The sequence below is a fragment of the Leuciscus leuciscus genome, assembly GCF_965113295.1.
Source record: "Leuciscus leuciscus genome assembly, chromosome: 4".
NCBI lineage: Eukaryota > Metazoa > Chordata > Actinopteri > Cypriniformes > Leuciscidae > Leuciscus > Leuciscus leuciscus.
Window position 1 is genome coordinate 18,046,031 of NC_138728.1, and position 110,215 is coordinate 18,156,245.

General features: G+C 38.6%; 4 protein-coding genes across 7 annotated transcripts in view; 2 read left to right on the forward strand and 2 right to left on the reverse strand.

Annotated features, from left to right (window-relative positions):
* The window catches only part of lhfpl3 (LHFPL tetraspan subfamily member 3), a 49,758-nt gene extending 47,471 nt beyond the window's left edge, over nucleotides 1–2,287 (forward strand). The window contains exons 4-5 of the mRNA XM_082168326.1: nucleotides 1,441–1,474; nucleotides 2,068–2,287. Of these exons, the coding sequence (XP_082024452.1) occupies nucleotides 1,441–1,457 (17 nt within the window). The 3' untranslated portion in view covers nucleotides 1,458–1,474; nucleotides 2,068–2,287. The remainder of the gene's footprint in view (nucleotides 1–1,440; nucleotides 1,475–2,067) is intronic.
* A 4,834-nt stretch (nucleotides 2,288–7,121) lies between these two features.
* Nucleotides 7,122–52,317, reverse strand: kmt2e (lysine (K)-specific methyltransferase 2E). 4 transcript variants are annotated; one of them, XM_082168173.1, is made up of 25 exons: nucleotides 47,375–52,317; nucleotides 46,757–47,283; nucleotides 33,365–33,549; nucleotides 26,314–26,425; nucleotides 25,911–26,170; nucleotides 20,828–20,967; nucleotides 19,895–20,073; nucleotides 19,250–19,288; nucleotides 18,941–19,141; nucleotides 18,704–18,834; nucleotides 18,391–18,618; nucleotides 17,846–18,098; nucleotides 16,910–17,008; nucleotides 15,281–15,352; nucleotides 14,641–14,820; nucleotides 13,696–14,022; nucleotides 13,308–13,607; nucleotides 12,946–13,099; nucleotides 12,628–12,854; nucleotides 11,883–11,939; nucleotides 11,323–11,787; nucleotides 10,948–11,177; nucleotides 10,662–10,744; nucleotides 9,471–9,553; nucleotides 7,122–9,373 (listed from the first exon to the last, which is right to left on the reverse strand). In XM_082168173.1, exons 3-25 carry the CDS (start codon nucleotides 33,433–33,435, stop codon nucleotides 8,324–8,326), a joined length of 4,941 nt encoding a protein of 1,646 aa, XP_082024299.1. In that variant the 5' UTR covers nucleotides 33,436–33,549; nucleotides 46,757–47,283; nucleotides 47,375–52,317; the 3' UTR covers nucleotides 7,122–8,323. The 4 variants fall into 4 exon arrangements, with proteins under 4 accessions (XP_082024299.1, XP_082024301.1, XP_082024300.1 ...); XM_082168175.1 differs by lacking the exon at nucleotides 16,910–17,008 and having other exon boundaries at nucleotides 46,757–52,317; XM_082168174.1 differs by lacking the exon at nucleotides 15,281–15,352 and having other exon boundaries at nucleotides 46,757–52,317.
* Nucleotides 52,318–52,465: 148 nt separating this feature from the next.
* On the forward strand, nucleotides 52,466–53,723 carry ndufb2 (NADH:ubiquinone oxidoreductase subunit B2). The gene is made up of 4 exons (XM_082168333.1): nucleotides 52,466–52,676; nucleotides 53,151–53,295; nucleotides 53,368–53,463; nucleotides 53,577–53,723. The coding sequence occupies exons 1-3, from the start codon at nucleotides 52,591–52,593 to the stop codon at nucleotides 53,440–53,442; spliced, it is 306 nt and encodes a 101-aa protein (XP_082024459.1). The 5' UTR covers nucleotides 52,466–52,590; the 3' UTR covers nucleotides 53,443–53,463; nucleotides 53,577–53,723.
* Nucleotides 53,722–80,481, reverse strand: kdm7aa (lysine (K)-specific demethylase 7Aa). The gene is made up of 18 exons (XM_082168211.1): nucleotides 80,335–80,481; nucleotides 71,343–71,428; nucleotides 71,140–71,257; nucleotides 70,822–70,982; nucleotides 66,485–66,626; nucleotides 66,031–66,217; nucleotides 65,426–65,588; nucleotides 63,121–63,208; nucleotides 62,879–62,985; nucleotides 62,586–62,677; nucleotides 62,401–62,487; nucleotides 61,324–61,557; nucleotides 60,967–61,091; nucleotides 59,725–59,903; nucleotides 59,231–59,310; nucleotides 57,479–57,588; nucleotides 57,089–57,399; nucleotides 53,722–56,131 (listed from the first exon to the last, which is right to left on the reverse strand). The coding sequence occupies exons 1-18, from the start codon at nucleotides 80,430–80,432 to the stop codon at nucleotides 56,043–56,045; spliced, it is 2,457 nt and encodes an 818-aa protein (XP_082024337.1). The 5' UTR covers nucleotides 80,433–80,481; the 3' UTR covers nucleotides 53,722–56,042.
* Nucleotides 80,482–110,215: the final 29,734 nt, after the last annotated feature.

Genomic DNA, 110,215 nt, shown 5'->3' on the forward strand with positions numbered 1-110,215 from the left:
AAAATGCAAATAGATTTTATTATGCTTGAAATTTCTGAGTTGTACCTTTGATGAAAACACCATTTGGTTGTGAAATCCAAGTGTTATCGCTATTGAAGACCATGATCTTCTACTTGCTATTGTTAGTCAGTTACAGATGGTTACCAGTGACAGTTGTATTAGACAAATATTTGTATACATCCCTGCAGACAAAATTATGTCATCAATATCTGTGGTCTGTTCTTCAGGAACGGTTTATCTGCTCATTTCGTAAACTTTTAAGAGTACACAAGCATAGTGTAGCCTCAAAGCTAAGAGACATAGGTTCAAAATTTAAGGGAATTGCATGTTAACATTGTGAATATGACCAAATATGGTAACACGAGATGAACTTCAATAATACTTTAAAATATTAAAAAAAGAAAAGGGAAAAATGAACCAGTTTATAATCGAACTCTTCTGTGTGAAAGAATGCAGAATTGGCTTGGCTAATTTTGTGTATTTTAGATACACAGACATCATATGATTTAATTATAATCACAAAATGCATAATTTACATAAATTGAGAATTACACACTGGATTCTCTATTTCTCCCCATAAATGATAACGTGCAGCTGTTGTGCCAGTCGGTCCAATTCATTCATTACGAGATGGAGCCAGTCAGCCAGAGGCAGCCAGATCAATCGAGGGGAAACCAACCTGAGAAAATAAGACAGAGCGATGATCATTAAGGAGAGAATCATATGATAGAGCTGTGAAAATGAATGAGATATGAGAAGAAGTAAGAAGAGGAAAGGAGCAAGTGAAGGAAAGAGAGAAAGGTAGAATTTAGCATAGACTGGGGTTAATTGAAGCCTGGGGCTCTGGACCCAGCCATGAATTACTAATGACTGTTTACACAGCTTGCTGACAGCCCGTCCATATTAATCACAGGCACAGCATCAGCTGGAACCCATGCTATGCTGAACAGCACACCTGGAAAGAAACGCTGTTTATGGATATGGACTATAAAAAACTTATAATGAATTTAAATGAAAGATGGACTCCTTTTCCTAGAAGCTCTGGTCCATTATACAATTATCTTTGATAACACATAATGGCAATGAAGGACACTTATAGATGTTAAGGTTTTATGAAACCGACGAGTTGTACACTGCAAATGGTGATTAAGGGTGTTTGTTTAATGATGAATGAGCAATTCGCTTCTTAATAATTCTGCAGAAACAGAATTTGTAATGGCATATTTTGTGATTGCACATGATGGTGTTGGTGCCATCTAGTGGAAATTACTGGTTATATTTTCCCCCAACTGGCTATGTAAGAAAACAACAAACAAAAGGTCTATTTAATGCATGTATCAACTGTGATGCAATTTTTCTGCTGCATTTGGAAATTACTATGGATTTAAGCTGTGATTTGTGCTTTAATTTCGATGGACTTTTCTCTTTTTTTCTTAACAGAGAGTGGAAATGCATAGATTCCAGATACACTCAGGTGAGTCTTTATTACTTTAAAAGGATAATTCACCCAAAAATGAAAATTCTGTCATCATTTACTCACCCTCAAATTGTTCCAAACCTGTATGCATTTCTTTCTTCTGCTGAACACTTTTGAAGAATGTTGGTAACCAAACAGTTGATGGGCCTTATTTTTTTATATATATTTTTTTCATATTATGGAAGTCAATGAAGCCCATCAACTGTTTGGTTACCCGTATTCTTCAAAATATCTTCTTTATCTTCTTCTGTGTTCAGCCAGAAGAAATCAATTCATACAGGTTTGGAACACCTTGAAAATGAGTAAATGATGACAGAATTTTCATTTTTGGGTGAACTATCCCTTTCAAGACCCCATGAAATGGTTTGAAGCAATGTAATGTTCCGCTTTTTAAAATTGACATTTTTTATTTATTTTTTCAATACAATGAAAGTCAATGGGGTCCAAATGTTGTCCAAACGATGTGGGTCAGTAAATGATGACAGAATAATTTTTTTTGGGGGGGGAACTGATATTTAGCTTCCATGTGTACATTTCTCAAGTATAATGCTGTGAATTTCCAGTAAAACATCCCTTTTATCTGTTTTCAGGTGTTTCTGTCTCGTTTAAGGAAAATCATTATGTGAAATCACAATCCAGCTTTACCCATCATCCTGAGGGCAGGAAGCCTGACTGCAACGGTTTGAAAAAACGTTAAAGTGAAGGATGCAAACAGGGTGAATGGAGTTGGGAACTCACTGCTTTTCTGTCCATATCCCTTCTTTTCACTTCACTCCCTGGAATTGCAAATAAACAAAAATCCCTACCCTAGTTTGATTTACCGTGTTCTGTGCTACTAACATGATAGGGCAGCTAATGCACCATTTAGAAGCAACTTTGACTTGGATTAAAAAAAGTTAATTTATTTTACATTGTGTCCTCTTCTTCAGGCCTGCATTACAATAATGTTAATATTTTGGGATTTAAGAATTACTGTAAAACACTGTTCTATTTGACTGAATTCTCCAAGTATACTAATATAGAAGAAAACGTTCACAGGCTTGAATTGTGGGATTACACTCCGGCACAAAGCTGCAACACAGACATTCCTAGCCTGTTAGTATTTCTCTGTCACTATCAGCCCTGAAAAAAAAAAAAAAAAAAAAGGACATTGAATCATGACCACTTTACTGAGAGCCGATTTACATGCAAGTGATCATTTATCGGGTTTCAAATGTACAGTTATTTCACTACAACGCTATCCAACATTGTTTAAAGGGGTACGCAAACAGAAGGTTAGAGTTCACTGTTAATATATTTTAAAAAATAAGTGTCAAAATTAGGGGCAGACTTCTATGCCATTAGTAATTGTGCACAAGCCAAGTATATACAGAAGTAGGAGAGTGTTTTAAGTATTATGTATTGAGTGTATATGTTGAATTTCTGTATGTCTCTAATTCAATATTTACTTCTCGGCAGTGTTGGTGCTGTATAGTTATGTGTGCCATAATTATGATGTTCTCAGCTGGTACCGTTTTGTACTCTTGGTATAGTCATTCTGTCCCACCAAGATAAACGAATGCCAATCAAAAAAGAAAATGTCATGAAAAAACCTGGAGGATGTGGCTTCAAAAAGCAAACACCAACACACTCCCCCCTCCCTTCTTGGACAGCTGAAGAGTTTGGATGATACTGGATGAAGTTCTGAGGGGTAAGAAAAGTGAAAGAAAAGATGTTTTGCTTTATTTATTGGGTGTCTGTCTTGTCAGATGTTGTATGTAGAAAATGATGTAAATACACCATTAAAATGTATTAGCTATAAAAGTTCATTAAAGACAATTCACCCACATTAATGAATAAAGATTTTACCTCTACAGACTAAAGTCAAGACAAGTGTTGCTAAAGATATTTTATTCTGAGCATTGTTGTAAAGAACAAGCAGTCGCATTTATCTTCTTTTTGTCACACTAGATCAGTGGTGTCCAATCCTGCTCTTTGAAGGCCCCTGTCCTGTAGAGTTTAGCTCCAGTTATAATTGAACACACCTGAACCAGACAATCAAGGTCTTCAGGATTACTACAAACTTCTAGGCAAGTGTGTTTTTGGCTCTCTTTAGGAGCAGGGTTGGACACACCTGGCCGTGCACTGAAGTTTTGAAGAGCAGGAGCTCAAGCAGGAAAAAAAGGGCATCCCTTTCATAATAAATTAAGTTAGTTACATACTGTAGAACATATTTAAATAAATAAATAATCATGTCCTTTGTTGGCATTATGCTGGAATTGGTAAACGAGCAAAATCGATGTTGTGCATTACCGACAGAAATGACTATTTATTATACTATTATTATTAAGATGTATTTACACTGCAATTACAGTTGCATGAGTAATGTTATGAGATTGGTGTTTTAAATGTAACTTTTTGTAGGCCTATATGAAATGTTGGAAAAACTGAAATGATATTTTTCTATATATGATACATTTATATAAAACTAAACCCAGTACGTGGTGGCAAGTCTTAATAAGCGAGTCAAAGAATCATTAATTCACGATTCTTTCATTGACGCCGAGTCATTCAGTGACGAAACGGGGAGACAGAAATGTTCTGCTTTGTTTGGAACTAATATCATTGGTCAAATAGAGCATAAACAGTCAAAATTGACATTACTGTGTTTAAAAATGTAAATGAATATCAACTTATTGTTTATGAACTGTTGTATTAAAATTAATATTACATTTGCAATCGCGTGATATTCGGGAAAACAGCACTTTTTCCTGGTGTGATATTGCTTAACTATATCATGTGATATAAAAGACAAAATCTTGTACAGTGACAATTCATATCTTGAATTTTCTGGGCTTTTTTATTCATTATGGTGGCATTTCCGACCCTGCACAATGCTTGTGGTTAAGCTTAATGGAGGGTTATTACCTAATTTAGGCTGGCACTATGTAGATATTTTAATCGTGGTTTAATTTGACAGCACTGACAAACAATGCCGAAGGCTTAGGGTAAAAAAAAATGATATATACAGTGTATATTAGTTTTTTGGCAGAAGTATTGATAATTGTGAAATTTCACTGACATTTAAAATTACTCTTATCATGAAATAAGACTTTGATTATATCAGATTATTTTTTTCTCGTTCAAGAAGCCGTTTCACTTGGATATACAGTGCTATGCATAAGTTTAGACACCCATGCTAAAGTTGACTAAAAAGAGGAATAAAAAATCATCTTTTGGAAATTGAACTTAATGCCTTAATTAAAAAAATTTGGAAAACTCCAACCTTTAAGGACACCAATTTTCTTTGTGAATGAATAATGTATCGTAAATAAATAAATGTTCTTCCTTAAAATACAGGGTGCATAAGTCAGGACACCCCTATGTTAAATTCCCATAGAGGCGGGCAGATTTTTATTTTTAAAGGCCAGTTACTTCATGGATCCAGGATACTATGCATCCTGATAAAAGTTCCCTTGGCCTTTGGAATTAAAACAGCCCCACATCATCACATAGCCTTCTCCATACCTAGAGATTGGCATGGTTTTATTTCAGTTAGCCTAATAGCTGGTTTGATTTGCATTGAGAGATGATCTTATGGAAAGTACTCCATGCCAATCTCTAGGTATGGTGAAGGCTATGTGATGATGTGGGGCTATTTTTCCTAATTTTTTAAATTAAGGCATTAAGTTCAATTTCCAAAAGATGATTTTTATTCCTCTTTATAGTCAACTTTAGCATGGGTGTCTAAACTTATGCATAGCACTGTATATATATCATTACCTGTCTGTCACCAGTAAATGCAGATCAGTGAGACGTGAATGCTACTCTGCTCAACTTGCGTGATATAGAAGAGGGGTAGGAACAGGGGCTTGTGCAGTCTCGCAGAATTATAACTTAAAAGGTGGGGCAGGCAATGTTTTTCATTAACACTGTTATACTGGTTGAAACACTCTTCACATCCTGATAGCAATTAATGATCAAAGTGGTCTAAATATCATTTGTTTTACATTTATTTGTGGAAGTCTCAGGGCCAAAAACTTTTCTTACAATCGTTGCAATTGGTCTGAATGCAATAATAGGATGTCTGACCTGCCTGCCAATGTATGTATTTCCATACCTCCGCGCACCTGCACCCGCAGACATCACACTTCATCAGTGTGTTCCGTAAGGCTATGCAAAGTTGTAGACAGACAGTCACAGAGCGCCGCAAACAAACAGTAGCTGCCTTTAATGGTTCCTCCTGAACCAAAACAATGAGCTTATGCTGCGTTCACGCCATAACTGTAATTACAAGATGGCAACCCGTGACGTTCTACTGCAACACTATCAATGCTGAATCTGCAGCAGTCAGGTGGTACAAGTCTGAGCTCTCTAAGTTGTTTACGTTCATTATTATTGTAAAGTTATGTGCTTTGAGACATGAGGTAATTTTACACAGTCTCTGCTGTGCGCGTTCATGTGTTTTGAAGGAGGTGTGGCTTTGCAGAGCGCTCTGAAGGGAGGGTGGGATCTTGTGCTTTTAAAGCTAGCTTGCTATTGCTAGCCTCTCCGAAATTGCTAACCCAACCTTTAAATGCATTTTTCCATGGGCCAAATTTAGATTAAAAAAAATTTCTTTCAAAAAGAGCACTATCTAGTCAGAGATGAAAAGGGGAGGTGCTAAACTCGGAGTTTATCTGTGCATGTGCCACGTGTTTAATATTGTAAAGCTGTTTGGTCTAAAACGATATATTGTATTAAGTGCTATATAAATAAACGTGACGTGACTTTACAGAGTTTGTGCAAACATCTACATCGCAATGATCAGATGTCGTCTTAACTGCCGTTTTCTCACTGCTGTCATTTTTGTTTATTTTGTTATTGATAGGAAAGTTTGCAGCGCATTTTTATACTCATCTAAACACCTCTCAGCAGCGGTGGGATGTTAATAATGAAATTCATTAATAAGGAAAAAGTAAGCCTAATGTTTCCAAGAAGGTAAGGAATACAAAAGCCCCAACATGGAATGGATAAATACAGTAGAAAGGTGACATGACAACTAGCATAAAAACAAACATCAATCACATAATTCATTAAATTTACCGTATCCACTGCGTGAATTTAAACAGACTTGTCATTTATTTTTACTAAAATAAAAATACCTTGGGGACTCCCCTAAATCTATTAGGGCACTGACCCTAGATAATACTGACCTGAAAGCTGCTCAATCTTCACACCACGGAAAACCTTAACAAGACAACAGACAAAGTTGTGCACAATGTTATTTATCTCTGGCTTGATGTTGATTGGTCTTCTAACCTCTCTGCCTTTGTTCCGATTGGTCATGTAATCTTTCTTTCTTCATTCCGATTGGGCTTCTTAACTCTGCTTGATGGGTCATATTACCTCTTTGCCTTTGTTCTGCTTGATCTAAGCAAAAACAGTTTATTTGAAGCATCAGATAATGGGGAAAAAAGCAACTTTAGGATTAGATTTTCAATACCGAACATCAATAGTGGTCAATAAATAGAAACCTTTAGAAAAGTCTCAGCAACAGCAGACTGATCTTCAAACCTTCATTGCATGCAGCATCTCTTCATCCCGAGACCTTCATGGTGAAAGAAAACTCCCATTAGGGACATATAAACACCCCAGTTTCCCAACCCAGTAAAACACAAGACGATTTAATTGGTATAAAACTGTCATTACAGTGATTTATTATAATGAACCATGAAAATAGCCAACCAGTGCTGTGTCTGTGAGCCTCTGTCCTTCACACACACATACACTCACACACAAACAGTAAAAAAAAATAAACCAGAGAGGAAGAAATAAAAATAGTGCTACAGTCACAGAAACATTCAGCGTTTTTGTCAAGAGCGCTTGTATTTACAACCATATTCCAAAATGGGGATGGGAGCGAATTATACAAGCATAGAAAAGAAAAGAAGCCAATATTTACAACTGTTTCTGGAGAAAGCTGGAGTAACCACCTATACATTAAATTACACTTTCTACAAATAACCATTGATATTCAAAAATAAACCGCTTACCCCTACAGGAAGGACCTCTCTTTCTAAAGCTGCCACAGAGAACAGCACGCATCTGTCTGTGTCTTATTTGCCTTCCGCCTCTCGCGTGCTGTTCAAATATGCACACGGATGCGGGCGGCATGCAAGCATACACGCTCCCTTCCGCTTAAAAACAGACACTCATGCACACAGACTCGCTCATTCACACAAGTGCAGTCTCCTGGGCAGTGAAGCGGCCTATCGGAAAGGTCTCCTCTGAATTTCTGCAGCGGTGCACAGATATTTTTGTTACATGGAGGAATAAAAAAAATAATAATTCTGTATTTTTTCTCTATACAAAACCTTTTTGCTATATAATGAGCCACTAGATAAAACAAATAACTGATGAGTGAAAAAACAGTGAGAGACGGGAAGAGTAGGGAAAGCTTAGGAGGAAACTGGAATGTCCCATTGCTTTGCATTGCACTGGGAGGATAGAGGAAGGATCCAACAGGAAGAGACCAGAAAAGGCGATTAAAATGAATAAAAACATTAAAAGTAAAAAAAGACGTCTGGAAAAGACAGGATGGCAGTACAAGGTTATGGGAAGGAGAGAGGTGTGGGGGATTCTGGGTAAGTGGATGAGCACCAGGGTTCATTAACCATCATCTTTTACACAAAGTCTACTTTTACAGTTCTGCATTTCTTGTTTTTCTTTTTAAAATGTACCCTTTCCCCCCCACCGGTTTCCATTATCCTTTGTGAAAAGGTACATAGAAAATATTTACAGTGGTGCTGTGTTGCCTATGTTACACGATGTAGCTCCGCCCCGCTCTGAGAGAGTTCGTCTAGGGGCGGGGTTAAGTGGGTGTGATCAGTGCCATCCTGTGCCCAAGTAGCCGGCGCTGTGGAAAGGAGCAGATGAAGGGGTAGGTCCTCTGTTACCGCCAGCGATCTGCGAGACACTCGAATTGGGCGGGGTCTGTGTGGGAGGAGTTTGTTGAGGAGGTGGTGGAGGCGGAGGGGGTAGTACAGTTTGTTGATAATTGGAAGGGGTTACTGAGGGGTTGGCTGGTGCAGACTGGTGTAGTAGAGTGGTTTGAAAGCCACCAATGTTCTGAAAAGGGTGTGGTGCGTTACTGGATGGAGCAGGAGGAGGTGGTGGAAGGGGCGGGTGTGGTCCTTGTTTGATTGACAGGAGCGTGCCACTATTAGGTTGAGGCTGCTGGGAACTCTGTCCCTGAGGAGGAGGTGGAGGAGGAGGTGGAGGTGGGGCAGAGGTCAGGAGGAGTTGATGCTGCTGCATCGAAGGAGGTTGCAGATTGACATGCAGCAAGGTGGGGCCAGGCTGCGGGTGGGGAGGGGGAGGAGGGGGTGGTGGGGGAGGGGCAGCACTACTTTGGTAATGCAATGCATGATGGGGCTGCAGGAGAGGTTGGGAACCGGGAGGAAAGGGTGAGGCCACAGTAGGCTTGAACGCAGGGAACGGTGCAGCAGCAGCGGGAGGCTGAGTGGGGAAGTAGGGAGCAGAGGTGGGCGGAGCTGGGGGAGGAGGAGGAGGGGGTGGAGGTGGGGCATTTTGGGGGTTATACTGAGGGAAAGTGGCCGGGACAGACGTAGCCTGGGGTTGAGGCTGGTTCTGAGGCTGAGCCGTCAGGAACGTTCGCTGACCACGGTAAGGTGAACCTTGGGGTTGCGCTTTGGGAGAGTGCATGAGCGAAGGTCCAGCGTAGTGACTCTGCGAGGTGTTGGAGGGGCCGCAGTGGAGCTTGCTGGGCGTCAGAGCGGCTGGTTTGGAGCTCGGACTCTTGGTGCTGGGCTGCTGGACGGACAGTGCCTGAGGCTGAGCAGGACCACGAGGCTGTGCTTCAACATCTTCCTCCTTGGATGGCCGAGACACAGTCTGGGGTGCTGGAGAACAAGGCTGTAAATAATAAAAAGGTTTGATAACATCAAATTGCTGGTTGAAAATTCTAATGTTGCCAAAATAGAATATTGCATTGAGAGAAGAAAACTCTTACTGCATGTGCTGATGGGCTCTTGCAGCTCTTGGGAGAAGGACATTCCTTCACCTGGGAGTCGCCACCCTCTGACTCCCCACTGTCTGAAAACGAGACAAAGTAGGTATTTTAATTCAAAGAAAGACTACAGAAGATATTACCATTGTTCCCACACCTTTTGATCAAGGCATTTCCATGATTTCTCCAATCGTTTGGGATAACCAAGTGGTGTCTTGCTCCTGGAGGGACATGTTCTTACAGAATTTAGCTCCAACCTGCTCCAGCACACCTGCCTGGAAGTTTATAGTAATCCTCAAGACATTGATCACCTGTTTTAGTGTTTAATTAGGGTTGGAGTTAAACTCTGCAGGAAAGTGGTCTTCCAGAAGCAGGATTAGACACCCCTGGAATTATTATTGGATACACCAAGGGTCTCCAACCCTGTTCTTGGAAAGCTACTATCCTGCAGACCCCAATCCCAATCAAAAGCCGTCTTTCCACCGCAGGAAACACAACCGGTGCGTGCAGTAACAGTCGTCTGCTATTCGAATCAACAATGGAGTTTAATATATACGACCGATGGACCGACGACGAGGTTCGAGCTTAATTAAGCATAAATTCAGAGGATGAAATCCAGTGGGAACTGTAAAGTCCCGCGCAGTCCTACGTCACCGGACTATTTGCCTAATCTTCACGGTACTTTAGACCATGGTGGAAATGCGGCTAGTAACAGGTCTGGGGGAAAAAAGTTCCTGGTAAAAAAGTTCCTGGGACAAATTGTTCCGGGTAATTTCGATGGAAACGCGGCTAAACACAACTGAACCAGCAAATCACAGGGTTCAGAGTCACGTGAAAATTATAGGCAGGGTTGGAACTGAAGTCTGCAGAAGTGATAATTTCATCAGCTTTTTTTTTGTGTCAAATGTTCTATTTAGTTCTCAAATTTTAATCAACCTTGTTCTGTTTTTGTTTAGTCGACTAAATGTCTGGAAAATTTAGTCTAGTTGTCACATTTTTGTCTTGCTGCATAATGGTTAAATTAATAATCGTTATTATTTTGCTCAAAATGATAAAATCACAATGATTGTCTTTTGAGAAATTTTAACATTTCATCAGAATTATCGCACTTTCACCCATAAGCACAAATCAACTACCATGAGTTCTCCAAACCTGGAAATCACAATCCAACATTATTTCCAAGGTTGTTCTTACCTGCATCCTTACGATGGTCACTCAACAACAAGGCCCTGTGGTAGCCTCGCTCTCTGGCCTGCTCTACAGATGTGGAAGATGTCCTGTAAATTAAATGTTATCATTTTTAATTAATTCTGAACTGCAGCATTTGCTGGACTTTTTCCATATTCTCAATAGAGAAGTCAAAATACAGCCTGACTTCTTGATAAAGTTTTAATCCAAACAAATCTGTAGTGAAATTGAGTTTATGCTAATGCAGGCTAAGAGCTCATTGTCAAGGAACAGAAATTCTTTAGGGACGTACCACTGGCCTTCTCCATCTCTCTCCCCCTGAGGCTGAGCATCTGACTCCTCGCTAGGCTGAGGGGTCTTGGGGGTTGGTGTTGCTGGGAGAACAGGTGGCTCAAAGGGCATCTCCACAGCGACAGGGAAAACGTCTACTGGTGGCGCTGTGGAAACAGGTGATCCACACTCTCCCTTGGAGCCGCTTCGCCGTGCCTCACGCTGACGTTTCCTGTACTCCAGGAGAGAGACCTAACAACACATGAATATTGGTACAGTAAATTAATTACTTGAATAAATGGCATACATCATATTTTGACAAATAAATTTGTTTCTTCAGATGAGATTACCAGATAAAGATAAACAAATAATTGTACATTTATACATCAAAACAGACCTTTTTCTTCTGTGGGTTCTTTGCAGCACCTCCCTCCCCTGCACCTTCCCCACTCAATGAGCGGGTAAAGGTCACGCCACTCGCTTCCTCATTGCAGGGATAGAAGGGTGCCGCTTCACTGAAGGGGCCAGTGGAGGTTGAATCTGGCCTATACGCCCCCATCTCCAAGGTGTGAGAAGGGGTGAGGTCTCTCAGATTAGAGTTCACTGGGGAAAACGAGAGGCCACCTCGGTCTGGACTCTTCATCCAAGGAGGGTAAGATGAGGATGGCGTCTCAGGTGCCGAGGCAGCTTCTGAACCACCACCATCAACCTCGATGCCTTCATCTACTACAGCATCCTGGGGCTCAGCATGGGAGGGCTGAGGACTCAGAGACCCCATAGATTTTGTAGACTCCTGTGGAGCCGAATCAGAGCCCGCATTTCTCACGGTGGGAGATGCCAACAGCGAAGGAGGTCGCTCGACCTGACAAAAGACAACATGATGTGTTAGATGTGGTGATGAAAAATGCAGCAAAACAATTCTGTAGCAGGTTTAGGATCTTTAAGTAGTGAACTCACATCTTGTGTACTGGGCCTCCGGCTACCATCTGGAGAGCTATCCATAGACGACTCACTCTGAAGATTTAGAGATTTCTTGATCATTTTGTTGCCTTTCACCAAAATAATGCCTCAAATCAATTGGCCAGAAGTGACCAATCATTTTATGACCATCACCACTGGTAATAACTGTGCCCACTTGGTCAATAGCAAAAGTGTTAGTGCCCTCTTGTGTCAGTTCAATAAACTATTAACAGCTTGGTCATTGCATAATCCATAAGGTTTCTGTTATCAATATTTTGGTAATCATTTTTATTAAATATTGGGCAAAACATTTTCTCTACTTCTCGCTCACAATAACTAGATTAGGATTCTTCTTAAGTTATATTTGTGGCTTTTTGGCTTTTTTGGGGGGGGGGGGATAAGAACAGTGCAGAGGAGACAGAAAGCAATGGGAGGAGAGAGGGGAACAGGATCAGAAAAAGGACCTCGAGCTGGGACTTTAACTTGGGTTGCTCAAAACGCTACTGTGCTATATGCCAGAGCACTGTCCACAAGGCTTTAATTTTTTTTTTAAGTATCGTTTTACAGAGATTACACTCACAAACAGCAATTTCTAATAATTCAATATTTTAAGTATATTTTAAGTACAGAATTATATTCATTCTATAAATTTCCATCAAGATTACATTTTTATTGAAATTTCAGGCATATCTACAGCAACAACACTGGCCACTTAAAGTCAACTTTGCAGATGTGGTCTTACCTCTTGTGGCAGAGGGTGGCTGGGAATCTGCAAGGGTGTTGAGGGCTCAGTACTGGGTTCCTCTGGTCGTGGTCGAGGAGGCGTGGCTAGCAGCAGGGGTGTGCCTGGTGCATCTGTCGACTCTGTTCGGGTTGGGGTGGCACAAGGTGACCCGTAGGGGGTGGAAGTCTCCGACATACAGGGATCGAGCGGACATAAGCGTCTTTTCTTCAATGGGGTAGGCAATTCTGCAAGCACATGGACAGAGTAAAATTGAAAACAACTTTAGACAAGCTTTAAGAAAATAAACTTTCAGTTGAACAAGGACTGCTGACCCACCTGGTAGAGAGCAACTGCCGTTGAGGGGTAGAGGGCTGTAGGATTCGCCGTTTATAGAGGGGCTGAGAGGGCTCTCACTAGGCATCAGGAGAGAAGGGCACCCTCCACCTGGGCTGGTGGAACCCTCCTCTTCTAAAGCTTGCTTCAGCCAACGCTACACAAAACACATGGAGTTAGACCAGAAACTTGCTAGCCTGAATATAAACGCTTAAATATGAATATTAAAGTGGGTCTGAGCTGAAATTTGATTTTTTTAATATCATCCACCAGGTGACTATTTTATCTTTCGAGAGGCAAAAATCAATGATGAGCAATATCAATATGTTACTTGCTGACATCTCTGTATAATGCAGCAATTTTACCTTCTTGCAGGAGCCAGTGGTAGGTGGTGTTTCGGGCATTTCTCTCGAGCGTCGCCGTCCCGTGGGCACTCCGGGAGTGCTGGGGCTGCGGTTGGCTAGAAAAGGAGAGGAGAAGCGGACGTAGTGTTTGGGCGTGCTGTAGACATGTGAGCTGCAGGCCATGCCCGGTAAAGAGTTCAGCTGTGTGGCCAAGACCTCAGGATCACTACTGATCCGCAACGGCCTCTCAGGCGGAGGTTCCGGGGTCCGCAAAGCTCCCTGCTCCTGTTTATCAACACCCATCCATTCGCTCACTAAGTGCTGTTGGGAAAGAGAATACGCAGTTATAAAACTCACAACAGACAGCTGTGACATGCATTTTATGGAAGCTAATGGGGAGGAATTCTACCTTTTTAGTTTTGGGGTACTTCTGTCCACTGCGGCATACTGGGGCGGGTGAGCCGCTGTGTGGTGGGCTGGTGTCAGGGGCATGTGGCGGAGGAGCTTCAACCTCAGGGGCTGAGGGCATCTCTCCATCAAGAGTCTCTGCTGTTAAGGGCTCTAAAGCCTCACCAGGTGAATTAGGTGGCAAGTCGGAGCAGGCGCTGACTGTGCGCGTTCGCCGCCTCTGCTGTCCGATGTGAGTGCGGTTCCGAGAGAAGCTTTTTCTCTGTTTGTTACGGCTCACCTTTGCTGGCTTCAGACCAGGCTCCTCCTTTACTACCTCTAGCATAGGCTAAAGGTCAAAACAATGAACGATTGTTTGAATACTTACAATTAGGAGGAATAAACACACTTACAAAAAAGATAATTTCCTTACATACACTACAGTTCAACAGTTTGGGGTTATTTTGTTTTTGTTGTTGCAAGAAATAAATACTTCTATTCAGCAAGGACACATTAAACTCAACAAAAGTGACAGTGAAGACATTTATAATGTTACAAAAGATATCTATATTAAACAAAAGCTGTTCTTTTAAAATGTAAGTTTCTATACATCAAAGAGTTCAGAAAAAAATTACTAAATATTTTATTTTGTGGAAACTGATTCAATCGTTTTCAACATTGATTACAAGAAATGTGAAAACTCATTTGCCATCACACAAATGAATAACATTTTAAAATAGAAAAGTTATTTTAAATTGTGCTAATATTTCACAATATTACTGTTTTTACTTTATTTTAGTTCAAATAAATGGATATAACATTAAAAGTTCCAAAAGTAAATGAAGTGGTTCATCGAGTAACTGCTGTTCGTGTGACTCAATGTCAAGCTAGTCAGATTCAGTTGTACAAGAAAACACACCATGGATTTAGCAATTCTTGCATGTGTGCATCATTGAGGTTTACGTACCTGTAACAGGACAGGAGGTTCAGCCTCAGGTGTAGTAGGGGGCTCTTCCTTAATGTCGCTGCGTCCACCAATCTCCCCTTTAGTGCCGATCCTCTCTAACGCTTGCTCCCTCCGCTTTTCTCTCTTCTCCATACGAGCAAACGCCTGCAGAATGGCCTCCATCTTCCTCTCTTCACGTGTCTACATGATTGACAGACAGAAAGGAAGGAGGAAAGAAGACAACAGAGAAAGGCTGAGTCTATTTTCTGGCTGACAGTTGGGAACCCAGCTAGCCACTTAGTGCAATCAGCAGGCCATAGCCAGCAGCAAAGGCGGGAAAAGAGAGAAATGGGACACTTCTCTTCTACTCAAGAGGAAATATAAGACACCCCCAGGGTGTGAGAGGTGGCATGTATGTGTGTGTGTGACAGTTTCTGTACTCTCTCATGTCCTACCAAAAAGATCGGCAACAAATACCACACGAGGGTGTCTTCAGGTGGGCCATGTTGAGTGACTGAGGGTCGCATGCCTGGACTTCAGTCTCAGCATGGGGTCAGTGAGCACAGAACAGTGGGGTTAGTGTGTGGGTTCTCCTGTACAGTAACAGGCAGGGTAGTGGGTTGGGTTGGGGGTTGTTCAGGATATGAAGGGGTAGGTTTACCTCCTTGTTTCTCAGAGCTCTGCAGCAGGAAGCCCCTGCGCTGTGACGATGGGACTCCTCTGCCGGGCTGCCCTGAATGGTGCCGAAAGAGACAGCCATCAGGGTTTAAATACACACAGGCCTCCAGCTTGCTCACACCCCCATGCACACACTCATACGTATCAGCCTAGTTCTTATTGTATGGGTAGTGTGGTTGGGGTTTAGAGCTTCAGTATGGGCATACAACCGAAAGGTTGCCGGTTTGTAGGCTGGAAGAATTGACAACGCTCCAGTCTTTAAACAAAAATCCCTAACGTCTGAAACGATGGGCGAGATAATTTCCTCACCAACAAACTAGACTGACGGAAACAAAAATTCAATGTGGTCTTATGTAAGTGTCTGCTGCAATATACATTCTGTTTGAGCTACTAAGGTAGTAGAGGACTCAAATAAGATTTTAAGATTTAAGATTTGTCCTGTTGCAGCAGAAAAAAAAAAAAAAAGCTTAGGGAATTTCCACAAATAATGCAGCAGTCACTATTAATTTATCCAGATAACACAACGTTGTTTATAGAAATTAGCTATTTCCTGCATTTTTATGTTAATGGAATGTCAGGATTGGTTGTCAGTTTTATTTTCCTGAATATTCCAGCAGTTGCTGCCAACTTCTTAATGTTCAGAGCCTGTTTTTCACACATTTTCCCATCTCCCTTTAACCATTCATGGCAAGCAAACAACACACACAGTAATGGCCACATCAAAACATTCACATAAAACATACATGTTAAGTGAGAGAGTTACTACACTCTCTAAGGTTGATCACAAGCTACTATGTAACTAACAGCCAAAGCGATAACACAACCAGACAGCTCCATGCACGTTGGTCCGTGCATTACTAGGGTTAAAATTACGTTTCATTAAGTAAAACAATTCCCTGTTAGGATCTTGTGTGACTTTGTAATTTATACCCTAACATATTTTGAACGTAACGGGTTTTTTTTGTTCAGGATTGTTGAATTTTGGTAGGAAGCGGTTTTGAATAGATGCTTGATTACACATAAATGGAAGTAAACGTGCTTTTAACATAATTTTGACTGAAGAACAAATATTTACGGGAATACCACAAAAGTGGGTTCTATGTTAACATGTAAAATCAACTCCTAAAGACATGCATTGTGCTCAAGTAATTTCAGAATTTCAAACACGCCAATATTCCAGTTAAGCGTGATCTCTCACTACTAACATGGTCTTGACATTTAGTCAGAGGAAAGAGATGATTGCAGAAGAAATACATGGTCTAGTTATTAACGTCCCATCGTGGAAACCAAATAGGCTCCATAAAAGATGAAGTATGAAAAAGAAAGACAAAGCAACAAGGATGAGTGTCCTCGTGTTACCCTCCAGGAGGTTAAACTACACAGCGACAGGAACAGAGAAGCGGTGGCGGCAGCAGCAATATTAGCAGGAGGTTTATAGGGGGTGGAGGGGGGAAGAAAGGAATGGTGGAGCATTCTGGGAGCTGCCCAAATCACCACACAGACCTGGGAGGCAGAACGAGGAGGGGAAAAAGACAGGGTGGGGGTGAGGGCAGTAGCGTTTCCATGGCGACCGTGTTTGCCATAGCTGTCATTTTCCCCTGGAAGCACTTACCATCTTCCTCCTCCTTTCTGCAATCTGCTCCTCTGACTCCATCTCTACTTCATTGCTAACGGAGGTTTTCTCTTCTAGATCCTCTATTAACTCAGGATCCTGCAAGAGGGGGAGAGGGGCCTTTATCATCGCCTGGCTACAGACCAGGAGAGGAGCATTAGAGAGGGAGAGAAAGTGTGGGAAGGGTCGATTCGCGCCCAAATTGTGGCCGAGATCTTGGGTCAGGCGGATCATATTGTACTTAAGGGAATCTGTGCATCAGTGCATCTACTAAACAGATCAGAGCGGATTTATGTCAGCATTGTGGACAACTCTTCCAGGATGTCCTGAAATTTACGGTCTTACGAGCACCAGGATGGCAGGGAGTTACGAGTGTGGATTCTTTCACGCTTTCACAGCGTGGCAAACAAGCAAGATTTAATATTCTGCCATCCGCCACCATTGAAATATAGGAACATAAGAGCAAAACAATGAGGAAATATGTTTTCTGGTGATCAGACACTGTAGTTAAGGCCAGAAAGGAGATGTGGATGAGTAAACAGACCATTAGAATGTCTGAAAATATCCAAAGAAAGAATCATGCACAGATTAATACACAAGGATAATTTTTTTACATGCAAACATAAAGGGTTTTTCGACCTTTCTAGATGACGGGACCCCCCCCACCCAGACTCTCAGCCAACCCAGGGACGCCGCATAGATTTCAAAAAGCTAGATTTTCTCAGTTAATAACTAATAATACCTTTTATCAAAACATTAATATTATTTATTGCTTCTAAGATTTTTTGTTTGAAAGCATATTGAAAACATCAAATTCTTCTCCTAGGACATTGCAGTATCTTTCATGGATGAAGACAGGTGTGTAAGGAAATTTTCATTTACATTTTTGAGGATAAGTATGAGATTCACTGACAGCATTGTGCAGGTCAATCGTACCTGATTGTTAGATATGGAGAGTCGGAGAGGAGAGAGTTTTCTCGGTTTGCCGTCATTGAGCGGTTTCCCCTTGGACCCATCACAGTCCATCGTGAGGTTCTGGTTCTGTCCGCTCTCGTCCCGCGGAGGCTCTTTGTCCTTGCGGCAACGCCGTCGTGTGCTAGAGCCCAGATTCTCAGTGGGTTCCAAGTTATGCTTGAGCACAGGGCATTCCGGATTGCCTTTCAAACACGCACAGTCCACCTTATATTTACTACCAAACAAGACATGGAAAAAAGAAACAGAGGAAAAGTGAGAACAGTACATTTTAAATAATGTTTGATGCTTTGCCACAGTGGACCAATCAGAAAGAAGAACTGATTCTTCACAAGCCGAATGGCAGTAAAAACAGTAAGGCCGTATTTCTGGGCTGGATTGACACAGGGTGGAACAGTTAAGCAACGAGAGCAGTTTGGCCCCACGGTGGAAAAGCAGCTAAATATTCCAGGTAGAAGTGTCATTACACAAGGTAATAGGTGATACTCAGCCTTGGCACGTGAGCTTACCAGCTGCTGTAGTCATAATCAAAGCCAATGGTGATCTCGCTCCCCTTGGAGATGGACCTCAGAGAGTAAATGTATAAATGCAGCATGCCGTCCTCGATCACGTGCCGGACCTCAGCATTGGGGGTGCAGGAGCGACGGATGAATCGGGCCTCATTCCCGAAACTCCGTGCGTCCACGCACATTTCCAAACCGTCAAACTTAGAGTAGAACAATACAAAAGGGTACGGCCTGCGAACAAAACAACAGTATAAACAAAAATACACAGCCGAATATAAAAAAAAACATTCAGAGGCACAAAGTGGCCTTTCAATACCTCTTAAAGAAGTAGCCATTGGCCTCAAACTGTTGTCGTAGCATGACCTTCCCTCTGTACTCGATTATGAGCGAATCGGCAGCCAAGTCCCGCGCAGCCTTCAGAATGCGCTTGTTCTTCTGTACGTGACTCTGAGAGGAAAAAAATCAGAGTGATTTTGTTGAACAAGGCCACACACAACGCACCAAAAAACGGACCAATATTGTGGTGGAATTTGTATATGTGAGTTTATAATACCTCTACAGGTGGTTTGAAGGCTGCGGTGTGTGTATTGTAGGCTAGCGTTTTGCCATCTCTGGCTTCTTTGACTCTTAGCAGTAGCTGCACTTCTTCACTGTACTGGTTACTGCTGGCTTCCTCATAGCGCTCCATCCAGGACTTCATCTTATTCTCCCAAAGAGAGGGAGGATCTGTCGGCTCACACTCTGGAGCTGAGCCCTGAGGACGCACATATGCACAAGATGGTAAACATGCAGCCAAAGCATCTTTAACACACATTTTAATAGCTATTTGTGAGTTGTATTTTGACAGCTGTAGAGCACCCACCTTCACTCTAGATGATTTTCTAGAGCCTTCACGGAATGACTGAAAGACAGAAACAAGCCGACATCAGACTTTAAAGCAAGTGTAGTAACCCACTGAAATGACATGATATTCGGTGATATTCAATTAGACACAGATACAGGACAGGGCTAAATTTTACATATTTAAAATTGACTACGGTTTAAAAGTTTGGGGTCAAAATTATTCAACAAGTATGCAATAAATTGATTAAAAGTGACAGTAAAAGACATTTATGTTACAATGTTTCTTGAGCATCAAATCACCATATTAGAATGATTTCTGAAGGATCATGTGACACTGAAGACTGGAGTAATGACAGGAATAAATTACATTTTAAAATATATCAAAATAGAAAAGAGTGATTTAAATTTGTAATAATATTGAACAATATTACTCTTTTTACTTGTATTTTTTATCAAATAAATGCTGATGGTAAAAACTCTTCAAAAACATAACAAAAAATGGTTGTGTATACCACAATGTAGTCAGTACATCTATAGTTAGTACTCTTCTCACTATAGATCCTTATCGAATAAGACAATTAAAATGTATAAAGTAAAGAAAATAAATTAAATTAAAATCACATTTGCTTGTCTATGCTAAAAGTGTTGGTTGTGTGATTCAGACCTTCTTGGCCCTGGCTGTAGCCTGGGGCTCCTTTTCTCCGCTCTTCTTTCGTTTCTTTTCAGTCTGTTTGTGGCCGAGACGTGCTGTTGTGAGCGTTATGCTGGTGGGGGTGTGCTGAAACGCTGTGTACAGCTCTAGTGGAACCTCATCCCCACTTTCTGTAGCACTGGTGTCCCCGTCTGCAACAATGACACCCAGTATATGAGCTTGTTTACCAAATCCAACCCCTAAACCATCATAGTACAATTGACATTTAACCCTCAACCTTAATTATAAAATAATGCCTGTCTGAACTAGTGCTAGACAAACAGGTTTTTTTTTTTTTTGATGATGATCATGGTATTTTTTAAGATTCTGGCAGTTTAACGGTAAAATCATGTTTATTTTCTTTTATTGCGGCTTATTTTACAGTCAGAAGTACAGAGAATATAAAAACATTGCAAGGACAAATACAAATTTACTTTTAAAAATTGGGGTAAGCAAATCAATTAATAAAACTAACAATTTAGTATGGCTGTATTTTAAAAATACATATCGTTCGCAAAACTGAAACCAGTTTATCGCCCAGCACTAGTTTGACCAGACACTATTGCCCTCAAAGCAGTTTGACATTGAATCAAACTGCAGTTGTATTGGCCAACCATCTCCAGCAGGTGGCATTAGAGTTGGAGAACTTACTAAATCTCTAGTAATGATTGACACCACTACAGGAGAGCTTCTTATAGAATTGCCTGTAAAGATTTAAGGAGGGTCAGGTTTATATTTCATGTTATACAAAAGCTCATGTGATCATGTATCCATATACAGTGTAAGTCATCAGACTCTAAAGATGCTTTGTCTACAGCTGAACTGTGGGAAAAAGCAGAAGTGGCATTGTTTCTGTGGGAGAGGTTGAACGTGTCTGTAGGTGTGTTTGTTTTTGTGAAAACTCACCAGACATGTTCTCTCTCTTCCTGGTTTGCAGTAGGATGGCGTGCTCACGGTCCAGGGTGCGTGGCTGACAGCGCTCACACAGGTAGGTCTCGGGAATGTGCTGCCGGTCGATCCCCATGCAGTCTATGTGCTGCCACACACTAACACACAAAGCCAAAGAAAGATACGGGTGAGAAGTTACTCTCTTTTGGTATTATCTGACTGTGAACAAAGTGACTGACAGATCTCACTATTCAAACATTCGATCAACTGCCTGAACGTGTATCAACAACAGTTTTCATCTACACACAGAATTCCCAGCACTTTTACATGTCTTGTTGACAGCACTAATCTCAAACAAAGAATGTGATCTGAACTCAGCAAACATTAATATCACCATCTAGAGAGCGGAAAGCAGGCAACGCTGCTGCAAAAGAATAAAGCTACAAAACCAAAATAGATTTTCAAGAGCATTTTCTACCTGTAGTGTGGTCTTTTTTTAAACTGTATAATGTTTTTTTTTTTAAAGAGTTTACTGTCCAATTACATTATATACTTGACAAAAAGACTTTCTATATAGAAAGATGGTGCACTCATATTACTTATGAATGGGAGAAAGTCATTGCATCACTGCAGCTGCCGTTAGAAGCTCCGGTTGTTATAGAAACAACAGTCAACTCGAGCTTAGGACTAGTACATACGCATTGGCTGGTCTAGCCTAAAAAATAAGCTTTTTTTTAAACACTATTTAACACATAAGAAACAACATCTATGGGAGAGTCCATGTCAGATTTTGTTGCTGATTTGAAATATGTTATTTAATTGTGAGTTCGGCAAGCAATTTTTGAGATTACGGGATTCCCCCGTTCAAGTAGATAAGATTTGGTCTTGGATGCCAGAAATAGCTGACCTGGGGTGTTGCAAATGTGGCTGCCGAGTGAACAGACTTTCCTTGTAAAGGAGATTTCTGTAAGGGATATTATATTATGGATATATTACTCAAATTCAACATCAAGCTAGTTTAAGACTGGAAAAACTGGAAGAGAGGGCAACTCTCTGAGAGAACAAAGGAAATTAATATTTGAACTCAGGGCCCGTCCACACGGAGACGCGTTTCGCTGTATACGTATAAATGTTTTATCGTATTGGCGTTTCGTCCACACGGATCCGGCGTTTTCGGAGACTGAAACCGCTATTTTTTGAAACCGGGTCCCAAGGTGGATAAATCTGAAAACGCCGCCCTTGCGTTTTCGTGTGTACGGCCAATCCGTACATTTTGTGAAACGATGATGTCATCACACCAAGTGTCAACTAGTCAGACACCGTTAAGTCACAGCAGCTACATTTATGGTTTTTCATATTGTTCAACAAAGTTCTTGATGAAAAAAGAAAAAAGAAGAAAAGAAAAAAAGAAGCTACTGTGCCTAATATTATTGTTGTATACAGCGCACAAGGTTTATGCGCATGCTTCTTCTCCGTTTTTAGTGTATGTCTGTGGCAGAATTACAGCGCCACATACTGGTCTGGCATGTATACTACATCGTTTTGAGTCGGTTTCAGTGGTTTCATGTGTACGCAGATATTTCTTGAGACGACGCCGTGTTTACGGAAATTCTTTTTTGAACGAAAAAAAAAAAATATCGGATAGGGAAAGCTCTGGCTTCGTGTGGATGTGGCCTCACTCTCGTGCACCAAGTCTCACCTCAGAATCATCCTAATCTACATCTCTTTCCCTCTTCCCCCATTCCTTCTCTCTCACGCTGAGATCACCAAAATTCACCCAAGAATCTATATGGTTTAATGTGAATAATTATCATACAGTATTACACATGTTTGGTATCATTTGAAATGTCTCATTCCCAAAGAAATAAAACAAAAGGTAATAAGCCATTTAAGAGTTTAGAGATAACTCGCACACAGAGGAGGGTGTGTCCTCCAGGCAAATGGCATCCTGCTCTCAAAGGTGTAAACTCTGAACTCTGTTAGCAAATGTTTACCTTTGAAAAGAGGTTTCTGCCTTGGTCTGAGTATTTAGGGAGATGCTGAAGAAGGCTCGTAGCGATTTGTAGCTCAAATTAGCCCGTGATGCTGAGAGTGGCCAAGACTCTCCGCATCATGTATTTTATAATGTCAAGTTCGCATCTTCTCTCTTTATTCCAGAGCATTTGATGTTTTGTATTTATTATCTTTGAACTGATTATGAAATTGGCATGATACATTTACCTAACATAATAAATTGTTACATTTGATTTTATTCCGACTGACTCTGAAATAGTTTTCCCAAGTAGTTTAAACGGATTCGTATGTTACCGCAAGTTTTGCATCAGATTAGTGACGACTAATATTTGGCACTTATTCAAGTGTGCGTGTTTTGCATGGACAAGAAGTGAATTTCCATTTTAGGGCAGCAAAAGTGCTGCTTGACCAACCTAAATCTGGGTGTCTTAGCTCTGTTTTAATTTAATGTTACTTTAGATAAGTGTACGTGGGAAACCACGACATGGCCAATCCAAAGCTATTATAAGACAAGTAAAGTTGGTTGACATATCTATAATAGTGGCCATACCTCTACTGAACTAAACATTACTTTAATTTCAAGTGTATTCAATCACGAGAGCTATACCAAAGTATCTTTCATTGTGTAAGCGTGAATGCGACCGATCTCAGGTATATAGCAATTACCTCTCTTTAGTGACCGAAGCTGGCGAGCTTGTGATTGTGAGATCCACGTTAAACAAGGCGTGAGGACCTCTGAGCGACATAGCTTCCTAATATGAACGGGTAAAATATAAGTAAAGAGTTAAATAGAAAAATCAAATGTATTGCTAAACTATTATATTATTGGCAATCTAACTTAAATTCGAGGTTGTGATAAAATGGAGTCAGATATAAAATGGAGTCAGATAAAAGCTTAAATGGAATTAAATTACTTTGCCATGCGGAAAGACAGTAACACGCAGAGACCTTCACCCGTTCTGGCGGAAACCCCCATTTGGACCGATAAACGGACTTACACTAGAAAACAAGAAAATAACGCACAAAGTTACATGAAGAAGGGTTTGCTGAAATGCTTTTAAAATAGGGTCTGGTTACTATGTTAGATTGTATAGCTTTTCTACCAACTTAAAATACATTTTTACCCTACACCTGGGGCATATCTGTCCCTTTGTGGCATCTTTGTCTTAGGCTAGCTGCGATAGTCGGTGTTACACAGTGTTCAGCTGCATACATCGCTTGCCCACCACGGTAAAGTAATTAAAGCCATTTAGTTCAGTTAGAGAACAGACACTACAATTAAAAACTGAACACGTCTGCTCAATGCAGCGTGAGTCGAAAGAGAGTCGCAGCACAGATCAGCAGAAGAAGTCAGATTTCATTCATCACATGACGAGAGTGAGGTGAACTGACTGACAAGACGATGGCAGAATATTTAGTTTCAAAGTGAAATGTAAAAGCGCCTATTTGGCAAAACTTTGGATTGAAACCCAATGCTAATAGGCAATCTTAACATTAATTAGGCATTCTGTAAATGTCACTTCTAATTTACAAGTACACCACAAGAATGAGGCAGTCGTGCTTTTTCGTTTTGTTAATAAAAGTTCTATGTTTACTATAAGCTATGTATTAATATTGTCATTGTACTGTTTTGTTGTTGTGTTTTTCAATCATTTCTACGTTACTAGACTCTGCACAGGACCCACCAGTTGTACTGCATGATTTTTTCAATAACAGGTCTCGTCTCAAGCAGGGCTCCATACAGCGACCAAATTGTCACATTTTGTGACCTTTTTTCCTGCCGATGCGACTATATTTTGTTAGAGACTGAACTGGTGCCACCACCACGTTGCCCAAGTAATAAGAGCTGTCATTTCTGTTGCATATAAGAAACTTCAATGGTAAACAAAATGAAAGTGGAACGAAACTGCACTACTCGTTTGAGCTGCGCTGAGCGGACAGTTTATCAGCTCTAAGCAATAATAGAGAGTGCAGCGATAGCTCAGAACAGGTTTACTTGTGGGCTGATCTCGATCCCACAACACCGTTGCTCCACATCGCTGGGAGTTCCAGTGAGAAAGCTTTTGAATTCACTGCAGTATTAATAACATCGCTGCGAGATCTAGTGAGAAGCATTCAAATTCAGTACAGAAATCTCTTTAATAGACCATAGATATCACATCAAACAGCGCTGACATGGAAACCAGGAGAATCATTGTGCAATGAACGAACACGTTATAGAAGGCTTTTCAATCCACAAATCACCAACACCGACTAATTAGCCATTTCCACTCCCTAACATATGGAAAAGTAGGAATAGTCACAACAACTTTTCTTCAAATTGCAACTGAATTACACAGAATGCAAGTAAAGAAGAGTATTAAGTAATAAGAGTATTAAAATGATGTTTTTGCACGTTACTGTTGCTAATACAAGTTCATTTCAATTACAGTACTTTACTGTCCAATATACAAATGTAATATTATTAGTAACTGCACTTATTATTGCAAAACAATAGCAATTTTATGATTACAAATCCCCCAGCGCTACCAAATCAGGTGCTGATGCCACCATCTGTAGAACTTAGTGGCACCGGTGCTTCTGCTCTCAAATGCTAGTCTGGATCCCTGCTTTGCTTTTAATAGTAGATATGAGTTAAATGCATAACAGGAAAACAATTAGTAAATCAAATGAAATGCAACACCATACATATGGGGCATTTTTGTCCTCATTCTATCCTATTTCTGACAGTTCTCTATTACCCAGAATCAAATATTATGTTAAAAAACAACAACTTACATTTAAATACATAATTCAATTAATATTTAAAATAATATAAATTACATCTATCCTGCATTTAAAATATCTAGGACATTTTTGTCACTCTGTGGCATCTTTGCCGTCTTAACGGTTTAGGACCCAACAGTAGTACTTTACATGATTCTTTATAACAGACCTTGTGTCATGACCTAGTGATTTCCACAGCATTTTTAGACACTTCAAGCTACATAGGCTGGGTTTTAAAACACAGCCATGAACTTCATAATTACACATATAGAGTAGACGTAGTTTGGACATGTCAAATTGGCATCAAGGTGTGTGGTCCCACCTGCACTTGTCGCAGCATATCATGTAGCCATCGTCATGGGTGAAGCCGCAGATGCAGCGTGTGATGTCAGCACCGTAGCTGCCGTCTTCCGAGGTGCTGAGCGTGGTGCCACGCGACGCCTCGTCCTGCCCGCCGGGCACGAACAAGTTCTCGCCTGGCCGGCCCGCGGGCACAAACAAAGCCTCTCCTGGTCGGATCAGCACCGAGGGAGGTGGGGATGCCGGTGGGGTGGGTGGGGGTCGCGCCCCATAATTATGGTCCTGTCGAAGAGCGCGGGAGGAGAAACCATTAGAAAGTCGTTAAGCATAAGCAGGATCAGATAACACAGAATGTAGATAAGCAGGTCAAGGCTCTAAGGGCGTGGAAGTGCAGCAAGGTGTGTTTGTTGGGGGATGATACTTACGGCGTAAGGCAGACCGATGTAGCCGTGGGAGTGGTGGGAGCTGCTGCTGTAAATCTGGTGAGGGTAGCTGGACTTCTCAACTACCACAGAGCTCGCCTCCACAGATTCTGGTCTACTCCATATACACAAACACACAGAGGGGAAAAAAGAGACGGGAATGAGGAACAGGCCTGACAAGTAGAGGTCGACCGATATGGTTTTTTTCAGGCCGATGCCGATGCCGATCTTTTGAAATCCGGGTCGGCCGATGGCCGATTAATGCTGCCGATTTATTTTGGCCGATATTTGGCCGATTATGTGCTTGTTTTTAACCTCTATTTGAAAGATAAAATATAACACAAATTATTACTTAAGATCGACAAGATTTCTCAACAAAAACATTTATTGAACACTTGACCAATCTGCACTTGTTGTGACCTTGAGATATGTTTGGTAATTGTACCTGAATGAATTGAAAATTTATTTGCTACATTTCAGACTAATATATTTGTTTTCCTTAAAATTTTAATTAACAGTAACTTAAACACTTTGCAGTTTGAATGATGTCTTTTATAAACAAAATGACAGAGTATGTTTTTATGTTTCCACTGTTCGATCGCATCCGCGCCTCTCTCACACACACACACACACACACACAAATATAAGTAAACACTTTGCGACTTTAAACACACGCGACTTTTCGATCGCGCCCGCACCCGCGCCCCTCTCTCCCTCTCCCGAGTCTCCCTCTCCCTCTCCCACACACCATATTCCAGCAATGCAATCTTTACATCGCAGCCTATTTTTTACAGTCTATGATCGCAACCTGCTTCAGAGCTAAAGCGGGGCTACAGATTAGGTGTCCCCAAAGAACCCGCGTATCTAACAGTAGTTCCGCATTACATGAATTAATTTGCACGCGAGTTTTATTTATTTTTATACCATGTATTCTCCGTGTAAATTTATACACCGAACCGTGACGCCCGTACCGTTTCGGTTCAATACGAATACATGTACCGTTCCACCCCTAGTCTACAGTGAAATACAGTCACACATTACACTGTTTGGCCAACATTTTAACCGTGTTTAATCCAGCTACTAGTATGCTAAAGTTAACAGCTGACTAGCGTCACGTTTCTAACGTCCGTTTTCAGAGCATCCAAGAGAAGCACAGGCATAACAGTAGCACCGAAATGAAGCACAGAAATCCGCATTGATATTCGGTCCGGTAAATAACGGTCGTTAAGGCACCAGTGCCGTATTAGCACCGGGTCTGTCTGTAGCTACCCAACCCTAGCGACGACGCTAGCAAAGCAAAGCCAGTCCTTCACTAACCTATGGTCACTTTTTTATTACTTATTTCTCTGCATTGAGTGACAACCCTCTCAAATATAAGACACACAAAACAGAACAAATAAAAGTATCAGATTCTCTGTTTGTAATTGCAAAATTCTTGCTTACTTATTTTGACATGATAGCAACCCTTCTGCTGTGATAATGCAACCTCAACTACGCTATCAATATCCAAAGTAGCCGAACGTCATGTCGCCTATTCATATTTTTTCTCGAAGTTGGCAGTAACATATCAAAAGGTTTTAATTAAATATAAAGGAGTTTTCTCCAAGGAACTTAGCTCCTTCCTTAGGCACTGGATGAGGTCTGCTCACTCTGCTGGAGAATGACTCTAGGCGCAGCGTGCGTCGAACACGTGTTCCACAACAACAACAACACTAGGCTGCCCACAGATGCGCCCGCCTAATAATCGGCTTGATATACTGGATATTGGCCGATGCCGATTATGTTAAAAATTTCAAAAAATCGGCCGATTAATCGTCCGACCGATTAATCGGTCGACCCCTACTGACAAGGCGTGAGTTTTTAAAGTATACAAAAAAAACAAAAAAAAAACAGGTTTGACGGCAGTGGAACAAAAGGGAAAGGAAGAACAAAGCTTGCTAGGAGAAGTTCATTCACTTGCGAATCAGTTTTTTTGTTGTTGCATCAGCCAATACATATTATGATAGACCTCAGTAGTGACCTGCTATCTGTACACACGTGTGTGTGTCCTGTCATGCCCTCAAATGGCTGGACGCGACTTGTAGAAAGTGAAACAACAGAATCACGCGTCTCTAATCTCACAGTTAAGTCTGTCACAAAACCCAAACCCTATCTGTTCCACACAAACATGCCCAATGAAAGGGCCCTTGATTCCACATCGTTTTAAAAGCGAATGAAATGAATGGAAGATTTAGAGTAAAACCAGAAAGGGCAGGAGTGTTTGGCGTATGAAATTGGCTGCAAAGGGGCCTTTAATGCCAAGTTTTATTGGCAGAAACCGCAAAAAAGGACACATACAGAAAGATGGAAATTTACAGTCAGATTTATAATTGCGTATATAAACATTACAGTGATTTTCTCACACAAAAACTGTCAAGGTCACGTAGCCACTTTAATACCAGTATAGAAACATATTAGACGCTTAACCTGACACCAGTGCACTCACATAAACAACGGTTACAGGGTCATTTGCATATCACTACCTTTCTGCACATGAAGCAAGCATGTGTTGCTTTCAATTTGAGATGACATAAATACAAGCACATACATACTTCAAAGGTATCATACTCCTTAATAAAACAGGAAGATCTCCCAAAAAACGGTGCCAAAACTTACCACAAATCAGAGCACCTGCGGAGTAAAAAGCAAATGTGCCAATGTCCGTATGCGTTCCTCTTTCCTGTTTTTGTTGTATTCTCACTTTCCTCCCAGTCATGTCTCACTGCAAGCGGAGAGAGACTGTACCTGCTCCTCACATTCACCTCGTGCTGTCTTGTCCCTACCTCACGCTCACACTTCCTGATTCAGTTGGCGCTTGCAGCTAACTGTCAAAGTGAAAGTGTGGGAACTGCTGAGGGGCGGACCCTTTAGAGAAAGAGTGTGTGTGTGTGTGTCTGCACGAGTCAAATGAGAACAAGAGCTCTTACGAAAAAACGGCCCTCCCAGGCAGGCGATAAATGATTAGCAGGTTTTTATTGATGCCTTTGCATTACGGTGTGGTTTTCGCGATAAGATTATCAATGCGGGGCAGGTGACAGGCCGGGGGATTTCCTGCGTATCAGTGACAATAAACTCTAGTGTCTTTACTAAAAAACAGCCGCATCTCTCAGCAGGAGGACGACTTTAAACAGGGGGCAAGTCAAAAGGAGACAGAGAGAAGGTGTTTGAGGAGGTGCAATGAGAGAGAGTGAGGTTTGACAGACTGAAAAAAAATAAAATAATCAAATTACCCATAAATACAGAATTAAACCGTAACATTATTTAATTTGAGCCCATAAAAGAACTGACACCCGGGTGCAAAGTTTTAGACGTTTTTCCTCTTAAACTTCAATATCCAATGGCAGCTAACAAAGTATTTGGAAAGTCAGTATCTTTGTTGACTAAATTAACACTGTGTCCTAACCAGACCCAATGCAATACTGTTGCCATCTTCCTTGACTATTTTCATGGCGGGTAATAGGGCTGCACAATATATCGAAATTATCGAAATATCGCAAATGTATATATCGCGATATGCATATCGCAACGGCTTGCAATAACTGGGGTCATGAACAAAAGACAAAGAGAAAATCACTCACTGCTCTTGGCAAAATAACTTTTGCAGCTTTAATAAGAATCAGTATATATATTTAATTCATACAGTGAAAACTAAGCAGTGTTTATTTTTACATTTGATTATTCAGTTTCTGTTGTTAAACTTAATGTAGGCCTTCATGAAACCCTAAACCCTGTGGTTTACACGGATGTTAAAAATAACACTTCTTATGCTACAGTAAAACACTGCTGTCCACTTTCAGAAGTTGTAGGGATGTTTTCTTGTCACAAAAAGACTGTGAAACATTATACAATTTTAAACATTTGAAAGATAATTCATTTAAGTTTATTTTACACACTTTAAGCATTATCATATCGCATATCGCATTATTTAATGAGTTATCGCATATCGCAATTTTCTTCAATATCGTGCAGCCCTAGCGAGTAACAAGTTAAAATACTATAAAAAAGCAATTTAAAACCTACATATAATGTTTTTAAAAATTAGCTTTAGATAAAAAACCCTTAAATGTTTAAGTGTTAAGCAAGGACTGATACGAGTACGTTGCAATGCAAGTCACTTTGGATAAAAGTGTCTGCCCGGTTCATAAATGTAAATGTATACGTCACCGCTAATGACCCGTCAAAATGGGTTGGGGTTAAATGGCACAAGGTTGAATGCCAATATAAAAAATGAAAACATCTAACAACAATCTTAATCTGGAAATATCATCGCAGCACAGCACACTATGGTATTGTACTTTGTGTCACATTAAAAAAAAACTGTCCAAAACTGTTCACAGAGAGAAAAAGAGCTGAAAACATGAAAGATGGAAAAGACAGGACAGAGTGTGGAGTGTAATTGAAGCTCCAATTAAAAGTAACTGCATGTGCTAATCATAGCCCACCGCTCCTGAGACGGCTTAATATGGAATAGACACAATCCACACACACACACACACACACACACACACACACCTGTTGAGAGAGAGAGTGGGGCGACGGATAGCAGGGTTCCTACACATTTTTAATTTCAAAATTCCGTTCTTTTCCAGACTCAAATTTCCAAGCCTATCTATAGATTTTTCAGACCATACTTAACATAAATGGTTCATACAGTATTATATCTTCAAATAGTTTTTTCATTGGTTTTAATGTTGTGAGTTATGTGATAACATGCGCTTAGATTATGAGAAGAACCTTAAACGCTTTATAACCTGCATATATTCACCTCTGACACATCGGCTTTATGTTGCGAGATCACCAAACAGCGAAGCACAGTCTGATTTAGATGATCATTCGCTGCTTCATCTGCTGCTGGTTTGAGTGGCACATGCATTTATTGAGGTTCAAAAGAGAGTCACTTAAGGTACAGTTTTGCATTTATGAAAATGTGCGCCTCATGTTCGACAATCACTAAACAATCATTAAATGTTTGCCATGAAAACATTCTACTTGTAAGACCTTTTTTTTTTCTTTTTTTTTTTTAAATGATTAAAGTCACCCTGTGGTGAAAATCAAGCTTTTAAATGTTGTTTTTACGTCTATGTGGCGTTTTTAATATGCTTTAAGACAAACCATGTGCAAATGCATAAGTCAACACCATTGCTGAGTATTTTCTCCTTAAAACTGCAGTGAACCAAAGACAGCCTCAAATCGTGGTTTGAAATCGCTGGTGTTTCTGATGTCACAAACTACCTTATAACCAATCACGTCAATGTGTGATCGTCAACAGGTTGATCTCTGAGCTGGTGTGAGTGAGTGGAGGCGGGGCTAATTCATAGAACAGTGTATATATTACATACAGTACCCAGACATGCAAACACACAAGTTACATGCGTGTCATGTGAGGGTAATTCACAGCAGACAGCGTCCATCTAGAGGTCCATCTAGAGCAGGACGAGGTTTAGAGGGATTACAGCAGCTGTTTCAGGTCCAGTGGCATTTTAACGGACTATCTGTTGACATCACAGTGATGCACAATGCCTGGTAACCATGACAACCTCTGCCGCAGGCTCGGGGTGGGCTGACCCTGACTGAGGAGTAATGTCAGGAACAAGAAAAAAAAGCTGTGTATGAGACGTGCGACACTCGTAGGAGATCTGGCGTTGCGTCGACCACCATGTAAGACCACTCATTTTTTTGTTTCTGGTTTAGTGGCAGGTGGAGATCCTTCTTAAAGCTTGTTAGAGCCTTGTGGAATAAATCTGCGGTATGCAGACAGGCGTACGGATGTGCCCGAAAGAGACTAAAACCCAGACGGACGTAAAGCTACGCGGCAGCACGGCCTCTTAAGCAGGCTAAAGCTCCAGGGCCCAGCTGTCACTCAGCCGGTCGCCATGACAACAGGCCCTGCGCAGTGCAGGAGAGAGCGCCATGGCAACACAAAGTGACGAGGCAACGGGACGGAGCTCGGCATTTAAAGAGAAACACACTGCGTTCATTCAAGCGCATGCTGCAGAGGGGAGGGTCTGCTGCTGCACGCCACGTGATGCACAGTCTACTAACTAGACGTCTAACAGCCGTGTTTCCTGCACTGAAACTAACAGACAAAGCTGATGAGTGGTAGCCTAATATAGACATAAAAGAATAAAAGGACATGCTTACTGATGCTACAAATACCAAACTGCAAACCAAAGCTCATTCTGAATGCAAATCAACAGTTTATTTTACAGTGTCCTTGTTACACATTACATCAAGCTCAATTTATAGTAATTACTACAATATGTACAATTACATGCAACTAACTCTAAACTTCACCCTAACCCTAGAGTACATGTAGTTAATTTATTATTACTCAGTACTGTATAATTACACTAACACCGACACCTTAAATATAACCTATTTTTTAAAGGGACAGTACACCTAAAATGAAAACAGCGGCATTGCCTTAAACTTGTCATTTTAAAACATTTTCTTACTTTTTATTATTGCAAAAGAAAAATAAATTAATTCAGGGATTTGGTTCAATTCATCAGTTGTTGACTGGATGTTGAAATGAGTGACGGCAGATGAACGTGAGCTTGCCGGGACGCAATTTAAGCAAACAAAGTGATTGAAGAAGTTCTGGACGAATTCTCATTTCATGCTGACTTCAAGCCTTTTATTACTCTTTAAAATGTTCCATTCCTCACACAAAAGCTTTTGTATGCTTTCAGAGGTCTTGCAGATCACTTGTATGGTGTTTATGGGTATCTCAATAACATTTTTGGACTGTAACAGCTCCAGCCTCCATCTACTTTCATTATTTGGAGAAGGGCAACTGCTAAATAAGTTCTGTTCCACTAAAAGAGCGTGTTTCTGATGAGAAAGTTACAGAAAGATGAGAGAACGGAAGCGGGTGGTGGAAAGAAAAATCACACTACAGATGCGCTTGCCTCTGCTGAAGCAACCAGAAAAAGAACAAAATGAAACAAAAGGTAGTGATGAGTCAATATGAAAGGACACAGAGAGAGAGAGAGAGAGAGAGAGAGAGACTCACTCTGAGCCTGCAGCCATGTCCAGGTACGAGGTGTTGGCCGTGTCCACCCCTACTGGGATGACTATGCTCATGACGTTCTGTGCTGGGAGTCTCTTGTCCTACTGAGTCCAGAGCACAGCAATCCAAAACACTGAGGCATGTCAGCCACAGCACTCATTGCACACATCTAAGTGCATCCACAAGGCCTGCAAAGAGACGGAGAGAAAAACACAGTTAGAGTTTGACATTCAACCAGACTCTAGGCAAATGAACACGTGATGGGGGCATTATTAACGGACACTTCGCACAAATAGTGTACATATTACAAACTCTGGGTTATTTCAGTTAGTATTATAAACAACAGGATGTGATACTTCTCACAGGAGTAGCTATGATTCATAGCACAAACATGAGGCCATTGTTGGCTCGGAGACATAATATTATTCTTGCAGGCATCAAGGGCACTGGTTAACATATGTTCATTTCTAATGGAAAAACATCAAAAGACAGGGCTTTAACTTGATGGTTTGTGCTTCAACATGATTTGGGTGAAGTTGCTTGGCTCCAAAAAAAAAAAAAATCCGTGTTTGAACATGTCTTTTGTATAACAAGGGAGGGGGAAGTGAAGATTGTGTGGCAAAACCGTGTCCAATAACAGAGCTCGACCTTTGTAGAAACAACAAACAGGGTGCAGTGACTGCACATGGACACAAGGGGGCGCAGGTGCATGCTCGGTCACATCCACCATGAGAGAGAGAGAGAGAGAGAGAGAGAGAGAGAGAGAGAGCAACATGGAGGCAGCTTTTATATTTTCCGCTCATCCATAAACGTCCATTGAATGCTCACATCCTGAACGTACACAAAGATGTGTCGTTGCGGCACTGCTCGTGAGAGGATTTAATGTGTACATGGTGGAGGCCAAAAGAACGGATGGAAAGATTAATGATTAAGCGTTGTATGTGTCGGGCAGAGCGAGACGAAGAGATGCCGCTCTGTGGATAGAGGAGGGAGGAGGCAATGATGGACAGCAAAAGACAGCCGCAACAGCCAATCAGAGGCTTCCCTTGCAAGTAATGTTTTAATCCTGGTCAGAGGGGCTAAATATGTCACACTGGCATACTTCTCCTGGAACAACAAACAGGGTGGCGACAAAGGAATTAAAGAGTGTGTGTGTGTGTGTGTGTGTTATGGTGATAAGTGGGATTAGAGGAGGGGCCAGATGCTGGGACATACAGTCTACAGATGAAACCTGGATTTTGGCGAGACTGTTCAGCTACTAACAAAAGAGGATGGAGGAAGACTAGTAAAGTAGTATTGTGCCAACAGGATCTAAAATATATAAAAGATTAATACAATTTATATGTACAGAAAAAAGATATATAATTGCCTTCTTCAGGATACTGTATTTTAAAGTGTGCAGTATTTTACAATCAAAATTGACCCCATTTACTTTATTAGCACATATTACTAGTCTTTTGGTGAACAATTAATGTGCGCAAGTTAATAGATAGAAAACATTTATTTGTCGTGGTAATCTTTAATCAACATCTGAAAATGTGCTTCCGCTCTGGATGACGTCAGTTTGAAGGCTTGGGTTGAATATCAATGTGCTTACGGTATACAAATAAAGATAATAACGGTGTAAAATCCAAATAAATTTATCAGATCGGACTTTACTGAAAAAGGTTTAAACTATGTTTTTCATGCTTTTTCAGTGAACCATAACCAACTATTGCACATGCACCTGTGGGACTAGTCCTTAAGACACTATGGGGCGGTTTCGCAGACAGAGATTAGGCCAAGGCCTAGTCTAAAATGGACTAAAATTGCCTTTTAAACCAGATTAACAGACATCTGCTTTCTATGTCATGGTTTTAAATAGTCCTAGACTTGGTCTAGTCCAGAAATTAATAAGCCGATATCCTGGAGGAAGACGAGAGCTACTCCAGGACTAAATTGAGGCTTAAATGAAACCTACCAGAAGGCAGCTTTAACTTCAGATTAACGTTGTGTTTCAAAGACGACATCCATTACTTGGACTATTTCAGTGAAGATCAATACACGTGTATGTGTAATATGTGTGTGTGTGTGTAGGCCTATTTTAAGCTAGCAAGCTAGTAAGAACTGAGAAACTTCACTTCCCTGGCCTCAAGAGTCACATTAGCAACTGACTAGCGTCCTTGTTAGCATGTCTGTCTTCCATACTGGAGACCCTGGTTTGAATCCTGCTCGGAGAGGGCAGAGTAGGAAACTTTGCGTTTGCTCACAATATTTTAGTAAAAGTAAGGTTTCTCAAGGGAAAAATATATGAGAGAACACAAAAGCATTGTTGACAATTAATTGACTCATATTATTTTTCCTTCATGTCTCTTTATAGGCAACCTCTGTCATGCTAATTCAGATTAGCACAGTTGGTTTTAAATGAATTGGTTTATTTTAGTTCAGGACTCTATAGTCCAGGTGTTCGTAATCGGTACTTAATTGTTTCAGTTAGGCATTTTTAAGACAGGATTAACTAAAGAAAAACTAAATCACAGACCTGTGAGTGATTGCACTTTTTTTACTAGATCATTTATATCAACATAATATGATACACATGCATCATACTTTTTTTTTTTTTTTTTTTTTATACTACCATTTTAATATCTGCAATTTCAAACATCTAAAATAACTAACAAAATACATTTTACCCACATTAGGAACTTGCTAGACAAGTGTTAATTTTGGAATTTGCATACTAGGACTATGATCCAGATCACTGCAAATAAACAAAACATGGACTGACATGCCCGCACACAACACACACCTTGACCAGCCTTAACATGCCCCCTTTAGACACACACACACACACACACATACACACACTAACACTCCCCCCCTATGAGGGTGGCACATCTTCTGCTCACTGTTTGGAAATAAACTACAATGAGACTGTCATCTGCTCGTGTGGCATGTTGGAGAACAGACTATCAGACTGTGTGTGATGTGTGCGAGACACGTGTGTGCCCTTATGTGGAGCATAAAGACTAGAGAGAGGCTATAAATCAGTCCAGAGCCTCGCAGAGATGACAGCTGTCAGCTTCGGGGGTTAATTAATAGGAATCTGACGATGTGTGTCGGTTAGTGTGTGATTTACTCTGTAGGCACCTACAGTTCTCCCATTTTTGGCCATGTCAGGTCGCTTTCACAAGCGCAGTGGGTCTGATATATTGCGGATGTTTCGACTGCTGTGAAAAATGAATGGAGTTTCACAGCTCTTGAAAAAGCACAGTAAATAATCTCTCTGGTCCAAACCTAGACCTGCCTCGCTGTCTTTTGTGTAGTCTTTTAAGGCAGTATCCTGACTGAACTGGAACGTAATAAGTGACCGATTTGGAATGCTCTACATAGGCAGCATTATGACACACAAAGGGAAACTAAGAGACGCCACTATACATTGATTTCAATAAAGTTTAAGTGCAGGCAAAATACAGAGCACACAAATAAAATTTTGCATTTTATATATATATATACACACATATACACACACATTCTTGTACATCTATCTTTATGAGGACATTCATTGACACAATGCAATCTCTAGCCGCTTACCCTAACCTTACCCATCACAACTAAGTGCCTAACCCGACCCCTGACCCAAACCCAATTATAACCTTATCCCTAAAACCAAGTCTTGACCCTCAAACAGGCCTTTAAAGGGGTCTCAGAAAGTGAGGACTGGCCAAAATGTCCTCACTTTACTCTCTTTGTCCTCCCTCCAATGGTCTAAAACTCAAACTGGTCCTCGCAAAGATAGTACACACACACACACACACAAATGTGGATTTACAAAATTGTTTTTTTTGATGCAGGGAAAAACTCACCCTACATTTTATTTTTTAACAGTTTACCAGAAAAAAAAGAAAGAGAAAAAAAAAACGGCCTCAGGTCACATTCACCGCTGTTGTTATTTAACAGACCCAATAATAAAAATGATTATTTTTAATTATTACAATAATTTATTCAATAATAAAAACAAATCAATGAAGAAAGATTACTAGATTAATACTACTGTGGTGTAAAATAAGAAATAGGCTAATAATAATTAGTCAACAGTAAATTGACAGTAAATTACAATGCCAATATTCATGGCTTTAAGGATAACCAAACAAAAACAAATTACTGATTAGCTGTTGATGCGACAGTGTTGTAAATGTAAAACGTACCCACAAAAAGAGTATTTTAATTGTAATAAATTATATTTTAAGTTATTATTCATTCTAGCAAATCCAAGCTGAATTATAGGGTTTGCAAAGAGGACATGGTAACTTGAGCTCTGTTCCAAAGTGTAGCAAGCTGAAGCTGCCTACCTAGGGGGCATTTTAAGGCATCTGTGCCCAGGACATCTTACAGGAATTGGTTTTTGCAGCAGGGTCTCCAATTTGCAGCACGCTTAAGAACTGGAGACCCTGCTGCAAAAACCAATTCCTGTAAGACGTACTGGGGACAGATGCCTTAAAAAGGCAGCTTCAGCTTGCTACACTTTTGAAGAGAGCTTAAGTTACCATGTCCTCTTCTCAAAGATGTGACAAACACAGGAAGAGGGTGAAAGAGAAACAACATTGTACAGTGTAATAAACCCATTTCCCTTAGAAAGCATACGGTGGTCTCTTTCCAGCTTTCTCACACAGAGTCTGTTCTTCTTGGCCTCAGCAGCCAATCCTGCCGTCAATGCTTAGGAATGCACGCGTGCGCACTACCTCTGAGTGTGTACACACACACACAGAGAGAGAGAGAGATAACTAACCACAACATACTTCCTCTGAATGCCCAGACGTACCCTTTCTTTACTCTCAAACACTCACACACACATTCAACAGTCGCCCCCCTCCTTAAAAATGCAAAACGGGGGTGTGGAAAAATCTAGTACAGTAGAGCATTCTTGGCTAAATCAGAGCATTCAGACTGCCTCCAACACGCCCATTTCCTTTAGCAGAGAGAGAGAGAGAGAGAGAGAGAGAGAGAGAGAGAGAGAGAGAGAGAGAGAGAGAGAGAGAGAGAGAGAGAGAGAGAGAGAGAGAGAGAGAGAGAGAGAGAGAGAGAGAGAGACTACCCTAATGCTCCCTGCCCTACCCGGATTTCTTTCCCTCCCCTCTGCACTTCCTAAATAAACCCTGCACACTCAAAAGGGAAGGGAGGACTGGGAGAAAAAAGGGGGAGATGGCTGCGAAATACGAGACCAATTAAATGGTCATGAGGAAAGAGAAGCCATTTAAAGAGACTATAAAAAGATGCGCAGCTTTCAAAACAAAATGTAAAACGTCAAATATTCATTATTTCTGTCCATTTCTTCCAGTGATTTTGAGATTTCCACTGGCTCCCAAACTATCCTTCTAAGGAAAGATGATGAGGGACCAATTCTGGCACAGAAAGAGCCTGCTGAATCCAACTGTTTTTCCTCCTCTATCTGTATGGACACAATGTCGTATGGGAAGCTCCTCCTTCCGGCAGCGGGCAGGGAAACCCACAGACTCATGTAGGAGTTTCAACACGTTTTTTCCTTTCTCTCCCCATTTCTCCCTCTCTCTCTCTCTCTGTCATTTTCCTGGTTTGCGTTGTCTGATTTTCGGCGGGGGAGAGATGGAAACCGAGCAGGCATCCGATAGCTAGCCCCGATGATGTGACTTCACACCATTCTCGCCGACTGAGTCATCACAGCCTACGCTACAATGAAGCTTTACACAACCACGTGCCTCAAAAATGCATGAACGCACGCCGAGAGCTTTTCCTCACTGTCATTGATAAAGATGCATGAGGTACCAGGTTGTATCACCTTGTTCGCATCTCTTCCTGTGAGACAAATACGCCACAATCGGAGCACAATCGTGGCCACCGGCCAGCTATTGCTGTTGAAGATGATATATTTAATATAATATAATCTGTTATTAGCGGCGTTTACTACTTTTTCATACTTAAGAACCAAATCGCTAACACCGACTGTTAAATTTCATTGCAGACAAATAATGACTTGGCAGACGATAAAAGAGGCACTTGGAGACTTGAGCCACATTGTCTAGAGGTCAGACTATCACAGACCCTTGAGGGTGGACTCTGTTGACATGGGCCACTAAAAGCAAGGATGTGTCTCGGGCCTGTATTTTATGTCCACCTCTCTAACAAACGTTAATGAGGTTAATGGCTCCTGTGTTTCAGTCTGCCAAGTGGCTGACCACAGTGCATCTCCACCATGGTCAGAGAGGAGGCACTTGATATTCTTAAATTAGATAAGGTTGACTGATGACAAACAAAATCAATGATGCACATCTCCCATCTAGCAAAGAGGGTTTCATTTAGATTTATAAAGAAAACTAAATTTTTACTTTTTCAGATGAAAATCTTAGTGATTTGTGAAACTCAATACAATGCTAGGTTGTTTCTATGTGGTTTCTAATGTGTTGCTATATGGTTGCACACTGGCCCAGAGTCTAAAGAGCCCAACTCAAGGCTGGATATCCTTGTGTCCCTATTCAAAGTCAAAGATTATTTTCAAGCTTATTTTTTTTTATCTGTCAAGAAAAATAGCAAGTCTGACCATTTACGGGCAGTTCTGAACTAATGGTTAGAGAGTTGGACTTGTAACCCGAAGGTCGTGGGTCTGATTCTCAATGCCTGCAGGAAACGACATGGGCCTTTGAGGAAGGCATCTTACCCCCCAATCGCTCCCCGGGCGCCACAATGAATGGCTGCTCCGGGTGTGTGTGTCCACTGTTTTCGGTGTGTTTGTTCACTGCTCCTAATGTGTGTGCGCTAACTTGGATGGGTTAAATGCAGAGGACAAATACAGAGTATGGGTTACCATACTTGGCCATCGCATCACTTCACTTTTAGAAATCTAATAGCACACCTCTCCTCCAAAAGATGTACAATGTAAGGAATCACTCTCATCCACAACACAAAACCCCAAAACAAACCAAGACAAATTCCCTTCCTCTTAGTTAATGGCACTTTTATAGCATCAAAGTGTATGTATATGTCCGGATGTACAGGGGCCGAATCAGTCGATTGCAATAGAGCCATGGGCGAAAAGGACAGTCTGGGCCACTCAGACTTCGTGATGTCACAGTTTCATGATTGATTTCATGCCTGGCTCGCACCATTACATCACAAACAACACACAATAACATTCGCACATTTATAAATGAGTACTGCACCCTTGTCTGCCTGCTCTATGGGACACCTGTCATGTAGCGAGGGCCCGTTGAGAGCTCGGTTACAGCCAGCAAACAAAAACATGTTACCTGAGCCCACAGCTCCTCCCTGCACGTCCCTCACGTGACCTTACGGCACGAACAGGCCTCCCAGTGGAACTAGCTACCAGTATACTGGCTTAACCACACCTCAGGTTGATAAAACATGGACTATAAATATAAAAACAATTTATCTTTAAAGTTTATGATCTCGCCCAAGTCGAGCAACCTGGATGTGCTCTGGAAGGAGATTGTTTGTCAGGTTTTGGCATGTGTTTGTACCAGCGTGCGCAATGCGATCATAGATGCGTCACCTGAGACTACTATTCTAAGCCACCTGCCTCTCTTTCCCTTTCTAACCTCCATCTCTCCTGAGGGGGGTACTTCACTTCTCCATCCCTCTGTCAACACAGAGAACAAACAGACACTGCCCATGGCCTCTCACACACACAGCTCCAAGTCACCCATGCGCAGTGAGGCTTGGATGCGAGCGTGACATGACAACCTGACAAAGAATGAGACAGGATGGTGAGTGCAGCTGTTGTAGAGTTGTTTATGCTGAGCGGAATTGCATGTTTCAATCTTTCAGGTAGATGTGAAATCAAGTAAAGGCAATATATAATGGCTTTATTATGTTGAAATGTAATACAAGACTTCACTTGTTGTCAGTCATCACAACCTTCACTTTTCAATGCATCCCCAGGGTGCAATGACCTTAAAAATGACAGGTTACGTAAACCATTAGATCAAGTCAAGTGTTCAAGTTCATCCAGTGCTTCCGTCGAATGCGACACCGGCGTGGTTGATCAGCACTACATTTATCATTAAAAACAAACCAGTTTTGTGCAGCTAAGCGTGCTTCTGCTCCATTCTCCGCGTGGATCACCTCTCTCTAGCATCGCTGTCTGAGTTGTGAGCTGCGTGTTGACGTGCGTAGGCTGATGTTCCATCCTCTTCGTACAGCTGCACAGCCTCATTGTGATGTCACACCAATACATGCCAACGATTGGACCTCCACCTACAGGAAACGCCTGTCAGAAAGCCACAGCCTGCAATGTACACGGTCTGCTCCTCTCGTTATCTGCATGCAAGCACAGACGCTAGCTAGTCCATGCAAAAAAGGAGCCATAGATGTAAAAAATGTAATAAAAGTTTTCATGAAGCAATTCAGCATTGATGCCATCAGAAATGACAAATATCCGTTCATGTCTTTGTCACCATCTTGAAGCTCAGCCTAATATTGTGTCGTGAGGAAAAAGGGTCCGAAGCATGTGTTGGGCAAATATGTCAGATCACCATCTCGGCCGTGGCTGCCAAAGTTTGCACCACAGAGGCCGGACTCACAGTGCGGCTAAGAAAAGAAAAAACACGCACATATCATTGGCTGCCTACATAAAATAAGAAGAAATTGGCATTTTAAAAAGCTGTTGGAGCAACGCCTTGGTTTTTTATTACGGGAAGCCTTTCCAAACACTACCGTAGTGCCAAAAGTTATGGGAACAGCTCTCTTGTTAAAGACACCAAGTGAGTGATTTCTATTGATGAAAACATTTATAATGTTAACGTAACGTATGCTATGCAGGATGAGGCCTTTAGCGGTGCGCCCACGCACAGTTACATGGGTGGACCCCAGCAAACTTTCCAAAAAGTCATGCATCTGCCACGACCAGTGGATGTGAGGTGAAAGGAGAGCTCAGGAGGGGAGGTCTTTGTCAATGTCAAAGGAGAAACAATCGAATCACAGCTGTTATCTCACAGCTTGACCCTGTAAGCTATTCCACCTGCCCCCAAAAGCTACAACATATGCATCAGGCGGAGGAGAAGAAACTAGGCACATTAAGAGTGATAAAATACAAACATCAGCATCCAGATTCGGCGTGATGGCTCGACCCGATGGATAACTGAAGCCCCCCCGATGATGTGCAATCAGTTCACGCATGAACAGTCACTCGCCTGCTTCCCATCCAAGATCAAGATCACCTTTTTGCAGCATCATCGTCTATTCATTACGCATTAGGGCCCATGTTTACCCCATCAAACCACTCTGATGAATAACCACATTCTTCTGGACCTGTAAACTCCCCGCTGACCAGAGGGAGGGAGCAGTAATCATGAGAGAAATATGACACAGCCGTGTGGGTTGTGCTCTTTTCAATACTGCAGTAAACTTAACGGCACTCTCAAATAAAGTCATAGTCCTCAGTGCGGTTATTGAACCAAAACGGTTATTGCCGAGTAGTTTTCAGATGCAGATGGTTGTGCTTGAGCTTAAGCAACATCTCGTTTCCTGTCTATTCTTTAGGTGAGGCAATGCACACATCTAGGTTCCTGGTACAACACAAACCTTTCATAGACACGAATTTTCCAGTTAGGTAAACTAATCAAAAGAATGTATTTGATGTGGGTGGTGTGACCAAAATCGTATTTCACAATCAGAGAGATTGTCACGATAACAATACATCACAATATAGGCCTAGTTATTTTTGACATATCTTTGCGAGTAAACATAAGAACAAAGATGCAAAGAACAAACCGTTTTAAGGTTAGGGTTAGGTTACAATAGGTCTATACACAGTCTTAATTTTATTAATTAAATATACAATAATTCTTAAGAAACAATTCTTATCAACACAACACTGTTTACGTGAATACCTGCCATGCCAAACATTTTGACATAATGTGTGTGTATTCTAGGGATGGGCATTTTTCAAAAATATTGTATTTGAATTTTTTTGGGCTCATAATTTGAATATTCATTTATTTAAATGAAGTTTGACGGGAAAGAAATGTTTTAATCATTGTGTTTTTGTCACTATTTCTGACCAAGCTTATGATTATACACAACAAACTTAGATTTATCTCTAGAGGTTTTCATTATACAATGTGTGTATAATATATATATTTTTTAAAGAACAGAACAAAAGCAATTAAGCTCAAACAAAGCAAATTAATTAAAAACGCTAAAGCACACTGCGCCAATTACGGTACAGAACATGCACACTCGAGTTAGCATATGGTTATTGTGTTTGTATTGTTTCACATATTTGATGTTGAGAAAAACAAGAATATCCACATGCTTGGGTGAAAGTTGGCTTGCGAATCTGATTAACAAGAAGGCCGGCTGCAGAGAAAACACGCTCTTCTGACACAGACGTTGCAGGGACACAAAGATAACAGTGAGCTTAGCGAAGCTTCTTTTAATGCTTTGCGTTTTCTGTTCTTAAACCCATCTCCCTTTGACAAAACTTAAAGGAAGCATATGTCTCGAGATAATTTTGCTGTCAGATAAGTTGATAGTCGCGAATGCAGTGATGGACAGCTGTCTTTCCTCATTCGACTGGTCAATAGCGATTGCTTGTGTGTTTGGATTTCATGCGATTTCTCATTGTGGAGGTAATTATAATAACTCAGTTTCACCTGACTATGTTTGCACACGACATGTTGATTCATTTGATCAAAAATAATTCCAAACTTAGCGGTGCCTTGGTGCAGACATTCTGTCATCAAATACAATCAACTTGTTTAAACGCTTCACAGTGCCACCCAACGCATTTAGTTTAAAGTTAAACTGAGTTTTTGTTGGCATGCATAATAATGGCATGTTTTAGAATGGATTCACAGCCAGAAAAGCAACATGTAGCAAAACTAGAATTGCATTTTTATTTTTTTAATAATTATTACTGATCGAATATTCGTATTTAACTATGCGTGCACTACCCCTAGTGTATTCAGATGTTCAAGCGCAACAAACCATGAAACAGAACTGAGAGAGGCATTTTTTCCATTCATTCATGTTTCTTTATCACTGTCAGCAATTAAAAACTAAGCAGTCCTACACTGTGTACTTTATTTACATACCACAATATATCAATTGATGCTTTATACTGAAGCAACAATATATATTTCATCATACCACCCAGCCCTAGAATGCATTGTGATGTAGCCTAAAACAAGAACAAGACCAGCTGTTTGGTGACAGAGTTTGAGCTACTATGACACACAAAGATGAGTGTGGGTAATAAATCCCATATTCCTCGGTTCCTTCCACAAAGAGCTGCATGTTGTTCATTCTTTTAACTATGGTGTGACATCTTGCCAATATCTCTCCTTTACCACACTTAAACAGACTTTATCTTTAAGGAGACACAAATGATCAAATAACCCTGTGAGGGGGAAAACGTAAAAGGGTGAAATGACAGATAGTTGCTTATCGTTTATTATATGAATGAGATGAGATTTGAGTGTTATGTGTTCATTCATGATGCTAATCCAAGTTTAGCAACAAGGTTGCATGTCTAGTTTACTGGTATAGTTCAATTTATGTGCTAAACGTTTAGTGAACGCAATGGACGCAGACTATAATCATATTTGGTGAAACACAGCAGCACTGTATTTTCTCTGGTGTGTGTTGTGCACTTGCCTGTGGGTGAGTGTGTTGGCGCTGCAGTGTGTGAGAGTTGATCTAGGGGTGTGGAGGCTTTCATTACCACAACATCAACTCATCCGCCATTTTCACTAAGCACCTGAGAGGAAATACTGCGCTCGAAGACTCGCTGATATTTGACAGAAAACGGCCAAGATAACAAGAAACCCATCTTTTCACACATGCTTAAGTATCTATTTGTCAAATGCGCTGTGTTTGTGCTGGAACAAAGTGTTTGCGTCGTTTCTGCGTAGCTAGCGGTTGTGACCGACGACAACTAGCCAACCTCAAATTACCTCACAATACACACGATTTTCTGAGAGGGAAATAGCGTTTTAACGACTTCGTTTGGCGTTTAAAAAAACAAATAATCCGTCAGAAAGTCTTTAAAGCAGAACTAATCGCACCGGGTCGACTAATTCAACATCCTCGCGAAAAGCTAATCGGTGAAGCTAACTGTTTAGCTTGCTATGCTAATGCGCATTGATATGAAACGCTCGAGCGTCTTAATATCCTTACACAGACGTATAAATCAAATTTCCAACAATAAATATCAACCCAAATCTTTCTCAACCTAAAAGCGCGTCGAGTGACCGTTTGTTCACTATAATTGGCACAACTGCGCAGTTCGCTTGTAAAGCAGCGCGGCTCTGGTCCACTTTGAGGAGAAGCTAAAGCAGATTTAACTACATGAACCGAGCCCGAACCCCCTCCCCCACGGCTGCAGCACTCATTCTCAGCACACAAAACACATCAGACAGCCACTAAATAAGCGCTCACTTTATGCCCTCTTTGCTAAATCAACACATTATTGTGCTAAGTAGTACCACGTCATATTCCGAGCAACGATTAACGCAAATCCAAGAAACAACAGCTTAAAAACCACACCAACGTATTTTAGAGGGTCATAATACTTAATACATGATATCAATCACTAGGCTTTAAAGTGTATATTTGTGGGCTGGGTAATGGGGTAAGAGTGGACCTTGTTAGTGAATGGGTAACTGGAGTTGAAAGGTGTAAACAAAAGCCCTGTTGTTGCAGGCTCTGTCAGAGCACAACGTGCCATTTTAATCATTTCACACCTCTCATTCTATAAAATACACATCTAAAACACGTGTAAACAATCGTAAACGTGCAAATGAGCATAAAGTTTGAAGATAAGTGGCGGGAATACATATCGTGGGACGTGACCACGACTTCTCCCTCAATTAAACCACTCCAAGCAGTTTTTGTTGCACATCCCAGCCATGTAAAGAGATTATACTGAGTCTTGATCTGTTTCTTTCTTGGTTGGCTAACTTGCTAGCATTTCTCCAGTGACTAACGTTACTGGTGTAGCTCGCAGCTTTACAACAACGCAAGAGAAACGACGAGTTTCCGCTACTGTTCTGTGCAGCTTTTACTAGTTGTTAACTTAATAAAACAGCGTTATAATTCAAGACCTTTCCTTTTGTGAAGCATTAAATGTGGGTGTGAGCTAGCTAGCCACTTTAGCTGCTAAATTAAGTCATACACGCACCTACTGCTCGGATTGCCCTCTTTACAACAAGCCAGGTGGGATTTATACATCAAAAGGAGGGCTGACAAATGCACAGCAGTGTTACAATTGCAACTCATTTTAAGGTAAACTAATAATACAAGCCTCAGTTTCAGCATCTACACAAGGATGGACCCTCTTCAAGCAAGTCTGTTAGCCACTGGCATCAAACAACCCTCTCCAATAAACAAACAGATAGTGGTAGGATTTCAGCAGGTACTTACCGTTGATGTCCACTGTAATAACTGTGAATAAAGACACGGGGGACTCGGGTGAGACCCCGCCGCCTGATCTACCACAACCAAAACAATACTTCGCTCTCCACTGCGGATGTGTAACAAAGCTTTACAAATCGCGCTGTGTAGCACTTGTATTTCGCCTTGTGGTGCTCTAATCCAAATGTACAGCTTGAGTCTGTTAAAACCTAATATTTTTGTCCATATCTATGCCGACAGTTAGAAACTGGATCCCTTCTATCCTGTCTCTTTTCCCTGTGCAAAAATGGCGGCCCTGGCAGAAGTGCCGTGACTCCGCCTCCCCCCGCGCGCCCCCGCCCGGCTCTCTGTCACTGCGCGCGCCGCCCCTTCATTCCGCGGGGTTTCCCAGAGCAGAACCTCAGGGGCGCGTGCAGGAGAGAGTTCATCCACGACAAATGGGAGCGCGCATTCTTATCATACAGTCCAAACATAGGAGTGCTGTAGCCCGCCGTGGAGAATTCAGCCTTAAAGGCTTGGCCTAGCGAGATGCATGCCTAAAGAAGGGAAAAATTAATGGATATAAATATTGAGATTAAGTTTAGTGGGTTACTAATATTAAGTAAGAAAGATATTAAGAAAGTTTACCTTTTCTTCCCTGTTGTGACATATATCCGAGTGAAATGGCTTCTCAAACAAGAAAAAATGTAGGTACTGGATTTTGTACATCAGGAATTGATCACGAGGGCACACCTTTTTTAAAGGATGTACACATAAATAATTTATATAATAAATTGCAATATTCCATAAATTTGTCAATTTGGATTTCATGGTGTCTTTAATACACTTAATAAACCGAAAAAACAAAAGTCATGTCTGAAATTGACAACTATACCCTTATATAGTGCAACATTTTTGAAGAGCCATCAATCCCACAATGGACCTAAATAATGAGTGTATAACCGATGTTCAATAAACAACTAGCCACTACAGAATACCCATGCACTGTGAGCATTGCACTAAATTAATTCCCTGCCTTCTGGCATCCATAATGGCCAGCGCCTACTGGGAGCATTCGCGGGCCATGGCCCCCCAAACAAAAGCGTAACGAAACCGCGCTACTCGTTTGAGCAGCATAGTGCGGACCGTTTATCAACCGTTACCAATAATAGGCAGCGCAAGCTCAGAACAGGTTTAGGCCTTGTCCCAAATGGCACACTTCTTGTGCACTTGCAGTCTTGTGGACTTACAATGGCCACTGCATGCACGTGTCATTTGGGTGTCCCATTTGTCAGTTAAGGTTTCAGAAGGGTGCATGCCAATATGCAACCTCGATGTGTGTCATGAAATTGTGGATTCAGAGGAAGATCACTTGGGCTTATTCATTTCAGGGTTCGTACAACCTTTTGAAAGTGAAATTCAAGCACTTTTCAAGATCTTTCAAGTGTTTCACACAACTTTTTCCAGCACTTCAAAGCTCTAAATATTATCCAATTTAAATGTTATTTTCAAATGTGATGACCAAAAAAATGATTTGTTCATCTTTCAAAGACTGTCCCCATTTGTATAACTAAACTAAAACTTAACACTTGGTGGCAAACCACTATACCTGGTTACCACTATAACCAGTAGATTGCAGCAGAGGAGCACTCAGGGCCATTGTTAGAGGGGTGAAAGGTGGAGACGATTCTATGGGCAAACAAGGTTTGGGGGTCCCCGCAATTTCAACCAAGGGGGACCCACAGCAACAACCATAGCTACGGCCCTGGGAGCACTTATTGGCTTATTTCCACACCCAATATTTTTTCCCACACGTTTTGCTTTTGAATTTATATTTAGACATATACATTTACAAAATAGCTAGTCTACCATTACAAATAAATGTTTGGTAAAAAGGTTTCAATCTTTTTCCTAGCATGTCTGATAAAACAATCTGTATCTGCGTGTAGGTGGTAATCTTTTCTTGGGTTCCTGATGTGGAAGTCTAATCGTCAACCCTTTCCCTACACGTGTTTCCTTTTTTATGGAATCCCCACCCCCATTATATCCTATCCAAATGTCAAAACATTTATGAAATAATAAAAAGAGCTTTAAGAATGCGGTGAAAACAAAGCAGGAGGCATCCTACGCAAGTCATTGCCTACTATGGTTGAATACGAACACCTACTTGTGGGGCCCAAAACAGTAAATGGCTGCAAATCTGTTATGTAACCCTTCAAACAAGTGCAGTGTTTTCTTTTTTATTCTGCTCAAGGTAACTGGAGTGAGATGACCACAAGTATAAACACAAACATCTGCAGAAGACTAATGAAACGGCAATATTTCCGTTGGCTGTGGACAGACCTACTCTTTTTTTCTTTTTTCTTTTAGTTCAATCCTTTCAAGCCAACAGTCTCTCAAGTTCATGTTGAGATATAACACACATATTGGACATTTAATACAATTGTTGACCTGCATCATTTTGTCGAAAACTAATGTCATATTGTTGAAGGAGTTTCCAAATGTTGCTCTTCGAGCAGACAGCTTCATCCGAGCAGCTCACCCTACAAACAAACACCCTCCCCCATGCTAAACTGGCTCTAAACCGCATCCTCCTGCGCATGCGCAGTCTGTGCTATAAAACCAACCACTTGCAGTTGAAGAGCTATGCTACACAGAGTGGAGAAACAGCGAGACAAAGCTAAAAACTGCGATGTGACGCGAGTACAGTGCATCGAATATGCACTGTTAAAGGAAAACGAAACTAAAGAGATTGTTAAATCAAGCTGTTATATTGCACAGGATTGCCTACGCCAGTCAAATCATCGTCAGGTTTTAACTTTCGGGACATTGAGATTATAGGTGGATATTAAGACGGGCTGCATTCAACCAATTCTGGAGCTAGGGTATTATTTCAGTGTCGATATCGTTCATTTTGTTACGCTTTCAAAATGGCGATTTTCTCCGCTCTTCCCCCTCCCTGAAGAGAATGAATGACATTGCCCTTGTCCAATAATACGCTCATTGTTCTGTTTTCTCGGCGTTGATTGGCTACCGATGACATCATCTGAATTCCGTAAGTGGGCGGGCACTGAGCTGCGAGGGGAGAGCGGCGCGCCCGGAGATCCGTCCGTGTTTGTGGACGACAGTAGGGTGCCATTGACTCCAAATCTCATCAACCATTTGATTTACTTAGATTTCAATGGATCTCTGAAACACGGCGTTATAGAAGAGCCCTTCCACGGAGTTGGCAATAAACATTATTCGTTCGTTTCTCGTCACAAAATCGCAAGAAGATGGCGTCCTCGCTCGCAGCACTGCACAAAGCCCACACTGGGCGGGGTCACGGACGGTCTTTCCAGAAAATATCATTGCCGAAAAGCAGATTGAGCTCCTTAAGTGTACGTCATCAGTCGTGTGTTTTAAAATAAACGCTGACTATTAAAACCTGTAAATGGGCATTTGTCGTCGCAAACACCGGAATATTGGAAAGTAACGTTAGCTGATTTGGGCGTTCGGCGGTTCGTTTTAAAGAATCTATTATAAACGATTCAGTGATTCTTTCTTTTGCGTCATGACGTAATTACGTTATCCATTGCAGCATGATGTGACAAATGATCTAAATTAACTTCTCAAAGGCATATGTAGATATTGATGTTTATATCCAAGCCTATGTGTTTTTGGGGGAATTTCCGCGACTCTAAAGGGTAAGCACGCCTGCTGCTATGACTAAATAGACTTGATCAGAACAGTCAGGCCATCGTCTGTTACGTCATAATAACGGACGCATATGAGCTGCAGCTGCAACAAAAGAATTGAGCTGCGGGAGCGCGCATTTCCTGTTTCGGGGCTGTACAGTACTCAGTCAGGAAACGAATGCAGAAAAAATCCCGGCCGAGGTTTCACATCATTGGTGTGCGATGCCTTAATAACTGCATGAGTAATTTGTTTCTTGCGCTCGTTAAGATTGATGTTTGGTAACGTCGTGGCTTTGAGCAGCTCGCTTTTTTCATTGATTGTGTTTCCATAGCCGCCATGTTGTCGATGATCCCACGCCTCCTCTGCTCTAGTCTGTGGATGATGATGATTAGTAAATGGCGTATTTGAGCATTTTCTTCTGTAGCTGCTAGTGCTTAGTGTGTAGATGTTTTTGTGTATTGGCTTCCCTTAAGAAAGTAAAGCTAAAATCGCCAAGTTGCATTATTTTTAACCTACTATTATTTTTGTCTAATACATGAGGGATGAAATTGATTAAAAATAATGTGTAATAAGTATATACTACCAACACAATACACTGTGTCTTCTATGTCTTAGAAACTGATACTTCTTCCAGGACTGGTGTATAACGGCCAACTTGTCAAAACATCACGCAGCTTTAAAATGAAGTTCAATTATGATGGTTGGTAACCATTTTCAATCAGGGGTCCGGGTCCCAAGGGGTCTACAAGATGACTTGGTTACACTTTATTTTAAGGTGTCTGTGTTACAGTGGAATTATACATTTAAGTACTGAGTAATAATAATTAACTACATGTATTTACTATAGGGTTAGGGCCAGAGGTTGGGATAGTTGCATGTAATTATGTGTAATTTATAGTTATTACTACAGTAAATACATGTAAACGTGGGCAAGGGCATGTACATGTAACAAGGGCACATTAAAATAAAGTGTTGCAGATGACTTAAATAATTAAAAAGTTATATTGAAATAACCAAACTTAATTAACCCTATAAAGCAATATGTGTAATTTAATAAGATGCATTTCTAAGGCCTCTAAATGATTGACATGATCCAAACTTTGCTTTAAAAAATCATTTGTACACAATCTTCTACATGCCATATGCGGTCTAATTGATAGTTCATACTTTTTGTATCAAGTAAAAGGTCCTTTAGTATAAATGCTCACCTTCAGGTTGAGGTACACATGTCTTTTTGCTGTGATTTTTATAAAGTTAACAAATTGCTTTTATTGTTAGTACTGTTTCAAGATGAACATTTACTAGATTGAAGCTTGTTTTCTTATCCACAGGCTACATTATTATTATTTAGAAAAATAATGTTTGTGGCAATAGTTCTACAATATATTTAGGCTTTACGATACTTTTGGGAAACACAGCCTTGAACAATAGATGGCCTTGGTGTTGAAAACCACAGAGGATAGTCTATCAAGTCATATAATAATAATTGTGTTTAGTTTTATTGCTGTTTGTGCCAATAAAGTACAATTTCACAGATAATTATCACTTGTCTCAGTTGTCCTATTTTCAGAGACTGAATTAACATTAATTTCCTAATGATTGTTTCTTTAAATGCATACAATAATAAAATCTGAACCTTTTTCTGTATTTCCCATGGAATAAATTATATAAAAAAGGGGGCTACTCAAGAAGCAGAGTCTCTCTTATTTATAGATTACAAACTTTGCCAATTACAGAATCTAACAAAATGGAAAGGAAACATAATACAAAAAAATTTAGTTTTTCAGTGTAATAAATGTAGGCCCATTTAAATGACCCAACGACGTAGATATATTTAAATTATTGACAGATTTAAAAAATATATATTTTCATTTATTTCTGTAATCATCATGACACTCATGTTTTATACACTGTTTTTTTTTTTTTTTTCTTTTACCAAAGACGCATGAATTGTGATCTATATTTATACGATCTTTTCTCAGTGGGTATCTGGCGCCCTCTAGCATATAGACAGTGAGTAGCATTTAAACGCCTTCTTTCAAGTGACCAATCACAGCGCTCGTTATTAGCAGGTCAAAGAAACACGAAACAGCCGCTGTAAAGGTGACATTTCTCCGTCTTGATCACTGCAGTCAATTCGATTAATACTCGTTGTACAAACACAGAGTGCTGGCACAGGCATAAGCATGTCTTCTCTCGGGAGGACGGCGGGTGTCCTCCGAAGCGGCCTGCAGCTCTTCAGGCGTGGACCTCAGCAGATGACCCTCAGAAAGTGAGTGTTTATGATCCGAAGGCTAACTGGCTAAACATGCTCCAGTACAGTCTGCATTTTGTGTCATGGAAAATCTAAACGATACTTTAGAAACGGAATAACGGCAGTAATTTAGTTGAAATATACGAACTTGGTCAGTTTTTAGAGATTGCTGGAATCTGGATATAAAAGGATAGCCTTAAATAGAAGTAGGTAACGTTACTCAGGTCGTATAATGGTACAGTGACAGTATCAAATGGTAATACCATGGCGGTGAATGATTCACATTTTTATATACTATACTGTTTACCATGGTACTCCAAGGTACAAGGCCAAAAACACTGTGATAACCTACATTTCTCAAAACTACTATATATATAATTCTCCCAGCTTATCACTGCATGCATCATTGTTTGTAATACTGTGGTTGGCATGAGTACCACTAGCCATTACATTTTGTTCTATACTTACTGTAGATATGTCTGTGTGTTTTAGGGCAGGAGGCGGCCCTCACATTGAACCCCAGTACAGACAACCTCCTCAGATCACCAAGAACCAGAAGTTCCAGGCAGAGCTGCTCAGCGGGGCCATGTGGTTCTGGATCCTGTGGCACACCTGGCACGACTCGGACGCCATCCTGGTGAGCGGAAACTGCATCAGCACATGATGAGATGAAATGCCTTTGTTGCCACTTAACTAAATGTCTCTTTAGGGTCATTTCCCATGGCCGGACACTTCTGCATGGACCGATGAGGAGCTGGGAATCCCACCTGATGATGAAGAGTAGACTTGCCCTCAACACCCCAATGTACACATATGAATTCAAGTCATTTACATGCAGAGGAAATTGCTTATTTCTTACCTGGTGTGTTGCCACATCACACATGACTGATTTTTCTCTTCTCCACTTTGCATTTGCAGATGTGCTCCAGATGTGATCGCTAACCCGCACATTTTCTGAAGAGGAAACTGAAAGTTCCTCTTATGTGTATGGACTTATTATCAAGTCTAATTGTACAAGTTGCATTATAAAAGAAAGGATTAAATGAATAAAAACCATAGACTCTTGAGTTTGTCAATAGAACAGTGTTTTATCACTTAACACTTGGTAAAGGGAAGGGGAAAACAGTGTGATCTACAAAACATTTCCCTCATCTTATATATACATTGCATTGGAGAAAGTCCATCACATCCAAAACTTTTCAAAGAGAACTATTGAAGAGAAGGAACAGAACACAGCATTTGAAAACACAGTGACATTAAGTCTATACCACAGTTGAGTATGGAAATGAATGCTAGAGCTTAATAAATACTGTACAATTAATGCGTCAAAGCAATGGAAACCTGTCTGAAGAACAGCTCGATTGATCAAATATGAAGGATATGAGCTGTTTTTCCTCAGAATGCTGCCATTTTCAAAGGGTGTCTGTCTACGTGAAGGTTATTGAGTGGGAACGGAGGAACATTTTATCATTAAACACTTGCGGGTGAGCAAAACTCAAAACCGTAACAAAGCCTGAGTTTTAGCGGTTATCCGACTCAATTCATGTAGATCCAAAATAGTGCATTTGCTTTCTGAACCAACAGACTGATCAAAATCTGTTGGTGCTGATCTATCCTCAACAGTCTTACAAACTCATTTTATATACTTTACAGTGGAACACAATTTTGTTCGGAATCTGGGTTTTACATTTACCAGACACAAAATAAATGGGAAATATATATACATTTGTTGGCAAGTTTGTGGGAACGAGTACAAAACGCGATTAATATGACGGTGCTGGTAATGAATTCAAAGATGTCACCTGTTTGATGTTCCCTGAGAAAACGTTTCATAGCCTCTCTAAGAAATTCACACAAGCACCACCAATTTTTTTTTGTTTTGTTTTTTTGTTCCCGCTGAAATTCTTTTGTCCCGCTTCAACAGGTCGCAAAGACAACATAAAGCAACAATATTCAAACAAAGTCAACTTGCGCTAACATTTCAGAGGTAAATTTAACAAGTCATTCAAATTATTATTATTTTAAAAAGTAGCATTAAATGTGTTAACTACAAAACCCATAAAGCTGAACCTAAACAAAAGCTCATTCCTTTTGAATTGGTAACATTCGAAATTATACTCGTATTTACAGAACTATTCAATGCAAAGAAAAAACGGGAAACTCCGAATGCAATATAAAACCTTAGATCTTTGAAATTAATAAATAAGTTATCCAGTCCAAAAAAAAAAAAAAAAACCCAAATAGAACATAAATTATGCAGAATGAGCTAAAGATCATTGTCAATCACGTGACAAGCATATTTAGTCCTCGCAAACTACATCACATACAGTATTTCAGGGGCAGCGCTCCAGGATGCAGTACCTCTATGCGGCCACTGGGTTGTGACAGAGGCGAATAAATGTGTGACAATACCTATACATGTACGATTTTCTCAATTTTGCCAGTGTAAAATGACTACTCCTAGTTTCACTACCTTTCGTGATATATATACATATATATATATATATATATATAAAAAAAACGAACCAAAAGGGTTGACAATCAGATGCACTTGCAATACAAGGATTGTATGTGCATTTGTCAGCATTTTTTTTTTTAAATGTTGTTTTTACAAACTAAGGTACAAAAAAACAACAACAGAATATTAATTTAATTCACTCATTTAAAAACAATAAAAAGAATTAACACTGTCAAATCAAGGGAAAGTCATATAGTTGTATCTTTGCCACTCTTTGAGTTCATTTGATGGTTCCACCATGAGAGGACTTCCTGCGCATCCTAAAAGTGCGGCCCACTAAATCATCAATACATCACTCACTGCTGTACAATTATTGCTTAAAGGGGAAGAGGGGGTTTGGAAAGGGTTTATCAACGATCAGCACCATTTCAAAAGCTCATACTCCAGCCTGAGACAATCAAAAGGAGAGAGAAATAGGCAGATTGATAATGACTTGAGGGGAATCCGAGGATCAATGGAACAGTCCCAGTGTGTGCGAGCGCCTGGGCACTCATGCTACAGATGTGAGAAGAGGTAGGGTGGGGGAGAGGAGAGGCCTCAGCCCGTGATACACATTAGCCTGTAGGAACACGCGCCACTCTCTGACATCCGACCATGCGTTTCTGTGCTTGCTCTTGAAACTTTTGGCTGTTAATGTTTAAATGTTGTCCAAGGTAAAGCAGTTTCCCTGCGTTGATGGATAATTTGTTGTGTATTTCGTGCGATTGGTGGAAAAGGTGAGCCATTAAACATACCCTGTCACCTAAACATGCACAGTGAGTTAACTGTGTGTGTGTGTGTGTGTGTGTGTGATGATAATCCCAGCGTATAAAGAAAAGCAGCTGTGTTGATTTATTACACATAGTCTCATTCTTTCCTCCGTCATGCTACAGGAATAAGCCTTTATGGCGACTCATTTTCAATATCTTCCCAAGCCTCTGTTTAGCTGTCGCCTCTCCTTTCTTAGGACGCTTTCCTGCAATACAACCACAAAAACATGACATAAGTCGATACAAAAAGTTTAACATGTTCTTTAAAGTATAATTGTTGCAAACATAATTGTTACCCCAAACATTTTTTGAAGTGATCTCCCACATGGGTTTTATGGGTAAACGACATAAGAGGGTCAATGACAGGAAAAATACATGAACAAAAGGAAAATCCTTTAAAAATGTAGTATAATACACTTTATACCATGTTCAAGAAAGGTTTTGACAAATTTAATCACTCTAAAAATGCCATGTCATGTAACCTGAATATATGTGTGAAAAAATATTTTACATATTTTAAAGGTAAATTATGTATTTTCAAACTATTAAATTTACAAAATTTAAGGTAAAAATAAGTAGTTTTAACAAATATATATTTTTAAAAACAAAAAAGTATTTTACATATTTTTCAAGGTAAAACATTGTTTAAAATACATTTTCAAACTCATTTACATATTTTTGAAGAAAAAAAGTTAACAATTTTCAAAAAAAATAAGTTTTTACATAAGTTGTAACAAATACATTTAAAAATTTTTCATTTACAAATTTAAGGAAAAATATATTTATAACAAGCAAAATTCTTTACATATACAAATTTTCTACATTTTCATTCATAGTCGGTAGTATGTAGTTTTAGCTTATTTTCAAAATTGATTCATGTGTTTATTTTATGTACAAATATTTACATAATAAATAAATATGATTACACCACATGACATTTTACCTTGCCTTGTCATAAAAAGGTCAAATTACTGACTACTTATGGAAAAACAGTCATGAGGCTCAGCATGTGTTCTCTGTCTGTCTCTCTCTCTATATATGGGTTTTTGTCTGCATGTTGGTTGCACCACATGACCTAATTTGGCAAACAAAAGTTTGACTTTTTCTAAGAAAATATAAAAATATTACTACTATTATGTCTTTTAGTGTAAGAAAGTGCTCACCTTTAGTGGCCTGGTTGCTGATGGGCGTGGGGTTGGGCACATGTCTTTTGGAGGGGTGGAGTGGAGGAGAAAGTGAGCTCTCTCTATACGAATATTCCTCTCCGAGACTCCCATCCTCTCCCTCCGGGCTGCGGGGCGCTGAACAGGGTTCACTGCTGTCCCACATATCACTGCTGCTGCTGCTGTTGCTGTTACTGTTACCCTGACTGGTCCACCAATCGGCCCCTTCTGAAGCCTGCTGACACAGCAGCCCCGCCATGGACAGCATGCCCTGAATGGCACTGTCTGTTCTCGGTGAGGTAGGACGTTCTCTGTGGAGAAAAATGACTTAAATGAGCTTTTAAACTGTGCCGGTTTTCTCAGGTGTGTGAAATGAGAAGGCAGTCATACCGTTTTAATGCTTGCTTATGGTGGCCGCTCAGATGCTCCACAAAACTCCCTGAGTCTCTCTTGCTTGCTCCATCCTCTTCCTCAGAACTCCCTGACTCTGATGAGCGTTTCTGTTTAGAGAAAGGGTGACACACAGGAATGAGATGGCAGAACATGTTTTAAAAGCGGTCATGAACTGCCAGGGCCGGCTTTGCCGACAGGCGACACAGGCGGCCGCCTGGGGCGCCATCTGCTGGACGGGGCGCAAAATTGCAGAAAAAAAAAAAAGTTAATTAAATGTATGTATCGTATTATGAAAGCTGCGCACACGCTGTACACTTTTACTGTGCACTGTCCACACACTGCTTGTATTTGTCCATTTCTTTTACTAGATTATATTACAATCCTAAAAAACGACTGAGTCACTCTGACAGGCAGCTGTCAAACTCACGCGCGTTGCTCAGCAACCGGGAGTGGCACGAAAACATCTGACAGCTGGTTTTAGCGCTTTGAATTAGGGGTGTGCGATATGACGATTTTTGATCGTGGACGATTAAAATGTCTCCACGATCTGCTTTTGAAGAAATATATAAAGTTATCTTTCGAGTCTTATTGTGCTTATACTGTTAAATACACACAAGGTTTACATAAACAAAGTCGGTTATGTCTAAAGTGAAAGCAAACTTGAGAAAATTGAGAGAAAATCTGCTTGTCAAATGCGGGCACTCTCGCCTTGGGCACCAAATAACCTAGAGCCGGCCCTGTGAACTGCTAATGTAGGAGTAATAGGCTAATTTCTATCCAGTTTTGGACCCTCTCTTTGAAACACTGTTAGGCATGCCGCATTCACGACTTTGAAGTAAACGTCCACTGCTATGATTGGGTAACAGTTTTGGAAAATTAAATATTTTTCAACGTCCCCGGCATTACATGTGTGGAACTGTTTTGAAAACTTCAGATGTTGAAAAATGGCAACCGGTGAAATTCAGCCCCGAATTAGAACACAGACCTACACCTCAAATAACAAGGGTAGTCCAGTCTGCAACAGCTTCGTAGTTAATCATCTTTATTTATATTTATTCCTTATGTATTTGTGAGGTAGTATTGTATTTTATCACATTATATTAGTGTTGAAACGAAAAAGCTACAGAAAGGTGTTTATCTCGTAACATAGTCGAAACATTTGCCAAATGTGAAACATTTATGCGTATTACATATGCTTTATATATCTTGGTTGTGGCAAATAAAGTTTAAGTACTTGGATTCACCGCAGTTATAGTTGACAGGATAACTTACAAATTATGTTGCACTGTTGTTGTTATATTCATCATTCATAATTTTTTTGTAAAGTGAGTACATATCAAATGATCCGTAACAGACAAAGTAATAGTGACACAATGTAATAGTGAACAATCTCTATTGTTTTGCCCTGTGTTCGTCTCTCTCGTACTTCTACTACATCATACCCGTGAATCGGTGGGCATGGCTAAAGAGGCAATGATGTAGAAGTAGACATTGATCTTCTGTTGACGCGGTCTTTTGTCGCACTATGACGTCATAATGTGACAAAATCCGAAACAAGTCGTTTTGGGAACTTGGTTTCAGTAAAAGCTGTTTTTGAGTTCTGAAACTTACAATATATTTTTATAGTACAATGACCTCATATGTCAATAGACCAAGGAAAATATGATTTCTCAATGCATGACCCCTTTAAACCATTTAACCAAAAAAATGTGTTCAGCTCGTGGAGAGTTGAATCGACATCAACAGTACCTCGGCACAATCCTCCGCCTCTGACTCCGAGTCACTGTCTGAAGATGCTACATGTGGCGACTCTGCCTGCACAGTTAGACCTGACAAAATAAGATGATGGTCAAACAAATATCTTTATACATACTAATCAATCAATAATGACAGAAAAAAATATATGCTTTTGTCTTTTCACAGACTGGCTTCAAGCTTATAGCCAACTCATTTTTAAAGTAAGAGCAGGTGCGGCCATTTTTAACTTCAGGTATTTTTTGCTGTGCAAAACAGCTGATTGATATTCCAAACTGGTATTTCTTATTATGTGTTTGTAATTACATCAGTACATTAAAATAATACTGTTTTGTACTGTAGCACACTTTACTGCACTTTGTTATTCTTCTAGTTATTTCCTTTTAGCAGCTGTAATAGCTTACACCCACGTTGCAAAATAAGGTGTATAGTCAGTCTGGATAGCAAAAGCTGAGCTGTGACAACCTCTACAGCTCCAAGCGACTCACCATGATTGAGTGGCTTCTTGATGGTGCAGTGTACTCCAAATTCATCCTCTCGCTTTTCTTTTTTCACTTCTTCTTGTGGGCACATTGGCATTCTTTCCAATTTTATCCTGTGTTGATGGAACTGCAACATTTCCACTCCATTGACTTTGGCTGTCACATTACTGATAGATAACCTCTCCCTGTGAGGAAGGAAGACCAAAACAGAAAACTTTATTCATTAAATTAATATATTACATTAATAAATAAAACATACATACACACATATATATATATATATATATATATATATATATATATATATATATATATATATATATATATATATATATATATATATATATATATATATATATATATAGTTATTAATAAATATACACTACCATTCAAAAGGTGGGGGGTTTAAAATCTTTAAAACAATTTTCTTTTTTAGGTCTCTCATCTCAACAACAAAAAACATTTTTGTGGAAACCACAAGACACTTTTTTTTTTTGGGATTCAGTCTTGACTTCACTTTTTCAATTTAATTCACTACTACTACTACTAGCATATCTACTACTACTACTACTACTAGCATATCTACTACTACTACTACTACTAGCATATCTTCTACTACTACTACTAGCATATCTTCTACTACTACTACTAGCATATCTTCTACTACTACTACTACTACTACTACTACTACATCAAACTTATCAATATAAAAATATCAAACCCTTCCATGTCAAGAATTAAAGAGGTACAAATAATCTCTCAATGTCACTATTCTCACTACTAATACCAGATCAAACTTATCAATATACATTTACATTTACATTTATTCATTTAGCTGACGCTTCTATCCAAAGCGACTTACAATTGCTATATATGTCAGAGGTCGCACGCCTCTGGAGCAACTAGGGGTTAAGTATGTCACATTAAATAAGTTAAACAAATAATGTAAATGTTTACAAGTTAAATGAAAACAAAGGCATGTAGCCATTCAATTATTTCTTAAATACATATTTTGCTTCAAACTAAATATTTAAATAAACAGTAATATATATACACAAAACAAATATTATTTTCTTTTTCTTATAATATCTAATAATGTCCTTTAATTACTAAAGTTTTACCATTAAATCTTACTGTGCATTGACTGGCATTATTATACATCTCTGGGTCACTCATAATAATGAAAACTAGAGCCTAACAGATAGCCAATCTAGTGGTCACAAAAAGAGAAGCTACCGGGACCCTCACCTCATAATTTTGCCATTACAGAGCACCAGGCGCAGGGCATTGTCATGATTCCCATCAACAGCTACTGCAGACACTGAAGACACTTTCTTAAACTTGCCATTCACTTTGGAGCTGAAGGTTGGGTCCTGTTACAAGAAACGAGAGATGTTTTTTTACGGGAAATAGAATAATTGCATGCTGCTAAAGCAGTGAACCTATCTAATATCAAGGTGAAAATGCCCTCTAAAACCATTTGATAGCATTGCATTACAGTCATATGATAAGGAATAATGAAGGCTAATGTCGCCGTAGAGAACAGATAAGAAATTTGAGCTTCATGCTGCAGTGCATTATGGGAAAAAAATCTGACTCGCTCACCTCCACAAGCGGTCCGACCTCCAGTCTCTTTAATACCTCCAGCGTGTGAAGCTCCAGGATGTCCAAGTTAGAGGGCAGTTTGCGGCTGTGATGATGATGATGGTGGTGGTGTCGATGATGATGGTCTCGTAGCCGCCGTGCCGCACGCCGTGCCTGATATCCTTTCTCCAGTGCTGAGCGTGTTAAAGGGCACTCAGCACTTCCCTGAGATTTTCCAGCTTTATTCGAGTCATCCTGTTTAAGATAATACCACAGCAAACCACTAAAACTTGGAGCTGTTTTAGGTTATGTGAAAACACTCATATTAATGAGCATATATTTTAGTTAAAAATTAAAAAGATTTTTTTTTCTTAAAGAATTAATGTTAATTTGATTTAACTTGGCTTAGTAAGAATTAAAAATTAACTTAATCTTTTAAATTTAATGAAATTTAAATGAATATTAATAGTAAACTTGCTTTAGTTGAATATAAATGATTTACTCCAAGATGTGTAAGAATTCATATTTAATTTAATTTAAAGTCCAGGCTGTGTAAAAATTTATATTAATGTAAGATTTTAAATTGTTTAAAAATTCATTGTAAATTTGTTTTTAAAATTACAATTTAATTTAATACATTTTTAAATTTAATTTAATTTAAAGTCCAAGCTGTGTAAGAATTCATATTTAATTTAATTTATTTTATTTTATTTAAAGTGCAGACTGTGTAAGTGTAATAAGTTAAGCTTTTAAATTGTTTAATTAAATTTAAATGAATAGTAATTGTACATTTGCTATATAGTTTAATATAATATAATATAATATAATATAATTTAATTTAATTATTTACTCCAATGTGTAAGATTTAATATAATTTAATTTTAAGTTAAATAGGTTTCATTTAATGTAGTTTATTTTTGATTGAATTGAATTTATTTTAAGTAGAATATTGGCAAGACAGAAAGGAATTGTTCCCATAAAGTTGCAAAGTGAAGATCAAAACAAAAAGCACCAAATATCTCTTCCTGTCACAACAGCTGTGAACTACTGTCTAAACCCCCCATTCAAAACCACTGGAGCTCCTCGGGCTCGTCTTACCTCCAGGTGGCGGATCTCCTTGGTCAGAGCTTTGATGAGATGGCTTGGCCTGATATGGTCTGGAACCTCACTGTTAGGTTGAGTCAACTGTGGAGGAAACACACAGAGAAAAATAACCATGTAGAACAGCCACAGGAGTTTCACTAGAAAAATAATGACACGGTAAAAGCGGAAGTTTCTCTTGCCTCCCTCCTCAGCCATGTCTTCAGTGATGAGATTAAAGCTTTCACCCCGTCCACTAGATAATCCTGAGCTTGACAATTATCCTCCCGCAGCTCTGAAAACACAAATGTTTCAATCTCCACTCCATCAAGAGGCTTCATCCGCAACTATTAAGTGGAACTGACATTGATATTTCAACATTTTAACATCATATTCACAGTTCTCTGATGTTGGTTAGTCGTCACATGACGGTTTAAACAAACAAAATCTGTGTTTTATTTTCATTTACCCTAGACTAAAGCACTGCCCCACTCACCTTTAAGGGTCTCCAGAAGGTTTTTGGCCACATACCAGCAGATGGCCTCAAAGTATGGGAACTTAAAGAGATCTGGAGTCTTCAGTCTGCGTTCCATCTCATAACACCTGAAATGAATATCAGTTCCAGTTTAGAATATCCGTTTAGAAACCTAAATTAACTATAGTGACAGGAAAAGCATAGACCGTCTAGAACAGCTTAATCAAAAGGATAAATATTGAGGAATAAATGCAGGGTTTTACCTGAGCTGCATGCCTATGTTTAAGTTATGCAAGAAATTCCCACCAAACGCCATGGAGTCCTGAGAAGTGAGCACTGCATGGATCCAACCTGTAGAGGGCAACAGATATCAACGTTCAGGCCTGAACAAAGATTGTTCTATGCTGACCTAATTCCCTTTCACAAGCCCTACCATAATTCTTTTATACATAACGATGTCTCTGTTCATATGTCATATGCATATTATTTCCTTTAAACTTTATCTTAAACCACCTAACCATTTTAGTAGTCTTTTTTTTTTGTAAAGACAGCAGCAAAACACAGTGTACACACAATTCACATCAGTAACCAGTGTGTAATACACACCAACAAATACACATCAGCAAAAGCTAAATATAGCGTAATCTCACACCCACACCTCTCTGAGTTTTATCTCTCCGTCTGGCTGGATGTGTATTGGCCGTCGTGTGCAGACATGCTGCTGAACAAGAGGGGGATTTCTGCTTCGTCATACGTGACGTTCTGCTCGAGGAGGGAAACCCACAAGCTCGCTTTCACACTCCTCAAATACACATGCTGTGATAATGAATCCTTCCCCCTAGAAGAGTTACGTCTACTACCTCCGCATTGGTTAGAGACCATTTATAGAACTCTAAACGTATTCTGATTTAAAGCGCCTCTCGCGGGTGATTAAAATAACATTCAGACACTTTTCATTCTTTCCATTCGGTGAGATGCACGTGAATTGCATCACAGCCCTTCGGAGTGTTTCCATTCTGTTTACCACGTTGCTCAGCGAAGACCGTTGCCCAACAATCCCACTGGAACAAGGGTCATCAGTGTTGGACGCTGATCCAGATTTTCCTGGCAGAAGTCCTGGGAAACCGCCTGATATTACTTTCGCCTTGCCGTACCGTGTATGTGTTTTTATACGATAGCGCACATCCTATTTTTTTCTCTTGTTGTGGGGTGAATCAAGGATAAAAAAAGCAAGTTGTTATTTAAGTAAATGACAACTGTCAACAAAGGAAAAATCCTTTACAAATCTAGTTAGTTAGGCTCTTAGTAATGTACACTTTGTATTCCTATTGGTTATTATGGGTTTGAAACAAACTTTTTTTCCCCTTTACACCTTGAACATGTGAGTGTACACATCTTTATTATTTTCAAACATGTAAAAAAATTTTTTACAACAAACCGTGAATTATTAATTTATAAATATTACTTTTTGGGGAGTCACTACATGACAATTTACAACCTGAACTACACTTTCCATGTTACAAATTATCTGATATTTTATCATCCGACAGTCACGAGTGTCTGAGATCTTCTCTATAAAACCATTTCTTGTTGCTGCATGTTGGTTGCATCACATGACTTATGATGATGATGATAATACAAGTTTATGGCAAACAACTTAAGACTTTCTTTAAGATTTTCATTATTTTAATAATGCTTGTGTTTTTCATTTTGATATCATTACCATTGTACCAACCTGACATTTTTAACATGAAAAAAAAAACCCATTTAAATATAATTTAATAAAATATCTTAAATGAATATATTATAATAAATTATATAAATTCATATAATATAAATTTAATTTATAATTATTTTTAATAAATGTTAATTGCAATTTTGATATATAAATAATAGATCAATTAGAAATGAACATTATTGACCCATTTGTTCTGTTGCATCATCAACAGAAACTGCAGAAGGAACTGATATAATGGATAAAAGAGGATAATTGGTGCGCACCTGCCCAACCTTCAGGACTACACGTATCATGACATCATCACAGAGCCCTCTTAACCCGCCCACAGCCTGTTTGCACTTACAGATCTCTGTGCACTAGAACATCTAGACATAAAAACGTTTCTTTCCTCAGGCTATCTCCACCTTAAACAGTCAATTACTACCTGTTTTTATAATTCATAATTCAGTATGGTGTTTATGCCACCTGCGAGTTAGGCAATAAATAGATCCTTACTATGTAAAATACATATTTTTATTAATACAGTTGTATATACAGTACATAATGCACACATCTGTACACAAGTCTTTTTATGTATTATTTTTTTATATCTATTTTCTTAATCTTACTTTTTAAATGTTCTTTCTATCCTCTTGTGTTATATATGCATGTATGGATGTATGCATGTATGCACTCAGAGCTCTTGGAAACCACAAAAAAATTCCTTGTGTTTGCGCACATTGGCGAATAAAGCTTATTCTGATTATAATAATGTAAACAGGTGGGTGGGCATAATCTTTTAAATGGACACAAAAAGGGATTCAGAAGTTTGTCTAATTCTGTGTTCTCACCGGTGGGGAGGAAGATGGTAGTTCCCTGCTTCACCACACATTTGTAACACTTGTCGACTTTTTCCCCAAAGAATACTTCGCTCTGATTGGGTGATGAGCTCCAGGACTCATATAGTGCAAGGTTAGCCTTAGTCGGCTTGATCAAGTAGAAAATCTTCTCTCCCTGCGCACACAAACACAAAATATTATCAACATTTCATTGGAACCGCTTATCAGCTCTTGTAGAACTGTAAAATCACATGACTTGAGCCATTAATTATTCATGAATAGGGGTGGGCGATATGACGAGATGAGTAATGTTATTTCACGTTAATACGATATATACAGTAGTCAACATTTGAAGTGGATCAAAAAACTTCAAAGTTGTCCTAAGACAAGAATGGGTATTGTATAACTTTGATGAAGGTTATTGATCCACTTCAAATGGTGACTACTATATTACGATAAAGTTATTTTTGCTTTAAATGAAGTTAGATCAACATTTTTGATACCATTGAAATTTCATAAATCTCATCACCAAATTCAATATCACAAAAAAACTAATCCTAGCCTAACTAAGATAAGTTAAAAGAGCTGTCAAGCATCAAACAGGTCTCAGTTCATACCCAAAGAACATGATACCACACTGAAGTTCCTCCAAAGTCGATGTGGAAGTCTGTGTAACTGTTTTTCATTCCCATGAGACAATACTTCTGCACAAATGGTTTGGGGAAGAACGAGTCGTCAGGCCAGTAGTTCTCCACCCACGACATGTTCTGCGCTATCTCAGGAACCTCCACCAAATCAGACATCCTAAAATTGAGCAGGAAACAAAAATCAGATTTCACACAAGCACTTATACATGTCAGCTGAATTCATGTAAATCATAAAGTAGCTACATAATTGTATATCAGGCCCCAAAAACAATCTTTCTTTAAAAACAAAGGATATTTGGATTGCTATTTTGTCATCTAATGCAACAACAATGTGACCTAAGTGTTAAAGTAACACTGTATGTTATCTTAACCAGTAGAATAAATTCATTTGCAGTGGAACTGACAGTTTCTCACACAGACGTACTTTGTATCAGAGAACTCCAGGCTGATAACGTTCAACACTTTGGGCCGTTCAGGTTGGTAGTAATACTTCACAAACTCTCCCAGATTCATCTTGCTGTCTGCCTGTCTTGCGACATCAATCACGTCAATGACTTTATTTGCACCTGGGAAAAGAAAGTGGATACTTTCAGATTTTTTTTATCCATCAATTCTTCGCTATATATTCTGTAATAAGGCTTTTGAGAGACACAGCTGCAGGGCCGCAAATCACAAAAGACAGCCGAGGACCGGAAACGACGCTGGACAGCTGCCGGTGAAGTGACTGCAATCCCTCAACACACACACAGCTGGCCAGCGTCTGATGACAGGGAACAGCTGGAGGAACAGTCCCACAAACACATAATGTGAAAGGCTCAAGCCAAAGTTGGCAACAGGACATAACTACAAAACTCTGCACAGCTTTTGAACCAATGCTGATATTTTTATGGTCATCACCCATTAATTTCCACCAATATTAATTTTAAAATGTCTGTAAACATTTAAAGTTCACCCCAAAATTATTCATTTATTTATCATATTTAATTTGTTTCTCAATCTCAACATGCAAACTAACATGCAAACTCCAAACTCACATATTTGAAGAATATTCATGCTTTTTCCACACAATGGAAGTAAATGGGCCAGTGTTATTTTAGTATTATTCATATACTACTATAGTATTTATAGCTTTTATTTAGATATTTTCAGTTACATTTTAGTTTAAGTTTTAATAATTGTATGTGCTTTTTGTTTTTCCCTTTTAATATTTCTATACAGGTTTATTTTTATTTCACTTCAATTTAAACTTATTTTAGTTCAAGACAACATGTATAAGGTTTTTCTAGTTTAAGTTTTTCATGTACTATTTATAGTTTAGTTTAGTTTATTTATACGTTTATTTGAATAGGGACAATACAAAAAACATGATTGTCAGTCGAAAGCTGGAAAATATGTATTGCACATCGAGATTATAGCATAAGCTAATTAAAAAAATATATAATTTTCGATTCAGTGTTAGTTAACAAAAACATTACTAATGGGGAGTAGCCTGGTTAAAACCAGACCATTCTCAGTAGTAACTGAGTTATGGTCTGGCAAAGCTTCATTAATAACTCATTTCCAAAGGGGCGTCACCAACGGACGTCGCTCAAATGCCTCTGGGCGCAATTGGATAGACCTAAAACCAATCAGAGCGATCGTCATCGTGTAAAGCCATGTGTAAAGCCATATGCTGCATCCCAATTCGCCTAAGTTACACTACGCCATAAAAGTATGTACTCTTTTTGTGAAGAAAATGTATTTACTTTTGAATGTGTAGCAAAAAAGTAGGCAAGCTTTGGGACATACTACTTCGTCATCTTTATCGGACGGATCTGTCGCGTGCATCCTGTCACTTAAACTGCCCTGTCAATCATCTTGTCACAGTTAAAATCCTCTATTAAATCTAATTTCATTTCCTACCGTTTCGGAGAGAAATGTAGTAGCAGGTTCATCTGCCAGTGGGTCTTTCATGGAGACTGTCCTCATGTGTTTGCAATTTTAATTTAATAATGCATTTAAAAGTTGCTGCGCCTGGCCTGCGCAATTGGATAGACCTAAAACCAATCAGAGAGATCGTCATTGTGTAAAGCCCGCCCCAGCGTTTCTGATTGGTGCTGCGATTTCGACGGATTAGAAATGGGCTTGAATGAGCTCTTTGCCAGACTACTTGCAGAGCAAATCTAAATTTGCCGGAAGTTGTCTGGGTTTTCCCAGGCTAAATGGGGACTAGAGTCAAGCTTCAAAAATGACAAAAATACCATACAACTAACAAAATTATTCTGAAGCTGCAGGATAACTTTTTCATTATACTGAAAAGAGCATCTTGAACATTCTGCCAAACATCATCTTTTATGTTCTACAAAAGAAAGTCATACAGGTTTGGAATGACATGACTGTAATCGATGTACATTTTTTTGGGTGAACTACCCCTTAAAATTCCTTTTAAAATGGTTGCTCTTATGAATAATGTTGCATTAAATTTGTTAAAGTCTGACAACAACAAACAATACTATTTTTTTATTTGCCCATACATGGAAGAATGAGTGTTTCTCAATGTGTGTGTATCTTTTCTAAGAAAAGAAAAGCAGGTGGAGGGAGAAAATGGAAGAAACGACAGACAGGGAAGGTTAGTGGCCTTTTGTCTGTGTCCAACTGGCTAGGTAACATGATCTGTTGAGTTCCCCCCCACCTCTCTTACACACACACACACACACACACACACACACACACACACACACACACACACACACACACACACACACACACACACACACACACACACACACACACACACACACACACCTCTTCCCCTCGACACCTGTTACTATTAAAACAGATCCAACTTAAAGATCAGCGGCGTGCGAAAGAGGGAGCCATGTAACATAAGCATTGAGATAAAACATCTCTATTGGGAACCTGAGCTCAGACTGGCTGTGCTGTACAACGGCTTTGTAACTGGAGATGAAATGTTTTAGGTCTAATGTAGAAAAGAAAGGAGATAACCTCCACAGTTGTCCACAGGAGTCCGGTCCAAACCCATTCACTACTAGCACGGACGGATAACCACAATCACAATGGCACTTGGTAACCTTACCTAATGCTCCAATGTGTTTAAAGTTGTTCAAAAAAACTACTTGTTAGCTTTAATAAAATGATATTAAAACCCAACAGAGGTTTGAGTAAAAGGGTGATTTTTCAACCTCAGGCACTAACGTGCCCGCATCAGAAACTTGCCTTCACGTGCCTTTATTATTTTTCTACTTTGGGGTCTCTTAGATATTTTTTTCCCAAGATTCTTTGATGAACAAAGTTCAAAAGAACAGCAATTATTTGATATATATATATTTTTTTTTCTTAACGTTATAAATGTCTTGTCACGTTTGATCAATGTAATGCATCGCTCCTGAAATAAGTATTAAAGGTAGGATAGGCAAATTGTTTTATACATTTTTAGTTATACTGGTTGAAACTTTCTTCACATCCTTCCTGATATTAATAACAGAAGTGGTCGAAATATTAATGATATATGTACATATCTTCTGTGGAAACCTCAGAAACAAAATCTTTTTTTTTAGATCCGATTATCCGTTGTCCTTCATGCCTATGTATTTCCATACCTCCGCGCACCCTGCTCACGCAGACATCACACGTCATCAGCTTGTTCCATGAGGCTATGCAGAGTTATAGACAGTCACTGAGCGCCACAAACAAGCAGCACCCGCCTTTTACAGTTCCTCTCAACCGAAACAAGGAGCTTATGCTGAGTTCACGCCATAACTACCGTAATTAATTGATGGCAACCCGCGACGATCTACCCTGAGCTACGAGACCTGCACATTCATGTCTTTTGTTGGAGGCCTGTCTTTGCAGAGCGCTCTGAAAGGAGGGTGGGATCTTATGCTTTTGTAATTAGCTTGCTATTGCTAGCCACTTCGAAATCACCTACCCTAAGTTTCTGAGGTTTATTAATTAATTAATTATTACCCTACCTTAAAAAAATATATATTACTGACCCCAAACTTCTGAACAGCATATATGCACAAATGTGTGTGTCTGGTGTGGTAGATTTTTCTTATTTCGCACCTGACCTAAGTCTTCCTGAGTCTCGTCTACAATCGACGTCCCCGAACGTCTACAGTCGACGTTAGTTCATCTGGGTCTCGTCTACAATTGACGTCCCCGTTCAATAATATTGATACTTTAGCGCGTCTCCTCATTGACGTCGGCCGAGTCCCCTAACCCTAACTTGCTGCGCAGCATTAACTAAACAGACTTCAGACAATGCCTTCGAAAATGCTTTAATCATGGCCGGAGGATCTAAGAGAAATTTCAGAGAGAATCCCACCCGCATGCTGAAAATGACATGATACATTACATCCTTTCATACAATTTGATTGGTTCTTCATAGGCAAACCCTTCTGTTACTAGCTAGAAGCAAACTCTATTTTCTTGATTACTTCATTGTTAATCACAAGTTTTCAGACCAGAACATCTGTCTAGTTTCATTTCCCCTATTTGTTATTTATACATTCACACACTCAAAGTCACGAGTTTTCGACCAAAGGGTTTGGAAACATTTAAGATTCAAAAGCATATGAATGTTGTTCCTGCAAGAAAAATGAATGTTAGTTATTATTAATAAAAAAAATCCATCACACTGGTTATGAGCCCAAATGTGATCTAAATGCGTCTCTTGCTCTAGTGCCCCACTTGACAGACACTATCCTGAGCTGTTATCTGATAGACCATAAACGCAATACACACAAACTGAGGTCTTACCAACGTAATGCTCCACATCGCTGACCGAGAAAGAAGGAGAGGGCAGTTTAAGGCCCAGTCCATCCAGGTCATGCACCACTATGGGGTAATGGAAGCCCTCCCTCTCCAGGAAGCGTTGGGTCACCTGACTCCCATGCATTGGCACCAGAACCTCATCCCCACTTTGGAACAGCCAAGACACACAAATCAATTGCAAGTCTTATCAGGTAGGTGCAAATTTCAAAGCCATAACACATGTATCAATGATTGATTATGTCCTTAAAACACATTAGAAGTCAAAGTAGGAAAGTTCAAAATCTAATCCAGAGGTGCTTGTACCTGTAAAAGCTCCTGGCCTGGAGTTCCTGTACAAACACAGCAGTTCCTGCCTGGATGGGGTGTGTGCCATCATTTGGCTCTGTGTAGTCATGCCTGTGCCAGTTGTTATGCTTTTTCACTGAGAAAAAGAAGAAATATTCATAAGACTGATCCTTGGACACAACAAAAGCAATAAAGAAACATGTGTACATGCACACACTTACTCATGGAGGGTCCATGGATGGGCTCACAGTTGGGACAGTGATAAACATCGATATCAGCAGCATGGTGCTCCACTACCTGAACACAACTGAAAAAAGGAAAGCAAGATAAAGCACCCATAGAATACTGCCACAACCACACATGTGAACGTTGCAGTAGCCACAAGCAAATAACAAAAAGCAAGTCTAAATCTTAAACATTTAGCCTAAACTTGTATTTATAAACATTAGCATTGCTCTATTTTGAATATTACAAGTTTCTTCTCTTTGGACGAGAACTCAATAACCCATTCACACACTAGACTAACAATGACACAAAAATAATATTTAGTTATTAAAGATCAAATTTACAATGAAACAGCATAATCAAAAATGTTTTTTATGAAGCAAATACAAATGGTGCTTGCACTGACATTTAAATTCTAGCCAATACTGATAATCATTTTATAAACAGAAAAATGGCTGATATTAAAATAAAAAAATAAAACACTTGAGTCTAAAATAAACTCTAAAGGACCTCCCCAGGTGTCTATAATATTTAAGTCTCTCGAAAGGCTAATTTGCTTATGACGATAATATCAAAATGGTCAAATAAAAATAGTCTAATATAGGCCTATCCGTCAACCAAAACTTACACAATGAATGTCCAAAATTACCACATGAACATGGTATAATCAGTTTATTTACAATTACAAATTAAACCAAAAACAATCACATTACTATAAAATGGGTCACCAATGCCACCCAAGGAATGGCTGTTAGCAGACCCTATGGTGCTTATGGTCCTACAAGTCCAATGTGCCTTTTTCTAAACTCATTCAATGCCGGTAATAATCTATGATGCATTGTACAATGGCGTCATCATCTGAACTTTTCAGGAAATGTTACAAATGTCAAAAATGTTTTACATAGTTTACCATTGGATACGTCAAACATTGTGTGGGCAGGCAGTACTACAATCAACAGAGCGTTGCGTCACAATTGTGGGATTTCCTCCACCACCCATGTCACTCCAACCGCACGCCAAGTCACGTTACCAAAAAAGCCAAACCACAACCGCAACCATAATGCTCAGCCACCCACACAAACACACGTTCCTAAGATTCAAACCATGTTTGACAGTCCAGCGGCAAGAGATTTACTGATGCCGAGACAACTGGGGCCACACAAGAGAACGCAGGAAAGTGCTAACACTCACACGGACGTGTTTACGGACACCTAGTCTGATACATACTCTACTTTTCCTGTAGCTTATATATATATATTAGCTACTTTTTAGTCACGCAAGAACACTACAACAGTCTCAACTAAATGTGGGAAATGGCCGTGATGTCCAATAAACGGTTGCATGACAAATCACCAATTACATTTGTTAAAAATAATAAATTCAGCCTCTTCAGCTGACTACAACAACCCTGTTATCTTTCAAATTGGCCCAGCTACAGCACAACAGCATTACGCGCAAAAGGGATTTCTTTTATACAGCCAAAATATTGAGAAATGCAGATTGCAGTCTTGGGGCCTTCGCTCACATATGTCTGTTAAGTCTACAAAACGATAGGCTGTCCCAGTGATTGATTTACGATTCAGAAGAGTGCACATGAGTGCAACTATGCTCCCTTTTATGCTTTTGCTGTGCCCACATTTGCAGACTTCACAGCGGACAACCACCCACAAGTGTATGAGGCATTTCGCCACATATTTTCTGTCCCTGTCTAGTGGTCGACCGCTATATTGCCAAGGCCGGTATCTCGGCCGATATTTGGAATTTTTCGGATTGGCTGATGTGTCAGAAGCTGGACTTTTATTTTGACGGGCGGCACTGTGAACGCCTGCGCCCAAGTACACAGCGCTCGCATTCTCAGTCTTCATTAGTTTACGGACTCGGTTTAACAGTTTTGTCAAATACTTTATTAAATAGACCTGTTAAACAAAGAAATGAAACGGTATGCGAAAAAGTATACCGTTTGTGTTTATATTATTAGTTAGTGGAAGGCAAACACTATTATACTTTCTCATTTACCATCAGCATTCAGCAAATACGCATATAATTTAAACAAATCTTTTAATATGTAATAAATATTTAATATCACAAATCCAGCTGTCAGATACTCTGAAGTGCGCATTTGTAGCCATCATGAACGTGTTACTCTGTACGTGACGGTCAGTTCAGCTTCACTGGAGACGCACGATCGACAAACTTTAAATCCTTGATTTTAAAATATGCTGCGCTATATTCAGTTGCCCATTATGTCATATTCATGAGATTTTCACTGTGCGGCGTATGTAAAATTAGTGTTACCATGTCTTTATTTGAAAAAATATGATTACCAATGAGCACAAACTTACCAGATTACTGAGTAGCCCACCCTGTTACAGCTTATTTCCTTTTTATTCATATATTTTTAAACAAATATATTTATTTGTGATTGCAATCAAGAATTTGCCACCTAAAGTATAGCCTAAGTATGTTTATTTTAAAGATGAAACTTTTTTATTTACTTTCATATTTATTTTAAATTTCTTAAATATTAATTCAAATAAGTATAAATTATATTTATTATATATATCGGCCACCCTGCTCTCTAAAATATCAGCATCAGCCATAAAAAAAAAACAGTATCGGTCGACCGCTATTCCCTGTCCCAAATGGTGACATAATACTGTATCCCAGTAGTCAGATAGTAGTACTGGCACACCGCCCTTCCAAGATCTTAAATGACAAATGGGACACCATACGACCTCATGGACTTCAAGTGTTCGTTGCAAGTCTGTACATCAAGTATCCTATTTGGGACAGACAGAGCCTCTGGTAGACGCTAGCAATGAAGAAGCTGTACAAGGACACCTTATGTTCTGTAGATTGCTGGATGTTGCTGCAATCATGCATTTCAAAAGTGGTTTTAATTCCTATTTGAGTTGAATGGAGTGAATGATGCTGCCGTAAACGCTTTGGCTCTCTCTAACCATCAGAATAGAGTTGACATCAAGAGTGGATCTTGTGCTATATGGGGCTGTTAAATCAGCAGGGGACTTCAGCAGAAAGGTGATTCTCCTCAAAGAAAAGACAGCCTTTGAACACATGCAAAGGACTGAGTGTTTCTGTCTAAGCTTTGATCTCCTCATTATTGCAGGAAACTTGGAAGAAAGACAGAGCAGAACCAGGTAGCTAAAGCTGTTGTCATCCCAGAAGAGGTAAAAGCCCCTATGTACTAACGGCATAGTTCTTTTTTGTTTTTCGCTTGTGGGGAAAAAGAAGTTTGAATACCTTTGCAGCGGTATACTGTTAGCGAACATCCCCACGCCACCCATTCTGGCAAATACCATCAACACTGGTAGAGAGGTATCAGTGGTCCCATGCGGAAATTATTCTACTGCAACCTAACATAACTAAATTTCAGTTTTTTTTGCTCAAAAACTTAAATGCTTTTGAGATTGATCCTGACATTCATCCATTGTATGCACTTTCTAATATATAGAATACCATGTACAAAAAAATTCGATAATCAAAGTAAATTGTTCATGATCATTTCCTCTATTTTTACATTTAGGTTACCTTTCCAATCACCTGGGCTGCACAATTCTGAATAGACAACACAATGTATTTCACTAGAGGCTCTGACAAAATGTTAATTGCTGCAGTCTGTTTAAATGTTTTTTTTTATTAATTTGAATTTTTATTTGGTTTGAGTGAATGATTCAATGACTCACTCATTAAGAAGTCACTTTTTTCATTACTGGATGAATCAGTGTTTTTTAACAAAAACTTATCTTGAATAAATGATTCAAATGACAAAGAATTTTTTTTTTTTAACAGTCATTAATTGCCAACTGGTGTGACAGTGTTTGATAAAATCTTTATTTGAAGAGTCAAGTTACTTTCAAAAGGTGATTTACTCAATTTTGATCGCTACCTTAGACATCAGTTTATATTCTAAATATCAACTTTTATCCCAGCACTTGTGATAATTTAAATGATTAAAACACAGAAATAATGATACTGTGTGTGAAAATGTTTATGAAGCATTTTCATACCTATACCCGATAACTGCTCTCTCACAGATTTGAATGTTCGCTATGATCGCACTTGTCAAAGGTTTAATAGACAGCTGAATCGTTGTCGTTCAGGGAAAAGACTGTGTGGGTCGAGATCATGATCTTTTAACGATTTATCATGCAGCTCTACCATCATCTAATGCTCATTTAAATTTCATCTTTTAAACATTAATAATTGAATAATACTGTTAAAGTTATATTTAGATACATTTATATTTAGTCTAAATTCACTTGTAGCATTGGATTTGTTTAATTTATGTAGACAAAATACAATAGAATTTATAGGCTCTTTTATATAATATATATTTAATATTAAAGTTATTTTTATATAAATATTTTATTTAATATTTATTAGTTACCGACCATAACACAACCTAATTAACATGTTATTGGCATCAGCCCATGTTTTATTATTATTGTTTTATCATCAGCCCATGTTTTATTATTATTGGTGAATCACTAATTATTTGTTATGATGACTGGAGGTCTGAAAAGACAATCCAAAGTCTGTAGCATTCATCGAATGTTTGTCTTTTACCCCTGTGACACAATCCCAGTCTCCAAGCTCATGCTGCATCACCTGGGTATCAGAGGAGCCAGACATGCAATGACACACGAGCAGATGGGGGAGGAAGGGTTTATGGATGAATGACTCTACACCCACTCGCCTCCTCCGCTTCCCTCCTCCGTGAAACAGACAATGAGGGAAAGAATAGAGACCTCAGATCCCGTCCCCCAGTTGATGAATGTACTGAAGTTCTCAGCAGTTTGGACACACAATTCACTCTGCTTAAGTGAAATATAAAGCCGTACGTTTACCATATAACCAAACAGGCTCCCACAATGCACTACACACATATAATCCATACACAATCCCATAATGCCTCGAAATCATGTTGGAATAATCGCATTTATGAAATGAGCCCAAGTGAACGGCACAACAATGTCCAAATAACCAGATGAGAGCTCTCTGAGCACCAAATGTACAAGTTCGCTTGTGCCAATCAGAGAAAATTAAGTTGGAAATGGAAACTTATTGTTATAGGCCAAACTCTCATTTTCATTGTGAATATAGAATATAGTTTAAAAAATCTTCATCTTATTGCATTCATTTAATTATATGGAGGTTTAACCATCTCTCCCATAATGCCTTTTTATATATGAAGTGCTCCATTCATCTCCCTGTCTTAGTTTCATCACAGTATGTGAACCAGGTCAGTGTGCCACATGCCTGGAGTCGAGTCAGCCTTCCTGTCACCTGAGTAACTGATTAACTACCCACTAGGGAACCAAAGGGAGTGAAAGCAAAAAGTGTGTAGGAATGAACCTACTGAACATGTTTCCAGTGGCCAGCTTGTCAGAGCCCTTTATTTTGTGTAACCCACTGTATACATTTACTAGCCTATACGTCACTTAGCCTACTACACATATTCAGCAAGCAATGAGGAACGGGATGCCATGATATATTAGGCAAAACACGTTAGGCACATCACAAAAATAAGTGCCTTACTGCTTTTAAAACAGTTACTACACAAAAATATTTAGGTTTAGCAGATTTACTAACGCCATTATTTACCGCCCAAAAAAAGCATGTCTAGACCTTGAACTAGCAATGGCAGCTCAGACTGTTCCTACGCTAAATATTTGTAAAAACATTACAAAGTTCAAAAAGTATATTTGACTTTTGACACTACCATTCTGCTTCTGTGTACAGCCAAAGGCATAGCCTTTCAAAGTACTGCATCCAATAGCAAATGCAAACACAGGCACACAACAAATGCACACTAGAAAGTTTTATTTTTGTCCAGTGTCTGCACTACTTCTCTCCCGAAGTTGATCGATAAAAATGTCAGTTTTTTAACTAGAGTTGCGAGCATCTTGTACACACCTCACACAAGCGCTCGTCACTGCGGGCGTCTCTTGTTGTTGCTATGTCTCTTCTTTTTCTTTTTGGACTGTTAAACAATGGCTGGGGCCAGAGTTGCTGCTTTGTGGTACAAAAAAATTCAAGCTGTATGCATGAGGCGAATGTTCAAAATACATGCAGTTATAAAAACCGTTGATGATGACATATAGCCTATGTCACATGCAGCATAAAAAACAACTTTGGGCTTAAGCAGAACAATAGACTCCAGACCACTGGATCTGCATTACTACCTTGGATTGCGTTAATGGTGAAAGTCAAATAAATACAGCAAACTAAATAGTGACAATCTAAGATTTTTCATCATTTATTGTCTGTATACTTTCCTAACAAATAAGCAGGACACAGAGCAGACAGAGCAGACAGGGGTCACCAAACCAGGCCCTGATTAGTGAACACAAATCTTTATGCCGTCTCAGGTCTGGAAGCGGCTCACACCAGGCTTCTGTTGAGACTCAGAAGCCCATTTAGGATTTAATGAGACATAATGAGTTGAACGGCAAAACATTCTGACAAACCAAGTGACCAGAAGAGGGAAAGTATTTTAACATGGCCTTTACTTGAACTTTTTCCTTGTAAGCCATACAAATTATCTTCATGTCTTCATGTTCCTGTCACGAGTAGCCTACACACATTCAAGATCCAAAGAAAGACTGATGTTTAGGCCAGTGTCAATCCATCCATTGCATAATGCAGAAATATTCCCAAATAGTAATCCAGAGCCAAACAAGTTTACATTTGGGAGGTTATGGCTAGATGGGGTGTACGTACACAAATCTGCTGACCCCATGTGACCCTAAGACTTTCTTGCTTGGGAAACTTTTAGCCCAGTTCTTGCTAAGAGTTTTTGTATGATCCAACCAATTCCGATACCACCATCTTATAGAAATTATTTGGCATATTCATGAAACAAGTCGTCGGTAAACGCAAAAAAAAAAAATCACTATGAAACAGAAGTAGAACCAAGTCTTCTCTTATACAGTGAAGTAGATATGAGTGAAATGAATTATCAAAAAAATTATAAAATATACAGTGGGACTTGGTTGGGCAAGAGTCACCAGTGAGAATTCAGTCGTTTCACTGAAAGATCAGAGTTATGACATTTTGATTAAAAATGACCAGGTCAAAAAAAAATTTTTTTTAATGTAACATGCATGGATGAATTGTTCACAATACAATCAATGACATAGACTGGGTGAATTTTCATTTCATGCCGACTTAACGATATGTTTATTTTTAAGACCGTTTCAAGACCAGAATAATGGTGAAAAGTAGAGCCCAAATAAACCAATGCATTCCTGAAGTTTCCAATTGACACTAAGCATCAGGAGGTTTAACAGCCAAATGGAAAATAGATTGTGTTTTGGCTTCTTTGACGGCACTCAGGTCCACAGAATTTGTTTACTTTCAGTCTGAAAATGACAAAAGATTGTCTTGACCTGAGATTTGAACTGCGTGTTGAACTTGCAGCTCCAGATCTATGGCCACCTAAACTCACCTGTAAACCTCAAAAAAATCTATGGTCTCATTATAAAATTCACAACCTGCTATGACTCTCCTTCTAAAGAGAACCAATTATAACATTACACGCCTTCAGGGTCCTTTGTCTTTTATAGTGATTAATTCACAGGTTCAGACACACGTTCACCTCACTTGCATTAAGGCAGACATCCACATTCTGCCACACTTTTTGGTGTGCAAATTCCACAAGAAGTTTCACATACCGGAATATGGAAAACTGTGTCACGTCAATCAAGATGCTCAGAGTGAAGTGATACCAAGCATGTCGTAGCGATTTTGTGCGTCACTCACTGACAGTGCAGATTCAGTCATTTCTCTCACTTCTTCTTCAGGCCTGAAAAGGCGCCAGTCTTTGTCTCGCACTTTGGGGAATCTGGCAGCTCCGCAAAGTTACACAAGACTTCTCAACACCCGCACAACCGCTCACTGTATAACCGGCAGTTACTTCACAAGACAGGAAGGAAAGCTGAGACCTGGCTCATTTACAGAGAAGATTCTGTCTTGAAGCTTAAAGGCAGCTACTTTTGACAATACGCCAAAAAAAAAAAAAAAAAAGTGGTGTGCCAGCCAAGATAGATTTTTTTTCATTTAATTTTCAAAATATCTAGAAAATATTCTGCCAAGCACTAGAAGTGTTCAAATTGCACAACTTGTCTTACCACATAAAACAATGTGACACAAGGGAACAGGATAAAGATGACATGATTATCATAAATACACACAATCTTGTATACATAGCCTACTTGTCAAGACATCCCATTGATGTCTATTAATCTTATATTAAGACACATATACATTATATATATATATATATATATATATATATATATATATATATGTGTGTGTGTGTGTGTGTGTGTGTGTATGTGTGTGTGTGTGTGTGTGTGTGTGTGTGTGTGTGTGTGTGTGTGTGTGTGTGTGTGTGTGTGTGGTTTAGTAACTGTAGTAAATAATGTGCTTTGTCAGAGACTAAATTGAAGCCCATCTGCACCCATCTGAAATCACAGATGAAAACTTTTGACTAATAGCCATATACGTCACAAAATGGATTGTTTTGGCGTTAAATCTGAGCTATAAAGTGAGATAAAAAACAGTTTTCTCCAAGTTCAGCTAAGCCTGTCAAGCTCAAGCAGACAGACGATTTAAATGTCTAGTTTCATAACACACATACAGATGAGCCATGTGGCTTTTGGCAGCTCACTTCTAAAGGAAAGCAGGATAATCTTATCCTGGGGGAAGGATTGTGGAAGGCAGGTTATATTAAAAGTTCCTCTTACACATTTATCATGAAGAAATCTGACAGAAATCGATCAATAACGCTCAAAACACCAAGCGAGTCGATCGTGATCGCGCACCGTCATATTTAAATACCCAACGCGCGTCACCAGCACTTTCACATGACACCCTTGATTTACACCAAAAATACACCCGTGGCATGGCAGCTTGTACATACCAACCTTCACACATATGTTAAATAGACCATAATTTACATACCTGCCGTGGAACCAGTCCTTACAAATGTCGCATTCGATCATAAACCGGTTAAAATCATAGGGCCGCCGGCAGACACAGTATAGCGGGGCAGCCGCCATCTTCCTAATGTCCCTAAACAACGCTGAGCACTGTAGGGGCGGGGTTAACGTCAGCGGAATCTCCCGAAGGGGAATAGGGGCGTGGTTAACACAAGCGGAAACTGCCGAAGGAAAATCCGACCACTAGTGTGTGCCTTCCACTGCATACATGGGCTCAAACACGAACACTTAGAGGTTTCAATAAACGAAGAATTACTTTTCACAATAAAATTAAATTCATACACGGCATTGCTGTTAAAATTATTATTAGGGTCTCGATTTTCACTTTTTTTCTGAACCGATAACACCATACAATTCACTGACCTACTAATATGATGATCATGTCAAATGACACACAGGGCACTACCTGAGGCGAGACACTAAAAGTAAAGCAAGTGTGTAATATAAATTGTAAGCCAGATTTGATAACTACTACAGAATCACACACTTTGCCAATTTGTACTCCATATAGGCTAATATATACCATTTCAATATCAGAATGCACGCTTTATTTATAATTGAATAGTGATCAAATGCCAAATGAAGTACGCAAAGATAGACTATACAGGTAAAGACGCGAGGGTAATTGGAACAATAGGCCTATTTCACAGAAGACAGACATACATCTCATAACTCAGAATCGGCGTGCTGCACGTGCTCTACGTGATCAGCGGCGTTCTGTGACATGCGCATATAGTAGCTGGGGGGAGGGGCTAGCAACAGATCACACTGCACTGGCAATTTCTTTCTTTCTTTTTTCAGTGTTTTATCGCCATGGCAGTACAAACAATATTTTGAACAAAAAAATTACACATAAATGTTGACACATTAACACATTAGAATAACATCTGATATAATGTGAAAAATAAATTAACATTACTATATAATATATATTAAAATAAATATCAATATCAAATATAAATAAACATAAATAATTATAAATACATTCTGAATACGTATATAGATAAATATTGACAAAATTATTACAAATAATTTGTTTTATAACACTGATACAAATATATAAACAAACATTATAAAGTATTTTTATATATTGATGATATTGTTGATATATATGTGTATATAACTTTACCTTAATGGTTTCAAAAATAATTTGGGATGGAGGATGAGGGATCCAAATCTACAATTAAATTTAACACAAGCAATGTCTATTTACAGGACATGGTGACGGCGAAAGTACGACTTTGACTTGTGCGCCATCTAGCGTTAGATGGATGAATGTGACCATGTCACTGTACTGACATGTACTGATATCGATTTAATTGACTTAATATAGGCCTACCACACCACACGTGCATTAAAATGTCTTCATAGTGACAGTAAAAAAAAATAAAATAAAATTGCTTTTGTTGTATCTGCTTATGATGCAAATCTCAAAGATTACTATTATTTTGTTAAATCCTAACAGTAGTAGTCATAATTGTAGGCTTGTAGTAGGCCTACTTGTTATAATTGTATAGCTGTAGTACTAGAAATAAAAATAAAAACACCTCCTAATGCTTAGTGTCAATTGGAAACTTCAGGAATGCATTGGTTTATTTAGGCTCTACTTTTCACCATATAACTGTTTTTCACTATAACAGGGTTCTTGCAGGTTTCAGCAGGTCAAATTTAAGACCTTTTTAAGACATTTTAAGACCATAAAGTTTGAAATTTAAGACCTACTTTGGGCATTGCCCCAAAAAATTTCAAATCAAAGAATTCATTTTATTTCAATGAATTAAGTAATTTAAAAAACATTAATTTAATTTACAGATAAAACAATCACATTAGTAACCTTCCACACCCAACAACGTGTGTCAGAATCAGATATATAATTTTTTTAATAGAAAATTGTACTATGCATATTATACTGTAAAAAACACATAATTAGTTGATTTTAGTTGATCATAGTTGATCATAACTAGAGATTAAATGGCATGAACATTTCATTTCAATGATTATTGTGACAAAAATGACCACGGTTATCACAGAATCCTGTTAAAAAACTACTAATACTACACAATGTCAAAAACCAGCAAATAACAAATATAATTAGCATCAATATGCACTTTTTGTTTACATAAACATTAAAATAATACCATTAAAAATGATAGGCAGATTTTAAAAGTGTCTTGCAACATGTTATATACTAACATGTACAAGTTCAAATAAAGTTTTGACAAAAAAGTTTTTTTTATAAAAAGATAAACCTCACATATTTCAGACTTTAAATTATTTTTTATAAAAAGATAAATTACTGACATTTACAATGCACTTTAGCTTATCTTTTATTATTAATAGTAAAATTCGGTCGGATTTTCCCGTGGCGTCTGTCGTTGCTATGCAACCGTGCACTGCTCTCTCCACAATGACAAAGAAGTTTTAGTGGCTAATGGATTTCCACCGGCGAGAAACGCTTGCTGTAGCTCTGCTTTAAGATTTATTTACGGAGAAGAGAAAAACACCCGTAGTGTTTGGGTGCACCCGCATTCTTCCAGTTGAATGAGCTTTCAATGTTGTTACGGAAAGGGGCGAAGCTGATTGGTTGGTTCTTGTCACATGACCTGCGGTGCGTTTGCGGCATTCTGAAGAGTTGAGATTTTTTTTTTATCTCGCTGCGCCTGGAAAAAAACGAGTGCGTCGCTTCAATTATGAGCGCGCGCCTACATTTGAACGAACTTGAGCGCGCAAAAGATGCGATATGTGATCAGCCTGTTGGCGAGACCTTTTTTAGACCTGACTAAATGAAATTTAAGACCACGGATGAAAATCTGGCCGTTTTTAAGACATTTTAAGGCCTTCAATTTAAAGTTCAGAATTTTAGACTTTTTAAGACCCCGCGGGAACCCTGACTATAGTATGTTGATTTTGAATAATGTATGGTCATGAATAAAAATACTTGGAATTTAATGTTTTAATGCTGATCAGCTCATCTGTTTTCCCCCCCCGGTGATTTTGGCAGTTATTTCTAATTTGAAACGAGTGATTACGACAATCTCGCTTAAAACATTTTTACTGTGCCGATTTTATTGATATTATCAGTGTATCTGATAAAAATGATCAATTAAAAAGTGTTTTAATCATTATAAGTGGTAAACATATTGTCTTTTTTCTCAGTTGTGAAGAGGTCAGATAACACACGGGTCTTCAGGTCTGAGTGATGCTCATATACGTAATATTAACACAGAGAACTTGGCTTGTTGGTCAGGGGAAACAAGTAAAATAGCATTTCAATCAATGTGCAACAGATTCTGAAGATGAGGATGGCAGAGATGATGCAGATCCTCAAAGCAGGAGACCTCGTATGGACAGCATTGATCATCAGGGTGACCATGAATCTGAGTGTAACATCACAATCACCATTCAGTACAGAGACACCTACATTTATGCTGTCATGCTAACTTTCTCAGTGACCACTAGATGTGGCTAGAACTCACTGTGTGTTCTGGTTTTGTAAAGTACTCTCTTACTGGGAACAAGTTGAACACACAGGACAAGTAGGGTGGTCCTTATTTTTTAAAGTTTCCAATTGTCATGCTCTTAACCATTTAAATTGTTCCTTTAGAAAATACAGCATGCCAATTTTTATGGCAGTAACATAATAATTACTGGTAGCTCAATAGCTTTAAACTTTCTGAGATTTTGATGATTTTCGTAAAAACAGATAATTTGAATTGGTATTGTACCTGGCTAGTAAAATTCCCAAATAAATCTCCATAAAAGCATCTAATGCACCATATTTCCTAAATATGTATTTTAGATACATATCTTAGTTTACTTATTGTAGAAACTAAATCCAAATTAATCCATCCATGACCCGGTTTAGCAGATTTACCTTTCCTGGTGGAATCAATACATATTTCTATTGATGATCACCTTGGTTATTGTTTGGGTTTAGAGCAAATTTTTTGGTTTAAAAAATTACATTACGTTCCTTGAAATTGACCCGGAATTTTGGCCGAATCAAGCAGATTATCAGGAGGCACAGGCAATTATACATGCAATGAAAGTAGTCAATGTTCACGCCGAGAGGGGAGTGGCTCTGATTCAAGAATACAATGGCTATCTCAGACACTCTGAAGAACAATTGCAGTTTCTCCTTCATGGGGTGGAAGATCACCGACGGATCTATCCAGACTGCAAAAAGTCAACACTGGCTGCTGAGCATCAGAAATGAGGGATTGGTGAAAATGTTGTGCTTTTTTTGAGATCATTGTTGTCATGTCAGTGTTGCTCTGATTTCAATAAAATGTAGTTCATTTGCAGCAACTTTTAATATTACTTGCATATCACAATAACGCCACACAGCGTAACATAGGCAATCTTCCACATGATTGAGCTACCTCTAAATATCATTTTTTGTCAACATTTTTGCATATTTCTAATTTTGAAGTTAAAAGGAACAGTTTAAGAGGTTAAGACACTAACATTTTGCAAAAAAAAAAAAAAAAAAATTGGACTTGATAAGGACCACCCTAAGGACAAGTCTTAGTCTTAAGGGTGCAAAGGCAGTCCCACCCTAAACTAATCAGGCCCGGGTGTGGGCCTCCATCATTTTGGGGCCCAAGTGGGGTGTTTTACGCCTGATCCAAAGCCACTGATTACAGCGTTATGCAGTGGTTGCTGTTATTTGATGATCTGGTGCAGTGCTTGTCCATGGACTCCCAGCAGCTGGTCGATGTTGCCACAAATCCCCTTCAGCCAATCTCTACCGGACGGACCAATGCTTTCCATCCTTTTTGCTGAGCATCCTCTGGAATCTCTGCACACCAAACAAAACCTCTTCCTCTCATTTGGAGGTTATTGGGTGAAAGCAGGACATCATAGGTTGCCCTGAGCAGGAAGCTGATTCTGCTTGCCTCCATCTCCCACAATTCCCTCCAGCTAATTTTCCTCTTCTCTAGCTCTTCTTCTCTGTGGGAAGGTATATTGTTTGTTTCACATTCTTGCCCTGGTTTTAAATGTCTTTTGAAATTTGATTTATTCTATTGATGCTGGTGGTACCCTCTCATCCATCCTTCCATTTTACTTTCTACATTTGTCAAAATCAAAATGCATCATACATTTATGTAGTTTGTTAGACCTACTTCATTATATAATTTCCATTATATTGTACAGTGACAGACATGGCAGCCAATTCCCATCATGCCATTTTCTGTATTGTCTTCTATTGCTATTTTTTCACCACAGAAAAAAAATTAGGTCTCATTCCCCCCATCTAGTGTCTTCTTTGATATTACAGCCTGCACTGACACCAATGCTCCAAGCTTTTCTTGCAATACAATGACATTAAAAAAATATGTGTTCAGTCATGCAGTCAATGAATACGCTGAATTTGCATAATTTGATTGCTATTGAATTGACCAGTAATGCCTCTAGAATATCCTAAATAGGATATTTAGTAGAGTGGGAAGAATCAGACTCAACTCGAAAACCGAGGAAATCTGACAACGTTTTAATAAAGTGTGAGTGAATTTATGCATGCCAGTTGAAGAAATGTGAAAGTGTTGTGTGAACTGTCAAAGTATGTGTGGAGAATGAGAGGGTGTGAAAAAAAGACAGCTGGAAAATTTGCTAACATGCAGAAAGGTCAGCGGCAGTACCAGTCCTCAAAGTCTTACTGTATCAACATTAAACAAGCCAAGAATGAAATCAACTGAGTTTATGAAATCAACTGAATGAGTTTATGGCCAGAACTTCTAACAAAATCCCTGTTTACGCAACCAGATATTCTAATGTGTTTACCATGCGCTGAATGTTCAGTAGAAACACATAAACAGATGCATTTCTACATTTTCTGAACTAGAAAAACATGCCACTTAGATGTTAGGGTTTTGCTATGATGCTAAAATGTTCTAAATTGCCTGTGTGGTTGCTAAGGTGTTGCTATAGGTTGCCCTAGACAAAATATCCTACCTGTAAGTAAAGATAAATATGGTTCAGGTCCCTCGTTCAATGTAAACCTATGGGATGTTTTTTAATAATAAGCATGAGCAGTTAGTACATACCTATAACGTTAAATACATCCACACGTTGAAGCCAAGTTAAACACTCTTCCATTACATCACAGGAACAGTCTATCTATAGATGTGCTGACAAGCTGTATCTCATGGCTCCAACTCGAAGTGTTTATGTTGACTTGATAGACTTCTTAACATATCCTTAAGGTTTTTTGTCTTATATAAAAGATGCATAGAATTGTGCAAATTTTAACACATGATAAAACCTATTTAACCTCATTTCCTCTTCTGATGCATCTAAACAGCTGGAAAACCTAATCTGCACCACACATCCCTGCAGATAAGTGGTGTGTATCAACACATTACTTGTAGATAAGTGTTGTATTTCTCCTCTCCCATGCCTCTCTGTCTGTCTTATGGGTCTCCGTGGACCAGTGCACATATCTATATCTCATCAAAAGCGTCTGGCTTTTTCCTGTGAGAGTTTCCCAGACCACAATATTACTGTCTTCACAGATTATATTTTGTATGATGTTTTCTATTATGCCACCTTTCACTTACTAATATAGACTACTGTATATTATTATATTGAGAGACAAGAGCTTTTGTCTTGGTCTAAAATTAAATTTAAAATAACATATTGGCATACAATTATTATTATTATAGTAAACTATATTAAACATTACAAAATATAAGCTATATTTATTTTTATAGGCCAATTAATAAAATACAACAAATGTAATGTGTCAAGGTGCTATAACTGTCCTGATATCATAATGAAAAAAAAAAAGAGTAGTAGTTTGGCATATGTTATTATTACTTTAAGACGAAAAAAGGTCACACTTTAGATTAGGGTCCAATTCTCACTATTAACTAACTATTAACTATGACTTTTGCCTTAATAAACTCCTTATTACTGCTTATTAATAGTTGTTAAGTTTAGGGATTGGGTATATGGGATGTTGAATATGGTCATGCAGAATAAAGCATTCATATGTTCTTTATAAGTAATAAACAGCCAATATTCTAATATGCATGCTAATAAGCAACTAGTTAATAGTGAGAATTGGACCCTAAACTAAAGTGATGCCACCCTTTTTTTTTAACAAACAACTTATTTCACTACTTAATATTGCAGAACCAACATGCAAAAACAAACAGACAAAAGGACCCATGAAGACCCTTTTCACGACAAGGCAAGATTAGCGACTACCCAAAATATATATTTTTAACGTTTTTTTTCTAAACAAGATGACTCCAACATAAATACAAATGGTAAATAAGAACTTGACATGCGTTTAAAACTAGATTTTTAAAAGAATTGTCTTCATTGTAGCCCCGTTTGTTTGTCATTGATCATCTAAAATGGCTGGAATAAGCTGTAAGGTGAAACAGACCTTGCAGACAGTCAAAAGTCTGGCTCTGTAATACTAAAGTTCATCTGGTTAATAGTTTACAGACTGAAGCATTAACTCTTCTGACATATAGGGGGAGATGTCAAGCCATGGCAGTGGTCCAGACGTGCAGCGATGCAGAAATCTGCTCTCAGTAATAATTCCACTGCTGATGCTACTGTTATCACTGCTAATGTTGCGGCGTGATGATAGTTGTTTCCATCTTGAGCTCAGTGCAGTGTGTATCACTTATACAACGACAACAGGAGCATGGGGCCGGGGAGCACAAGAAAAAATATGCCAAGAACGAAGTAACAGCAATGCATTCCAGATGACTACCAAGCGGCATGTGTGTGTGTGTCTGTTCGCAGAGTGTGCCGTGCCTGGGGCGTGTAAAGTGAGGTCTTGGGTGAGTCTTGGTTGACTCAGTGAAATAGTTGTTGTTGTAAACCCTTGGCCTGCTGATTAAATAAGTTAAGCAGCAGACAAAAAGGTCTTCAGACCCGCAATCACTAAGGTCTAGGGTTGAACTGACATCACAACCAATAACCAGAGCGGCAAAGATGACCGCTGTGCTGCCTCTTTGCCTGCAACACATGTTCGAAGTATCGTATGTTGTGTAGAAGTGTTACAAAAATTTAATTGTTAGATCAAATCAAATTGTCTAAAACCAAGCATCTGCATATTTGTGGCAAAATCGATTTCTATATTACCAAGATTTGTGGCATTAGGTAAAAAATCTGGGTACGACTGTTAAGTAGGTTCAATACAATTCACCAAAAATCGCACATGATGTATTATACATACACTTATGATACAATAATGATTTAATATTAATACTCACACACTATAAAAAAAATCTAAATACATTAAAAATGGGTTACACTTTTTGATAATCCACTTTAGACATTTCTACTAACTAGAAGTAACTCTCATTATTAGTAGATTAGGTTAGGGTTTGGTTAACTACAATAAGTTGGCATGTAGTTGCAAAGTAACTTATAGCAAAGTCTCTTTAAGGCAAGTCATTTCACTTGGCGGCCATCTTTGAAACGCCTTTCTGGCAGCATTTTCGGTCATGCACGTGCAGCTCCTATCTCTTTGAATGGGGAACATCAAACTCTCTTATTTTGTAAGAATTTGTGCGATTTTAACCATGAAATATGCAGGTCAAAATGAACCGCAAACTTCACAATCGAAATTCTGTAGACAACAAATTTGTTTTCAGACATGTTCATGAGCAGAAATCACAAAAAGTCACAAAATTTCAATAAAAACACCATAGGTTAACCAGTATCGCTGACAACTTGACCCACAACTTAGGGTTAAATAATGAAAATTCACCCTCATATTGTTTTATACCAGTACAAGTTTCTGTTTTCTGTGGAAAATAAAAGGAGACATTAAGCAGAATGTGCACACTGCTCTTTTCCATACAAAGAGGATGGTGACCAGTGATCAATCGGTGAAAAGCAAAAAAACTAAACAAAAACAAAGTTTCAATAAAAGGTCCAACATATTAGGAATACTTTTAACTGTGTTGCTATGTGCCATGAGTAAGCAATTGAGTAGGCAAACACTCTGTCTAGAGGGAAAGTGAGCGTCTCGCTTATAATAAACCCATTCAACGTATCTGCACAGGGTACATTTTTGACATGATATGCCACACTGTTTGAGACTGTCTACACTGGACACGTCAAAGTAAACAATATATTGTATTGAAGTGTCCATTGTAGTGTGTTGCATCTCAGTGCCCTGTTCTTTTTGATGTGTTCATGACCTGTTCAATATTCGTTTAAGGCCTAAATGCAGCAAAATTTGGCATGTACTGAAGCTGAATTTCTTTTTTCCATGTAACGCATCAGCCATGGTCCCACACAGGCGGAGAAGAAGCAGAAACAAGTGATAAAAGCAACACGATCATCAAACATTAAACAGCATATAAATCAAAACTGCCTAATGTTACTGAATGAAATGTCGACCCAGGACGAGGTACAGGACTGTGAAGCTTTGAGGGTGTTGATGGACTTGATCTACTCTGTCTATGTTTTGATCATCGTTCTGAATCTGATCCACCAGAAGTAGTTCAAAATGTTGCTTTTTTATTCCTCACACAAAGCTTTTATATGGCTTAAAAAGACTTGGAATATATAGCACACACACTGTATGGACTACTTTTATGTTGCTTTTTTTGTACTTTTCGAAGTTTGACAGCCCCTGGCCAGAGATTTTGCTAAATATATCTGAATTATCCTTTGAGGCTGTGTAGAGGAACACATAATTTGCAATGGACTTACTTACAGTGTATGCTTGGTAAATATGACTTTGATTAATATGTGAGCAGTTCTCTGGTTTGGAGTCGACACTGTAATCCCTGATTTATGCACAGAGGGTGGCACATGGCCACTTGCTTATGAATGAATGCCCTCTGTGTTGAAAGGTTGGCTGATTTCCATTATAATCTCTGTTTTGTTTACATTATAATTAATCATTAAAGGGGTGGTTGATTATGATTTCACTTTTCTAACTTTAGTTGGTGTGTAATGTTGCTGTTTGAGCATAAACAACATCTGCAAAGTTACGACGGTCAAAGTTTAAAGCAAAGGGAGATATTTGCTTTTAAACAAATAGTTTTTTAAGGACTACAAGAAACGGCTGGTAGGGACTACACGACATTCCTCCCAGGTTAGTGATATCACTAACCCTAAAATGTACAGAAACCCCGCCACCAGAAAACGATTTATAGATTATCAAGACAGAATATGCTAATCAATGACTGGAAGATAACTACAGATAAGCTAAATAAATTCATCAACTAACCATTCAGAAATGTTGTCTCTCCATCTTTCTGACTCTGGTTTGAACATAAAAGGCTAAAAGTTTTTGAAATTTCCAGTGCATGTCTGTGTGAGGTAAAAGGACACAAGCTCTTGAAGCTCCGCCCCCTATGCTGGGAGCAGCAGCTCATTTGCATTTAAAGGGACAGACACAAATACGGTGCGTTTTTGCTCACCCTCAAAAAGTGACAACTTTAACATGCTATATAAAAATATCTGTGGGGTATTTTGAGCAAAAAATTCACATATACACTTATTTATATACACATATACACTTATGTAATTTATTTTACATTTTGTGAAAAGGGCATTATACCACCCCTTTAAAATACTCACTGGCTAGTGGTTCTCTTCTTGTTTGCCTGACCACCACGGCTTGTGTTCACTGTGTGCCCATACAAACACATAGCAGAACGAGAACATTAATGGGGAAATCCCAGTAGTTGGTGTTAGAGAAGAGAGTTTGTTTTAGCAAAAGTGTTAGATTTACTGTCCAAGAATGTGTGTATGTAAAGTGAAAAACAAGGATAAAGAGACAGGAAGTTTCTTCAGGGGTGTGAAAAACTAATATAGCGAGCCTAGCATCCTAACTGACATGAAACCTTAAAGTAAATAAAAATGAGTGACTAATTTTGGAATGCACTATTAAAGTATTTGGAATGCTTATTAACTATGTATATGGAAGCCTGTTTCCACCTCAGAGTAAACAATTTTATTTATTTATTTATTGCGAGACAAAGTTTAAAATCTAGGCTGTTTCGGCTCGAGACGCTGGGATAATGCTTTAGCAACCACACAGGACAAGCGGTTTGGAAAATGGATGGATGGAAATAGTGAAATATAAAGTTGCATTTGCAAGAATTTTTTTTTGCGCAATTGCAAGATATTAGGTCACATTTTGATTTATAAAGTCACAATTATTAGAAACGAAATCACAATTGCAAGATATTCACATTATATTATATGCGATATAAAGTTGCAATTGCAAGATCTTAAATCACGTTGTGAGTTACTGTATGAAGTTGTAATTATGAGAAACAAAATGTGCAGTTGCAAGATACAGTCATGATTATGGCCACATTCTAATTCGTTCCCTCAGTGTAGTTAAATCGTGGCCATGATTTAACTTAAACATTTTGATGAATTATTATGACAATTATCTTAATTTCTTTTTTTTGCATGTCATGTGTGGGGCTCTGTAGAATTGAATAAAGTAAACATATACTTATCATTAAAAAATTGTTTTCCTCATTCCTGGCATTTTCCCCCCCAATGAGCTTATTGCAATGCATTCTGGGATTCATAAAGCATATACATGTAAACTTACATTTTAGCCAAAAGAAGGTATTTTAGCATAATGATAAGCATAAAGTCTCTATTCACTGCAAGAAAAGCTAAAATCCACACATACCACACAAACAGCCCAAGAGCAGCAGGTCACCACAGGCTGTGCCATTATATAGTTAGTGCTAAACTGGCTGTGAAAGGTTGGATTGGGCCCCAGGGAGCCCTACTGGCTCTTATAAGCTGCAGTGCACAACCATGTTTACCCTGCATGCCACTGGACACCCATGTCAAGTGCCTCCACAAATTTACAATATGATTAATGGATACATATACAATGATCTCTAATTGACGTCTCATTGCCAATCTTCTATCTTCCACTGTGATGCTGACATCAAAATTTACTCAAACCAAAATGATAATGAGGAAGAATTTTAAATCTCCCAAATGCAATTAGAAATTTAATTTATTCAAAGGATATTTGAAAAGCTCCTAAAAAGCCTTAATGCATCATGTCTCATAAGTGCACTATAATTCATCAGAATAAACAAGCATTTTTTTGTACTGACAGCTAAATAAATCATATGAAAGTGCATCTGTAGAGTCGATATCCACTAACATGCTGCCACGTACATTAAGGGTCGTAAGTCGTTCAATGCACCAAAACGCTGAGGCTGTAAAAGACTAATTATATGATCTGCCGTGCACATGTTGACAGGTCAGTCTACCCTGACACAAGCAGTTGCTTTTTTGTATGAAATATGTTTGTTGGTAGCCTGTGTGTGTGTGTGTGTGTGTGTGTGTGAGTGGATCAGTCAAGCAGAGCAGCAAATCCCAGCCTTAATGAACACAGTCACGGTTAGATGAGAGAGATCATACTGTAGGCTGCTGTTGACAAATGCACCAGACGCTTAAACAGCATTATATTAACATGGCCTGGTGGTTAATGAGCCCTTCAGTGTTAATCTTGTCAACAAAATTACTGATGGAAATGTTCGCTGATGAGGGATTTTGTGATTTCATATATACGATAATGAAGACAAAATATACATTATGACGATAATTAAATTGTTTTTAATTAAAAACATATTGTAGTAAATTAATAATACATTAACAATGTTTTTAGAAGAAACCGGCAGAAAAACAAAATGGATAAGAGTTGAAATCCAAGTAAAATATATGTTGAAGATGATTTATCTGCTTGAGTTGAAAACTTTGAACTAATAAAATGAACCTCTTTTATAGCAGGTTATATATATATATATATATATATATATATATATATATATATATATATATATATATATATATATATATATATATATATTAGGGCTGGGAATCAAAAAAAAAAAACTAGTTAATTGCACAATTTGCTGTAATTAATTGCAATTAATTGCATTTCCCCCAAACTTTTAATCATCAATATTTAAACTTAGAATCACCTAATTAAATTAAACAACACAGGAAAAAAAAAGGAACAGAAAATAGCCCTATATATTAAAATAATATTAAACATCAATATATCAATATATTATAATTTTTCAATAATCAATCAACCTAATCAGTTTAACAGATTATTATTATTATTATTTTTTACTAATTATCAAAATAAAATATAGTCCTACAAAGCTATTATTACCAGAGCATGTGATCAGAGCAGGTCATTTTACCATTGTTGCCCAGCATGACTATACCAGCTCAGCAAACAGAAGTCTACTACAGAGAAATTTCATGTTATTTGAGCAGACTTTACTTTTCCAGTGCTCGGTACATGATTTGAGCGTTTGGGCCGTTAACAACAGAGCAAAACGCGCAGCGCAAACACGGAGCGGAACATTGAGCAGAGAGCGCAGCGCGCCGACATACACACACACACACACACACACACACACACACACACAAACAAACACGGAACGGAGAGCGTGCCGCACATACGGAGCGGAAAAGACCCGCTCATGAAAGCTGCGCGAGAATGAAACCTGAATGAGAATGAGATGGCATATTTTCGGCCTTTTCAATAGCAGCCGGAGCAGGAAATCATTAAAATGAGAAAAAAAAGAAGAAAAAAAAGTGCTGCGTTAATTGCGTTCTTTTTTTTTTTACGCGTTAAACATTTCAAATTAATCGCAAAGATTAACGCGTTAATTCTCCCAGCCATATATATATATATATATATATATATATGACAGTTTTATGAATAATATACAACAGTTCGCAACAGAAAGAGTGAGAGAAAGAGATTCAAAGATTTCCTCACTGTTGACCAGATGATGTCATTTCCTCTTTTCATGAGCAGATCAATAACAGTGACAGTTATATAGCTCAGAACCTTTTAAGTAATTAAAACTGGTAAATGTGTGGGAGACGTAATTATGTGCATCTAACAAATAAGCTTAAAATGATCTTGGAGATTGAACACATTTGCATTGAGTGGCAAGCGTCGTTGGATCTCCTGTATATCATAACCAATCGCAGAAGTGTACAATAGAATATGCACAAAAGCTTTGCTTTAAACTTGGGAAAAAAACTACATCCAAGAGATACTATTGACTTCGTATGGGATTATGGAAATTCCATGTCAATAGATAATCCCACTTTCTCAGCTTAGGTTTGCACTGGTCACATATGTTTGTAATCGTGTGTGGTTGATTGGCCAGCCTGGTTTGCTGTAATGAAACCCTTTTCCCGGGATTCTCAAAGTGGCCTCGAACACTGTTTGAACCTTTCATCAGCAAATGAGGTAATGGCACAATGAGGTATTCCAGTAAAGAACCAAAGCCTCATGCAAATGGACACATGATCCAGTCCATCTGCTGGCTGCAGCCTTATCTTTACCAGGTTTGTACCTGGAACTCTTAAAAGTTGGTGTTTAAGTGAATATCTGGATTCCACATTTTTGCTATAATTTATATATACTTGATATTCAAAGTACAAAATGTTCAAAATGCAACCAGTCCGTGTCAGTCAGAGTCTGAGCATCTAAAACAACAGTTTCCTTCCCAAAATTGATTGAAGTAGTAGTCTATATATAAGTGAGGACAATTAGTGTAAAAGCACTGTTTTGCTCGTCTGTGTTCCCAACATTCCAGAGTATGTGAGCAGAATGGAAAATACGGAGTGATTACAGAAAACTTTCAGCGGGAATGGGAAATTACTGTCTCTCTACACCACTCATATAAGTTATTATGGATGTATAAAATATGGAAGGGCAAGAATTAAACCCTTTCCTAGAACTCATTCAGGCTCTATTGTGATTGTTCTTAAACTTTATTGAACTGTCCTGGGCTGCGTTTCCCAAAAGCATCAATTGATCGTAGAGACCATGCATTGGTGGCAATTGTTCTACAATCAATTTAGGCTTACGATGCTTTTGGGAAACACAGCCCTGAGCAGTGATACGCAATGAAATGGTTCACGTAAAGCATGAAATTGCTGTGAAATTCAAAATACAAGCTGTAAATTATGAAAAATATTTCATAAATATGAACTCACTCTTGGCATGTTGGCTAAGTATGTGAAAAGTGTGCAGATGCAAAAAAAAAAAAAAATCATTGAATGTATTTTTCTGTGCTAATTTAACTGTCATGCAGGATAAATATAAAATAATGATTGCTTGGGAATGTTACAGAACAACTTTCTTCAAAAAACTACATGATTTGAGGTATTCATGTCTGTATATTAAACTTAACAGGATTATTTATGTGTGAGCTACACTCTAAAGTTGTATCACGCTTGTTTAAAACCAGACCATTCTCAGTAGTAACTGAGTTATGGTCTGGCAAAGCTTCATTATTAACTCATTTCCAAAGGGGCGTCACCAACGGACGTCGCTCAAATGCCTCTGGGCGCAATTGGATAGACCTAAAACCAATCAGAGTGATCGTCATCGTGTAAAGCCATATGCTGCGTACCAATTCGCCTAAGTTACACTACGCCATAAAAGTATGTACTCTTTTTGTGAAGAAAAGGTATTTACTTTTGAATGTGTAGCAAAAAAGTAGGCAAGCTTTGGGACATACTACTTCGTCATCTTTATCGGATGGATCTGTCGTGTGCATCCTGTCACTTAAACTGCCCTGTCAATCATCTTGTCACAGTTAAAATCCTCTATTAAATCTAATTTCATTTCCTACCGTTTCGGAGAGAAATGTAGCAGCACGTTCATCTGCCAGTGGGTCTTTCATGGAGACTTTCCTCAAGTGTTTGCAATTTGAATATAATAATGCATTTAAAAGTTGCTGCGCTTCGCCAACGGACGTCGCTCAAATGCCTCTGGGCGCAATTGGATAGACCTAAAACCAATCAGAGCGATCGTCATTGTGTAAAGCCCGCCCCAACGTTTCTGACTGGTGCAGCGATTTCGACGGATTAGAAATGGGCTTGAATGAGCTCTTTGCCAGACTACTTGCAGAGCAAATCTAAAATTGCCGGAAGTTGTCTGGGTTTTCCCAGGCTAAATTGTCCTGCTAATAAAGCATATTTATCTTTCATTGTTAGGACACAGTGTATGTTACATTTTGTCACTGTGTACATATTAAATGAGGATTCATTTATAATATATAATCATTTATTTAAACAAAAGACAAACTTCCACTGGTGCAGGAATGCTGGCGCTTATTTAATTTAAATGCACGTTTTGCAGTTTTTTTTAAATCTGGAATGCATGTTTTTAACTCCGTCCATAAAAAATTCAATCCATCAACTGAAGTCAACATGTATTCTTCTTCAGTAAATTAAATGTAATTGAATTGCACTGTGTGGATGACAGGCCCCGCTCAGATCTAGATTTACATGATGATTGGTCATGCCTGTCTGCAATGACCTCTGGCCCCAGGAAGCATATAAAACAGCAGGATGTTTGGACAGGGCGAATTCATAACAGCTCCCCGAATGTTTAGCCAATACTCTTTCATTCCTCCCAACCAGACTAATCAGAGAAATGTGGCGTTGTCCCACGTTAATTTACCCAGTATGCAAGGGAATAATGCATGCTGTCCTACTCTTAATTACAAAAACAAAGTCACAAGTTGAGTGCATTGTTATTGATTGTTCAGTCTTACAGGGTCTTTTTCCAGGGTAGAGGAAATTTATAGCTGCAATACAATTACATTTTCAGATGAGTCCATCACAATATTAGTTAAACGTTAGAGCACTTTCAGTGGGAGTCACTTCCTGAAGCGCCGACATCCTGAAGTCAGATTTTCTTTTGGGAGTGTTTACTGAATAATGATATAGGAAACTGAACCCATAATGACTCAAAGTGGAAAATAAGTCTAAAATATTTGTAAGCAGAGCATCAGCCAACATTGTCCAGAGGCAGAATTTGCTCTGCTCAGCAGCTACTGGTAAAAGAAGCATCATAGACCTGTGATTATCAAATAATGATGTACATCAAAAAGCTTGACAATCTGAAATAACATGCTACTAATTATACAGTAGAACAATTATTTTGTCAGGTCTGAGAATACTTGTATGCACAATGTACGGTAATGGAACAGTCAGCAACAAATTATGAGAGGCGTGTTATGAGAGTTTGTTTGCTTGGGACAATGGTGAGTTATACAGTTTAGTGTCATAATACAAAAAAAAATTGACAACAGAATGTCACAACTGACCAATCAGAATCAAGCAGTCCATAGATTATCGAACAATATCTGCTTTTCATCTGGACATCTGTCTGTGTTTTTCCCAGTGAAATGAATACACAGTTGGGTTGGGTGAACTTTAGGCCACCGTACAATGCAGCCTTGACCTGGTCGTCCCTCAGGAGAACCAGCAGCAGCAGACATCCTGCCCTGGTTTCTTAACCACAGGTGAGTGAACTTGGTGGGTGTCAAGGGGACGTTGGGATTTTAGTAGCTATCCAGGGGATAGTTTGGTTGGGTGTAGGAAGTTTCATTAAGGTCAAAAGGGTGGCTGCACGAATACCGAATGTGGTTTCTGAGGTATATCAATTATTCCACGAGGGACGGTTCTCCCTCCCTCAGAGTCGCATGAGGTCCCAGGGACTGAATAATGTCACATCATGCATCTGCATTCAATGGCTGGAGAGGTAAGTGATATGCTTTGTCCTTTGACCCCGACGGAAAGGCCAACATTTGTCATGCAGCACTTGGCTTCTGGAACATCTGTCAGAAGGCAGGTAGTCACCAGGGCAAACAGGGTCGGTGCTCCCGCCCATGATGAATGGATGCTAATGGAAACTGACTCGAGAAAGGCCCTCAGTCAGCAAACATATCTGAATTTACTATGACTGTCAAAGAGTCTTTCACATGTTGTGAATTCTGGGGAAAACAGTCTTAACTTTGTTTTGGGACATGATTTTGACTTTCAGTCAGCTTTGTACCAAGTGGTAGTTACCTTTTCTTTTAACAATTTGTGCATTGTTCATTTCAGACTTTCGAACTTTAAAGACCATATTAAGCCCCTTTACAAAGTCTTAATTATTTTTTGGAGTCTACTAGAATAGGTTTTCATGCTTGAATGTTAAAAAAGCACATTCTTTTTCACATACTTTACATTGTTGCAGCACCTCACTTCCCAGTCTATCATTAACGCTCTGTTTAGTTTCAGTCTCTATGAAGCCCCTCCTTCCGAAAAGCACAATGTGCTCTGATAGGTCGACTGGATCTGTATGTTGTGACTGGTCAACTGCGAGCGTGTTTGGGAAATGTCACGCCCCTTTCCATAACCACGAGTTTCAGCAAACTACTAACACAACTAAACCAGGTCCACACCTTTTTTGCGTATGCCTTAGGCGGGAATAATTTAAATGAGAAATATTGTGATGCGCTACTTCCTGGAATAAAAATCAAGACAATCAAAGCATTTGAAGGAGTGCTTAATGATATAGAGAATAACTTGCTTTGGAGTGGACTTTCCATTATAACTTTGCAGTCTTTTTCATGCTCAAACAGCAACATTACATACTAAAGAAAGTTGAAAATGTAAAAAAGCACCCCTTTAAAAGGCCAATTTGATGTAAAATATTTTTGGAGACATGGTTTAGTGGCAATAGTGCTCATTTGGGCAATGAGAGATCGAATCCGGTCTTACGCAGGGGCTACATACTGATTTTGGAGGAGGTGACCTTGGTGAAATATAAAAATAGTGACATAAGTCAACTCCCCATAAAGCATGTGAAATAATAATAAAATACCATTTTGTGGTAGTACTATATAGCTACATTTGCTAGAAACAAGCAAACGAAAACTTACAGTGAACCAGGTGATTCGTTTATTCGTTATTTGATTGAAATATCTATTAGAAACTATTAGAATTGAATCATGTTAGCAGTTCATTAAGGGATGGTTCACCCAAATTCTGTCATTATTGTTGCAAACTTGTATGAGTTTCTTTCTCCTGTTGAACAAAAAAGAAGATATTTTGAAGAATGTTGGTAACCAGACAGTTGACGGTAGCCATTGACTTGGCTACCGTCTACCTAGATTTTCCAACTATGGAAGTCAATGGCTACGGTCAACTGTCTGGTTACCAACATTCTCCAAAATATCTTCTTTTGTGTTCAACAGAAGAAAGTAACTTGTATGAACATTGAATGAGGTTCTTCAAAATGTCAATTATTTTGTTCCACAGACAAAAGGAAGCCATAAAGTTTGAGAAAATAAAGGCAGATTTTACATTTTTGAGTGAAGTATTTAACACAAGTAGTTCAAAGTTAAAAATATTTTTATTTAATAATAGAATGAGGCACATTTGGTTGATTTTCAAGTTTCGCTTGCTTAGTACCATATCTGTTCTGACACTGCCAATTGAAATCTACTTGTTACTTTGATCAAGAGTAGGCTGCTCAGTTGACCAGATGAGTATTCTTCATTACCTTATTTCCCTAGAGGTTGAGGAGAGACTGACAATTGAGATGGACAGCTGACCTATAACCTTTCCTCATGCTCAATAGGGGAATCATGACCATTCACAGCAGCTAACAGCAATGTTTCTAAAAGAGAATGACCACAGGGCAAGATCTATTGACACCAGCTGCCTAGATGGAGGAATTAAGTATCGAGCCATAGGCTATATCATTAAAAGAGAGGGTCACAATTGCACTCAATAAGAAGTATTCCATTAACACAAGCAAATTAAATTATTTTGAGCTCTTCAAGATACTAGAAGCGAGCTGCAAAGGCAATTAAATGAAAACACTGTAATGAATAGATTAAGTCTCCACAATTTCCCTAATGGTAATCGGCAACACTATTTTACAGTGTCCTTGTAACATGTTACATGTAATTACTATAAAATGTACATAATTGAATGCATCTATCCCTATACACCATAATCCTAATCCTAACACTATAGTAAGTAGTAGTTGATTATTATTACTCAGTACTTAAATGTATAATGACACCTTAAAATAATGTCTAACCACTCCGGGTAATCTTATCCAATGTCTGTTCAATGATGATCGTGGTCTTGCGAAGTTGGACACATTCATCTTCTACCAATGCTCTAACCTCAATCTGAAGGATCTGAAAATCTGAAAGTGCATAAAATGGCCAATGACTTGATGTAGATTTTTTGACTATTAATTAATAAATAACATTCAGAAACATTCAACATTTTAAGATCCCATGAAACCAAAATGAACAAAAAGAGTACAGTTCTTACATTTTTACATTTAAAACTAGATTTTTCTTTATCATGGACACTATTATATATCATTGAACCAGGAATGTAGCTGAAGTTGCAGCCTTAAAATCTGATTGTTCAACTGAAATGTTGTTCCAGGACCCAAAATTATGTGAATACAAGAACATGTCCTACTTGCCAAAATCACACTAGGCCTGTCCAACTGAATGGAATAAGGGGAGTAATTTTGATGGATGAATCCTTGAAGGGAATGTTGAACCTGGTGCTCCATGGTCTTAAGAAGTCTAATTTATCACGCTTGTTTCAGAGTTATCCACATTGAGGGAGGTCTGTGACAGTCATCAGAATGTATAGAAACGAAGCTGTGACCCCTTCAAGAGAGGTCAAGCAGGTTGGTGAAAACCCGAGTTTTTGTTTTCACTGTCTAAAAATGTTCACTTTCTCTCATCCCAATGCAATGTATGCATTCTTAGGGTGTTTGCTTGGTATGTTCATCTGTTTTCACTTGCTGTAGGTTCCACCTGTCTACCAGCGAGTCAAACAATACTGTGAAATGCAGATGGAGCAATATTCCCTTTTTTCTGTCCTGTCTGATTTCCTTTCAGGTGAGGTTGTTGGATCCAGTCCAACAGAGACTCAGAGAGCAGACAGACCATGAAGAAGGTGATTGTTTACAGGCGTTCTGGAGGCACCAGGGCAGAGAGCATGTTCTGCAGTATGTCACATTGATTAGTACATGGTGCTGTGCTGTGTAAAGTTATATACTCCCAAATCATCTTCATTTGCAAGCATTGGTTCACCTAGAGACAGTGAGTTTAATTGGTATTATTCAAGTTTACCACTCCATCCTCATTTACTCTCCCATTTAACATGTTGTTCCAAATCTCTATAACTTTCTTTCAGCCATGGAACATTAAAAAAAAGATGTTTTGAAGAATGTTCATGCTGCTCTTTTCCATATAATGCAAGTGGTCAACATAGTGACTTGGGACTGATAAGTTCTAAAAAGGAAAATTTCAGAATGCTTCTCACACAAAACTATCGTATGACATCAGCAGACTTGGAATATATAGTGCGCAAGTTGTATGAATCGCTTTTATGATGCTGTTCATTCACTTGAAAAAAGAACAGCATAAACATTCCACTGTAGAAAGAAAATCATATGGGTTTGGAACGACATGAGGTTGAGTAAATGACAAAATTTCTATTTGTGGGTGAACTATCCTTCAACGACAGAATACAAATACAAATCTATCTGTGCACATGAAATATCTCTTTTTATTTGAAATGCATAATGATGCATGTCCAAAAAAGCGATAATTTGTTGACAGGAAGAGAGAGGCGCTCTATTTTCTCCGTCACTCACGCCAATGGATCTTCGTGTTCCTAATTTGCATAACTCTTTTAGTAGATAATTATATCTATCTTGTGATGTCCCGCAGATGTGTGTCTGCTCTGAATGAGGCTCCTTGAGTGCTGGAGAGTGAGAGGAAGACGGAAAGTGCCAAAGACTATTAGAAAATGAAGGGAGGCTATTGTCCCCTAAATGGCCTAATGTTGTGAAGTATGTTGTGTTATGTAAGTCTTCAACATGTGTCTCACTTTTGTCTCTCTTAAGCCAGGCGATTTTTGCAGTCATACTAGCTCGCAGGCGAAAGGAATTACGAGCAGAGCCGGGCATGTTATGAGCACCTCCCGATCATTTTTAAACATGTTTAAAACATTCTGGGAGTCGGTCCGACTATGACCAGTGTATAGGCTGTCCCCTATTACTAAATCATACACAACCACATCACATAGGCTAGATCTATATTATTATATCCCAGTGGCTGCAACACTGAAATACACTCTCTAGTTGTTTTTGTTTAAAGGAATGGATGTGAGCTTCTCTGCTTTTCACCAAATCCTTTGCATACTCTTTTTTTCTATCCAAAGCTATGGCAGGAACATTGAGAGCTCCAGTCTCTGTGTGTTTAGAGACAAAAGCTCATGTGTTTTCCGCCAGCTTGCCGTGTAGTACTGTACAGTCGTGCCGTGTACCAGCTGCTTTGACACGATTATCAGGTTAACTGACTCGTAACGTGTGCAATGGCTCGCGACCTCCCGAGTGTCCACATTTGCACAGTGTACACCTGCCTTTACTCATTGGCTTTGAGCAGTTATGTCAAATACTAAACTTTTCACTGACATTTTTCTTTGCTGTTTACAGAGCCTACTGTAACAGAGACAAGTCAGGACAACTAACTGAATGATATCTGTCAGAATACGGACATTTTCTGACTGCATAGCAAAATAAAACAATGAACACCTGTAGTTGCAGTGAAATAACACATTAAAGTGATAGCCTTAAAACATTTTTGATTGTTTATATAAATCAAAGGACAAAAGACATACACAATAAATTCTGAGACTTACACCCACGCTGCCTTTCAGCCCAAATTACGCCATGAATCAAAATAGCGGTGCTCTTTAAAGTGCAGGAAATATGATCTGTCCAGGGGATCTTTCCATGAGCGTATTCTTTATTAGGGTAACGAGCCGAAATGCAAGGGATATTAACTTTAATGCAAGACTGAATTGATTTAAAATCCAGTGATTATTTAATCATGAGAGCAAGTCTTTGGCCGTCAGCTTTATGAAATATGTCAGTATTAAAATTAGCTGTGGGGGCCAAAATGAATGTATCCATACTCCCACTGAGCACTAGGAGAATGGAAGTTATTAAATATATTGTGTGATTATATGTATTTTATGGAAATAGATGGGATTTGTCTTTTATTGGTAAAACAAAGAGGATTCACAGCGCTTCACAATGTCTCAGCTTGACTACAATCAGACTGAATTACTGCTTGCATGGAAAACGGGATGTAACGGGTCAGAAAAAGTACATATTTGGCAGATTTAGTGTGTTATTCAATACTACTTTTAAAGTTAATATATTTTGAATATAATAAATTGCAACTTCAACATTAAAGTGTTATTACAAATATTTGAATACATGAATTTATATTTTAAAATATATCTAAATACATAAAATTTTTAAATTGACATTACAGTATATTTTAGTATAATATAAATCATAGTCAGTACATTTGGCTATACACACTCCAACCGTATTTCGAAAACAACCAAAGTAATTATGAAACTACATATAAAGATGTACTTAAAGGGATAGTTCACTTTGAAATAAAATTTTGGTATGTTTTAGCTTACCTCAAGGGCATCCAAGATGTAGGTGTCTTTTTTTCCGCAGTAGTTTCAATTTTGATATTTTTAGGTCAAACCGTTCTTGTCTGTCAGTCATATAATGCAGGTCGATGGTCACTGTCTCAAAGAGCATGCACAGAGTCCAAATTAAAACAATTCCCCATCGTCCAAATTAAACAATTCCCCGTCGTAAGTACACATTGATGGCCCAAGACACGAAACGAGCGGTTTGTGTGAGAAAACGAACAGTATTTATATCGTTTTTACCTCTTGAACACAGCTGCGTCCAAATGATCTGAGAGCGCGGGCGGGTATAGATATATACAGTAGATGTCGCATTGGCTACTGCGAAACCATAGCCAATGCGACATCTAGTGTATATATCTATACCCGCTCGTTTCGTGTCTTGGGCCATCAATGTGTACTTACGATGGGGAATTGTTTAATTTGGACGATGGGGAATTGTTTTAATTTGGACTCTGTGCATGCTCTTTGAGACAGTGACCATCGACCTGCATTATATGACTGACAGACAAGAACGGTTTGACCTAAAAATATCAAAATTGAAACTACTGCGGAAAAAAAGACACCTACATCTTGGATGCCCTTGAGGTAAGCTAAAACATACCAAAATTTAATTTCAAAGTGAACTATCCCTTTAAGTCCCACTTAAGGGGTCAAAAATACTCTGAAGTTCAATTGTATTAAACATGCAATTAAGTGTCTGAAAATGTTACATTCAGTTCAGACTTAAGTATATTCTTTTAATGTACATTATTTTCATAAGTAATCTTTTTAAAAGTATGCTAAAGTGTACTTCACATAGGTAATTTTATTGCCCTTTGAAAACTTAATGTATAAGTACGGTGTCAATTTAATTATTTGTTAACCCAGCCACAACAAACTGAAATCTAAATTAAATATAGTAGCATATAATCCCCAGCTTTTGATGCTCTCACCACTTGCACCACTGCGCTTGTCTGTAGTCATTGGGTCCATGTGTAGTTGTCTATTTTGGGCTACTGTTCGGGAAAGAAACCGAATGATTCTGACACAACGACATGCACTCAGGGAGAAATGGTTGCTGAGTGAGTCAGGATGAGCTAATCTTGTTAGATCAAGATCACGCAGCTCTGGTATAAAGCTGACTTTGTCTGTTTTCCTCCTCGTCGCTTGCTCACACACTTTTGCCCAATCCTTTGGATCACTCCTAAAATCAAGTGCTGTCGATATCCCTTAGATATGGAAATACTCTAAACTCCGAGTCATTTCCCATCAAACACAAGAGCCTGAAATCAATAACCAAGTCTGAACGGCCTCATTATTCAAGAAACAGGTGTCAATGGAAATCTCACTCAAGCCCTTTGCAACTGAGACGGCTAAACCTACAGGTCGGTGTGTTCTCTGAGGTATTAGCAACTTGATTTAGCATGACTTTCAGAGAAGAGGAACTCTCAATGCTTGAAGCATGACTACCATCCCTCAGCTGTGAATACCACCGTTGTCTAGTTGGTGGCCAACCAAAGTGCCGAAGCTCATTGACCAAATCGTTCAGTGGCTCTGCACTCTGTATTGCTACTTAGCACTCTCATTATTCACCTTTCTACTTTGTTTATCCAAGCTTTGCTTCCCAGGTTCCAGACCCGGCCGCAGCTACGCTAGATATGCTAAAGCTAGGTCCCCTGGCCTTTCAGGGAACAATGTGTTTCTATTCAGAGTCATCAGCGAACGTTCAAGGCTATCAATCAGCAGATCTGGTGCTTAGAAGTTACTTGCTCAAAGAACTTTACTAGAACTGAGGAACTTTTACAGAGGAGAGCTACAAAGGGCCGTGCTGGGTGACTGGAGGTGAAGCTGGTGGATTTCCCTGGAGCATGCTGGATGAAAAAGGCATTATTTGATGTGTTTCAGCAAAAACTTTGAAAAGAGGCATAAATAAAGTACAGATTTACCTAGAGAGTGATATTTAATTCAAGCTCCAGATTTTGATGATAACAAAAAATAATTTTGGTTTAAGAAATTAACAATGGAAGTCTATGGGGCAAGAATGTTCAGTCAATATGTGAAGCTTATATTTTAGTTGAAGTTTAGTTATAAATATGTCCATATTTGAGCTGCAAAGTTGTCTAAATAATTAATAGTAATTCAACAACATTAATGTTCAAGGCACGGTTGTCTGATGTTGGTTAATGGTCACATTGACATTCAGGTAAAAAAACGGAATATTTAATCTTTTTTAAATAAGCGTTTAATTTTGATTGTTTTTATTTTACAATTTTTGAGATTTTAAGTTAATATTTTAATAATTTAACGACATTCACATCACGGCTATCTGATGTCGTTTAAGGGTCACATGACATGCAGGTAAACAAATAAGAAATCTAAACTTTTTTTTAGTGTTTAATTTCTATTATTTTTATGATTTTACAGTTTTTGATATTTTAAGTTAATATTTCAATTATTAATTTAACAGCACATTCACATCATCCCGGTTTTCTGATGTCAGTTAATGGTCATATGACATGCAAGTAAACAAATAAGATATTTCATATTTTTATAGTGAGCGTTTCATTTTGATTTGATTTGACATTTTTTGTATTTATTGTAATGTTACATTTTTATGTTTCAATTTTTAGCTTTTCATCAACTCACAAACCCCCAGGGATTAGGGGTGGTCTGTGTAGAATGTCCTTACATTAGCATGTGTGTCTGTTTGTGATGGCCATTACTAATGCAGAGTTTAAGCCACCTCTGACCCCAGATTATGTATGAGCCACTTAACATTAGTGTGACAAATGCTAAACATCTGTAAGCACACACATCAGTACAAGTGGACAAAAGCAAATGCAGCACTCCTCTGCTGTGTGACTCAGATTTTATCTCCTTTTACAATGTATTATTTTCCTTTCATTAAAATAATCTCCTTAATATGCCAGAAACATTCCTTCAGCCAAAGAGGTATTTTGGCAGTCAGTGACTACCCGTTTAAGGCAAACGTTTCTATCATCACAGATATCTGTGAGTAATCTTTCCCAAAGCAGACACTGAGTTTTATGATCACAACTCAGTCTTTATGATCAAGCATCTCAGCAAGTCACATTTGTGTGTGTTTTTGCAGATTTATGCCTTAGATATTGTCTGAGACACTTTGTAATTTACTATTTCTGATTTGTGCTGTTGTTTGTAATGCGATGTGTGTGTGTGTGTGTGTGTGTGTGTGTGTGTGTGTGTGTGTGTGTGTGTGTGTGTGTGTGTGTGTGTTTTACAGCCAAATGAACTTTCTCTCTGATTTCACTGGAAAGCTGTAAATCACTTCAAGAGTCAGAGAAAAGCTAATTATTTCCCGCTGTCCCCACACACACACTCAAATACACACAATTGGTTTCGGCTAGTCTTATTGTCGATGCACTGCAAGCCAGACAGACTGCTTATTTAAACTGAGACCATAAAGTGGCAGCAACCTGAGACCTATTGAGAGTATCTAACTTCAGACTGTAATTACAACATAGCAATATAATAACGTGTAATTACAACTCACAACCACAGGAAGCCCTTTCACAGATCAGTGACCACACAACTGCTAAACAATGCAGATATTTTACAATAGAGCTTTGCCTACTGCAATTTATTACGGCAATTTAAATGTATAATCTGTTCCCCTACTAACTAACTAACTAACTAACTAAGTAAATAAGTAATAAGTAAATAAATCAATCAATCAATCAATCAATCAATCAATCAATCAATCAATAAATAAATCAATAAATAAATAAATAAATCAATAAATAAATAAATAAGGCTATTGTACATATATAATATGCAAAGAAAAAAAAGGAAATCAGAGATTTAAAAAAACCTGAAAATAAATATATAAAAATATTTTTGTTTTTAAAATACATATTTACTTTCAGAAAGAAACGTGATTTAAAAATGTCTCACTTTTTCTTTGTTCTCTTGGCATATTAAATATATATAATAACATAAACATAAACAAATAATATACACATTATTCGTATTCTTTATGGAAAACAATTATAAAATTTGTTTTTCAATTTTTTTTTTTTTTTTTTGAAAAGTACAAATTTTGTTCTCTACTAAATCAAATCACATTTTCACAAATTCATGCAAATATGACTATTTCTAATATAAAAATACTTGTTAAGAAAATGATTTTTAAAATTAGTATTTAAATAGTATTTAATTCCATTCATTTATTCGTGTATAAATCACAAATAGTTCTAGTACGCTAAATAGTACACCTTGTGTACAAAAAAAAGGGCAGATAATTTAACTTGAATTGATCAACAGATTTTCCTTATGGTCCCCAAGAGACAACTGAAGATTTTTTTTTGGTAAAACGATTACAAGATATGGCACTTTTCTTTGTGTCACATCACTGGTGATCAAATGGTCTTTTCTAATCGATCATCCATTTGCACCCAGTGCTTTACTGTTAGACAAACGTAGCATCTTCTTGCTTGTTTTGACTGCACATGCTCAATATCTACTATTATATCTATTAAGGGTATCAAGAATAATTTCACGCTTAAAAGTCACGCTTAAAAATCATGCAAGTTATTGCATTAGAAGCAACATTTTAAACCAAGTGGCATTCATTTTAAAGCAAGTAAGCAAAACAATAAGAAACATTTTTAAGTGGCTTAAGTGTCAAACCTTTTGGGGCCAATGTACTGTGCATGGGCTCTTCACAATTCCATTGAACATTTGGCTATCATTCACATGATACAGATCCAGCTTTCACCATCTGTAATTAATAACTTGGCAGTGGAATTGCGGTGGTGAGGGCAATTCTGACTTTCCTTGCTGAAGTCTGCACAATGTGGTTTGGAAATTGGCTCCAGAGCGTCCAGCTCCCTGCACTCCCTTTGCAACTGGAATCTTGGATAGAAATAACATTTAATCTGGGCTGTGGAAGTGTGTATAGACATTTCTCTGTTGATTTATTGGCCTTTTTATTAACGGCAGGATGATAGTTTAATCCGGTGGTTATCAACTAGTGGGCCCCAACACCGCAGGTCTGTTCTGATACAGCAGGGATGCAAAATTCAAAATGCAAATAATAAAAAGCTACTAACCATATAATTGTTAGTGTCCAGTTAGGACAGCAAAATGATAGGTTTACTGACATCCCTGTTGGGGTTCATTCTAATAAATAGCTGACTGTAAATTATCTAGATGCTTATCAACTTTAAAAAAAAATTGAGGAGAAAACACTTTCCTACTCAGGGGAGCATTCAGGAAACCTGTTTAAAATAAATAAATAAATAAATAAGGGCCTTTAAGGTCATGAAAGTATTTGGTATTGTTGGTACTTTAGTGACTTTATGCCACTCCTGGCACAAACATTGTAAGCAGTCCTGCTTTGTTTGATGGCTTTCAATGGGGTTCAATGGGGTATCCCTGTATGAACCAAACCCATATTAGGTGTTTGCTGCCAAAGAAGCCATTTTGTTTTGTTTCATCTGTCCATAGAACGTTTGGAAAGTAACTGACACTACTGGGACTTCAAACGGGACGGGTTCTACGGTCAGATGAAACAAACAAAAGTAGCTTTTTTGGCAGCAAACACTTAATGGGTTTGGTTCATACAGGGATAAAAAAAGTACCCCATGTGTAAAATGTAATATTTTGCTGTATCTTTAATGCTGTGGGCCTAATTTTCTGCCAGAGGTCCTGGACATCTTGTTCAGATACATGGCATCATGGATTCGATCAAATATCAACTGGTAACAAATCAAACCCTGACAGGTTGCAAAAAGTATTTAATAAAAGGGGGCAAATAATTGTTCCCAACGTGTTCTGGAGAAAAACATTTATTTAATAATGTGATTCCCCTCCCCCCCCCACACTTTCAATTCTTTTACTTCAATGAAAGGTTAGATTTTTGCAAATATTGTATATATTTTATATTTTTTGGTTATATAATATATATATATATATATATATATATATATATATATATATATATATATAGTATATATTTGTATTTGTCATAATAAGAATACATTTTTTAACATATATAAAATAAAGTAAATAAAAAATATATATATTATTACAATTCAACTGAACCATTTTTGTTCTGTTTGAATGAATCACAATATTACTGTTTTTACTGTAATTTTGGTCAAATAAATGTAGCTTTGGTGAGCAAGTCTTATAAAAAAATAAAATAAAATAAAAACATTGAAAAAATCTAGCCGACACTAAACTTTGGAAAGTATATGCATGTCTTATATTTACATTAACTTAGTTGCATATGATACTATTATATTTGAATAGTTATAAAGATTGATATTTTAATCAGTTAAAAATGGCAGCTGGATTTAGAATAGTCTGTGAATTATGGAAAATATTTTTTTCCCTGCAGTGTTGTCATTTTATGTATAAGTAAATTAAGTAACTTCTGCATCCAGTGATGGTAAGTGATAGATCTAAAGGGGCTTCAATAAGCAAATAAGCAGAATCTGACTCTGGAGTCTTGGCACTGTCTG

Excerpts from the sequence above, each read along its gene's own strand:
- ndufb2 (XM_082168333.1), top strand. The coding sequence starts at position 52,591 with ATGTCTTCTCTCGGGAGGACGGCGGGTGTCCTCCGAAGCGGCCTGCAG. Across the intron at positions 52,677-53,150 it reads CAGCAGATGACCCTCAGAAA|GGCAGGAGGCGGCCCTCACA; the intron begins GTGAGTGTTTAT and ends TGTGTGTTTTAG. Across the intron at positions 53,296-53,367 it reads ACGACTCGGACGCCATCCTG|GGTCATTTCCCATGGCCGGA; the intron begins GTGAGCGGAAAC and ends ATGTCTCTTTAG.
- kdm7aa (XM_082168211.1), bottom strand. The coding sequence starts at position 80,432 with ATGGCGGCTGCCCCGCTATACTGTGTCTGCCGGCGGCCCTATGATTTT. Across the intron at positions 71,429-80,334 it reads AAGGACTGGTTCCACGGCAG|TTGTGTTCAGGTAGTGGAGC; the intron begins GTATGTAAATTA and ends TCCTTTTTTCAG. Across the intron at positions 56,132-57,088 it reads CAGCAACCAGGCCACTAAAG|GAAAGCGTCCTAAGAAAGGA; the intron begins GTGAGCACTTTC and ends GTTGTATTGCAG.
- kmt2e (XM_082168173.1), bottom strand. The coding sequence starts at position 33,435 with ATGAGCATAGTCATCCCAGTAGGGGTGGACACGGCCAACACCTCGTAC. Across the intron at positions 19,289-19,894 it reads CTACAGCCAGGGCCAAGAAG|TCATTCCGTGAAGGCTCTAG; the intron begins GTCTGAATCACA and ends TCTGTCTTTCAG. Across the intron at positions 9,554-10,661 it reads TGACCATCGTAAGGATGCAG|ACAGTGGGGAGTCAGAGGGT; the intron begins GTAAGAACAACC and ends TCTCGTTTTCAG.